The sequence below is a fragment of the Brachyistius frenatus genome, unplaced genomic scaffold (genome assembly GCF_029030835.1).
Source record: "Brachyistius frenatus isolate BFR_SWC_R1_liver_20210118 unplaced genomic scaffold, ASM2903083v1 Contig_77, whole genome shotgun sequence".
Lineage (NCBI taxonomy): Eukaryota > Metazoa > Chordata > Actinopteri > Embiotocidae > Brachyistius > Brachyistius frenatus.
The window spans coordinates 762,145-906,323 of NW_027210676.1; the positions used below are offsets into that span (position 1 = coordinate 762,145).

General features: G+C 41.1%; 6 protein-coding genes and 1 long non-coding RNA gene across 11 annotated transcripts in view; 4 read left to right on the forward strand and 3 right to left on the reverse strand.

Annotated features, from left to right (window-relative positions):
• Positions 1-927: 927 nt before the first annotated feature.
• c2cd4a (C2 calcium dependent domain containing 4A) lies at positions 928-2,489 on the reverse strand. The gene is made up of 2 exons (XM_069708730.1): positions 2,436-2,489; positions 928-2,303 (listed from the first exon to the last, which is right to left on the reverse strand). The coding sequence occupies exon 2, from the start codon at positions 2,272-2,274 to the stop codon at positions 928-930; it is 1,347 nt and encodes a 448-aa protein (XP_069564831.1). The 5' UTR covers positions 2,275-2,303; positions 2,436-2,489.
• Positions 2,490-5,867: 3,378 nt separating this feature from the next.
• tln2b (talin 2b) lies at positions 5,868-80,266 on the forward strand. 4 transcript variants are annotated; one of them, XM_069708655.1, is made up of 58 exons: positions 5,868-5,973; positions 33,220-33,393; positions 33,481-33,578; positions 33,771-33,900; positions 34,579-34,734; positions 35,233-35,375; positions 40,326-40,453; positions 40,734-40,797; positions 41,003-41,107; positions 43,103-43,258; positions 43,907-44,008; positions 44,118-44,194; positions 45,370-45,553; positions 46,008-46,121; positions 46,534-46,642; positions 47,308-47,516; positions 47,763-47,861; positions 48,480-48,647; positions 48,982-49,276; positions 50,500-50,666; positions 51,446-51,574; positions 52,798-52,911; positions 53,117-53,230; positions 53,331-53,465; positions 53,660-53,788; positions 53,927-54,029; positions 55,086-55,294; positions 55,700-55,819; positions 56,453-56,650; positions 57,153-57,292; positions 57,818-57,911; positions 58,359-58,448; positions 58,559-58,681; positions 59,252-59,395; positions 59,606-59,767; positions 59,921-60,061; positions 60,750-60,931; positions 61,876-62,008; positions 62,122-62,223; positions 62,339-62,509; positions 63,270-63,416; positions 64,545-64,646; positions 64,775-64,894; positions 65,571-65,717; positions 66,607-66,773; positions 67,108-67,291; positions 67,741-67,866; positions 69,747-69,863; positions 70,429-70,614; positions 71,139-71,246; positions 72,409-72,519; positions 73,381-73,390; positions 73,747-73,871; positions 76,067-76,192; positions 76,290-76,352; positions 76,449-76,631; positions 76,714-76,839; positions 77,907-80,266. In XM_069708655.1, exons 2-58 carry the CDS (start codon positions 33,258-33,260, stop codon positions 78,033-78,035), a joined length of 7,650 nt encoding a protein of 2,549 aa, XP_069564756.1. In that variant the 5' UTR covers positions 5,868-5,973; positions 33,220-33,257; the 3' UTR covers positions 78,036-80,266. The 4 variants fall into 4 exon arrangements, with proteins under 4 accessions (XP_069564756.1, XP_069564752.1, XP_069564754.1 ...); XM_069708651.1 differs by lacking the exons at positions 73,381-73,390; positions 76,290-76,352; positions 76,449-76,631; positions 76,714-76,839; positions 77,907-80,266 and adding an exon at positions 73,319-73,338 and having other exon boundaries at positions 59,606-59,791; positions 72,409-72,514; positions 76,067-76,156; XM_069708653.1 differs by lacking the exons at positions 73,381-73,390; positions 76,290-76,352; positions 76,449-76,631; positions 76,714-76,839; positions 77,907-80,266 and adding an exon at positions 73,319-73,338 and having other exon boundaries at positions 72,409-72,514; positions 76,067-76,156.
• A 12,634-nt stretch (positions 80,267-92,900) lies between these two features.
• tpm1 (tropomyosin 1 (alpha)) lies at positions 92,901-101,472 on the forward strand. Its single transcript, XM_069708663.1, has 10 exons — positions 92,901-93,137; positions 93,825-93,950; positions 97,242-97,375; positions 97,659-97,776; positions 98,310-98,380; positions 99,118-99,193; positions 99,428-99,490; positions 99,609-99,678; positions 100,285-100,363; positions 101,255-101,472. The coding sequence occupies exons 1-10, from the start codon at positions 93,024-93,026 to the stop codon at positions 101,256-101,258; spliced, it is 855 nt and encodes a 284-aa protein (XP_069564764.1). The 5' UTR covers positions 92,901-93,023; the 3' UTR covers positions 101,259-101,472.
• A 3,905-nt stretch (positions 101,473-105,377) lies between these two features.
• lactb (lactamase, beta) lies at positions 105,378-108,940 on the forward strand. Of its 2 annotated transcripts, none has more exons than XM_069708665.1 (6): positions 105,378-105,835; positions 105,967-106,033; positions 107,001-107,191; positions 107,291-107,609; positions 107,700-107,865; positions 108,056-108,940. In XM_069708665.1, the coding sequence occupies exons 1-6, from the start codon at positions 105,470-105,472 to the stop codon at positions 108,579-108,581; spliced, it is 1,635 nt and encodes a 544-aa protein (XP_069564766.1). In that variant the 5' UTR covers positions 105,378-105,469; the 3' UTR covers positions 108,582-108,940. The 2 variants fall into 2 exon arrangements, with proteins under 2 accessions (XP_069564766.1, XP_069564767.1); XM_069708666.1 differs by having other exon boundaries at positions 105,378-105,823.
• A 2,100-nt stretch (positions 108,941-111,040) lies between these two features.
• On the reverse strand, positions 111,041-113,482 carry LOC138626770 (uncharacterized). The gene is made up of 3 exons (XR_011311318.1): positions 113,392-113,482; positions 111,301-111,403; positions 111,041-111,075 (listed from the first exon to the last, which is right to left on the reverse strand). It is a non-coding gene; the product is annotated as an uncharacterized lncRNA (long non-coding RNA).
• A 308-nt stretch (positions 113,483-113,790) lies between these two features.
• Positions 113,791-142,070, forward strand: tmem266 (transmembrane protein 266). Its single transcript, XM_069708664.1, has 11 exons — positions 113,791-113,880; positions 115,343-115,451; positions 123,197-123,385; positions 133,432-133,586; positions 135,358-135,431; positions 136,311-136,367; positions 136,587-136,725; positions 137,441-137,556; positions 138,124-138,316; positions 139,938-140,000; positions 140,085-142,070. The coding sequence occupies exons 2-11, from the start codon at positions 115,438-115,440 to the stop codon at positions 140,720-140,722; spliced, it is 1,638 nt and encodes a 545-aa protein (XP_069564765.1). The 5' UTR covers positions 113,791-113,880; positions 115,343-115,437; the 3' UTR covers positions 140,723-142,070.
• etfa (electron transfer flavoprotein subunit alpha) overlaps positions 141,836-144,179 on the reverse strand; it is an 8,004-nt gene continuing 5,660 nt past the window's right edge. The window contains exons 11-12 of the mRNA XM_069708668.1: positions 144,136-144,179; positions 141,836-142,300 (exon numbers count right to left, since the gene is read on the reverse strand). The exon at positions 144,136-144,179 is cut by the window's right edge and continues 37 nt beyond it. Coding sequence (XP_069564769.1) covers positions 142,265-142,300; positions 144,136-144,179 — 80 coding nt within the window. The 3' untranslated portion in view covers positions 141,836-142,264. The remainder of the gene's footprint in view (positions 142,301-144,135) is intronic.

A 144,179-nucleotide genomic window follows, 5' to 3' on the forward strand; every position in this document is an offset into this window, starting at 1 on the left:
TCTTCAACACTAATAGAGTATTTTTGGTTCTTTAGTTGGCTGAAAAGGGCCCAAAATATTTAGCTTGTCTACACAGTACTTAAATCTAAACAGTGCGGTCTATTCTAAAATTTCTCAGTCAAATTATTTTCTATTTAGCCTTTTAGCTGGATAAATTCCAACCCTAGAGTTTATCAATATTTTCATCCAGAGCTGTGGGAAGCTATATACCATCCTATTTTGTAAAATAAATAAAGAATCATGTCATGTTAATGACTATCAAAACAAATAATCTTTTACATATATCTCAAACTATTAGCAAGTTTTACTTGCCAATATTATCTGTGTAATTATCTTTTTTAATGAAAAGCAAAATGTGCAGGGAAATGGGAGGATATATATCTACTATTAAGTATATAGCTTGCTCTTATAGCTTCAATTGATATTCATGAACATTAACATAAATGCCCTGTATCATTAAAAAAAGAAACAGAGTTTCACTGAAAATTATGCATATTCAACAATGAGAACTCCCCTCTAAGGTTTCTGGTTTCCAGTGATATTTTTAATCATTGGAAAGGTCAGGAAGAAAACAACAGGCTTAGGGAGAAATATGAGATGGTGGTTGTCTCACTCCAGCTGATGATGCAGTCTCATTAACAAACCCAGAAACTAAAGGCTATAAATGATTATTTTAACATGTTTGTAGTTGTTCATAAGCTAAAGTTAAAGTGAAGATGAACCTTTTTTCATTTCATAAAATAAAATAAATTTCATCCTGAGTTGGTGATATTACAGTGGAACTTGTTAACATGGTCTTATTTTGAAATGTATTAAAGACAAATAGCATCAGTGATTTCCATAATTTAATTCATATAAAATTATACAATACAAAATTTAAAATAAATAATTCAATACATAAATAAACAGTTAAAGAAGTACTTAAGTTTATAATGTTACAATGCTTGAAAGAGGCCAATCACAATCACCAAGGAGATAGTCTCTTTTCAGGGTGGACATTTTGTTCACTACTTTAAAGCGAAGGGACCGCTGGCTGACGTCCTCCTCTGAGATACCATCAAAGAAGAAATCCTCATTGAAAATCGGATTACGGCTCTTTCTGATGACTGTGCTGCGTTGCTTCTGGACTTTTCCAGGGACCAGAGAGAGGCTGATGCTGCAGTTGATAATCTTGGAGTCTACAGACAGGGGATAAAGGCCCTCAGCACTGATCAGTCGAACTCGTAATCTTTGGTTATCTGAACAGTATTCTGCTGAGAGTCTCAGACTGCCATCTTTTCCTATGGGCACCATTCTCTCCTTCATTGCTCTCTCTCTGTGGAGAGTCAAGTCCATGGGAAAGATGGTGGGGGGTGCCAGGCTGTAGCTCCTGGGAAGGGCCTCAACTAACCCCTCTGATGCCCTCCTCATGACATTGGGGCTGTTGTCGGTGGAGCTGCCTTCATCTGTGGACAGGGAATTGTTCCTGGACACCATTGCCTTCCTCATGTTCCTTGACAACAGCAGTTCATGGCTCAGTGCTTTGAAGAGAGAAGACTTGGCAGGGCACCTGGTCAGCAGCGGCGAGCTGAAAGGAGAGGATTCAGTGGAGGAAGTTGTATCACTGTCCAGAGTGGCCTGCCAGTTTAGGGTGTAGCCTCTCGGGGAAAGTCTGGAGGTCAGGCTGTTAAGGCTGAATGAGGAAGGAGAGGAGGAGGGCAAGGTGGCAGGGGAGACCTTGGAGCACATGCTGGATCGACTCCTGGGCAGCAGCAGGGGAGAGGAGCCTGGATCAGAATGGAAAATGGACTCCTTTCTCCTGGTGTGGGGGCTCTCCAGTAGGGTGCAAAAGCCATAGCTGGTCTGGGCTTTTGCCAGGTGTGGAAGGGATAAGGCAGCCTGGCTCTGGGGATCTGCATTAGTGGTCTCCTCATCACTGCAGCCATCATAGGGACTCTCATCCACGCTTTCCACTTGAATAATATGCGGGTTAAACGGCTCATGAAATGTCACATCTGTTTCAGGGCTTGCCCTCCCACAGGGAGACACCTTAATAATACGAGCCGCTCGGCTCTGCTCCGTATTTTTCATCTCTTGCAGGGATAGGATTGTTGGAGGGATGCAGAACTCTGGGATGTTGTCAGGGGTAATGATATTAGGACAGAGGGAAATCCTTTTGGAGTTGTCAGCTTTTTCTCCCAACATGATGTCACTAATTTTAAAGCCGAGTTGTGCTGAGGGGATAGGCAGGTTTGATCGCTCCACTGACAAGCGAATCTTCTCCACAACCCACATGGGTCCTCTGGTAGGAATCAGGAAACTCTCTGTAAAATAAAATGGATGCTTGAGTTTGTGCATTGTCTTTTGAGATCAAACACACTTTCAAACAGTCTACAAAAAGAAACAATCTATGTTATAGTACCTACAATTGTTAACCTTAAAGAGAACATTTTTACCTTATATTTTAAAGATATGGAAAATCCACAAGGTTGTTCCTGGCAGGGTAGAATGATAGCAGTTGAGAGACAGAGAAGTTGTGAGGCTCTCTTGACAGCAGATGGAGGTTCAGCAAATCTGTGGCTGTTTGAGAAACGCAGGCAGTTTAAATGAAGTAAGAAACCAATCGATCTGACACACGCCTCCTGTGCGGCTCAAACAGGACCCTCCCTCCCTCTCCTCGGCCACTGGTTCCCATGGAAATATACAAACCACAACAGAGCTCACTGCCCCTGTAGCTGATGTACCATTGAGCAAGATAAGCATACTACTTTGAAAGTGAACAACTGCTTCTGAACAAACGGCAGGCTTTTAATACATGTGTTTGACTTTCCATTTATTCAATTTAGATTATGTCTAGGATGTTGCTCTGTGAATATAAACATGTTGTTTGATAAGGTAAAAAATCAGAGCAATTTTAAAACACTTGTTGCTGCCAATGTTTGAAGACAAAAGTTAGGAAACAAAGCTGGCCTCTTATATTAGGTGCAGGAGAATTTTTATTCAGGTCAGTCAGGTCTCAGTCTAAAAAGAGATTCACTGAAAACTAAAAACACTGAAAACAAGTCATTAGCTTTCCCCTGAAGTTTAAGTTGTATTAAAAAATGTGGCAAGTGCTATTGGTTGAACCAGGTGAAAATATATCTTTTTTTTTTCAGCTCTTTGTTTATCGGACATCAAGTAATGTAATGATATTGCAGATGCATTTTGCTTCATGAAACACATGTCCCCAAAACTGAGGTCAGCACATGTTCTGGCTTGGGAATACTTTGGATGTTTACTTGATTAAAATGACATCTTGGAGATTTCACCATTGGATGTCTGTATAATATGACTCTGGATTTGTATAAATGGAATCATCTGTTACATTGGAGAATTTAAAATGTGTCAGTTAAAGATGCAAATAAGTGCAAGTCACTGTGAAATTTAAATTAGCCAAAAATATAGTGCAATTGCAATATTGTTCTTTATTATAAACAATATAGGACCAATAATTTCTGAGGCAGATTTTTGTTATTACATTCATTTATTTGATAATGAAATAACAGTTTGGACAGTCTAAGATAACGGAAATTAAATTAGTCCATAAACACATTTCTTTTTATGTAGATCACCACAGAGACACAGAGATTGTATTCATTAATCACCCATCACTTTGCCATTACTTAAATCTTAGTGGGGCAGAACATCATTTCATTTAATCACAGTTCTGGTTTCTGAAATGTACACATTTTCATTAAAAAGAATAAAAATAACTTTCTTATCTTCCTTAGGTCCTCAACCTTTACTGACATGGTTGAAATGCACTTATTGTAAGTCGCTTTGGATAAAAGCGCCAGCTAAATGAAATGTAATGTAATGTAATGACACAATCCTATGTCAGTGCTACCCTCTTGTGGTGGGACATGAAGCAGCTGTATTGTGAATGATGAATATTTGACAATTTCTTTTAAGGTTTATTTTAAGGTTCATTTTGGTGGGCAGCTCTGGTGAAAAAATACAACTTGGAAATTACTGCAATCATTCAAAAACAAAACAAAAAAAGGGCTCAGAAAAAAAAAAAATTCTGTCAGCTGAATCTGTTTTTTGTGATCTGTTAAAATAAAAACATCAGTCTTTTTGTAATTTGGCTTTAACTGTCTTTCCATATTGAAAAGTGGTAAAATCCCAGAAAATAAAGATAAGAGCTCCAATCTGCACGGGACAAAGTTCAAGTGGAGTAACTTGGTTACCATGTGTTACTAGGCACTTAAGGACACAGTGATGTCAGTGCTAACCATATACTAGGAAGGTGTCCTTAATGGGGTACTTCTCAGAAATGTTTTCCAAAATGTTCAGGTCACATCACTAATTCAAGTGTGCCATCTGAACTCCTATATCTTGCCAACCAGAAATAATATAATACATTTGAGGTAAATTATAGCAAAAGAAAATATCAACACCATTTCTCCAAAACAATTATCTGACAGATAGGGGTACCTCCAAGCATTAAAATCATGAATGTAGTTGTTTTTGACATAACATGCATAATAATTGTCAGGTTAAAAAAAAAAAAAAGTAAGTTCCAAAGTTTACTGCTGTCTGGTTCTCACAAACTGTAGCTCAACATTTTCTGAAATTCTGAAGAGCAGAAGTGTGAGCAAACCGAAAATGTTCGAAATATACAGACTATACACAGTGCTCCAATTGGACCTGTACTCACTGGTACTTACATTTTACTATGTGGCTTACTGTAATCGGCCAAATGCAAGAAATCCCTGGTTCCGTTTCATATTAAAAGCCCCCCAGCGTTTCATACAAGGCCCAGCCATGTAGGCTACTGGGTTTTGAAATAGTCTTATCACTCTTTTACTGGATTGTTTCTTTGATTACATACATCTATGGTGTGAACATTTATAATATTTTTTAGTATTTCTTTATCCACTGTAGAAATTCAAAATGTAATAGCTACTGTATGTACTGAATCTTATACAGGCCGATACAGACGCCAATATATGAGCAAAGGACGCACTGGAACTGATTTCTCCATAAGCAGAGACAACCAATCAATCCTCTTACGATAGCCTATTTGAATATGAAACACAATAGCCTACATAAATAAATAACTAAACACTAAATATTGACAACCCTGTCCAAGCATATGTCTTCTTTTTCCACTGTCTGAGCCCGTATCCCTGAGCGTGAGTGCTTCCATATCTCCATTAGAGGGCAGTATATGATTAGAAAACAACGGCTGAGAGGGGGGCATTATTGTGATCGATACATTAAATAACCTATATCTAAAATGATTCAATAGATTTGCAACAAATCCTTATAAGTGTATCGCTTAAAATATATTTATTATGGATTCATCATTCATTTGAATAAAGGCCTCTGTGTAACCCCGCATTCCTTTAAAATCTCAAGATACGCTCTCCAGATGTTTGACATCTACTGCATGGTGCTCTGTTATCGTCAAATGTAGACTTTGAATACCATGTCAGTGATTTTGGGATAAAATGTGGACTTCTCGTACGCCGATGGTTGGGTCTTCTAACATGCTTTTGGCAGGTGCACTTCACTGAACAAATTCAAAGCATTTTCAAAATAAGAGAACTCAGTCATTCAAATCTTTCGTGCGTTCATCCCTACGCACGCATGCATTACATGGTTGTCAGATTCATTTTATCCTTCAGGATTACACATCTGAATCAATAACCCACACACGAGGCTTTAAATCTATCTTGATCTGGCTATATGTTTCTAATCATCAGGCACTATGCGTGAGTGTGACGCCGCTTCCTTTTTGCGGCGGACAGATATGTGGTCGTTTTTCGTTCTTTTTTTTTTTTTTTTTTTCCACTCTCCCATCTCTCTCCACTGTACGATAAACGAGGAGGGGCTTGATGCCGTGGAGGAGGTAGGCAGGCTGGCTGGCTGAGCTGACCCGCTTGCGGTGTGTGTCGCCTCGCCTACGTCCAAGTCAGCTCGCATGCGTTAACGAGTGAGAGACATCAGGTAGGATTTCGCCTTCATTTTTTTTTGTTCATAAGATGTCATCCGGTGCGTTTTAAACCCTGGCGCTGCTTGTTTAAGGTGCTGTCTCCCAAAAGGTCTCACTACTGGGGAGGCTTACCGCTCGGTGTTGGCTCAGCAGAAGCGCTGACAACATTTCATATGGACTTGCCTGCAGACGACCTTTTTCAGATGATTAGTGTGATGTTTTCCACTCTGCCGTCTCCTTGCTCTTCTTTGGATTTGACATCAGTCGATTTGCTTCATCTGATGCGTTATCATAAGACTGCCCAATCTATTTCTTCGCTTCGTATGTGACGGAAATTTTGACATTGACAGATAAGATGAATATTTGACTGACCTACTTGTTTGGCGTTGTTGCTACATGTTAAATATTTAGGCAAGCCAAATTTCGTGCTCAGAAGTAGGCTAAATAGAAAACTAATGCTGCTCCAGCTCCAACATTCTCTCTGCTCTGCAAGGAAATGTGTTGTACAGTAACTTAGACTTGACCTGAATGTTATCTGGATCGGCTCAACATCAAAGCTGACATTGACGGTGTGAGACTGTAGTGCGCATGCAGGGATGTAACCACTGGTGATTTACAGTAGGCCAAAAAAAAAAAAATGTAGGGAAGAGGATAATGCTCAGTATGTTAACGCTTGCGAGCCCCGATATGCTTTTCCCCACTGTTATACAAATCTGATATTTGATATATCCCAGAGGGAAAATTCCCCTGCCTGATTGCAGAGGTCAGAGTGCACATCGCCCTTATTTTCTCCAAGATGCCAGCACAGAGGCTGTGCATCCTCTGAGTGAAGGGCATGTCTATGAAGCCAGGCGGCCTCATACAGAAGCTTATGTGCTGGAGAGAGATATTTTTGGAGCTGTATGACATGTGGGTGTAAATGTTTCTTCAACACAATGGCTGGGGTGAATAGGTCAGAGAGTAAACGTATCTTACCATAAACGGTTTTAGGTTGTGGAACAAATGTATTAGTGTCGGACTGACTCACTATAGCCAACCACATTAGCTGCATGTCGACTTCTTTTGACTTACTTGTCTTCTGAAGAAGCTTTTGGCTGCTATGAGAAAGTGTTTGAAAAAAATTCCACCCCACCCTTTTACAGTAATGATAAGCTAAGTGTTTACTATGAGAGGCATCTTTGATATTTAGGGTCAGTTCAAGGATACTCGAGATATGTGTGTGTGTGTGGGGGGGTCAAAACTGGAGAGTGACATGTTTTACCTGAGTGATGTAATTAGAAAGGTTGAGCTGCCTCAGCATGATGCAGGCAGCTGTGATCCTGGATGGTTTTATACAGGAAGGCATCAGTGCTAGGGGCTTGATTCCAGCTGGTAGCACCCATCCTAAAAGTGCACTCCCTATGGTACTGTAAGGCACCATAAGTGTAGGATAAAAGCATCTGCCAACCATGTATTTGCAGTGTGTAAATCACCACTCATGCAAACTATGCAAACATTCTTCGATTTTACAGCATGTTTTGTGTTGCTCTTTGACTTTGTATCTACATGGGATCTCTTGGTCTTACTTTAAAATGTATATAGTAGACAGATAAATGCTGTTTGAGCTTTCTGAAAAGTGTGTACACTGTGTCCTAAAGCTCAATAGGTTGGATGTTGACGGGTGGAGACATCAGACATCAAAACTTGTGTTTTGATTCTGAAGTCTGTTTCAATTGTGATCAATCAAGGTCTTAGTCAGTGGCTGTACCTTTAGGGAAATACTGAAACAATTAAAATTGATCAGTAATGTTGACGATTAACCTTAATGCCAACATATTTTAATTGTCTTAAGTACTTTATCTATAGTCTATGCTATTATAAGGATGACTGCTCGCCCATTTCTGTGGACCCTGGAATATGTAGCTGCATATTTTCTTAAAGAGTAAAGTAAGCGGAACACGTGCATCCCTTATAGTGTATAGAAAAGGAGGTTGTTGAATGGCAGATTGCCAAAATGTGCCAAAAGAAAATAATCTCCAGATTACTAGTGCTGTAAAGGCTTTACAAATTGTAAATACCTTTTTTTCATATAATGGAACTGAGCTGGATTGTCAGTAGGATTAATGTGTTTATGTGTCGACTAGCCATAACAGATTTGCTCATTGTGTGTGCATTAATGTGTTTGTTCTGCTGCTCCTAGATGGACACAATGTTTGCAGCAGTAAGAGCAAATAACATTGTGCCTTTCGATATCTCATTTTGTGGAAATACTAAATCTCTGCAGTTGCACCTGTTGGTTCACAATACATGGGCCCTTTTGCTTGCCAGGTTTTGATACAGAAGAAGAGACCTTCTCAGTGAGTTCTGTACTGTTCTCTACAACACAGTACGCAGATATAATTAGATCACCGGACCACCAATGTCACAAGCTCACATGCAGCACGCATCTGCCAGCGGCAACTGACTGCTCCATCAAACAAAACACTAGATGCTATTCACAAGATCCAAGGTTATAGAAGCAGTGTTGGCCACTTTGTGAGCTTGTGCCAAAACATATAAGAAAACCTTTAAATTTGAAAAACAAAAAGTAGCACAGTTTTGTTGATCCCACACAGGTTTCATACTTTCTCCTATATAGGCTTTTAAAATATTAAATAGTAAAATTTCACTTGGCAGTGGTAATTAAAGCCAAGCACTATTATATGGTGCTTTTTCCCACTTAATGCCAGCTACTGAAGAGGCCATTACCCCAGTGATTTGTATTATGGGAATCTATTAGTAGTATCTCTGAGGCAGCAACTTTAGTTCACACTTTCAACTCGTTGCCTAATTTCCTGGGAACCACGTGTCAAACATGGTCTTCAAATGAACTGCATGCACTCATGAATGGCTTTTAGTCCGTGTTCTTTCAAATTTCTGCAATCCAGGAAGAAATATGCAATCCTCAAACTGCTCCATAAATCACAATAACAAGGTCATGCATTCCCAAGTTAGCATTTAAAAAAAAAAGTAAAGTGTTGAGAACAAGCAGTCGCTAAAGCCAAGGCCTCAACTGTATTTACGTTCTGTTCATTAGAAAGTGATTTTCCTCTCAGCTGTTGCAGTTGCTCTGTCATCAAAAATACATTCCTGGTCGGAATTCCCCAGGAAATGTTCAGTCAGAGGGTGGGAAGTAAAGGTTTTGAGGGTCACTGGAGAGTGTGATTGTTCAACCATAATGTATGAGTGTGTAGGAGGTGGAAACTAAAACACACCCCATGCTGTCGCTGTGACCCAGCCTTTGTGTTCTGTGTTTACTAGGGAAATAGATCGCCCCTATGTTTTCTCTCGCTGTCTCTGTGATCAGAGCCTCTTTAGGGCCTGGCCTGGCTCCAGATCTGTTTCTATAGAACAAGTAGTGGATGTAAAAACTGGCTGCCATTTTCAGACCTCCACAAGTGCATCAATCTGAAATCATAATTTATTGTATTTTTCCCAATAGATGAATGTCGCAGGCAGTCGATAAGAAAGCCATAATGCAGATGATTTTTTTTAATTTTTTTTTTATCAGTCAACGCTTGACCAGACTCCCAATTTGCTTCCAGATTTAAAGTAAGGTTGATCTCACTTTTAATTAAAGATTGTATGGGATCAGATTAAATTGGCTGCACACTTTGGTAATAATGGACTTTACATAATTACATTTAGAATCAGCACATCCACAGGTCACTCAGTTGTTGATCCAGCAATGTGTTGTATTTTAATATGGTTTTATTTTATTGTTTTTAATTTGCACAATGATTCACATGTACACTAATATAAATTTTTTGGTTTTCATTTTTGACTTCGGGTTGAAAGGCAGACTGCAGTTCATCAGGATTTCTTACCTCCCTTTTGTGATCAGATCAACTGAGCAGACATAAGTTGGACATCACAACATCTATTAAAACAAACCAGCAGTAGGTGAAATGGCACTATATTGAACATGATCCACACAAGGCTGGCAGTGATGGCTGATACAGTGCATACCAACTATTTACTGTACATGCAGTCTAAACTGCTGCAGCTGTACCAGTGATGCGTAAGCATACTAAAGAAGTGGGTCAGTAGATGCTGGCATGGTGCAGTTCAGGTCAGTGGCAGTCACAGCACAGCCTGTGGCTCTTCCTCATCAGCAGGTCAAATTAGATGGCAGTTTGAAGCAGCACATAGCAGGTTTGACTTCACTGTCATGCACACAGTGCATGGTCCCCAATTGGGTTAGTGGCATAAAAGAAAAGACGTGTGATCTAAGGGTTTCCTGAGCACCAGCTGTCAGCTTATGTAAATAACTGTCAACTTACCTTTGGCTGCTTTTATACATAAATATTTGAAAATCAAAAGGTAATTGATATTCTTCTACCTAATCGCTTTAGGCGTGTGTGTGTGTTTTGAGTTTTGGCTATTTTGTTCAAGTTTAATTCAGCAGTGAGTGCTTTTCTGAGTATTTGTGGTACAATTTTAAACATTTTTGCTGTTGTGAAAATTGTGTGATTGACTCATCTAGCCTTCAGTTTGTACTTGTAAGGTGACATTTAATAGGTGTGCAATGACTAAGACTTGATTTTGCTGGCAAAGGTATTACTGCTGCAGATACACACCGAATCTCTGTAGTTTAAAGTAAAACATATTTGCTGTGGCTTTACAGAGGAACACTGGAATGTGTAAGAACATGACCCACTCTACTTTAAGCAAACTGATTATCACTGGCAAAGATCATGTGATAGCTGTGCTAAAGATCATGTGATATATATAGCCTTGTCTGAAAAGGGGAGAGTGCCTGAACTAATACTCTTTTGTCTCCTAAGTGAACACAGTGCATTTGGGATTGCATTGCATTTGTGTGTTACTGTGTTTATGTCAGTATTTTTCTCTTTGTTCTTCCAGAGCAAACTGCTGCTTCAGACAGTTTATCACCTGGTTACCTTTGTTAAGTTATAATGGGTTTGTGTGCCCAATAAATACTGAATAGCCACTTTGTTGTAACCTGCCTAACTTCTCTATTGGCATCTTTTGCCAAAAACTTTTCTTTGTGAGAAGTATGTTTGAAGTTACACTCAAAAGAATATGAAGGATATTAAATTCTTCTTCTTCTTCTTCTTTTCAGTTTTCTGAATGGCAGCCAAATAATAATATTGCCAACTGTAATTACTTCTTTAAATACAATCCAGTTTATTTGTTCAGAGTTTTTTTTTTTTTTAATATGATGTAGTTATTATTCTGCTTTGGTTATGTTTTCCATGGTCACCTCAAAGAAAGCACATTAGTGGCATACTCTCACAGACTCTGACGTACGGCAGGTGCAGCATCGTGCAGCTGTGCCGAGTGGGGAAAAAAAAATACAGCAAGACTTCGCATCTCAGTCAGATGATCAGGGACAAGTTAGAGACAACTTATCTAAGCAGCTCTAAGACAGGCATCCAGATCTGTACACAGAATTCAAGGTGAGTGAGATGAAAAAAGAGACAGATGAAATTAATGAAATGATATTGCTGTTGAATGGAGTTGGAGATCTTGTTTTAAGGGAGCATTGATGAGGCAGTGGTTTCACATCAAGGTTAATTGTGGGCTGTCAGGGTCTTTGTGTGCATAGCAGCTGTCAGGCTGTTTTTGTGACTGCCTGGGGGAAAGGACTGCCCTGTCTGAAGAGCAGCACCGAAATTACTGCTATCCTCTGTTCTGATCCTCTGCAGGCTGAGAGGGTTGCTGACCAAGCTCTCTCTCGCTCTCTCTCTCTCTCTCTCTCTCTCTCTCTCTCTCTCTCTCTCTCTCTCCTGGCTCAGGGCTGTGTCGTGTCAGCACCTCAGTTCTTCTCAAAGAAGAACTGTGGACTGCTCTGACACACTCGTGTCAAAATTATTTAATATTAGCCTAGCGGAAGTGTATTTAGCAGCCAGAAGCTGTACATTGTCAGTGATTGTGTTACTGTAGCCTTGTATATTCAGCTCATCAGCAGTACAGTGACCTTCAGAGATTCTTTGGTTACCCTCAGTGGAAGACAATATCTAGGTTTACATTCATTGCTCTGTTTTTTGAGATGGAATGTTGAAGCTGAGTCAGGAATGCATACAGCAACTTTTGAGGTGTGAATTTGACCTGAAATTATTAATACCTCCCAAAAATCACTTACTTGGCTTCACTAAAATGAACTAGGCTAGGAGTCATAAGAAATATTTTTTGGATTAGTTGATTTTTTTTTTGTGAATGTATGGTTAAAAAAATGGTTAAATTAAACTCAGTCTGAGTAACTAATGACTGTATAATTTGACTAACTCTACTAAAATGCAGCATGAAGCACTGAGAAGACATACTGTAACACAAACATTTTACAAGGCTCCCACAGTGAACTATATCCCTTAAAGAAATCTCTGACATCCGTTAATTTCATAACAGCTACAGTACTCTGACCTCATAATGTATTGTTACAACCTTTGTTGTTATGCTGATCCTCTCGGTCAAGTGCAACATAATTCCTAAATTACTGCTGTGGGAATTTGTACACCTGGCCTGATGGTACAACATCTTTAGCAAGTGAGGAGATTTTAATTCAAGGCAGGCATTAATTATACAAAATTCTGATGTTTTATATTGTAACCTTATTTGTTAGTGCGCTGTTGTTCCTTGAGCTGAACAAGAGCTGAATATAAATGTTGACTTTCTTCAGAACACGAATTGTCTGGCAAATGGAACCGATGATTGATTTGATTTGAAACGACTGAGTTTGTGTTCAATTTCCTGGAACTATGTCAGCAGCCACTAACATGGGGAGGAATCAACATCCCTCTAAAGCAGATTACGATTGTCTTTCTTCAGTATGTCTTTTTTTAACATCATTATATCCATATATCTTGGCCTGTTTGTGACATTGCATGACATTTAATTCTGGTTTAGTTTAATATGTTGGGGAGCTGGATTAAACCTTCAGGAACACCTTCTGGATCTTGTGTGATTTTGTTTTTAACAGAATCATTGTAATATTATACAGTGTGATAATGAGCAAAAGCTAGCACACATTCATCTCTTGTAAAATAGTAGCTCTCGCATCACCTGACCTGTATAGATTAGAAGGAAAGAGAGTCCATGCTTTAGGAACTGTTGGTACAGTCCACAAAAATAACCCGTCATATCGTGTGTACATTAACGATTTGATTGTTTCCTTTCCAATATGCTCTCTTGTTTCCTCTCTATAGCTATTTAGTTGTGACACTGGTTTCCTGCTGGTGAACATGTACAAAGGGGTAAAACAGTGACTCAGCACAATGATTATGTTATTTATAGAAGCATTATTAAATTGAATCCACAGCTCTGAATCATGTTGTCAAAATCATCAAAACAAGCGGTCATTGTTTCAATGATGTCCTGCCTGTTCAATACAGAACAACATGAAAAGACTGGTTTTACTGTATGTAAGATGAAACATAATCTCGAAAATGCAATAAATAGGGCAAACATTCTCAGCCGACTGCAACTGCTTCCATGTTGTCACAGGCATCTTCCCCAGTATTCTAGCTCTAAGATTTGCTTTTTTATTTGCTATGCAATATTAATTGGATAAAGCCGTTGCTACATGGAGAAGGGAATGGCTCAGCAGCTTTGATTCCTTTACTCTAATGTTCTTTGTTGTCTGGTCAGACAACAGTTCCTCTGGGAAAAAAGGCTGCCCTCTGTGCTACCAGTATAGTTGATGTAAAAACTATAAGGGATTTTTAGTTATAAAGGGACATGTTGTGCATGTTATAAGTCATGAACACTAGACTCATTCAAGTATACAGTTAGATTTGGCACTCTTAATTTTGACATGTCAATGCATCTAGGAGAATATCATCAAGTTTGTCAAATTCAGCCGCAGTCTTCAAGGAACGTTAATAACATTTACAGTTTCAACTGTTGTGGTGCTGCTGGCGTCACAGCAGATTTGTTAACATCCCAATGAAATCCAGAAATATGTTTCATATTTCTCTCAATGCAGTTGGCATAAGTGAATGGGATGCTGTTGATCTGGATCTCCAAGGACACTGTGCTGACACATAGTACTTAATTCAATAGAATTTGAGAATGACTTACAGGCCTAGTATACATGGCTTTGCTTGTGTGCAAACCACAGACTGTATATAAAAATGGACGTAGCTTCTGGGTATGAGAAATTCAATAAATGTAATAAACTGCAATACCAATTAGGGCCGCTTGGGGTTTGCTCTAAAAAATATACGGTTCCACAGACTCCCATTCAACTTCATTCATGAAATACAAAGTCAATACATTGTTTTCCCGAAATTATTATGGTGTTGTTAGTTAAAGTACCTCCCTCTTGTTTATTTTGTTGCAGTCCTTCTGAAAGTAATCCTGTCAATAATTAGAAATTAAGTTTCGATCAGCTGCATTTTTTTGGAGTGTGTCGATTTGATTGACAGGGCTCGGGTGCAGTCAGGTTTCTTCTAAAGGTGGGCGGGGCCTCGTTTCCTTGTTTTTTTTTTTTTTTAATCAGATCGAGTCAGATCCACCACTCACTCCTCCCCAGCTCGTCCAAATATGGTCACTTCTAGTTCCCAACCACTCTGAACTAGCAAGATGGCGATGGCCAAAATCAGAACTTGAGGCTACATAACGGCAGTTCACAAAACAATGGGTGACAACACTGTTGGTTGCTGCTTGGTGTAAACAGACAGTTCACATACGGCTTGCCATTTTCTGTATATTCTGTGAATACAATACAGTATAGAGAATATATTAAATCATGTCAAGTGTTTTAGCACAAGAAATGACTTTCATGTTGTCTGCCTTTTCAATCATTCATTGTTCGACATTAATGACAAAATGCATCACTGAATTAGATTAATTAAACGAGTAGGCTCTTGTAGAATAGACACTTTAATCAAGTAAGCATCAAACCATTTTCACACGTCAATAAATGTGAATATATTGCATGCATTGTGCTGTTCCAAATATTTGTAAGAAAATATGTAATGCAAAAATCAGATAACAATCAGAAGCCTGAGAAAGGCCTTTTTATTAGATCTAATATTAAAAGTGTTAAAGTTGCAGACACAAATCTTTTCTTTGTCTAAACTGAGGTGCTGTGTAGAAGTTTAAGATGATATGGTGTTAATTTCTTGCCACTGCTACCATCTGTCCGGTCCACTATGTGGCAGCTGTTTGCTATTGAGTCTTCAGTTTCCATAGACACAGAGATTGATGGACCAGCAGCTAATGGAGGAGTTGCTACACACCCGCAGTGGACATGCTACACCTACGTGGCTATACCCTCGAGATGACACCCTCTCCTCCAGTCTGGTGGGGATGGTGTCATATAATGATGCCAGGTGCGTGTGACACTCTGAGGTCAAGAGTCACTCTAGTACTAATGACCACGACTGGCTATCCTCCTTTTGAAAACAGCATGAACGGGCTGATATGCTGCTTGACGCCTCTGGTAATTCTTCATTTCCTCTGTTTTTTTTTCCGGTGTGTCTCATTCATTATCCATGCTTTCTGCCCTTTTCATAATCCAAAATCAAATGTACTGCTGCCACATGTGGGATTATTGATGCTGTTATTTAATGACTGTCAGGATCTCTGGCATTTATTTGTGATCTATGGTCTATGTGAAGAGCTCGTACTGGGAAAAATGCACTATATTTACAGTTTGATTTGATTTCTCTATGCCTGGGAAAAGGCTGTCATAAATTACAGGAATCTCATGGAGTAAGGCACTGTGAAGCTTTATAAATTCCCCACTGGCAGGAGGGACAAAGAGACAGTGGAGGAGGCTGTGCTCTGAAAGGGCGATCTGTATGCAACTTCAGTGGGAGACAGCATCCTCGACTCATGGCACAAGCTCAGAGGCATTGCTTAGAATGTGGCTGGCTTGTCATGTAAGGCGGCTCACTCTGCTCTCTGTTAGCCTCAGCCTGGAAACCCTCCTCATTCACCCTCTCTTTGTATAGATAAGGTTTTTCATGATTGCTCAGGGTATTTAAGGAGGGACTGCTCAGTGTTGCTTGTAGAAAGATTCCTGAGTTTATTTTTTTCCAGCAGTCTTTTAGCGACACTGACTATTTCAGACCAAGAGCATGATGTGCTGCCAATATTTTCTGCATACAGCAGGCCTGCGCTTCCCGCATATCTCAATGACATGGATTGGTCTGTCTGCCTCCCTTTGGTGCAGAACCATGGGACTAATTGAATTACACATCCCCCTCCTTAGCTTCTCAGTCCCACGGGAGTGCACAACTAATCATTTGGAATCTCTTTTTTTCAGAAATGGGGGGGGGGGTTTGTATCAATGCCTCTCCTATGATCAAGCAACTGTATAGCCTCTGTCATTAATTTTTCCATAACATTTCCATAGCTAGGATTAGATAACGGCGCTCCAGAAGGTCTTTAACCTATTGACCTCCTAATGTTGTGGTTCCATCACAGCTGGTGCTCACATGTACCCCGAACAGTTGCACTGTTGTCCTATGAATGAAACGTTAATTCAAGGTGTTGGTTAAGTGGTTGTGTTTCTTTGTTTTGAAAGGTGTGTGTAAGTATATTTCATTCATACATTCAGAGGATATTACAAACTGGAATATTCTTGGGAAACAGTTAGAATAATAGACCTGTTCTTGCCCCATGATATGGAGAGGAGAGTACTAATGCCCAACACTGTTAAATGCTGTGAAGGATAGTGAATAATAAGCATCGAACCTAATTAAACCCATTTTACTTAACTACTCTAGCATATGTAAAGCATCATCACCAACAACCAGTGCAATTTAAACAATCTAAATTGTGCATAGAGAGGAAAAGCAACACAGTGACAAATTAACAATGAAATTTAAATCATAATAGATTTTTATGTAATGCATGCCTTGTGATTATTAGTAATTAGAGGTCATATATTACCTGGTTGTTCAGCTTTCAGTAAATATACTTTTTATTTTCTTCATTTTCATAATAAAAATCCCATATGCTGTGAAAATTAAATGTCAATCATATTTTGTACAGCATGACTTTGGATCTAAAATGCTGTAGCACAGAAACTATTCTATACATCAGAGGGTAAATTGTTTGTCTTTCTGTGCCCTTTGTTAAACACTAGTAAAGCTGTGTTAAAACACAGGACATTGGGTGTCTCTATCATCTGGTATGGACCCTTCATCTGAGGTTCTTTTGTTGTCATCCTTTTCATAAATCAGATTTACTGCTACATCTGTAGTGCCCATGCTAATGAAGTAACACCCAGTGCAGCGACACGGCATTGATTTCATTTCCTGCCTCTTTGCCTGCTCCCCGGGTAGCTAGATGGAGATTACATGACGATGTCATATAAAAGGAGAGATTAAAGAATCTGTATCCAACTGCAGTGTCACAGCTGTGTGCTCAGCCTCACAATTAGATACAAAAGTTGAGGAGAGAGCAGCAGAGATGGCGCTCAGTACCAAGGGCTTCCTCTCTTTTCCTACAGAGGGTTGGAGTTTAACTTTTTGTCTTGTTAACCCAGACTTGATGTGAAGGTTTGAAGGTTGTTGTCTTTTCTCTCTGTCTCTCTCCCACGCATCTCTGCCAGTGAATCGGATGATGCTACCCCTGTCAGAGATCTGCGGGGAGGCAACGATGAAATGGATGGGTTGTCCAGTTATTATAGAACAGAGGAGGGCACAATTCATTGCCTGCCTGGATGCTTTCCGGCCTTTTAAAACCATGTGTTCATCCATTGTGCTCATCTTTTCCTGTCAGGGATAGAATGTCGAAAAAAAGGCTGGACAGAATGAAAAAAATCTCTTACTAACTATGGGTGTATTTTCAAATAAATTATTTGACCTTTTCTTGACTTTACATGACACAATAAAGTGCGTTGTTTAATGAATGCAGTGTTTTACAGATGCAATTCAGTCGCCCAGTCAAGTTTGGAGCAGATGCTTTGGAATGCCTTCAGTACATTTGAACATTAAGATTTGGAAACTATGCTGTCTTGCTTCGAGCACATCGCTTGTTTTACATATTGCAAATGCTTTAAGGCTTTTATTTTTAAACTGCCATCTCTCACTTTGATTTCCACAGTGAGAGATGCTATTATGTCTCTGCAATCATGTGCTCCATTTGGAAAGTGTCTTACCTCGTGTAATTTCAACCTTTAGTCCACTAAATTGCTTTAAATATGCGTTTACATTTAACAAGACATGGTGAAATTATTAGTCTGACTCTGCCTCCTCAATCAAAAACAATGTAATTCAAAGTGCTTTACAGGTGACTGACAAGCTGATAAAAAACAGTCCAAATGTACATGGTAAAACAGTTTTGACACATGAAATATAAAAATTGTGAAGAGCAATGAGAATACAGAGAAAAAAGAAAATAGATGAAAGTGAACAGAACATTTTAAAACATGAATACGATATAATTTGTGATCAAATAAAATGATTGCATTTCTAATCTAAAAGGTTCAACACCTTCAGCTGCGCTCAGATCCTCAGAGGCTCTTCCAGTGGGTCAGATGTTAAAATCTAAAAGCTGTGTCACCAAAGCTAGTATGTACAATTCATCCACTAGGGTTGTCACTATTTCAAAAAACTAGTTGAATAATTGGAAATTAAGACATAATACGTTCAAATTAATTTACAGTTTAATTATTCCCTATCTTTGACATTCAAATAGGAGATTGTCATCCGTATTGCACACTTCTCCTTTTTTGCTCCTGAGACTACTGAGCGCATTTTCTCCCATTCCAGGATGATAGGTTTGTAGAAATAATATTTTAGACAAAACAGCCAATTAAATCTTCGTGGAGACCAGTTCATTCTTTTAATTACTAACTTTATGGATCCCCAAGGGAATAACGCTGCATGGAATGATAAGCTGATAATGCTTGAATTGTTCTTCAGAGTAGATCAAGAGATGAGTAATTGTTACACCGTTTTGAAGAGGACATAAACTGAAATCAGGATAAATAGTATGTATAGGATAAAATGCTGATGTTTAGCAAAGGTAGATAATCACCTCTTTGATGTGCTGTGTGTGAAGGGTTTTTTTGTTTCTTTGGATGCCCCAGCTCTTTGTTATCACCTGGTGTACTTTTTTTTACTCGGAGTTCAAATCCACACGCTCTCTTTGTGGCAGATGATTGCCATGTCCTGATCTGTGCCGCTGCTGCGTTTGTCATTTCATGATAAATTGCCCAAAGCTGTCAGGGAAAATCACATGTAGTCCGAATAGGGCGTGGATAACGTGCAATTTTTGGAGGTGTTGTGTTTAGTGCAGATAATGAAATGTTATTATAGTTACTCAAAAAGCAGAAATAATAAGTATTCAATTTATCAGCTTGCCCAGTGCCCCCACTTAAGTAATTAGAAGTCTGTGTCAGCATTAATGAGTTGTGTGCTATGGTGGCAGAATTCATTGAGCCAATTAGTGAGTCTCTGAAAGCATGACACTCAATGGTGAATTGCTGAGCAATACAGTTGGTTATTCCATAACTGACAGCAATAAGCAATATGCAGCCCTGAGAATGACTGTTGGTGTGCAGATGGTGACAGACAGCCACGTGAAAATGTAAAATGTATCATCATAATTCATTGTGTGTCACCACATAATACAATAGACACATGAAACATGACGTAAAGTCTGTTTTGCTGCATGTGTGTGCTGGGAAAATCTGTTCAGCTGAGTGGGCAATTAACTTTGTATCAGCCAGAAATCAGGAGCAGATGATGGGTGTATGAAAGAGAGTTTGGTAATCCTCAACATCAAAGTCACTTTCATTTATAGTCATCTGCATTAAGTATTTGCACCCTATAGTCAATGCCTCTAAATAAGCTGTTCAGTGCATACTGTACAAAACGATCTGAGACGGATGGTTTCTCTGAAGTTAGTGGAGAAAATGTGTTTTATAAAATGTATCCTGTATAAAAACAAAATATGAAATAAGTAGTGGACTGACTGCACAGCATGACTAAAAAAAATAGTCTAGCATTAGATTAACATGACGAGCAAGAAGTTGTTTTATTTTTCTGTTCTTGCAGTAAAGCAACAGAAATTCATGTTGACTGTATTGGTCTTGATGCAACTTACGGAAAGACTGGAGAACATGAATGTGATGAGGTGTAATGTCACTGCAAACGTGGCCCCACTGTAAGATCTCAGGGGTTGAATATCTTTTTCTGCGAACATCACTGCTGTGGAGAGTCTGCTCCGTGCACCAAGAATCCTTTTCATTCCCTCAGGATGTGTCATTGACCGCTCACTGAGTGGAGGTATACCAAAATAGAGAAGAGCTTTTTTTTTCCTGAAAGCTTTAGGTTGCACTAACCTTAATGTCACATACCGTCTCTGGACTTAGTTGTGTGTCACCGCATAATACAATTGACACACAAATAGATCTTTTTTTTATGCCTCCACACCTGCAACAGCCCAGAGGCATTTTTTTTCAGTTTGTTTGTCCCATCCTCGTGAGCGTGATATTTCAGAACCACCTTAAGGGAATTTCTTCAACTTTGGCACAAACATTCACTTGGACTCAAGCATGAAGTGATTCGAATTTTTTTCTATTCAATTTTTATTCAATGCCATAACATAACACAATCTGGGATTGTGAATTTCACATTTGGGTGTCCCCCTAAATATCTGTGATGATTGTTTAGATCTTTTGTGCCGTCGAGTTGAAGATGTGACGCATCTACATTTTAGAATTACTATCTTTTTTTACAGCAACAACCATAATTGAAGCATTGTCTACTTGTCATGGCTGCAACTTTGTGTTTTATCAGAATCAGCTTCATTGACCAAATTCCTTCAAAACTCTTCAGTACATATATATTATGAGTCTGGGCAGATATTGGTGTAAACTTCTACTTGACTGGTTGATGGAGGCAAACAACCATGAGGCAGTAATTCTAGTTCGTGAACCTTTCAGAAATCATTTTCCTCTTTTGGAGGATAGGGTAAAAGAAAGCTGCAGAACTTGGAGATAGTGATTGGTGTAGTTCAAGGGATGCAGTGTACACCAGTACCGTGAGATCTGTAGATCGTTTCCAAATGGGCGTCAGTCAGTAGCTACTTCCATTTTTGCTTGTTAGTATCAATCAAACCCCTAATAGCTCTTTCAGGAAGCAACCTGTGTATCTTTATATAGCCCATACCAAGAACAGCTCGGCTCTTATCTGAATCATTGCAGTTCCATGGATCTTTAATGAGCACAGCGTAAGCCATAAAGATAATTTTTCTTCCTGAACAAGATACACTCGACTGTTCTTGTCACATTGTCCTTTGTCAAATCCTTTGTCCTCAACAGGCTGAATAAAAGACTTAATTACACTCTGACTGAAGAGAGTAAAATAACTGCCCCTGTGAAATATACTGGATGTTGGTCAAAAATACCTGCTGTTTATTTTTAAACAAATGAGGTAAAATCCTTACTGAGGTTGAGCACTTGTGCAAAAATTTTAACACTGTAAAAAATACCAAATATTATGAAAGTTACGAGAATGCAGTGACTGCCGAGGACCTCCAAAACTGCTGTTTCAAGTAATTATGCACAGTAACTCTGAAAATGGCTAATTGTGCCTTAAACTTGCAATCTTTGTTCTTTCCTGGTATGGCACAGTATGTTCTTGTGTTTTTGCTGAAGTACTGTAATTAAATATGTACACTTTCAATTCCGTTTTCTTACTACATGAATATTAAATTGACTACAGGCTTCTTGGACATTAATTATACAAATCAAATAATAAACTTGAAGGTTTGAAGCGATCTGGCCTGTGAGAAATCACCAGGTTTTTTTATATATATATATATATAAAATGTACTTCTAAGGAAAACAATGAATTTATCAGTGTCAGTTGTTTAAGCCATAAGCCATTTGTGTGGTTGCATGGCTTGATACGTCTAAATGTAATGTGTGTATACCATTTTACATACCAGACAGTTAGGGGAATGTTTGATTTTCATGTTCCTTAAAAGCTGTTGCGTGTGCCCGGATATCATGACACATGGTAACCCTGTAGAGAGAGTCTGCTCAGTGTTCAAACCTTTAATTGGTATCTGTAGATTATTTTTAGATTGGCTAAGAATAATTATTCAAAGAGTAAAGGACGACATTGCTGAAATCATTATTTTTGAGTTTATATGACTCAAATAACCTAGTAAACTAAATTTAGAATATATTAATATGCAGAAGCTGAGCTGGAATGTGTTCGTCATCTTTCTCACCTGAGAAATTTGAGGTCAACAGAATCTACTTCAGGAGACTTGATAGGTGGCTGTGGGCTTCTTTATGCAGCAATTTCACCCAAGGACAGTATTGTTTTTTGGCTGGCATCCCTGTTTTTGGCAACTTTTCACTGAGTCACCTCTTAAACCTGTTTCACAAACAAATTGCGTTTTCCTCTCTCATCCGTTACTCCAACGCTTTCTGGCTAATGAGCCATCTACTGTAGCTGTAGAGGGCTCGAGCCTGATGATGTGCTTTGCATTCAGCTGGCACCGAGAGTCACTGAGTGAGTGAATGAGTGAGGGAGTGTATTGTGTTTGTCTGCATCCACATTAGATGTTGTGCATCCAACAGTCTTTAAGCTCATTACAGTAATCAGGTTAAAGAGAGGGGAACTGGGGAGTGCTTGGCCTACAGCATGTTTCCTCTGGACTTCCCCAGCGAGACGGAGAACCTCTCACACAGGCTCCAACTGAGCTGGTGGGACCCAGCCCTGCAGACGCCTGCTCCTAATGATCGGCTCCTGCTGCTTCTGTTTGTATGAAACCCACACTGGGGTATTCAACTGCACCCATGCTGTCATAATGACCAGCTTGTAATTGTAAAGCCCATTTAGATATACACCCATTCTTTCATGAGTTCCTGATCTATTTATTGTGGTTCATACTAACACATTTACTGAGTAGCAAATCCTGCTTTCTGCAGTTTGCTTTTGGACAGCAGAAGCATCAACAATGAAGCACAGATGAAAAACAGATGACTATACTTTAGTTTGTCTTCACAAATCTACAAAAATAGCACAGTGAAACTGTGACTATTTACAGTTTTAGCCTGACTGTATATGAGACTGTTCCTTCTTGTTTTGAAGCTTGTCACAAGCTGAGTCACAAAAGCTGTGATTCAGCAGTAATGATAGTGATTTTACTGCATTTTGCCCCTCCCGTTTGTATCTTTATTTATTTTAAATGTTTTTTCAGTAGTGAAATATCTTCTGAAATCCACTCAGTCTTTTTATTTGGCCTCATGAGAAACAACAGAACAGTTCAGTCGAAGTGATTCAGAAACAGTTGATCTGAAGTAGTTTTTTTTTTTATCATGCATTGGTTTCTTTTCCAAACTGCACTGCTTATAAAAGGGCCACTTTTTTCTCTTCGCAGCTGACAGAAGCCACCTGACCTGGGAATTGCCCAAAACCAGGGTTGCTATGGCAACCAGCAGATGTAGAGCATGAAATAGCCAGCCTGTGAGTCCTTAACTAAGTATGGCAGCATCCTTTACATGTTCCACTCTGCATCATGTGGCTCCCCCTATCTAAACATTGGGTCCGGCTGCAAGTGTAAGCCCAGAGGTATAGTGCAGTTCCCCTCTGTCCCCATAGCGCTGAGCTGGAGGTGTGCACAAAAAGACCGTCAAGTAGTCAGTACTGTTCTCGCCAGTTGACCCTGTTGCCAAGAAAATCCTCACTGTGTATGGGTGGGTGGTAAATTGACCAGATGTTTCTGAGGCAGATTTAAGCCAGAGATGTTTGTATCGAGTAATTAGAAACATTTTTAGTTTAGGGGTGGAAATCCAGTTAGAAGGGTGGGAAAAGAATAGTCTACACCTCTACTCATATGGCAAAATCCAGACTGAACCTTTTCTTTTGCTTTCAATATTTAAAATGCTTTCTTATAAAGGAAGAGCTACGAAGAGCACCCTTTTGTAGAGCTACGAAGTTTCTATTAATGTTGGGTTTTTTTAAACTGAAATTTGCTGTTTTCTCAGAAGGACATTCCTATTTAAATGGACAAGTAAAAATGAGAAATGCATATTGTAAGTAGCACCTCTTCTCACTTTGGGATTACAGAAACAAGATATACCATAAATACCATGTTGCATTTATGCTGTTGTAACATTCTTCAGAAAAGTTCCCCCCATTTGTCAGCAGACCTGCCCACAGCCTCTGCTTGAAGAGCTTTCTGAAGTGTACAGTATTTGTCTGAGGGCCGCTTGTTGTATACACCTTCTTCAGCCAATTTAAACATTTGACTCTCCAGTGCTTTTAGTCCTTGCTGAGAGAACAACAAAGCTGTGAGGACTCACACAATGATACCGCACTTGGAATGTACTCCCAAGTTAACTGAATAATGGTGTTTTTGCTTGTTTGGGTCTCGTACAGTTTCTTTCAACTTTTATCGTTCACTCTAAATGTTGACCGATCATTTATCATTTTGTGAGGGAACACATTCCAGAAAGCTGTTTTGCTAATTGACTGGAGGGAAAAGGTTCTCGCTTAAGCGCTTCCCTTTGTACAGTCTGTGTCTGCCTGTTTTTGTATGTGTATCTTCTTCACTACGCTGTAGGGATCAATGGACCAGTAGGCAATATTACACAGTTTCTCATTCTCGCAGTGGAGCGCTCCACACAAAATGTTACATGAAGTTCCTCTGCAGAACCTTTAACAAAGCAGCGAAACTGAAGTGACACTTTCACAGAAAGGTATTTTCATCTTTCAGACACGCTCTATCAAAGTGAATCAACGTCAGCTCCCTCAATCTCTTTTACTCCTGAATATTTCCATGTACTTGTGACAGGATAGCTGTGAGGCCCTGTGGATCACGCCACAATAGTACAGTCATGTACACAGATAAAGCAGCCTTTAATATTGTCAAAGCTCTCGCTCAGACCTTGTCTACTTGAAATTTAAAAGCTGACTTTAGCTGAAATCTTATCACTGCAGAGTGTATCCTACATCCAGATGACCATGGAGGAGGGTTGTGGCCCTGCACCTCAGGGCAGAGTGGAGGTGGCTGCTGCGGCTGTCCAGCCTTATATGTCCAGGAAAAGGTGGGCACAGCAGCAGTCATGGCAACTGTGGTCAGAGTTGCTGATCTGGAAACAATGGGCCAACAACATGGCCTCTCCCCGAACCTCCTCTCATGCAACAACATAGTCTCACTGACCATCAACAAGGGATTTTATTGTTACAAAGACCACTTTGATACTGTTATAGATTGCCATATTAGTAAGGGATTCCTTTTGTAATGCTCCACTGAGTTTTCAGAGAGTACAGTTGATAACACAAGACAATGTGCAAGAGAAAGTAATAGGAACACTTTACAACTAAGCTGATATGCCCCCTTATGTGTCCCTAGCTAAATGTTTGGTTTTGCTTAAATAGCCAGAACAGCAAATCGCCAAGACTGTGAGTCAGAATTCTTCCCTTACAGCATGCTAGAGGATATAAAACGCTGATAGAGTCCTTCAGTGTATCACACTTTGGAGCGAAGCCAGCATATGTTCCGTTCCACTGCTCTTGATACTGTAATCAGCATGCAAGTGGTAGTAGGCAGTCGGCCACTGAAGTACGAGGAAGAGACTCGGTGCTCGAGAGGCAGCGCAGAAATGAGATTGGAGTCATCTGATTTGGAGGATATGGTACTCCAGGAAGAATATACTGATCATAGGTTTCAGACGGTTATCTGATACTCATGTTTGCTGCCCAATACCGGGTAATCCTCATTTGATGTTGGGTGTATTTGGAGTCTGGGTGTGTTGCTGTGTGTGCTGTCATGCAGGCAAACTCCCATATTGACCTCAGCCATCTTCTACCTATTGTACTGTATCTGCCTGTGCTACAATCTCTAACATTAGCTCCCACATGATTTATTTTACAGTTAATTAAAGAGTGTGTTGTTCATTTTTTACAGATTTCGTCAGAATCTCTCAGATAACGAAGGGCTCTTTGGCAGACGGCTGCTGCGAGCTTCTTTTCTCAGGAAAAGGCTGCATCAGTTTGGTGTTGTTGTACTGTAGAGAGGGAGGAGGGAGACTAATGTCGGGGTACTGAGAGTGGGATTGGCATCTTAATTGTGACCTTTGTAACTGTGATGCAATGATTTCGTGAGCTGGTGCTTACATATTCCTCCACTAATTACTGTCACATCTGCAGAGTCTTTTCCTTGCTACTCCTCCCATAGCTGTCTGTCTACATTTGATAAAATAGCATTTCAATGATGTCATAGTGTATTGCTGTCACATGATTCTGCTATCACAGTGCGTAGACGAGGAGAGAGGGGAAACACAAGGATTATGTCTCCCTAATGGTTTGAACAAGTGGCTGAAAGAATCTATAAGAGGACACTGTCGCTGATGTGGTTTGACTTTGCTGCCTTTAAAATATCTCGTGTTTTCGGTAGGTTGTGTACTGTGTTGGGTGGATTTCTTGCAATGGAAAACTATAGTGCATTAAATTGTTAATGTAAATTAGCTCTGTGAGTGTCAATGTCGTGTATAAGGCTATCAATTTACACACTTAGCAACTGCTGAAGGTCACAAATTACAGTTGAGGGTTTGGATTTGTCTGTGATCCCCCATGCATGCTTATCACCCGTCAGAAAAAGAAACGTGGATTTATGAGAATGTGGTAATGCTGAAGTTGGCCAAATCATTAGATGAAATAATAACATTAAAAAACAATCACTACTGCTGACAAAGGTTAACAGAGAAAATGTTTGTGTCTTGGCCTTTGTGTTACTGATACAATGATGATAACTTTTGTTCAGGGAATGGTTCCAGTTATACATACTTCATTTAGAGGATGAAGGTGTCATCACTCAGTGAATGCTGAGTTCAGTTTGAATGAGAACATCAGTCCTCCTTGTTTCATATGATTAACATGTCAGACACAGTTTGTTACTATTGTGCTCTTGGGTTCTACTGATCTCTTCTTCTGTTTAAAAAGGTGTCTCAATTTATATTAATCAACCTAGCTTTTATCCATTTTTGTAGAACATACATCATTTTGTATACATTTTATTTTACCATCAACATTTCTTTAAATTACGCCCACATCTGCACCCACTTTTTGGAGGTGGTTAAGTTTTCACTTCGTGCTGTCCCTTGCAAAATGAGTGAACCTCAGTAAATACAGAAGAATGTGTAATCTCCACACGTATCTCCTCATGCGATTTGTGTGAACCAGTTGTCATGCATAGAGGAGCTGATTGCCTCATTGCACACGGGTTGTGTGTCTCAGATGACAGGCAAACTGAGAGGTGATGAAGAAAGCCTACATGTCTATCAAGTACCAGACCCCGATCAACTCAGATTGTTCAGGGGTCCCTGTGAAAAATAGTTTGAATATGCTGTGTTTTTGTTTGACCAGAAGACCATAGGCCCAGAGTGGGGATCCCTCATATTATCAGTTATGATGTACCGATAACAAGGTGTTCAAATGCACTGGATGCAGTAGTTACTTTTGATGTGAAAGCTCAGAGGCAGTGATCTGTTTTTCATGAACGACAGCTCAACATACAAATATACTGTATGTTAGTTGAGCGGGAAAACATGCACACGTAATGATACTGATAGTAATACCATTTGGATCAGCTTTGTGTTGCTGTATGAGCTCTCTGGTAAAAGCTATTTGACAAAGCTTCCCTTTTTCCTTTTATACAGGGCATAAATCAAATGGATAAGAATAAACGTGAGCTAAAAACAAAGATTAGAACTCTGTTGCACTTTTACTGATGTGAAATTGTAATATGGATGTAATTGTGGGAAATTAATGCTTTCCAGACTGAACATACTGAAGCATGTTCCAACTGGAAACCCTCAAACTCTCCATATGGTATGCAGTGAGCAGTACATAATAGGCCAACCTGTGTGGAGTGAGTGGTTGAAGCCACTTGACAAACACCTGTTCAGTCTTTTATAGTCTTAACAGTCATAAATTCAGGAATCATAAAAGAGAATTTTTTTTCTGTGGGATGACATAAATATACAGTATAAAGGAATTGACTGTGTTAATAGAAGAGAAATTGCCCTTGTGACGTTATTTCCACCCTTAAGTGCATTTCAGTAATAGAGGGCTTAAAAGTAGATTTTAATTTTGGCTGTTTCTAAAGCAACAATGATGTAGCTAATAATATTTACAGCAAGTACTGTGTTAAGGTTTTTTGTAAACTCTTTGGACTGAGGTTTATTTTAAATTCCAAAATACTGAACTATCGACTCCAAGCATATTCCCTGTTTCATATCATCACATCACGTTGTGTGTCATGGGTATCAGTCCAATACCAGATGTAGGCCGGTGGACCACAGGCCACATGCTGTAAATTCTTAACAGGAGATTTATGGCTAAAAATGTGACTGATAATGACAATGAAATCATCATGATCTGCCTCGTTTTCTTGTTTGGGACTGATCTACATCCATCAGTGTATGTAATGAAATAAAAATGTTTATGCAGCATTTATCTAATCCATAGTTAACCACTCCCACAGAGGACTGACTCAGAAGGCAGGTCAAACCACAGTGTGTACTGGCTGAAGGGTGAGCTCACTGGTTGACTGACTGGGTGGAGCTCTCGTCCTCCAGTAGCAGTTTCTGCCTCCATAAATTAGTAAACCAATTATTCAAATCTCTAAATGAGGGCTGGTACATTGTAATACCTAAACTAATCATATACCCACTCTTATAATATCTCAATTTACTGGCTAATTTACTGACTGCAATTTAACCTTTAACAGGTGCAAAATAATTAGGAATTGATAAAGAATTTGTGCTTTTAATCTGCTGCCAGGTCACTGAACTATGAAGAAACTGATACATTTATTGCAGTGCTTCTGTTGTGGATCCTTTTGAAGCAGTGCTGCTGGAAGACTCTCTACTTCACTGGATATTTTTAGTGTAAGAGGAACTGTTCTCTCCCTCCTTGCAACAAGGGCAAGATTAATAATTTCTGTCAGTATCTATACCCATGAACTGCATTACGGCCGAGAGCAGACCCTGTAGCCCAAAGATGGAGTCACAGCAGCGATGTTCATTTGTAATGTTGCTGAAAAAAATAAGTCAGTGTAACTGTAAGTGGGTTTGAATACAGAGCATGGATCCACTGCTTCGCTAACACCATGCTAAGTAAAATAATACTCTGCAAACATCTTATAATATAACAGGTTGATCATAGTAATCCTGCTGAATTTATATAACAAGACTCAGTTCTGCTTCATCATGCTGCCCGGTGATCGCTCTGTCCTCCAGGAGCAATGACAAATTCATTTATGAAACATATGGAGGAAGCGATAAGGGTGGAGGTGAAAGGCCTTTGACTTATTTATTATTTGACTTGTATTCAGGTGGGCTCCAAATTCAGTGTGTGCTCTTTACAGGGAAATTAACTCAGGACTTTTGGAAATGTTGCATGCAACAGTGAGCATAATTACTGAAAAGAAGATGCGATAATTATCAGTACTCTAATAACTGTTGCACTATACCCCTTTTAAAAAGAATAAACCTGCTCCATCCCTCATCCTTTTGGCAGCTTATAAATATTTGAGTGTACCATAATCACATTCCTCCTCATATTATTAATATGGTGAGGGCAGGCTAATTGAAGGATGGTCCTGTGACTACATGGGCTATTAAATACTTTGTGTTTGTTGTAAATCTTGCATCCTCATACTCATAATAAAGATGTATTCATGGTGGCTGATTAATGTTCACATTCTGTATGCTGAAGATGTGAAATAATCAAAATGATAGTCCACCAGTGATCACATATTGAGGCAACATTCACATCTAGTGGAAATAACCCACCTGACCTTGACCTGTCTCTCCGTTGTGGAGTTGTACATGAATTTTGATCCTGAGCTGCAGCAATATTGAATTGAAATACTTAGCTGATCAGAACAAACCTTGTTTGCTGCTACGTGACCCCACTGTTGGATCGTCTGTGTTCCAGATGTTACCCAGACGCATACTATTGACCTGCAGGAAAACTAACCTTGCTTTCAGTCAGACGGGGATAAAAGGCTGATGTTTTGCTGAGAGTGTCAATGCAGAATGTAAAGGAGGCAGAGGAGGTGTGGTGTGGAGCCGTTTAGCTGGTTAATATATTCACAGTGTGCACATGCTTTAATGCTGCTGTTCTCAACAGTCCTGAGAACTGCTGAGGTCGGAATTACTCTCGGCCCTCCATTTATTCTACATGCTTAAATTTCACTGTAATAATAGTCTGCCAGGCTGAAGATAATATGGTATAGTACACAGCTACCGTATTTTCCTGCTCCTTTACTGACATTTGAGCTTTGGAGTTCTTTTCAGTTGCATCACAGCTTGTTAAAATCTAATTGTCGGCCTTTACAATAGTTTTACTTGCTTTTGAGTTGCCGTACAATCTACATTTTATCCCAGAGTGCCTGCTTTTATATTCACAGTAATTGCTGCTGATTGTGTAAGTAAAATACAAAATTTTGTATCTACATCACTGTTTCAGTGACTGTTGACAAATGCAGCACAAAGAGTGTGAAGTGCCCTGTTTACAAGGTAATCAGTATCGTTTTTCCTGACCTTTAAAATCTTGTTGCAACGCGAGGGTATGGTTCAAATTTAGCGCTTTAAGAACACTAAATTGCATACACTATAAATATGTTAACATGATCTGTTTTCACTTTGCTACAGTTTTTTTTAATTGTTTTTGTTTTTTTAGTGGGTCAGGAAGATTTAGTCATCCTAATAAATGAGTAATTATTTCAGAGAAATGTGTCTGGCATACTGTGTTTGAATAATAAGCAAACATCTGATCCTGGCTTTTCTTGTGCTCTGCATGTGTCGTCAATTCCACATTGCATGAGAAACACACACTGATCCAATAAAAAACACAGAAATGAAACACTCCTGTACCACATTGTCACACGGTGTCCATCAGTGAATGGCATTCGTACTTCTCTCGAGTGTCATTCTGCTTCAATTCTTGTTGTTCCGTTTGGCAGCATTTGTAAGACTGGTCCGAACATACTGATCAAGTTTGAACCAATATTGTTTTCTGTTTTCGGTCCAGCCACCTCCTTAGTCGTTGTGTGACAGACTGGTGCCACAATTGCAGCAGTTGTTGCTCTCGGGCTATGCTCGGCCGCTGGTATTACAGTCAATCATTAGAGCTGTATCCTCTCCAGATGGCTCCTGCCTTCCCTGGTCTCTATTGGATTGTTGATGTTTAGACCCCCCAGTTTGCTGCTCTTTGACCATTTTAATGTCTTAATATTTGGAGTAGTAAACAACCCTGATTCGATGCAGGACTCTTTTCTGATAGTAATGAGAGATTAAATTACATGTTAAATTTACCCTCGTGAGCTCGTAGGTGTAATAAAATATAAGAATATGAGATCCCACGGAGAGACACATACTGTAAGCGAGTCATGTCTCATCCTTGCTTGGAAGCAGAGCTAATGAGGAGTGGGCTGCATTGGAGTGTTTGCACGAGGATACTAGTGAAAAATGTGCTCTCACACTACTGTAAGCTTAGGGATTATCATTATCCTCCTGGGCTTCATCATGTGCTTTCTGCAGTACTTACTCTGTAAAATGACTGATGATACTGACAACAGATACTGAAGTGACTGGTGCTTTTTGGCTGCGATGAACCTGTGTGAAATTCTTGGGAAACTTCCACAAAAATACAAACATTTTCTGAACAGTCTATAAATCTAGTGTGTGTGAGAGAGAGTTGTTATCCACCATACATGCCCATGTGGCCTGCTGTATTGTCAGTCTGGGGTCTCTAGCTCTTGTCTAGAAGGGAGTATCTGTGGAAATGCTGGATAACAAAAACTCGGTGGGGCTTCTCTGCCAGCCTGTATAGAGGAGAGCTCATGCAGCGCCATTACCCCTTCTTCTTTGTGCTTGTCTTTCCCACTTTGTGTGGAAAAAAAAACTCAGGAAAGGAGAGGGGCTATTGGAGAGGAAGCCACGGCTATGACAGAGGCACCATCATAGGCGGGCTCATTCAGAACTCCATCATTATAGAAAATTTACCTCTCAGACTTTCTCTGTTCTGGTTCAAAAGGGGCCTGTGGATGAGCTGTGAATTTGGAGCACAAAAAAACTCTTTGTTTCCAAGTGTGGCTGAGATCTGAATCATGTCAGTGTGAAGATTTGAACTTTTGCCTTCATACCCGAGCTGGGAGTGAAATACAAAAATTCTTTTGCTGTTACTTTAGAATTTGGAATAGAGTCAAGCTAAAACATGGTGATGGTGGTGAAGTGATACAAAAAAAGAAGAATATACACCTGTTTTGACAATCATTTTCATTTTGCAATGAACTTCCAGTGTCTCAAATCATTTGATGGATTTCTTTGTCTTATCTTTGTGGTTTAGATCAGCAATTTGAATCTTACGACTATTATGACATTTCTGAATCAAATGATCAGTTGATTTATTGAGAAAACAATCATCAGTTTAATTGATAATGACAATAATTGCAGCCCCAGTACATAGTAACATTAATACCAGGGCATCAAAACTGATATACATGTCTTCTCCTGAAAATATAAGCTGACTGTAAATGTTTTCCAGGCTAATATTTGCTCACACAAAAAGAACAACTAAATTTCAGATCTATAAGAGATAGAGAGCCTCACAGGTGTAGATGGCCCCATTTATCTCCTTCATCCCTCTCTGTGTTGAAGCCAAGGTCAAGGTAGAGGTAAAAACCTCCGCAGTATCAGTCCTTTTCCTTTTTTTTGCACATTTGTGTCTGAGAATACCAGGATTGATTCACTCTAATTGCAGTATAAGATAAAACACCCACTGATTTGTCTCAGTGAAGTTACGAGAATGCAGACGAAGAGAAGAGCGAATAATGATGCAGTGATGGAATGTGTTTTGATTCGGCTCCTGTTATTCTTGCCGATTACAGAGATTTGCCCTTTTGTTTTCTTTTTTTTCTCCTTTTTTCTGCTGAAAGGTTCGGTTTCTAATTCTACACACACTGCAATCAGGCAGGAGCTCCTCATACACTAACCCTTTAACATGAGAACAGCTGAAAAATGATGAGCTGCTGAGGCAGACGTGAAGCATAGCTCACATTGAATTGCACAGGTAAAAATGTCCCCCGAAGAGATAATTGTGATGATTTGTTCTGTGCCTTGTGCCTTGTGTCTGCCTCAGAGACTTCCTCTTCACACTTACAAGCCTGATTGTTTTATGAGAGGACATTTTAATAATGGCCTGTTGATAACCGCCATAACACAGACCATTTATTTGGGATATTGGTCAGCGGTTTGACTGTGCTCATCTTTTGTGTTTTTACAGGTGTATAGGTCGGTGAGGCCGTTATACTACCCACCAAGATGGTGGCCTTGTCATTAAAGATTTGCGTACGCCAGTGCAATGTGGTGAAGACGATGCAGTTTGAACCATCCACCCCTGTGTATGACGCCTGCAGAATTATCAGAGAGAGAGTCCCAGAAGCCCAGACAGGACAAGGTTGGAGGGTGACTGGTGAATCTAAGTTACATTATGAAAATCTATTGGCATCTACATTTGCATGCTCTGTTTCACTTTGTGTTTCAGCCTCAGATTACGGCCTCTTCTTGTCTGACGATGATCCCAGGAAAGGAATCTGGCTTGAGTCTGGAAGAACCCTGGATTACTACATGCTGCGCAATGGAGTAAGATTAAGTCATTTAGTCAAGGGTGGAGAGCTGTCAGTGTCTCCTATCATTTCTTAAAGTGATTTACATTTTCCAGTTGGACCTGTGAAATGTGTGCCTCCCTGCTCGCTGGGAGAGCCGGCAGTTTACTGTTAAAAATGATCAGAGTAGGCTGTAGATGTCATTGTGCCTCCTCTCTTCTTCTCCCAGGACGTCTTGGAGTACAAGAAGAAACAAAGGCCGCAGAAGATCAAAATGCTGGACGGTGCAGTAAAAACCATCATGGTGGATGACTCAAAAACAGTTGGCGAGCTGCTTGTCACCATCTGCAGTAGAATAGGCAAGTGTCTGCTACAAGTTCTGAGAAAATCAATCTTGTCAAGCCACCATCCAAAGCTTAAATTATTCACCCTCTATTTCATTTTTAGTCCAAGGCATACTTGAATTCATATTGAGCTGAATTATGGCAGTGTTATTATGTGCTCTTAAATTCATATTTGAAGAGCAGCATTTGTTCAGCACTTTATAGCATTTATGTATGCTTGATAAAGTCCTAATCACTTTTTGTGTAAAGCACGATGGGCATGATTTGTCAAGCTCAAGCGAACTTGTTTCTAATAAATGCCGAAGGCTTCCTCCTGAAGCCCAGACCATGCCATCCCTGCCTGTCACAGAGGTGTTCCCTAAGCTGTATATTTCAATTATAATGGGCTGCTACCAAGCCTAATTGAGTGAGGAAGAGAGGGATGTGTGTCTGGCAGATAGCTTTATAGGAAAATGTTTATTTAGAGTACGGCTTACTGCCTGACTTCATCTCCTCCTCGGCTCCTATTTTAGTTTGTTGGCTCTGTACCAGCTTTCCTTCACTTCTGTGAGAGACCAGTGAGAAAGAGATAAAAATTTAAAAAAAAAAAGACAGTCCAAGGGAATTGCAGAGGTGTTCTACCTATCATGGTAGTAGTTATCGCACCGGTTTGAAACATCTCCTTCTCTGAGAGTTCCCTGGGTAACTTTTCAGGAATCACCAACTATGAGGAGTACTCACTCATTCAAGAGGTGACAGAAGACAAGAAGGAGGATGGGATGGGGACACTGAAGAAAGACAGAACCCTACTGCTACGAGACGAGAGGAAGATGGAGAAGCTCAAAGCCAAACTCCACACAGATGATGATTGTGAGTGCAAGTGTGCTAAAGCTTCCAGAAGTGTTGTCGATATCTTGATGGCTTTACAGCAATTTCTTATTTTCATATTAACGAATCCAACTCAACACCATCATCTGGACATGTACTTCTTCATCACTCAAGTAAAATTTATTACATGGACATATGAGCGTTAAAGGAAATTACCAGTTATCTTTTGCCCAGAGGACACCCAATTACATTTTGAAACATGAAAATACATAAATCACCCTGCAACTTCGGCTGAAAACAAGCTGTCGTCTCAGCAGAAAAAAATGTAAATGACGCTGTTCATACTCTGTCCAGAATTTCACTTCCTTTTGATAAATTTGGCAGATTCTCTGTCAAAGCTGATCTGTCTGTCGCTCCGTTGTTCTCAAACTGCCTGGTTAATCTCACCATTACTATCCTGCTCTAGTAATGTACTCTGTAAAGTGAACGTCATTTTATTTTGGTGCATGTGGTAACTGAGTGTGTATATTGATTGTGCAGTGAACTGGCTGGACCACAGCAGGACATTCAGAGAGCAGGGAGTGGAGGAAAGTGAGACTCTGCTGCTCAGGCGCAAGTTCTTCTACTCGGACCAGAACGTGGACTCACGGGACCCTGTTCAGCTAAACCTGCTCTATGTCCAGGTAAACACACATTAATGCTGGCGTAGCAAAAACACAGGAGAGCGATAGAGTGAACTGGGCCTACATTTTTTGCTGTTACAGCCGAACCAGGCAGCCATGTTTTTTTATATAATGTCTTTCAGAAGACATAGGAGACATAACAGGAGTCGAGACAGGACTGTTCTGAGACTATAGTTGTGTTGTACCTCACTTTTGTCCAGGTCCCGACAGACTGAAATTATATGGTCCATGCAGATTTGACTTGTTTCTTCATTCAGAGAATACAACAGCACAACAATATAAGTCTTTGCATGTGACAGCAAAGCTTTAATGCCAGATGTTGAAAGCTGAATTTTGCCCGGCTGCTAAGTGCATCAGAGCAAGTTGTAAACGGAAGTATTAGCACACATTTACAGTCATGTTAAATCCTTCACCTGTTGGTCACAAACTTTGTCTGTCTGTTGATTGGTGCTGGCTAGTTAGTGTTAGTTAGAAGGTTTATCAGTCCCTCCAGGAAAATTGAGATTTTGCAATTGCAATAATTAACCCAAATTCAAGCAATCCGCAATATTTGCAGGAACTTGCAATTTTGCTAAATGTCCTCAACAGGAGCTCTGCTGAAAATATTAAGGCATGAAGTAATTTTCCATCCATCCATTTTCTTCTGCTTTATCCGGCGTTGGGTTACGGTGGCCGCAGGTCGAGCAATTGTCGACGCGCTTGTAACTGCGATCTCGTTCTTTCTGTCACGACCCAGAGCTCGTGACCATAGGTGAGGGAGGGAACGCAGATCGACTAGAACTGTTTTGTAAAGCTTCATTATTTTTATGAATTTTTTGTTCAATAAATAAATAAAAAACATCAGAAATAAATTAGTTCTGTGATGTGCAGCATGCTTATTATCAAAGGACTTGGGTAAGACTTGTCACTACAAGCAACCCCTTATCTGGTAATTTGATCCATTGTTAATATAAAATATTGATTAATGCAGCTTTAAATTTCTCTTTAAGTCCCATCATCACACCACTCTTTAAGTATTAATGTAAATCTGTCATAACCACAGTTTTCACTGTACATACATACATACATACATACATACATACATACATACATACATACATACATACATACATACATACGTGAGTCTAGTACCGCACAAGTCAGGGTTTGCTCACTGCACACATATCTGCATTTACATTAGCCCCTCCAGCCAGGGGGAGGAGATATCCCTACTGACAGCTGTACTTAAACAGCACAGAGCGAAGTAACCCAACACACACACATACAGATGTACGCCGTGAGATAGAGGGGAAGCATGGGCAGGAGAGAGGAGAGGTAATGCACTCAAAGAAATGAATGCATAACATTATTTGAAAATGAATCACACACAGACTGCTGGATGCTCTCCCACACAAAACATATAATCACTGAAAAACAGCACTCACTTAGCGATATATATTGTGTCCGAAGTATATATAGTTGTTTGTATTTGACTCATTACATCTTTTCAATCGCTACCACCTCGCGAGTTCTTCAATATGTTCGTAAAAGACATCCAGCCTTCCACCCCCACTGTCTGCTCCAGATGTTCTCCTCTCATCGATCTGTCTGTTCCTGTTTTTGCCTCTGTTTTTCCTTACCCTCCATTTCCTTCCCTTCCATTTTTCCTGCCTCCACTCCCTCTCCATCTCTTACACATTCTGACACAGTCACACACATCCCCACCCTCTTACCCTGGCACACATTACAGCACTCTGCATATCATGGTCTCCTCTCAACACAGACTCATATTTCCTTTCACAATAACAACTCCACCCCCTGCCCTTGCCCTTCCCCATCTATCTTTCCATCGTTCTCTTTCTGTCGCTCTCTCACACACACTCGGATTGTTACTCAGATCACAGAGACTCTTCACATTGCAGTGGCTCTAATTTGTCACTGCCTTAAAAAAGCCAAACAGAGCCAGAAGAGGGATCTTTAGCAGAGTGGAACATACCTCAGTCTTCTCATTCCGCTTTCTCTGCTTTGCCTTTTAGTCAGTCCATTTTCCTGTGAAACACCCCTCATTCATAATTAAAGTCATTCTCAGGAACTCAGTAGTATTGAGTAATTGAATTCATATTGCGCAGATGATGACATTATTGCTGGCAGTTCTTTGACAGAGCGCCCCTGTAACTTGGCAATGATCTGAGATATTCATTTGAAGCTTCCATAATTTCAAACCCAACCAGCCACCCATACATACGCACACACACATACACACACATACACAAACACACACAAACACACACACACACACACACACACACACACACACACACACACACACACACACACACACACACACACACACACACACACACACACACACACACACACACACACACACACACACACACACAAATACACACATAATGGAAGCTCTGCCAGTAACAGACTAATCTCCTTTACTCCTCGGCCACTCCCCTTGTATTTGTTCTAAGACCAGGACAAATCTCCATAGCAATAGTATCACCCTGTGAGTCTTGCTCTTTTGCTTTTATTCTTGCACATTTATTAAAGTATATTATTTGTATTGGGAGGCAGGAGAGTCCAAACCAGAAGTAGGTCAATATTTCGTGTTCAAAATAATACTGTAACGTCATTTCATGGTGACAGCATTTTTAAAGATTATGAAGCCTTTTTGTTTTACTGAAAAATTACCAAAACAGAGAAGGAGGATTTAAAAATGTATTATTCTTTAATTGGTATTAAAATAATATTCCCTTACTTACTGATTCTTTAGCAGCCATAAGACAGATGAAGACAAGGCTTTTAATGCATCCCTATGTCAGCATTTATTTTTGTGGCTGCATTATACTTGCTGTGCTCTGCAGTTGGACTGGTTGACCTCAGCGTTGTTGCCTCCGGCTGAATGTGTCACAGCCTCTGATGTTTTGTGCTTCACTTACACTCATGCAGCTCTATTAAAATGTCCTAGAACCAGTTCTTGTATCACTTGCCATTTTTGGCTATGAGAAATTCAGGGTCTGTCTTCACTGTTATGTCGCTGGACAAACATGGCAGAATATCTAGCTGGTCATTTGACAAAATGAAGACATGTACCTATAAGTTCACAGCTTAATATAGGGTTTTCTGATGGATCTGAAATGAGGTAGCCAATGAATGAATACTGTGTGTGATTACTGCAGAATACAAATTATAACAGCTTTCAAACAGAAAAATATGATATATAAGTATCAGCTGTTTCATTCATGCTTCACGATCTTCCAGTAATATTCATGCAGGTGTACACTGTGACTATTACAACCTTACACTTCTCATTTTTCTGTGATGATAGTGCGGACGATCACCACCTGCTGAGCAGCTCCCCTCACCCTTCCCACCTCGTCAAAACACAGAGCCTGTTCTCGATTCCTCCCTCGTAAATCGGGAAGACTATATTTACACTGAACACAGATAATCTAGTTGACTAATATTCAGGTTGCTGATCATCTGTGTGTCAAGCTATCAATTGTGGGGCAACTCAGCAGTGGCGGATGAACCCACTTTGGCTGTTGGCTACCTGACCACTATTGCATTTACCAAAGCTGGATCTTATCAGCAGTAGTAGGAGATGAGAGGAATGGCATTAAACTTTCACTTTCATTTTAGAGTGTGGGCAATCATTACATCAATTATTATCATCATATTGTTCTGACAAAGCACTGGGAAGACCTGTATGCACCTGCAACATCCAATGGTACTACATCCAGCACATTTGAGCTTCTTAAACCAGGAAATGCTTGTCCACATTTTCTGAAACCAGATTTATGTGCTAAAAAAAAACTGGTATTTTTGTGCTGTACTTTACTCTCTCTTTACACGCTTCTCAGGCTCCTGCAACCTAAATAATTTTTCTATATACTTGCGGCCCATTGGTAGATTCATTTTTTTCTATAACAAATCTGCATATCAAGCAACACTTGCTCTAAAATTAGAGCATCTAGAGCTCCTATTATTCCCCGGCATCTTACTTCAGAATAGTACCAGCTACTGAGCAGTGTGTATCAGAGTGAATGGCATGTGTGAGGGCTAATTTTAGAGTGTCTTCTTGTGTTCAGTGAAAGCTTATGCACTCCACAGTGACTCGCACTTGGGAAAGGACTTGATTGTGAGCAGGGGAGATTGTTGTCCTCATTACAGCATTAAGCTGCTGCTTAGTTTTTCATTGATGTAATGAGACGTAAGAATGAGCCACGTCCACGCTGTGCACTGATATGCTAATGCTAAAAGCGTTGATGGAGCCTCTCTCACTGCTGCAAATTTAATGGCTCCAAAAGTGAACTAGAAAGAGGGAGTGAGATAAGGCAGAGAGAGCAGAGAGCTGACTGCCCCCTGGAGAAACACAGCACTCAGGGACAACCATTTGAGAGATGTCAACTAAGTATTCTTCCTTTCTATCTACCTAAATGGTGAGAGATAATGTAGACAGACTCCCTGAAAATGCATTGAAACATAAGTGATGTCTCTACAGCGCGAAACAGACACAAGGCTCAAGAAAAACATTCAGTCTTCATAACAACGTAGTGAGGGCCATTCTGTAATGCAGATGGGATACAGTGAAAGACTGATGCATATCTGTAATGTTTTCCTTTTTAATAACACATAATGGGCCGTGATGAAAAATTGTTGCAGCTGTTATATTTGAAAGCTGGCAGAATCACTTTTATTGTTACAAACAAATCTCATTTGGCTCCCCTGTGTGGACGAGTCTCAGTTATGATGTACTGTATGTGTTCTAGATATACACTTTGTCATACACTCAGAACAAATTCTTTCTGAAGCCACAGTGCATCCAAAGCACACCATGAAGTGATCATTACTTAGCTCCGTTGGGTGAATTTTGGATAGTTCTCATGCCTTTGTACTTCTATCTTTTTTCTACATGTGTCTCTCACTTACTCCCCCTCCTTCTCGTATCTCCTCCAGGCTCGGGATGATATATTGAATGGATCCCACCCGGTTTCCTTTGATAAAGGCTGTGAGTTTGCAGGGATCCAGGCTCAAATCCAGTTCGGACCCCACGTGGAGCACAAACATAAACCTGGATTCCTTGAGTAAGCTTTTCTTATCAAACATTATCAACATACAGGACAACTTTGTACAGTGTGTTCAGCTCACAGCTGTACAGTAGTGATTGCCTGCTTTAGTACAGGCTTTCACTTCAGGGACTTCCTCTTGTGGAAAGCTCAGGGGTGATGTCACCTGTTACAACTGTTTTCTGATAATATAGACAGTAAGGCAAGAATTACCTCATATGTGGAGGTATGTTAACAGGAAAGGAAATGCCTGTAGCTCAAACAAGTAACCATATAAAAATGATATTTATCTCTGTAGCCTAAAGGAGTTCCTACCCAAAGAGTACATCAAGCAGAGAGGGTCCGAGAAGAAAATATTCCAAGTATGTACATTACATTGCTCCAGTGTTGCATTTAAAAAAAAGAATGTGTTTGAAACTGTGTGGAGTCGAATGGAATTATAGTCATTTGTTCTCTGTTGAGGCATAAATTGGCAAAACATACATAACATGTAGACCACAACATTTCAAATACATTAACATATGTGATGATCAGTTTAAGTTGGAGATGTAACTGTTGTTTGTCCAGGAACATAAAAACTGTGGAGAGATGACAGAGATTGAGGGCAAAGTGAAATACGTGAAGCTGGCCAGGTCGCTGCAAACATATGGAGTGTCCTTCTTCTTGGTGAAGGTAAGAAGTAAAACCATGATGTTTTACTCCAATACAGTAAATTTGTGAAAAAGTAGAAAATATATTCACAAATGTATTGCTTGCATTGGGTTCATACTGTAAGTAAGGCAGAGAATATGCTCACGTTCACTAAACAAATTGGACTCTTATCATTTTACAACTTTGATCTCACATTAATTGCATGTAATGAGGGATCATTGTGCATTTATGGGGCCGCTCACTTTTGGTTTTATCACTAAAACAAGTGGTAGATCATTTTGCTAAACATTTGGCTTGTATACAAGTGTTATATTCTGACAGTTGGTGTTTCTTGCCCCATTTAACTCTGTTATCATGATGTTGCAGTATTTTCAGATCTCAGCAGTTAACACTCAATACTTACAGTACAATGTCAACATAACTGATACAAATGTGGACCAAAGAAACTAAAATATAACCTGTGATCTCCTAAAATAATGACTGACCGATATCAGGCATGAAAAACTTTCTTCTGTACAAACGAGAAGCAGTTTTGATCAGAAAGCTGTGCTGATCCACACTGTGCTGTCAAACAGGTATGAAAGCTTGTTGAAAACACCAAAAGCCCCATTATCATAACAAATCAAAAGCTTCAGAGAGGAAGCTAGTGTCTTACCATTCAGCAGCACACTCGATGCTATGAAATACTTGTGACAATAGCAATTCTGTTCTGTTCTGGTTTGGCGAACACAAAAGTAGAGGGGAAGTGCAGCATGTGAATGGGATGAAGTTGCACCAGCAGGTATTGTAAAAGCTCTTTGACAGTAGCTCATTTAGCCACATAGTTGCAGGAAAGAGGGAAAAAAAAAAAAAAAAAGGAAAGAGTGCAGTTGTCTGCTGGAACCTTAATGGACGATAAATGGAATGTTTGGCCGCGTAGTTAAAGCACACTGCAGGGTTCAAATTATCTGTATCTGCAAGTGTGTGTCCAGAAGAGTGTGTGTGCACCTATATATACGAGCACTGTCTGTGTTCAATGAGGAGATGTAGTAATGGAGATTCCAAGACTCTGTTAAATAATTCACTCCAGCTGCACTCTGGTCTTGATGCTTGCGAAAGCAAAAGCACAGACCTGGCTTTGTTGAGGCATTTATTCTAACCTTGCATTTCTCATCTGTCAGTCTTTAATCACTGCAGATTTTAGGTTTGCAAGCCTTGAATCGCTGTAAAAAAAACAAAAATGCAGGTGTGTACATTATGAAGCCATTGTCTTGCACAATCAGATTTACCCCAACAATAACCAAGGTTATACCATTTAAGATAATATTATACCTCAGCTTTCCACTTCAGATTAGAAAAAGACACTTCCTGTTTGAATACAGCCTTGATCATTATCATGTTCAAGTACTGTAACCAAAAACAATGGAAGTTTTTAATAAACCTTTGCGCAAAGATATCATGAACGCTGGAATAATGTTATCTGTCCTTGTGTGTAAACGCACTGAACCTAAAAGCTGTTCTACTTATTGACCTTCGTGCAATTCTTGGACCTCTCCAATTTGACCCTGAGATAAAAAAAATAAATAGATAAAATGCTTGGAGATATTAAATATGCATATTTTCAACTACACGCTGCTAATTTTAGTTTTGTCCTCTGCACTCCTGGAGGGGAGCCAAGTGTAGGCTTGGCGTCTGAAGTGAGCTGTAATAGATTTTCAGTGGGCTGAGAGTGAAGGGCAGCGGAGCTGGTCAGGCAGAGAGCTGGTGGAAGTATCATGCTGCTGTGCTGACAGTGACTAAAGCCTGTGGAGACCCTGTTCAATAAAGCAGCAGTTAAACAAGGCTGAACTCTGCTGGGTCAGTTCGCAGCTGCCCTTCTCCTCCTCCATTTGGGGCTTCGAGCCACAGGCGCAGTGGGTGTATTTCGACAGCACCAGCAGAATGGCACAATGATTTTGCGTTCTCGCCTTGAATGAATCATCTGTGTAGGTGTTTAGCACCGACATAAATGTTGTCTGATGTTTTCCTATCTGACAGGAAAAGATGAAGGGTAAAAATAAACTGGTCCCACGGCTGCTGGGGATAACCAAAGAGTCAGTGATGCGAGTGGATGAGAAGACGAAGGATGTGGTGCAGGAATGGCCCCTGACAACCGTCAAGAGATGGGCGGCCTCCCCCAAGAGCTTCACATTGGTACTGTGTGACTCCCTGCATCAAGTCCCTGGCACTACTTAGATTACAGTGTCAGATGTTTTGCATTCGTAATCCTATGCATGTGTTAGTTTATACAGCTCTGCATCCCATAGTTACTCTTTCCTCCAATTTTCCAATGCAAACAGCATCCTAAAAACTGTTGAGACCTCAAACTGCATTATTGAATGCCTTTAGCATCCTAGCCAGCTATTTCATCTGAGTTAACAATAGATTCCTTGAGCACAGTGTGCAGAATTTGGATGTATTATTTATCTGAAAGCTTTCTCAATTTTCTTTACCAGCTGTTGGCTGTTTTCTTCCTCTACTGGAGAGGGGTCCCCCATTCAAAGATTAATAGATTATGCAGATTTTGAGAAGTACTCTAAGGTATATTTGCCAACATTGATTTAAACTAAAAAAAAAAAAAAAATACTCACCCTTGTGTTTCTGTAGGATGCTTTGAAGTGAGCAGTTTTCAGATTTTTATCAGCTCTTTGGAGAAATAGGATGCTTCACCAAAGCCAGTCGATTTTTCTTTTCATTAGGAGTAGAAATAATGAAGATGCTGCCTAGTTTATGTGAATATGCTGTGATTTAGAGTACCCCTGGCTTGCCCTGAATCTTTGCTGTATTCACTGTGTTATTAAGGATTTCGGAGAGTACCAGGAAAGTTACTACTCTGTCCAGACTACAGAGGGAGAGCAGATATCTCAACTTATTGCTGGATACATTGACATTATTCTTAAAAAGGCAAGTACCTGAAAATTCAAACTCTTTGACTAAATACAAAATACATCTAATCCTCTATACATTTAGCCTACAGTGTTTACAGTCATGTCTGTGACTCTTCCTTCAACAGAAGCAGAGTAAAGATCGTTTCGGTCTTGAGGGAGATGAGGAATCAACAATGTTGGAGGAATCGGTTTCCCCCAAGAAGTGAGTAGTGTTTATGTATTATCTAATGTAGGAAAATGCTGACCATTCTGATTTATTGAACACGTCTTCATAAATTTAAACCTCACTGTTTATTGTGCATGTAATTACATTTCTGCATGGCCAGTGTCGTACTTTATAAGAGAGGTAGTGTTGGAATTAAACACTAAAAGAGCACTTTGAATTTTTAGATACCAGTAACACTTTTTTTGTAAAAACTGCCTGAGGGTAAAGCTATTACATTTTAATCTTTTTTCACACAAGGAAGCTGCATCATTTGGACATTAGGATATCATACAGGTTCAAATGAAAGCTTGTTAGAAGCTGTTTATTCAGTATTTTCTTCACCCGGTTGCTTACTGACATTACTGATTTTCCCCGTGTACCTTAGTGACGGATGGAAATTAAGATAAAGCTGATGGACCACGGCTCTATCGCTCACTGTTATCAATGGAAATCCACATGGCTCTGAGTGAAACCACTCTCTGGCAGAATGGGGCATCATATTCCTGCTGCTTATGGGCCAATTGACTCATGTTGTGGTTCTCAGTACAAAAACATAATTGCTGCCTCTCAAAACAAGCCATAATTAACCAATGGAGTCAGGAGCATCTGTTGAGCTGGGCACAAAAACATATTTTTCAGCACAGTATTTCTTCTGACAATGCCTGCTCACTGTGGGAACAGTTGTTGGTGCGTGATAATTGTTTTAATTATGATTTTGTAATTTTAGTCTCCTAAATTAGTAATAGTTGTGTCATCATCTGAAACAATAATCCAAATTTAAAGATTTTCTCAAGTAATACAATCCAAAACTCCTCCATATGTCAGTAAGTAGTTGGTTTTGATGTACAGACCGTAATCTTAAATTAAAATGGATCGGATTAAAGATGAAAATGAAAAGCAGCTTTCATCATTACACAGTCACCAGCCCTGATGTCAAGGCAGTGTTTCATGTAGTTTTACCTTATATTCCTGATATTTCCACGACACACATGCTTTCATTTAAATCCTTACTTTTGCACATAACTAAGGGTCATACGTTTGAATGCATCTACATACATGCTGGGCATGTATGTTAAATGTAATGTACGCACACAATCATACAACTTTATCATTACAGCCTGTTTATTTATGAAACTCATCATTGACTTCTGTTTCTTTTTCCTCTGTATAAGGTCCACAATTTTGCAGCAGCAGTTCAATCGGGTAGGCCGCGTGGAGCACGGTTCAGTGGCCCTTCCAGGTATAATTCGGTCGGGGTCTATTGGCGGCCCCGACACCTTCAATATGGGTACGATGCCCTCTGCCCAGCAGCAAATCACCACAGGGCAGATGCACAGAGGACACATGCCTCCGCTGGTGAGTACAAGCATTTTCACCCGTATCACCCCCTATCCACCCATATTTTGGCTTTGATTGTAAAATTGTAGTGTCTGACTTTGAGCCAATTGCCACAATGTAAAAATAATTTGTGTGAACCAAAGAAATCCTAACATGAAAGGATGACAACAAAATGCAACACCTTTACAATTTTACAATATCAGAACAAAGTGTTAAGGTATTATATTTGCTCATGTTTTATTTAAATCTGATCCACTGAGTTTAAACTGTTAGCTGTGGTCCCTGCAGTAAAAAAGCATCACAATGAGCGATATGGTTGGTGAGTTAAGGGATGAAACTCTCCTCATATACCCATTGGTTTCCTTCCGTTATGGATATTTAACTGCAAAACAAGGTTTCACAGTTGTTTGTATAGATGGTTTTTGATTATTCTTTTGCACACTGTGTGTCTTGTCTTGTTTGTTGTTGTCAGAGTCTTGCCCAGCAGGCCCTGATGGGGACCATCAACAGCAGTATGCAGGCTGTGCAGCAAGCCCAGGCTGACCTGGGATATGTAGATAATCTGCCTCCACTGGGCCACGACTTGGTGAGTCATACTACACCAGTGCCTACACACTTTAGAAAAATATTTTAGGACCGATGCAGCATAGAGTGCCCCACCATCTTTCCACAATCACAGCAACCCCTTGAGTTCCACTTTTCTCCCACTGGAAATTGTGTGCTGTCTGATATTACAGCCTGTGGATTTGCAAAGTAAAGATGGCTTAAAAAAAAAAAATCAAGCAATCTAATCACATCAAAGTCCATCATATTTCTCAAATATAATTCAAATGTAGAAGTGACTGCAAATGTGGAGGCTGTATTTAATGCTTGAGTGTTTCCAAAGCCATAGGTGTTTTGCTGCCCTCGTCCTTTAATCTCACACAAGAACATTGATAGGAGCTGAAAATCACCCACTGTGATGAATGCCAATTGCTCTCATTTTCCTCCACCAAAAGGCATCCAGGGTTTGGGTTCAGAACAAAGTGGACGAATCCAAACATGAAATCCACTCTCAGGTTGATGCCATCACCGCTGGAACAGCATCTGTGGTCAATCTCACTGCAGGTGAGTGGCCAGGAGAATGCTGAACTGCTTAAGGATGGAACACAATATAATTTATTTTTTTTAAAGAAAAAAAAAAAAGGTTATTTCAACAATAGAATTCTGGTTTATGAATTCACTGGATGCAGCTTAAATGTAAATGGCCCAAGTATTGTTCATCTTTGCATTATTGTAACCCCGAGGTATGAATCAATACATGTTTTCCAAGTCAGTGATGATAAACAAAGGGGCATGTCCCAGTTATCCTTCATAAATATTTAGACTGATTAATAAATCTCGAACTTGTTGTCCTGAAGCTCAGCTTACTGGCGGTGTGTCTCCCAGCTTCCCATGTTGCTTGGCACAATGCCAGTCAAGGTCCAGCCAGCCTTTTGCAGGGTTTTATCTTACCTTGCCATCTGTTTGGTTGCACTTGTACTCCCTTTACTATTGAATACAAAGTTTTTCTTCTTCACGGCCACTTGCACCATCAGCATGCTCATCTCCGTGAAACCATCTCAAATAGGCTCTAATTATGACACTGATGCTGATGTGTGTGTTACAGCATATGACACGCAAGCTGCCCCGTGGCTCGGCTGAATCAGTGTGGCAGCAGCATAACAAATTAAGATGCGCAGCAGAGAGGCTGTTTGATCTAGTTTGTAATGATGGCTATCAATTCTCTGCAGGTGAGCCCACAGAAACTGACTACACCGCAGTGGGCTGTGCTATCACCACCATCTCCTCCAACCTCACGGAAATGTCTAAGGGTGTCAAGCTGCTTGCAGCATTAATGGATGATGAGGTGGGCAGTGGCCACAAGCTCATGGGGGCCGCCAGGATGCTGGCAGGAGCTGTGTCAGATCTGCTCAGATCTGTTGAGCCTGCAGCCGCTGAGGTGAGGCACCTACTGATTATTGTACTGATTTGGACTTCATCCCCAACTGTAATCTCAGTAGTCACAAAGGCGCATGCAGTGTTGAACTGCATACCTTTTTATTAGTGTCCCAGAGACGATGCATTGTAGAAGGTTTTTCTAGGGATATATTTTTGATCCTGAAGTCTGTTTTAGATAATTTGTGGGGGCCTCTGTGAGGACTGGCCAGGCCTGTGTAATGAATGTGGTGATGTCATTTCCATACAGCCCAGACAGACGGTGCTGACTGCAGCAGGAAGCATTGGACAGGCCAGTGGGGACCTGCTTCGTCACATGGGGGAGGGCGAGACTGATGAGAAGTTCCAGGTTGGACGCCACCCACTCACTGTTCCTATGACACTGCCGGCCAAACAGGAAGACACACATATTATCTGGCCCCGTTTAATAATGTCAATGTACTCTTGCGTAATAACCTCAGGCTTTATTATTAGACTGTCATTTTATGTGGATTTTAGTGAGAGCTTTTTTTTGTAAAATGACAATGCCGTGTCCCAGACCTCCATTAATACAAGCTTATCAGCAGCCTTCACTATCTGCCTCATTTATTCTTTTATAGTGAAATTAATTTACCTGCCACATACACCTCAGTGTAGTTGTCCTCTCACAGCTTTGATACAACCCTTTTTTAGTGTTAATGCCTGAAGAAGAGGATTCTTAAATCATCCACATGCTTGGTCTCAATGACCTTGAGCCAGTATTCAGTTGCTATACTTAATAACACAGATCCTAAAATTAATTATCGCTATATTGCTCCTGCATTTTGCTCTTACTCTCCTGTTGTTCTCCTTGTGCATTAGTTGAGCAGTAATCGCTTTATATCTACTGAACAAAATTAATAACAAACATTTACTTTCCTGGAACCTTCAGTCACATGTGTGCAGCTGTGCTATGTTTCAGTGAAGGACATTGATTAATATGTTGCAGGACACCCTGATGAATCTGGCCAAAGCAGTGGCCAATGCAGCTGCTATGTTAGTCCTGAAGGCCAAGAACGTGGCCCAGGTGGCCGAGGACACCATATTGCAGAACCGGGTGATCGCAGCTGCGACTCAGTGTGCCCTGTCCACCTCACAGCTGGTCGCCTGCACCAAGGTACTGATCTAAAACTTGTTCATCTCAGCAGCCAAGTAGGTAAAGGACATACCAGCAGATAGGAAATGATCCAAACAGAATATATGAGATTGTTTGCTTTAGCTTGGTTAGAGTTTACTTTGAAAATATGCAATATTGAACTTATTTCAATAAGAGAAACAAGTATTTGTGTCATGTTATTATATGTGTATGCAGTAATATGTTTTGTTTTAAAAGTTTGACTCGTGCTTGGTTCGGGGAACCGGGTAAAGAATACATATAGTCAGTATATATAGTCTTCAATTCTTATTTCGTGATTGGTCTGAGTTTCTGTCATCGTCCGTGTGTGCTGCAGGTGGTGAGCCCAACCATCAGCTCCCCAGTGTGTCAGGAGCAGCTTGTTGAGGCTGGGAAGCTGGTGGACCGTTCTGTGGAGACCTGCGTCAAAGCTTGCCGCTCGGCCAGCGACGACGGCGAGCTTCTGAAGCAAGTCGGGGCGGCAGCTGGTGTGGTGAGCCAGGCCCTGAGCGACCTCCTGCAACACGTCCGCCACTATGCCAGCTGCGGAGAGCCCATCGGCCGTTACGACCAGGCCACAGATACGATTATGAACGTGACTGAAAATATTTTCACCTCAATGGGAGACGCTGGTGAGGAAAAAATAAGGACTGAAGGCAATCAGTTGTTCTTTAGCAAATACCGACCTGACTTTTTCCAATGTGTTTTGACTGCATCGGGTCTTGTCTACATTTGTGTCCATGTTAAGTGATCCTAAAAATCCTCTATCCATTGTCAAAGCTCAGGCTATTTGTTATGGTTTGAACCATGAAGCTGAAGAATTTTTAAACCCAGTTAATTCTCAAAAGGTTGTAGGAAACATGTCATCCAAAACCACTACATAGTTCTCAATCTGGTCTCAATCAGTATCAGAGAGGCTTTGAAATTTAACAAAAAACACATGACTTGGGCATATTTTGGAAGGACAAACATTTTTCTTCTATAGATCAACATGAAATAAATGAAAATCTGTAGCGATAGATCAGCATTTAATGATGAGAGGTCATTCTGTATATGGAGTATTGGTTGATGCCCAAGGACATAGGATGTAGGTTGTAAAGCACATACATGTCTTTCATAGACTTCTCTAGGTAAGTTATTTCCAGCTGGAGGTGGGTGTTTGGGAAACACAGCTTTTTATAGCAGGTGTGTGGGGAGATGTTACATATATCCCAGTGTTTCATTTGTGAGAAAGAGGGTGACTCAGCAGAAACCTTCAGCTTTAAGACTGAGGGGGTTTTACATCAATTAGACAAATGACTTTTTTAGGTATTTAATTAACAGGTGTAGCTAAAAAATAGACTTTCCATTAGATTTTTTTTTTTTTTTTATCTCTACAGTCTGATTTGACTATCCAGAAACATGTTATATTTTACAATTTGCTGTAGATATATACTAGTACTGAAACCTAAAATCACCTATATTATTTTTATCCTAATCCCATATGCCTTTGACGTACATATGTGAGTATTAATCAGGAGGTGTTGGCAGTTCAAGTGTTACTGTGCAGACACACTAATCCATCACTGACCTGACACAAATTTGTGATGCTGTTTGTCTAAGCTTTTTTGGAAATACCTTCGTCAGAAGTCCAAACATCACCGTCAAAACCTTGTGGCTGTCCAAATGGATGCAGATCATCCACAGTATTCACTGAAAAACAAAAAAGTGTAAATGGAGGGACCAAAACCAGCTTTGCAGCACGATCTGCATTATAGCTTCAACATATAATGTCCTTGTAGTAGATCATTTTGACGTTTGTGCAGAACATCTGGGTTTATGCAATTACCTGCTGTTTGCCTGTTTGTGTCAACAGGTGAGATGGTGCGTCAGGCCAGGGTGTTAGCCCAAGCCACCTCTGACTTGGTCAATGCCATGAGATCAGATGCAGAGGCAGAAGTTGATGTTGACAATTCCAAGAAACTGCTCGCTGCAGCAAAACTTTTGGCTGATGCCACAGCTCGGATGGTGGAGGCTGCGAAGGTAGGAGAGTATCAGCTTTATTCTCACAAATAAATGCAATAAAAATGACTGTTTACTTTGATGATTTAACAACATCTATTTGCACAAACCGAAGCTGAAATAACTACATTTGTTTACTGGAGCTTGATCAGTCATTTATTTCAAATTAATGCAGTTGACACATGTATCATTAATTTAACCTAATTACAATCAATCAGTTTATTTCAGGTTGTTGATGTAGTTAATTTCTTTCATTATTTTAATCAGCAGTATCACTGCACTGCTGTTACTCTTTGTGTAATGTTGGATTTGATGTGGTGTTAAAGAACTGAACTGCTTTACTGAAAACAAGTCTTGGCATTAGTTTATGCGCTAGCAACCAGCATCATTTCACATCCAAAATAAAAGGGTGCAGCATCAGCGGCTCTTAATGAGCCCCTGGCACTGTCGAGCAGGATATTATCAGTGAGAAATACCCAGGCAAATGAAATGCTGCTTATGGCTCGTTAGAGTATTTTTTTTTTTAATCTGTGACACATTAATCACTACATCACTGCCATTATCAAAGAGGAAGTGAGGATCTGGCACTGATGGTTCTTTGGAAACTGTTAGAAAGCAGACCGAGCTAAATGCCTCTTTGCATCTAGTGTACAACCTGTATCATTTGAGTTGTCAAAGTTTTATTGCTGAGATCTGAAGCTATTGTTATATTCTCTATGTACAGCATGTATCATGCCGATGGGTGCCTGTGCGTGCACATCTGCACATGTGTGAATGAATGTGTGATTATGTGCCTTAAGGGAGCGGCTGCATACCCAGAGAATGAAGACCAGCAGCAGAGGCTCAGAGAGGCTGCTGAGGGGCTCCGTGTTGCCACCAATGCTGCAGCTCAGAACGCCATCAAGAAAAAACTAGTCAATAGGCTGGAGGTGAGTCGCAGGAGTCAACTTGTTCTGATCTTTGTGTTGTTTGCTCTTGATCTGTAACCCTTCTCCTTGCGTCTCCTGACCAACAGAGATATCACACAAACATTTCCTGACCACATTTTTGTAATCCTGTAGTATACATTTGTTAGAAATAAATGGAGAGCTTAGACATTAAAAGGAAACGCGTGTCAGAATGTAGATAATGAAATGCTTCAGCAGTGATTTGTACAATTGCGGACCATTTATTTTATTTGTCTGTGCTGTTTCTCTTTGCCATAGCAGTGAGCTACAAATCCCATTAGTGCTGTGAATGAACTATCTGAGTGTAAAGATCTCTGTTTAGCCCTTGGTATCAGTTTGTGCCTAATGACTACCCCTTCTCTGCTCTGGAGCACCCAATGTTCAATTTCCCAGGCACATAAACTGCTTTACCCAGGGCTTGGATCAGTCTGCTATCAGACATGCATCTCAGTCCGCCTCCTTGCATCAGATGGTCACAGTAATGGTACTAATGGTCACCCCCATCAAGGCAGCATGGAAGCCGGTGAAGACCAGAGTGCTTTAAATCCTCTAGTGTGCATGTAGCAATCATCACAGACACATTTAAGCCCCTTAAGATCCCTTAATTTGACCTGTTGTGTCCAGACAAATTGTTATTCAGTTGCTGTTCAGATGTGCACATCCCTTTATTGTTCTGTGTAGAGAATTATTGAATATCGAAAATACATAGAGCACATTATGGTTACACAATAGATAGAAAAGAATGCCAAAAGTACTCATACCCCTAATGTGAATTCTACATGCAGTTCAGTCTCCTTTTTTCCCCACTGAATAATTATATCATGTATTTCTGAGTTTTTTTGCATCATCCTCCTCTCCACATCCACTCAACAAGAGACGTCTTCTTTTGTCAATCGTGCCATCACTTCAAAGCTAGTCTGGTGTCTATGAATTATTGTGAGCTAAGCAGTATATTTTTAGCTTTAGTTGGGGAAACATAGCAACACTGATCAACTCATGAAATAGGGATTGAGCAATGCACTCCGGCTGTTTGCCTCTTCACGTTAAACATTCAAGTTGTGACCCATCTTAGTCTGATTAGAACTGTGTCTGAGTACTGAACATGACAGCATAATACTGCACAGAGAAAAAGTGAATGTTCCTCTTCGCCAAGCAACCACTCTCTCACTTAAGACTAATTGTCTCCATTTGTATTTTCTGAACAGATAGCTGCAAAGCAGGCAGCGGCTGCTGCTACTCAGACCATCGCAGCTGCCCAAAATGCTGCTGCTTCCAACAAAAATACCGCCTCACACCAACAGTTAGTACACAGCTGCAAGGTATGATGATGTAGACTTTTTTATATACTCTTTTGTACAACAACTGTACTGTTTTAAATAGGACACTGTCTACTAGAAAACAAAATCCTTACATAAAGTATTGTCATAGAATGTGTTTTCTTTGGGAACCATGGCAGCACTTTTCCTCTGTCTGTCATGATGGTGAAGCATATGAGGAATACATTATGGTAATGTTTAATTTAAGGCGGTTGCAGATAGTATTCCCCAGTTGGTGCAGGGGATGAGGAGCAGCCAGGCCCAGCCTGAGGAGCTCGGCCCTCAGCTCGCCCTCATCATGGCCAGCCAGAGCTTCTTGCAGGTTAGTCTTTTATAATAACCTTCTATCAAAAGAGACACACAAAACTCTTGTCTTTTAGTGCTTCTGAATTTCTTGCCATATGTCTGTCACCACCTCTCAGCCTGGAAGTAAGATGGTGGTGTCTGCAAAGTCAGCAGTTCCGACGGTGGCTGATCAGGCCGCTGCTATGCAGCTGGGCCAGTGTGCCAAGAATTTAGCTACCTGGCTGGCGGAGCTCAGGACTGCTACCCAGAAGGTATATGTTAACAATACTGTTAGAGATTGCAGGATTCATCTCACTGATGCAGGAAATTTGTTGCTGTCTTGCATTTATGTGAATCCAGTTTTTTGTTCATTTTATCCAGAGATGCCAAATCTCATAAATCTCAATCATAAAGCGCTCTGCATATTTGAATTTGTGTAACTTTTATGTCTGTGTATTATTCAAAGGCCCATGAAGCCTGTGGTCCTCTGGAGATTGACTCAGCCCTCAAAACTGTGCAGACTCTCAAGAGCGAGCTTCAGGATGCCAAGATGTCGGTCATTGATGGCCAACTCAAACCTCTTCCTGGGGAAACGGTCAGTACATAGTACATCTCCGATGAGGCTTAACTGAAAGTTTACACTGTAGATGTCCTGCTGTAGAGATGCCAACACAATGAGAAGATCACAACTATGAATCAATTGGTTTATTTATGTGTTCTGCTGCTCACACAGCTGGAAAAGTGTGCTCAGGATTTGGGAAGTACATCGAAGACTGTGGGCTCCTCCATGGCCCAGTTGCTGACATGTGCTGCACAGGGAAATGAACATTATACAGGTAGTGTATTCTATACAGAGAGCAGGTCTGAGAATCTGAGAAGAATTTACTTCTGTTTCCAGATTAGTTACTTTGCTGCAGTGGACAGATATAATAAATATATGTGGATTGCAGACTGTCATTTTTATTTACAAATCATTTCTCTAAAAAGCACCAAGTGGGAGTTTGAAGATAAAGCAAGCAAAGGATATTATTTTATTTGTGCTATCACCATAGCCTCAAACTGAACTCTTGGAATCCAGCATGGCTTGGCGGTTTTTGCCGTCAATTCTGGCTGAAATGAGTGTCTCAGTGGAGTGGAGATGAAGACAGATAGAGAATAACATCTTACAGACAAGTATGTAGAATAACTTCTAACAATAAATGCTCGCAGGGAGCATTTCATGCTGTGGCCCAGGGTGCTGCTCAATTCTCATTAATCTTTTTTTCACTGGATTTAACATTCCATCAGCAAATGGCTCCACTCTGCTGGTTAATGCAATTTGATGCAATTTGCTGCCTTTTTTTCCTCAACTCTATGTATAACAAGTTAAGGGCACCTCCCATGTGGGAGCCATATTTATTATATAAACTCATTTATTTAAACAAGGAGGGTATTTCAGCATCACAGCATTCACAGTGTGGTGCTGCTTGACCCTGCCAGTTGATTAGCACAGTGATATTACAGTTAAAGTAAAGACAGGAAGTACACATACCTCTCAGTTTGTGTTGCTTAGATACAACTGCTGTAAAGTAAAACTAACGAGTTTTCATTAAAATGTCGGTTTTGATTTCTAAAGAAACATTGTCACTTACTGTCACTACATATCAACGTTCAGTAAAGGAGGATGTGCAGCTCATATTTCCTCTATATTTGAATAATATTGCACTTGTGTAACATTTGTTGTTATTCCAGTAGAAATCTGTGATAGACATGAAATAGACTAGCAGTATCTTCCCTACTTGTAATTTACTTATTGTCTTATTATACTTATTTAATTTTCCTAATGATATTCTTTCTATCTTTGACCCTGCGATCCAAAATTATCCATTTAAAGTGCGGCTGGTTGTTTGCAGGTGTTGCTGCTAGAGAAACAGCTCAGGCTTTAAGGACATTGGCTCAAGCAGCCAGAGGTGTGGCAGCCAGCACCAAAGAGCCTCAGGCTTCAGCTGCAATGCTGGACTCAGCCCAGTGTGTGATGGAGGGCTCGGCCATGCTGATCCACGAAGCCCATCAGGCCCTGGTCCATCCAGGAGATGCAGAGAGTCAGCAGAGACTGGCACAGGTAGCATCGGTCCCGGGATTCATGCAGTAATCACATTATTCTTTCGGGCCCCTCTCTCCTTCTTCCACTGATTTGTAAACGTTTCTTTTTTTCCATAACAATCATCCCCTCTAAGCGTTGCTATTTTCTCTCTGCGGTGTCTCTCTTGCCTGGTATTCCTCTCTCAGGAGTGCCAGAGTAAAACTGTTCATTCTCCTGCAGCCCTTCAGGGGACTAACATATTGTTTGGCATATATCTGTGACAGCAGCATAAATTAGTGACACAGATTATTGTGCACCGCTGTGAGCTCAATTTGCATTTGAGATGTTTTTTTCCCATATAGCTTTGTTTTGAGGCTTTGTTGTGTGGCACATTGTTAGAATGACTAATGGCAGTCCATTGACAGATGTTGTGCTGTGTTTCAGGTGGCCAAAGCAGTGTCACACTCCCTAAATAATTGTGTGAATTGCCTGCCGGGCCAGAAGGACGTTGACATGGCCCTCAGGAGCATCGGAGAGGCCAGCAAGAAGCTGCTGGTAGACTTTGTGAGTCCTGCTCAAGCTTTTATTGACACTTCATGTTTGCATACTGACACAAAATATCTGTATTGTACTGTGTATTGTATTGTATTGCATTCAAATATCCCCCCATAAAGGTCCCATAAGACAGAAAGAGATATTCAAAATTATTTTGTTTATCAAGCAGGTCTGGGTGCTACATAAATACTGTGAAAGTATCAAAATGCTCAGTCCATTTATTAACTGTGCTTTTAAACAAGCTGTTTGGACTTCTGTAACTTTGCGATGTCACAAGCGTTTGCTTGCAGAGATAGCGAGCTACAAAACCAGAGGGAACTATTAGGGAAATGCTGCACAGTTGTTAAACGTCAGGAAGCAAATTTTTCATTGCACAGCCCTCCAAAAGAGCCTTAAAAACACATAACAGACAGCTTTTTGTTGAGCACTAGAGAGAATCTTAAGAGAGGAGATGTAAAACTATATTAATATGGTTATTGGTACTGAAACCCACACAAACATTTTTTTTTTTTGTATATCAGGACTGCAAATAAAGCCCAGGAAAAGAGCAAAATATGGGAACTTTGCTGAAAAGGCCATTTCCATTTGACTTTAGTTTTGATATTCTACAGTATGTCCCAATTGTGTGTCTTGTCTTTGAAGCTCCCTCCCTGCAGTAAGACATTCCAAGAGGCCCAGACTGATCTGAACCACACAGCAGCTGAACTCAACCACTCTGCAGGCGAGGTCGTCCACTCCTCTCGTGGAACCAGCAGCCAGCTGGCTGCGGCCTCAGGGAAGTTCAGCCAAGACTTTGATGAGTTCCTGGATGCTGGCGTTGAGATGGCAGGACACACCCAAGTAGGTTTCATGATCATACAACCCCTCCACGCTCCACTGAAACAGTTCAATGGTAATCCACTGCCACCAGCATTTTACACACAAAGTGGAGCCTTTAAACCTTTGATGGACTAAACGTAAAAAGCCTTAAATGCAGAGAGCATCTTTGTGTGACTTTATTAACTAATCTATTTAAGTCATTTGTTAATTGGACCTTTTCATATTATTCAATTAGGCACACTGATCGTCCCCAAGAGCACTAACCCTGTCAGATGTAATCTGATCTTGTGATGTTCATGTTCTGGTTATTTTATTGATGTAGCATGACACCAGCACTTTAACCTCACTCAAACAGGCCTGCTTAGTGAGAAAAGACAGACACTTAAATATTCTTTTTACAATTCCTTATCCCTTGATAAAGTTGCCAATACTGTAAATTCTGTTTAGAATTTTGACTGGATTTAATACAGCTTTAAACCATCTTAAAAGTCACTTGTATTTTAATTTTTTCTTGCATGTGCAGAGCAAGGACGACCAGATCCAAGTCATTGGTAATCTAAAGAACATCTCAATGGCATCGAGTAAGCTGCTACTGGCTGCCAAGTCTCTGTCTGTGGATCCAGGGGCAGCCAATGCTAAGAATCTTCTGGCTGTGGCAGCAAGGTATTATAAGTTTTACTGATAAGAAACAGATATTCTTTTCAGTTGTTTCTGATGAATATAATACTGTATTTGCGAGTAAAATGAAGCAATCTGTACTGAGAAGGAATCCTGCTCCAGAGTTGGACCTGCAGCAGGTTATGATGGACACAGAAGACATCTCTCTACTGCATCTGTATGCCACTCCTACGATGTGTCTTTTCGGCATTGCTAGAGGGAGTATGTATCCTCCCCTTAGTGGAGAAAAGCCAAGCAGCCTGTCCCGCAGGGGTTTAGGCCTGACTGACTTCTCTCTGTCTAATTAGGAAGATGGAAGCCTTGGCTAGAGCCTGTCTGTGCTCAGCAAGGCTGAACACAAACTCAAGACAAATCTCGGCACTCCTGTGCGCTGCTTTATCCAATCGTAGTGAGAAGCCTGTGGGGCCATGCTTGAATAGGGGAGCTGAAAGCATGCGAGAGTGAAGCCAGCCTTTGAATGCATGCAGAGGACACATGTGAGGAGCTAAAGAGGCTGCCTGTGTGTTTCAGGGCGGTGACAGAGAGTATTAACCAGCTGATAACGCTCTGTACCCAGCAAGCAGCAGGACAAAAGGAGTGTGACAACGCCTTGAGGGAGTTGGAGGTAGCTGCCGAACACTGTACCACACACAGACCTCTTCTCTTAAGTCCTATTTTCTGTACATGTCTGCACTGTATGTTTTTCATCTGGTAAAGGTTATTTTTTTTGCCTTCTGTCCATTTTGTATTTGATCACTCTCACAGAGCCCCTCATTGTAGATGGAAATGACACTAATTAAACACAAGCATTTTGCATTCTGAAGTATACATTCACTTGTAATATACTATTATACTATACATAATTGAAAATGACAAGAAGGTTTCATTTTAAGGACTTGATTATCATGATTTATTATGGCTGCATATTCCAATCAGCTTTATTTAGATTTATAGTGTTTGCTATTTCACATCTGAGTGATGAGACTGATAAATGTGCAATGGTATCATAGCAGAAATCGTCAATGGTCTGTCCATTGTGGTTTGAGTTATTACCATCTCTGTCTATATACAGGCTGTCAGAGGTCTCCTAGAAAACCCCAACGAGCCTGTCAATGAACTCTCCTACTTTGACTGCATCGAAAGCGTCATGGAGAACTCGAAGGTAAAGGTTTTTTAAATAATTGCATTTACTTGAACTGTCAGAGATATTTTACCTAGTCGGCAGCTGAAGATCTCATTTGTACACATTTTCCCTGTTTCCATGTACCTCAGGTCCTCGGAGAGTCGATGGCAGGCATTTCTCAGCACTGTAAGACAGGTGACGTGGTCGCCTTTGGGGATAGCGTGGGTTTGGCGTCGAAAGCTCTGTGTGGGCTGACAGAGGCTGGAGGACAGGTGAGATCGTAGCATTGAACTAGCTCAATGTCCGGTGTCTACTCTTTTGCACACTTGTACTTTGTTTACTATATTTTATTCTATGCTTAGATATAATCATAAAATTTCCCTAGGAAGACAAATTGTTCATCTTTTTTTAAGGTTGATGTAGCCTTCTAAATAAGTAGTACATAAATAGAAATTCAGGGGAAACCATGACAGTGAGGCATTCTGAGCCAGGTTTCATTGGAAGTTTTACAGACTCCTGCCGTAAAGCTGTAAAATAACTTCCTCATCTAAGTGCTAGATTCATTTTCTTTTCTAGAAAAAGGCACATTCTGACAGATCTTCTGTTCTCTCTGCTTATCCACTCTCCGGCAGCTCCCCTGTTATGGACCATATATATATATAGTTTGGATCTGTATGCGTCTATTCATGTATTTATGTACTTGTCAGAGTGTGGACTATGTGTGGGTGGATCTTAACTTGTCTGTGACAACAAATATGATCTTGGGGGAAGCTGTTGGTATTGAACAAAACATTATAATAATTATAATACTAACTCCGTTTTTGTTTCCCCCCCCCCGGTAGGCCTCTTATCTTGTCGGGGTTTCTGATCCCAATAGTCAGTCAGGCCATGAGGGGCTGGTGGATCCTATTCAGTTTGCACGGGCCCATCAAGCTATACAGATGGCTTGTCAGAACTTAGTGGACCCAGCCAGTAGTCCGTCACAGGTAAGAAGGTCAATCACAAGCTGCAAAACATTACACGACTGCACATAGAAAAGTACTGTGTATATATTTACTATAGATGTCATGTGGTGTTAATTAGATGTTGGAAAAGCATTCAGTTGACCCAGATGTTGTACCCTCACTAGAATGCCTCAATTTATACAACTGTTCCTCTTTGCTGATTTTTTTGTTTTTTGTTTGCTTGTTTATTAGGTCTTGTCCGCAGCAACAATTGTAGCCAAGCACACCTCTGCTCTCTGTAACGCCTGCCGCATGGCTTCTTCTAAGACCTCCAACCCTGTGGCTAGGAGACAGTTTGTCCAGTCAGCCAAAGAGGTGGCCAACACCACAGCCAACCTCGTCAAAACCATCAAGGTCAACTCTCCAACCGATCAAAACGTTGAGTGTAAATTTGTTACAGAAATATTTTTCGTCGAGTGAGAAGCTGCAGATGTGTGTATCAATTCGGTCGTTTGCAAAAATATGACCAAATTGGACAAATATTCATATGGCGTTGTCTTCTTTCAGGCCTTAGATGGAGATTTTTCAGAAGAGAACAGAAACCGGTGCCGTGTTGCTACCAACCCTCTCCTTGAAGCTGTAGAAAACCTGTCAACCTTTGCCAACAACCCTGAGTTTGCAAGCATCCCAGCTCAGATTAGCAATGAGGTATTCATCCATTTTGATGTGTGTTTTTGTAATGCACTGTTTGTCCACTTGCTAACTACTTAGTTGAGTAAAAAAATAAATACAAATCTTTTTTGAGATCCACTGTCCTCAGTTTGTTTTTGCTCATTTTACAGAGGATCTTGAAGCTACAGCTTCAGAGGGATCAAATTAATGTGTTTGTGACTTGTGCTCTCACTGCACTTGAAACAGCCTGTTATATGGGCTAACACAGACAGGTTTGTTCAGTGAACATGGTGGAAATTGAATAGTGGTCCAATTTTTCCCCTCTCTTTTAATGTCAAGAAAAGGCTTGAGAAGAAAGATGGATTTTTAGTTTTCAATCTGAGCGGAACAGTTCTCACAGTCCCCTAAAAGCTTTATGGCTGTAATCTGTTGGAGGGCAGTGTTTAACGGCACTTTCTCTCAGCACAGCTGCTCTAATCTTCAGCTTGTTAATCTAATTGTCAAGGGAGGTTTTGGCTCGTATCATAAAGACTGAAGGTGTTTCTTCCTGCTTCTGTGTAAAGCTGCCTTTCTAATCTCATCCCTCCCTTTGATTGCACGTTTGATCTCTCCAAGGTAGTCAAGGAATATTAACAAGTCTGTCAGAACAATGTGACTAGCTCTTCGCTGTTGAGCTGTTACCTGGGCTGTTGTTTCACCTACACTAATCTTTTCATTTCCACAGGGCTCAGCAGCACAGGAGCCAATTGTGCGTTCAGCCCGCTCCATGCTCGACAGCTCCACTTATCTTTTAGAAACGGCCCGCTCGCTGGTCCTCAACCCCAAAGATCCCCCTACCTGGTCCATACTAGCCGGCCACTCCAGGACGGTTTCTGACTCCATCAAGAGTCTCATCACCTCCATTAGGTGGGTATTAATCTCACCCACGACCATGTCTGTCTCTGCAGGATTATCCTCAATCAAAGTTTATAAAGGTCTGCTCACAGTATGAGGAAAAATTGTTTCTGGAACTGGAGCGCTTATTCAGTGATATCTGTTCAGCTGAGCTGTAAATTGCCACATTAGTTTATAGCTGCTGAGATCCCCAACTGCTTTGTAATAGATTAATGAACACTATAAAACAGTGATGAGACTTGCTGCGGTGAATCTGAAACACAATGCACCATTTGGTATCCCATATATTCTGCCTTTATCATCATCCTTCATTTATTTGCTTACACAGTTCTCAGCAACGAGGGGACTACATTTAATTTAACATTTGAGTTTACCTTGCTGACAGCATTTTTTTTTTTTTTTTTTTTTTTAGGGGTTCACCAGTTGAGAAAATACTATTTTACCACTTTTTTTTTGCAGAGCTAGATGAGAAATGATGTCGGTCTCATGTATGTACACTACATACAAATCTCAGGCCAGGAGCTAATTAGCTAAGCTGAGCAGTATGAGTGTCTGTTGGTTGCCGGCTAACCTCGGGGATGATGTGACTCCAGGAAGTCACTGCTCCCAGCAAATAGTGATTTCAGATTAAACAAGCGAGTGTTAATCAGTGAGCTTTAGAGGTGCTGGAAGGTGAATGGTGGATTTTTTTTTTTTTCTCCTTGTGTCAGAGCCAGACGAGCTGCTCCCCCTCGTTTCCAGTCTTTATGTTAAGCTAAGCTAATCGTCTGCCAGCTTCAGCTCGATATTTGCTGTACAGACATGAGAATGGTATAAATGTTCTTATTACTATCGATAGAAAGCAAAATATGGGATTCGATTGAATGTGGATATTATATACCAAGGTTTTTAATTTTTTGTTTATTTGCACAACCCTGTAGAAATGTATTTCTGTTTTTCATCATCTCTGGTGACAGGGACAAGGCACCAGGACAGCGGGAGTGTGATTACTCCATTGATAACATCAATAAGTGTATCCGGGACATTGAGCAAGCTTCTCTAGCTGCAGTTGGACAGACCCTGCCCTGCAGAGATGATATCTCCATGGAAGTGAGTTCAAGTACCCCATCAGCTCCATCTTGTGTGAGAGAAAGACCTTAATGGGATCTGTAGTCTTTCTGTTGTGACTTACACTGTAATTATCTGCCGTTGTAATTCACCAGGCGCTCCAGGAGCAGCTGACATCCTCTGTGCAGGAGATTGGTCATCTGATTGATCCCGTCTCCACAGCGGCCCGAGGCGAAGCTGCCCAACTAGGACACAAGGTGCTGGCCTGACCCTTTATCTCTTCATCCCCTCTGGATTTTGAAAGAAAAACCCATCCTGTCTGTTTTCTGTGTTGTGGTTCAGCGCTTTCTGAGACAGATCTCTTAAACACAGGTGACCCAGCTGGCCAGTTACTTTGATCCACTCATTGTGGCATCGGTGGGTTTGGCTTCGAAGCTGCATGACCACCAGCAGCAGATGACCATCCTGGACCAGACCAAGACCTTGTCGGAGTCTGCCCTGCAGATGCTCTATGCTGCAAAGGAAGGCGGTGGAAACCCAAAGGTACTGGTGGGTCATAATGTTCATGTAGCTACAGTGTGTTTCGACTTTCATGATCACTATTTCAAGGGTGACCTCTAATAGTAGGTGAAATTTTAATGAGCAGATGAAGACTAATTCAATCAGGTGTTTTTGAGTTGAGGGCTTTGTTTTAAAGAGAGTCAATCCATTACTGCTGAGCATGAAGAATTTCCTCTGCCCCCGTTTCTGTAATTCTCATATCTCATTATGTTCTTCTTTCAGCTATAAATCATGTGTCCGTATCAAACTGAGCAGAACAAAGCCCTGGGAGTTCTTACTATGTTTTATGGCTCTCTATTAGTGCTAGAATTGACAGATTTTAGTGATATTTTTTTCCATACCTGTTCACTGCACAGCTTCTGATCTTGTTCTCAGGTGATTATACTTTTATTCAGAATCAACTACCATCATTAGAGTCATAAAATAGTGAAATGACCTTGTGAGGAACTCTTTTTGTCTTATCAGATTTCCTGACTTCACCAGCTTTTTATAACTCTTTTATTTTTATGACAACATTCTGATATGTTATGTATTACAGTTGTATAACGTGTAACCTTTTTAAATTTTGAACCATGAGTTTAAATGATTAGAAAAACAGGGGTGATACTAGTGTTTCCTGGTGAGACACTGCATTCTTACTAGCTGAAGGGACACTCTGAAGCGGTTGTTAAGTTGATGAATTTTCTTAAGTCTAAAACAAGACAGTGTCACAGTCGGGGTAATCAGCTGACTGTGTCCTCAGGCGTCCCACACCCACGATGCCATCTCTGAAGCAGCCCAGCTGATGAAAGAGGCCGTGGACGACATCATGGTGACCTTGAATGAGGCAGCAAGTGAGGTTGGCATGGTTGGGGGCATGATAGAGTCCATCGCTGAGTCCATGGGCAGGGTGAGTAAGGGTGTGTTTGTGTGCATTTTGATAGAGAATATATGTACGTGGGCTACAGTCTCCCGGGAAGTCTTCTCAGGTGGTTTGAATGGATTCCAGGTCGACTCTTATTCCCTCTTATTTGTCTAAAGGCAATATTAGCTTTCTGGGGAAGAATAATTCCAAAGTGGGTGTTCATAGGGTGTGTCCTTGTCAGTGACTCTCATTCCTCCAGTAAATGACAAGTTTTAAATCCACAGCCCACGGGTGATGTTAGCTGTCACTCATCCCGCTCGGGGACATGTCGATGTGTTGACAGTGCGCCTAATAATTGACGATAATCTGCACATACTCAGACTTAACACACTTGACTCTGATTTTAGCTTTCAGTTTTATAATCCCTCATGTTTTTTTACAGAGTTTAAATTTAGCAAGCATGAATTAAAACTTCCCTGGCATATATGAAATGGAAGCACTATTAACAAATGTTTAAACTAGAAGGGCACATGGAGAGCGCAGACCTCCGCTAAGAGCAATATACTGCTATGATATGCAAATTTACAACACAACCACCACATATGTCAGGATATATTTCCAAAACTATTAAAATGTTGTTAAAATATATGTGCCAAGCACATCTGCTGCTGTACCAGTTCCAGTTCTCCCCTGTGAAACTACTGTCCCTGAGTACTCCATAATGACTGCCTTGTTTAAGCAAGTACATGTGTATTCCAGAAGATTACTGTTACCCATGAGTGTGCATTGTTATATGGCGTCATTGTATTTCTATAATGGTCTGTGTTTTGTCATTATTGAACTTTAGTAACATCTACTGCATTTCAAAATGCAAAGAAGGTGCATTTAGTTGGCCTAATGCCCCATCTTACAATGTTCGAGAAAGTGAAAAATAATGTGTGGATAGCTCACAAATCTGGAGGATTCTTCCATGGGCTTGTATTGTTACACCAGGCCTTTAAAAATGGTGCAATAATTATTATCAGTTAATAAAACAATTAATTAAACTCTCAAAACTCTTTATAATATGCTGTATTTTGGAACTAAACTAAATCAATAGGCTAGTGTAAAAATCCATTTGGATAGTGATGTAAGCCCTAAAATATATTAGTACTAAAAGGTTGATCTTCACAGCTGGATGAAGGAACACCTCCTGAACCCGAGGGCTCCTTTGTGGACTACCAGACCACCATGGTGAAGTTCTCCAAGGCAATCGCCATCACTGCACAGGAGATGGTGCGTAGTATACGCACTATCCACGCTTGTTCCATTACATTTCCAATTTTCACTGACAATATTTGACAGTGGGGCTGAAGAAACATAAATCTGCTTCTGCTGATGATGTATGTTCTCTCTGCAATCAGATGACTAAATCAGTAACCTGCCCCGAAGAGCTCGGTGGCCTTGCCTCTCAGGTGACTGTGGACTATGGACAGCTAGCACACCAAGGACGACTTGCTGCAGCCACTGCGGAGCCAGAGGAGGTGAGAAGCAGTGCTCTGTGTCCCATGGAGGACATGGGGGAGAAAAAACAATATACTCGTATGAAAGATTATGCCATAAATCTTTTTGCAATTGTGTTGCAGACATGTCAGACTAATATACCAGCTTAGGTCTGCATTTTACACCAAAATGCTTCCGGATGTATTTGCTCACATTCTGATCAGAGCAGATGTTTGCTGTTCTTTGATACAAGCCTCTACCTTGATGCTGCACCAACAATACATGATCAAACGGAAATATACCCTTCCCGCATCCATCTCATTCAGCACCCACATACTCTTTACTTAAAGCTTTTCTGTGTTGTCCAGAGGACAGCAGTGCATGGAAATATTGCACTAATAAGCACACAGCTCTTATCAATATCTTGTGTTTAACAGGCTGCTGGAAACCCTGCTGGTTACCATAGCGACATTGTGCCTCTACAAGTCTAAAAGCCTATAGTGATGCTTGTAATGAAGTACCACCCACCCATGAATTGCAATCTGGAAATTAAAGGTGTAGTGCCAGCCTTCCCTCTCTGAGGGTGCTTGAAATAATTTTTCACCCACCCGCTGGTTTAGAGATACACCGGTTTAGGAAATGATTGTGATTGTGTGGTATAGTGGCACAAATGAAACAATGGATGCTGTGTAACTTGATGCTCGGTTACGCTTTCAGGTTGGCTTCCAGATAAGGACGCGGGTGCAAGAATTGGGCCATGGCTGTATCTACCTGGTCCAGAAGGCTGGAGCCCTGCAGCTCAGCCCCACAGACAGCTTCTCCAAAAGGGAGCTCATTGAGTGTGCCCGCGCAGTCACCGAGAAGGTAGGATACGAGGACAGAAACTAGTCCAGCATCTCTAACTCATGCAGAAGGAAGCTTTTTTTGTTGTTTTTTTATTATGTGGCATTTTTAAAGGCGGTCTATTTTTGCTGGACATAATTTGCCATCTCAGCTATTTGAAGGTTAGGTGCGACATCAATTCAGCATTAGTATGTTTATGAAACTATATTTCTATATTTCATTTCAGTATTATGTGTGTATAGATATTTAAATGCAGTTATAAAGAACATAAGTGTTGAGGTTATATAAGGTGTGAAGAGGACAGTATCTTATTTCATCTTTAATCTTATTTTTGAGAGCAGGCTCCTCTGATCATCCTTTCTCTGTGCAGTTAACAATGTTACTAATGTCTCCAAGCTTTGACTCTCGCAGCCTCTGGCCACGCTGCTTACACATTCTCTCTCCACACTGAGGCAATGATTTGATTCAGCACTCATGTCAAACTTGAATAATTTGTAGTCTCCCACTTGCTGATTTGTGAAGCGTGTGCCTTGTTGAAATGTACCTCTCAGGACTTTCCATTTGTTTATGAGGGATGAGCAGACAGACGACATCAAGGGAGCTGTGTGATTTGCAGCGTCAGGCTCATTGACTGATTGTGACTGTGCAACACGCTCTGATTTAATGCATGTTTAGCCATGCTCTCTCCTCTTATTCCCGGCTTCCTTTAGGTTTTTGACTCTAAACATTTGCAACCTGCCTCACCTGGTTTATAAAAGGCTCTGCCAACATAACATATAAGGGAAAAAAATCATTAAACATGTGCACTTCTCACAGAAACTAGGATTCCTTTTAGCCATTTTACACTCCTGAAATCAGCATATTTGAAGGACTTTTCTGTATATCTAATGCAATGCATCACATGTTTCAGGTGTCCTTGGTACTGTCAGCACTGCAAGCGGGAAACAAAGGCACCCAGGCCTGTATCACAGCAGCCAGCGCCGTTTCTGGAATTATCGCTGACCTGGACACCACCATCATGTTCGCCTCAGCTGGAACCCTGGACCCTGAGAATGAGGAGTCGTTTGCTGATCACAGGTGCACTGACCTCACCATAAACATGACAAGCAGCCCAAGACATGGTGTTAAATAAAAACCTGTTATCACCAAAGGGACTTTTTTTTACTAACTAAGATCAGTTCCTAGGTTTTCACAGTGTTCTCAGACTCATTGCTCCTGTTTTCTTTAAATGTCTCACTCAGAGGAAATGAGTAAAACTAAATGCTAATTTCACATAATAAATATAAATTGATAATTGTCCATACATTATTGTTACCAAATAAACATCTAGCAGAAACAGCCTCCTCTCATATTGCTGGTACTTGAGTGTGACTGTGGAGCAGATTGTGACACAATGTGTCCCGTCCCTCAGGGAAAGCATCTTGAAGACAGCCAAGGCACTGGTAGAGGACACCAAGCTGCTTGTTGCTGGAGCCGCGTCCAGCCAGGAGAAACTGGCCCATGCTGCCCAGTCTTCAGCCAAGACTATCACTCAACTCACTGAGGTGGTCAAACTGGGAGCAACTAGCATGGGCTCTGAGGACCCCGAAACACAGGTAATTAAAATCCCAAAACACACTTACACTACAGTGTCTAACAGTCACAGATATTTAGGCCATATATCACAGCTTTTATTTCGTAAAAGATTTAAATCTTTAACGAGGCTTAGTTAGTACTTTTTAATTCACCTGCATGGAGCTTCGACATGCTTTTATATCCCATTATCATTATACTGTCCTCTAACATTAGTCATCTACGTGACTATCTTCTATCTTTCTGTGCACCCCATGTTGGATTCTCTGTATAATTGCTATTTCATCTGATACACAGTGTGTCTTTTCTCTCCCTGTGTGTATGATTCTATATCTGCCCTCCGCTAAGTCTGAAGTATCATGACTAGGTCGGAGTGATAAGGACTGCAGTGTTAAATCCTCTCCCAAAGGCACAACTGATAAACCTAGACTCCGACCATTGTGCCGTATTGATTCCAGCACTATCTCCTCAGGTGGTTCTGATTAATGCAGTGCGAGATGTGGCCAAGGCTCTGGCTGAACTCATCGGCGCCACCAAATGTGCCGCCGGCAAACCAGCTGACGACCCATCCATGTATCAGCTGAAGAGCGCTGCCAAGGTAAAGGAATAGACCCCTCAAACAAACCTCTGTCATGCCTGGTTTAGCTGGGTATTGATTTCAGCGACATGAGACTCCAATTTATTATTCTGCTGATGCGTCCTCACTGAGCGGATACCGCTGTAGATATGTTTTCTGCAAATGCTCTCGGTATTGTTGCTATGCCTAGTTTGATGGATCTGGTAGTAAAGAGCATTGTTAGATGAAGGATAGGACGGTTCTTATCAGGGTGTTTAAGGTCTTTTCTGTCATGTCTGTGGGATTAGACTCATCACTGAGATCTACATTTATTGTGTGCATGCATTTGTCTATGTGAGCAAGAGGATTGGTGTGCTTTACTGAGAACTATCTAAAACAATATGATTTTCTATATCGTATAGAAATATAGTAGAACTATACGTTTTTGTATCTGCTTGAATATCGAGAATGACTTGATTTAAAATCAAGCCTAACAATTTTATGCACAACATAGAGCATTTTAAAAGTAAAGTACTACATAATATAAAATACATGAAGGATAATATGCACAACAACAGTAAAAAATTACACCTGGTTTGACTCTTATTAAACCATTTCAATTAGCAGTTAAAACCAGGCCTTCATCGTCATGGTAACAATAATACAAATATGGTTACTTGTGACACAGTTGCAGTTTGATGGGTTTAGGCACTAAAACTACTTGATTAGGTTTATCTCTGTTTGGGTAAAAAAAAAAAAAAAAAAGCTACATTACCTATGCAAGTTATGCGAGTTAAATACATTACGTTAGTTAAATACATTACGCATTGTCAACATTGACGTGTGTTGTCACACAGGACACCATCAGTGGTCTTGAAGACAGTCCTGTGTTTAATCCGTCCAACCTTTTTGGTACGTCACCTGACTTCCTCCTTTGTTCCCATCATAATTACTACAGCCTCTAGAAGTCGCATTAAATGTAACCTTCTGTAACATTTGGCTGTTTGCCGAGTCTGAATATTAGATCAGTTAAGTAATTAGGTGATAAAAGCCTCCTGAACGTACTCGTGGGTTTAGTAGACCCTACTAGCCCAAATGTTTGGGACAGATGTGTGATCATAACTAGATCTAGATCAAAGAAAAGATGTTGAACAGTTCCCAGTTGCCTATGATAGACTACACGTACAGAGGAAAGAGTTGTTATTAACTTTTTCACTTCCTGACCACTGTCACAGTTCAGACACTTTGTATGTAACCTTGATGGATTGCAGAAAATCTACTAAAGTAACAGACCCTCAGAAACTGTACCTCTTAACCGGTTCAAGCAGATTTGTCTAAAATGCTTGTGCAAACTTCCTCAGTAAACATAAATGTTTTTTGTTTATTTAACTAACCACAGCATGTTGCTCTAAATGTTGCATAGACGTTCTGGTGTTTTCTCATCTAAATGGAATTAGGGCCACCCATGGACATAGTCATGTTGACAGATTGTTTCTGTTCTTCCAACATATGGTGACCTCCAAATGGGACCCTCTCAAACTCCTGGTGATCATGTTTCCCAAATTCCAAACCCAATATTGTACACTTTGCTGAATGCAGAACAGACAGAGGACAATGTGTCACAATGAATCAGTGAAATTTTAATTGTTTTTCCATCCCGTTTGTCAGTAAATAAACTGTATGAGCAGTAGTAAATCACCCTGTTTTAATTTAAAATGCATCACTCAGTCTTCTCTTTCTAAACCAGCTGCTGTATTTAATTTCCATTTGAAAAGCATCTTCAACACCATTATTCACTGTATAGGAATCAGTGGAGGGGAAAGCAAACATATTTTTGTAGTATAATGTCTTGCCTGTGAGGGGAAAGAGCTCCACCTCCTGGTTTGACTGTGAGCCTCATTATTACTCTCTTTATTTGACAGGTCATGGTGACCAACGTGACGTCTCTTCTAAAAACAGTGAAGGCCGTGGAGGATGAAGCCACTCGTGGAACGAGGGCACTGGAGGCCACCATTGAGTGCATCAAGCAGGAGCTGACAGTAAGAGCACCTGACAGGCCAAACCTCTTCTTTATGGTCTGTTGGGAGTTAAATGATGAGACACAGCCGTTTTGCAAAGCTGGCTCAAAGAAGGTCAGGGATATCTATGTCTATTATTTGGAACAAAACAGAGGAGCTTTTTGTTCTTTTTTCCCTTTATTTTCTGTCCAGCTCCTTTCCTCCTCCTTCTCTCTCAGCCCCTGCAGGTTTCCCACAGCTCTTATCAGGTCTGGCTAACAGACACAGCCAGAGTGAGAAAGAGAGAAGATTTGAAGAGCTTGTTTTTTTTGTAATTTACGGCTAGCCCTCATCAGAGGGACCACCAGCCTGAGAGGAGGCTTCACCATGAGCTGCAGTCCAAGCCGAATTCAACAAAGTCCACCTAATTCCTAATTATACTGCTACCTTCATAAACATTTCCTGTCCATTTCACCATTTAACAGTTTCTACTGCTATACAACATTGATCTCTTCTCTGAAAATGTTCAAGTGCATGTTCATCTATGTCCGAGCCCTATGCTGATGTCTAACCACCTGTGTTTGTGGGTCATCATCATCATCATCAGGTGTTCCGGTCCAAGGACGTCCCAGAAAAGTCCACCTCACCCGAGGAGTTCACCCGCATGACAAAGGGCATCACCGTAGCAACAGCCAAGGCAGTGGCCGCAGGCAACTCTGCTCAGCAGGAGGACGTGATCGCCACTGCCAACCTGAGCCGCAAAGCCATCTCTGATATGCTGACGACCTGCAAGGTACTAATCCACACCGCCCTGCCAAAGCGGGACTCACACAGACACCACCAGGCTGCCAGGGAACATGTGAGCCCAGCCTGCTGAGAGCAGATAAAACAGAGTCTAGTCTACTTTATGGCTGCTCCCGCTGGTAGTGACTCAGTCACTTTTCAAAGTCGTGCAGTGAAGCATCAGTCAGGGTGTCCTTCTGCTACTGCAGAGCACTTGGAACAAGACAAAATTAGATAGATGAGGGAGCACTGTGGGCTATATTTTTTTTTTTTTTTTTTTTTTTAAATGAAGGCATCACAGACAAATTAATTGAAGAGTTTGAATTTGTATTTGCTATGAATTTTATTTGTGATTGGAACTTAATAATGCAAATAGGAACTTTTAAAATGATCTAAAGAGCCGATGATCTTGGCTCTTCCTGACCTCACGTAACACATTTTCACTTTGATATCCTGAGAGAAATTTTATCATTCTTACATCTTTTAATTTTAGTGCACTTAAATTTACCATTACATGTGTTCTTACCCTTACAGCAAGCAGCAAACCACCCGGAGGTGGGCGAGGAGTTAAGGAGCAAGGCCCTGCAGTACGGCTCTGAGTGCACCACTGGATACATCAACCTTCTGGAACAAGTGCTGCAGGTTGGAATGAAGCAGTCACAGGTCTCATAAATAAAGGATGGAAGTGATTAGAGTGATTAGAGAGTGTGTGTGTGTGTGTGTGTGTGTGTGTGTGTGTGTGTGTGTGTGTGTGTGTGTGTGTGTGTGTGTGTGTGTGTGTGTGTGTGTGTGTGTGTGTGTGTGTGTGTGTGTGTGTGTGTGTGTGTGTGTGTGCGCGTGTATGTCTCTAGCTATAGATGGGTGAGTCATGATCTTCACAATTACTGTACAAATTGAAGTTTATAAGGTTTTACATACAATATTTAATCTTCTTCTGCTTGACAAATCTTTCCTGGCTTGCTGTCACTCGTCCTGTCACTGCATTAACTGCAGCACAACCATCAACTGAAAGAAGACAAATTAACTCATATTAATTAGAATGAATAAAGACTAAATACTTGAAATTTGCTTCTATTTCTATGCAACCACATTCTTCCACACATTATAACTCAAGAATACTGAATGATACAAATGTAATGTCCTCTGCCAAAGTGTTTACACACAGTAAAATCAAATTTAATTTCTGAGCACCTTGTTGAATATATTTACATATTAATTAGAAAATGTATTTTCATGAAACTCCTTAGTTCATAAAATCCCTCTCCATGTGGTATGTGAAGACAAGTGACAAGTTAATGCATTAAGTATTATAATTACTCAAGTCATTTGCATGATTATTTATGGATACATCATGAGTCTGGCAGGACTTTAGTCAATCAAAGTCCCTTGTGATACACAGTGGTTTCCTTTATGGAGGAAACTGTGTTCTGTTGCAACTGTGCCAGTTAACTAGTCAGAAAAATACCTGAAAAATAAATCTGCAACACTAATTAACTTTCTGGAAGGAAGTGGTCACTCTTACAGTCAATCAGTTATTAGTGTTGCCGAGGTAACGGGATCTTGGAAGGTTCAAAACATGCGAGAACAAACATGCATGCTTTTTTTGGTCAGCCATCACCTTTGTGACTCACCTTTTGCATTATGTTTACTTGTGTGTGTGTGTGTGTGTGTGTGTGTGTGTGTGTGTGTGTGTGTGTGTGTGTGTGTGTGTGTGTGTGTGTGTGTGTGTGTGTGTGTGTGTGTGTGTGTGTGTGTGTGTGTGTGTGTGTGTGTGTGTGTGTGTGCTGGGCTCTTGTGTTTTCAGGTGCTGCAGAAGCCCACACCGGAGCAGAAGCAGCAGCTTGCTGTACACTCGAAGCATGTGGCAGCGTGTGTGACAGAGCTCGTCCAGACAGCTGAGGCCATGAAAGGTGAGGCCACACACACTGCTTATCACACACTCACAAACAACACACACAAGCAAGAGTTAAATTTGACAACCTTTAGTTACTGGTGACCCTATTCCGACTGACGAAACGATTTTATGGACCATGTAACACACAAGGATGTCACGTATTCTTAGCATAGCACGTGCTTGTGGGACTCTATGAAGCAGTATGATATTATTTAATAAAGAGACATGAATTTTATTGAAGTGTCTGTGCTTTCCAAAAAAGATTTGGTCAAAAGATTTTAATTTTAGAATAACATTACGGGCCCAGCAGTGTAACACTGGCAAAGCTGACATTGCAGAATACATTGATTTTGTAGCTAGGGGATTCCTAACAGGAGCCAACTCAATTTGATAAAAAATTTAAAAACCATGACAGGATTGTGGAGATGTTAGAGATTAGTCAAAGGAGCCCTAATCCTCTTGTGCATGAATAATATTAATACCAGCACTAGCTAGTGAGTCAAGCCACCGAACCTGTCTGCGTCCCTAATAAAGATGAAAATCATGAAAATCACTTTAGAATATTGAAATCATCCCGTAGAGTGATTGCTGTGCAAAGTGTTCCAAATTAAGCTCTGTACGACGGTTATGACACAAACATACTGGAGTGCTTCCTGTAAGTGCTGCACTGCTGCATCTGACAGGAGTAATAGATTGTGTTTAGATGAGAATTAGATTTCAGTGTATAGCCTGAGACACAGCGGGGCTATCCACTTCACCTCTCTAATGTCCCATGTGCTTTCTCCCTCTCTCTCCCCTTGCTCTTTCCGTGCTGCCTCAGATGGAGGTAAGTGTGATATGGTGTGTTTTGTTCCTTCAGATCACCTTTCATAGAGTCAGAAGGGGGTAGAGAGTAGACGGCTGGGGGTTGGGGGTGCAGAACAGATTTCCCTAGAGCTCGACATAATCTACGAAAACATCGTTCCATCTGCTTTACCAAGCTGTTCCCAAACAGCTCCATTTTATGGGCACTTAAAAACCCATAAAAAGACAATGATCCATCAAATGTGCATTTTGTCCAACTTTAGTCTATATTACTTAACTCTGAGGCATTACTGTTGGTTTGATCTCTTGTTAAATCAAATAAAATGCTACAACCAGAGTATTTGTACTGGTACTGAGTCTGTGCTAAAAAAATAAAAAAAATAAAAATAAAAAAAAGAAGATCATGTGATAATCACTGTTTGGCTATGTTGTGATTTCGTCCAGGATCAGAGTGTGTGGACCCTGAAGACCCCACTGTCATCGCTGAGACTGAGCTCCTCGGAGCAGCAGCATCCATTGAAGCTGCTGCCAAGAAACTGGAGCAGCTGAGACCCCGGGCCAAGCCCAAGGTATAAGTGCCCCTCTCAACCCTTTTCCACCCACACAAACCCACACACAGCTTTTGCCACTAATCAGCAGGGAGACGGTAAGGGGCGTAGGTAGGAAAAGGTGACACTGACTTTGAAGTGGAGTCATATTTTTTTCAGTACTGGAGCTGCAATTGTGATATCATTAAAGAAGAAAATTATTCTTTGTTACATGCTCTGTGTTGACTCAAGACAGCTGGTTCAGTCAGCTGACTTTTCTTCAAAGGTACTTTTGGACATTATTTTGAGTTCCATTGCCAGGAGACGCAAATACACTGCTGGGCCTTCAAGCTTGTGTTGGAGGGAGTTCAAGTGTGTGATGAACTGTTGTGACCTTTTGTGAAAGACAGGTTCTCTGTCTTATTGAACTTATTTCTTTTGTTTTATTGCAGTGTTCCTCATTTCTAAACTATACTAAGGGAGGCTCTTTCAGCCTGTTATTCACCCCCGTCCCCTCCCACAGGCTATGGTATTGCCTAAAAAAACAGAACAACTTCCACACATAAAGCGCAGAGAAAATAGATGGTAGTGGAAGTGCTTTCGGAAAGACAAATTACATTTACGTTGTTCTGTATGCAATACAGGATTGTGTTTGTCATGTGCTCTGCATGATTGTGTTGTTTATCTGTCTCTGGAGACTGGATAGTTGGATCCTAGTGCTTTTCCTTATGTGCCTCTAGTGCTTCCCCCTTTTTCTGTACTTCTTCCCGTACATGTGATTGTCAGTTCAACCCTCTGTCTGTGTGATGTGAAAGAGCATTTACTGAGGTCACCCCAGTTTTAATAAAGACCATATAATGCTCTGTCTCATACTATAATTCCACAGCTGCAGACTGCCTTCATGAGGACCTTTGTATTATGAAAGGGGATTAGTGGGTGAAAGGCTTTTCCTCTTTTTGATGTCAATGTCTCCCTCTAGTGATGTAACAGGAAGCGAGCCTTACCATTCAAAAGGAGAATTCCACTGCGTTTTAATCCAGTTTTTCCTCATGTGAGGACAGTTCAGTTTTTATTCATGACCATGGCTTATTATCCCCTGTAGTTAAAAACCAAGTAAGATACTGCCTATTTGTAATTTGTGTTCGTATAGTGTTGCACAGGACAAAATTTAAACAAAACACTTTTCTGTGACTGTGAACACATGATTATTGTTATTTAAATCCACAAAGTGGTGTCAAGTAAATATATATATATGATTTTTTTTTTTTTATTCTGATAAAGATCTACCCCAGATCCCTTCTATTTCTGAGACAGACAGACAGACAGACAGAAGACAGAGCTAAGAAAGTAGCACATATAATTCTTGAAGGCAAGAAACAGTCTTTACAGTCGCCCTCAGATTCAAACAAATGTTAAATTGTGATTATTTTTTCCTCTGAAACTTGGATTCTCTTTCTTGTTTCTCTTTACTTCATTTCCTCTCTGCTCCTTCATCCCTCCCACCCCCAGTAAGAAGGGAGGCCTCTCCTGCTCCCAGCATGCTTCCTCGCCCCACCCCCACCACACCACCCCTACCACCCCCACCACTTCCACCCCCCAAGCCATTGTAGACCTGGAAGCCTTCTCTGCAGGGCTCTGTCTGATATGTTTGATATATTAGGTTGTTATTCAGTCCAACTATATATCAAACATATTCCTACAGTGTCCCGCCCTGTCTCCAGCCACGTGTGCCTTATGTGTTTATGGAGGTCTGTGGTCAATCACAAGCTGTTGACTGCTGATGCAGAGATGGCCATTTGATAAATTTCCCTGAACCGATGCCCTGTGATCTTCATACTGCTTTTTAGTTGAGGTGGAGGGAAAATGGACTAACACATTCAGATGATGCTCTGCTGTCACTTTCGATTGTGCTTTGTGTGAAAGATAAGGTTGAACATTATAGGTTATGCTGTCAAAAATCACCGTAGCTACCTTTGAGGACACTGAGGTCATGTCCTTCATGATTTTGGGGGATTTTAAAGATCTTAGGAGGCTGTGTGTGAGATTACATATGCAACTAAAAACTAGCACTTGGTGGATATTTTATAAGCTGATTACAAAGTAATGTGCATACATTCTATTACTTTACTCTTACTCTAACACATTCTGTGTTTTCCCTCCAGATTTTGTCATCTCAGCTGTAACAATAATCGTTTCTAAACTTGTACATATAAGTTAATGTGTGGTTTTCCTTCCAGCAGGCAGATGAGACGCTGGACTTTGAGGAGCAGATCTTAGAAGCAGCGAAGTCCATCGCTGCAGCAACTAGTGCTCTTGTTAAATCTGCATCTGCAGCTCAGAGAGAACTGGTGGCACAAGGCAAGGTCAGTGTGTATGAACCCTCAGACGCTTAGGCACTGGTACATTAAATATCTAATCATGCAACTCAATATTTTAATTTCTTCCCAAACTCTACCTCAGGTGGGATCCAATCTAGCCAACGCAGTGGACGATGGCCAGTGGTCACAGGGTCTCATATCAGCTGTAAGTTGCTTTATTTAAAGTTAATCCAGATGTAAAAACCAAACAAAAAATGTAAACCCAAACCAAGAGTGTGTGTGAATTTGTTGCTTAATGCAGGCGCGTATGGTAGCAGCAGCCACCAGTAACCTTTGTGAGGCAGCTAACGCATCAGTGCAGGGCCACGCCAGTGAGGAGAAGCTCATCTCTTCAGCCAAACAGGTTGCGGCCTCCACAGCTCAGCTGCTGGTGGCCTGCAAGGTGAAGGCAGACCAGGATTCTGAGGCCATGAGGAGACTGCAGGTAACACTGAAACACAGCTTTAATTAGTCAGTGGAAACAGGGGAATTGTGTGCATGCTAACTTTGAGAATGTCTTTCTAAAGGCTGCTGGCAACGCCGTGAAGCGAGCTTCAGACAACCTGGTCAAGGCGGCTCAGAAAGCAGCATTCGACAAGACTGAGGATGACAGTGTTGTAGTGAAGACCAAATTCGTTGGAGGCATAGCTCAGGTGAGACAAACTCCTCGAGAAGTGTGTTCCTGAAGCTTGGGGAAGAAATCATTCCCACTGCGTTGCGTGCCCTTTTCACTGAAGGCTGCTGAATGCTTGCCCTCTTGCTGGTATGCCGAAATGCCACAGTTGTTTTTCTGAAACTGAGATGACCTGCTGTGGATAAACAGACTGTCGGCTTTCTTTCAAAGCTGTTTATCAGGTTCGCTCGACATCAGCAGCTGTAAAACATCACACACAAGACTTTAAACATTTTCTGTTACACCTGAGAAATTGCTTCCTTTTCATCTGTTCAAAAAAAAAAGTCAACAGTAATTGATGAGTGTCTATTTTCAAAACTCTGCGGTGCCACAGGAAGTTTTCAGTGAGGCTCACTGAGTCCCTCCTGTCTGACTGTTGTCACACTGAGGGGAACTTTGGACAACATTTTTTCTTTAACCACTTTAGACTGTGATATGATGTTTACATACCTTCTAATACATTTTCTAAGGGATTTCTTCACAATCATAATGAATTTTTTTATCTGAAAACAATTAGTGAGATGACAGTGTGAGGATTTCTGTGATTTCTTCCCTGTGCTGTTTTAAAAATATGGCCAACACTATATTTTTTGCAAAAAGTCACAGAAAAGATGTGACATTTTTGTACCAGATTTACCTACTAGCTCATTTCCATCTGCAGTCCCTGAATTTAGAACATTTCGTTCTTGTGTGTTACCTATCCCCCAAGTTCAGGAGCTTTTTACATTCACTCTTGTCGGAACGAATTGAAACACATTTTCAGCTATTTCAGCAATTGTACATTTAAATTCCCTGAAATATTGTTTGCCTGTAACGTTTAAATGCTTTTCACTACTTCACTAAAGATTCTCTTTGTCTTATCAAATGAGCTACACTTTTTTAATCATTCTGCTGTTTTGTGTACGTTCTCCCCGTGGAGCTAACAAGCTTTATAGATGTGAGCTGAGCACAGTGCAGCTATTGGTTTTTCATACCAAGCAATCCACAGGAATTAGATAGTGAAGGGTGGAAGACACATTTTCTGTCAGCTGCTCTCATTCTCCTCAGATCATTGCGGCTCAGGAGGAGATGCTGAGGAAGGAGCGCGAGCTGGAGGAAGCGCGGAAGAAGTTGGCTCAGATCCGACAGCAGCAGTACAAGTTCCTGCCCAGTGAGCTGAGGGAAGATGAGGGCTGATTGACTGAGCAGACAGGATGTGTGCTGCGCTGATGAGACCTTCTTGTAATGGGGAGACGATGCCGATGGATTATTGGCTGCTTTACTCTCATATAACTGAGGACTATACAGCACTTGAAACAGGCCTGTTTGGTAAGAAAAACAAGTGCCTGTGCTCTGTAGTGTATTTGTGTGTGTGTGTGTGTGTGTGTGTGTGTGTGTGTGTGTGTGTGTGTGTGTGTGTGTGTGTGTGTGTGTGTGTGTGTGTGTGTGTGTGTGTGTGTGTGTGTGTGTGTGTGTGTGTGTGTGTGTGTGTGTGTGTGATGTGCATATGTATTTGTCAGTGAATGCCATTGACCTTGAGACTTTATCATGAAGAAGGTTGTTACTACAAGCAAGTTGAGACAGTATGATTATGTTGTATGATAAACGTATCATTGCTTTGTGGGTGTTACTGCGTCATGAGCATTTACTGACTGTTACAATCATGAATCAAACATGTTACAAATGCAGAAATCCTCTATAATCACTGAATGTTCTGTAATCGTTGAAGGTTTAGAGCAAATAGAAATGAACTGATGTTACCTCTGCAGCTGGCAGAACAAATCTAAGGGTCCATGGTTTGTAATGTAAAAAAAAAAAAACCTCAAAGGAATAATAACGGCAGGAAGGCGATGCCTCACTTCACCACTGGCTTGCATGCACCATAATGTCTACACATATCAATGAAGCTACTAACCAATAGAGTAGTATAGAGTTGAAAGGCACTTGTATTTTACTAAAAATGTGAATTTGGGGTTTGCTGTTAGACGAGCAAATATTTTAAAGATCAAGTTGTTCAGCTTGATGCCAAACAACGAGGGGCTCTGACTGGAGTAAGTAATAAAATAACAGACCACCGGCCAGCACGAGCTATAAAGATGTTTATTCTTAACCGATTTGGAAGCAAGTACTTCTTATAGAGCAGACTGGTGTAATCTGTGTTATTCAGAGAATCTGGACTATATGTGACCAAATATGTCTTGCTGCTTGTACGTTAAGTCCCTCCATGTAACCCCTCCAGTTCTTCCCTCACATACACAGAGCTGTGTAAGGAATACATATGTTTACATTCATCGTCATGTTTGTTCTCTCTTGTCTTCATGTTTTAATTCCTCCACCATTTACACTGGCCAGATTATGTTCAGGAGCCCGCTGAACTGTACACAAACACACTCCCATGCAGTTAATTTCTACCAGTCACTGCCCTGTCTTTGGCGAAGTCATTTTACTTTTGACTGTTCGTCTATAGCAATACGTTACACTGAATATTCTAGCGAGACAATACTGAGAGTCGGCGCTGTTATTGGTTGAAAGATAAATCATGTGGGATGATATTGGGCTTTGGGCTCTTGAATGAAATGAGCATACATTATGCTCTGAAGTTGCTTGTAACTTTATGCACTGAAGAAGACAATTCAAAGCTTCCATTATATTAAATGTGGGACATTCTCTTAACACAAATAGAAGGAAATAGCTTCACGCTCTGATTGAGAAAACTGATTCAATTATAATTTTTCCTTCAGTTTAATAATGTATAATATATTTGAAATTTTCAGCAGCTCATCTCCTCAGTCTGTCTAAGCCTGTGTCTGGTCTGCATTGTGTACTAGTGCCTTACTTGATTCTGCCCTGCGAGCAGCTGATGATCAGAATAGGTGGGAGCCTGAGCCTTGTCCTCTCTGGATCAGAACATTATGCCAGTCTAATCCCTCTTGGGGTCTTAATAAACAAGTCCTTTGCCATACAATACAATGCCTTGGCTGGTGGCCTACCTGCCGACAATGTTATAATGCTGATATACTGTAAAAGGGCATCTGTGGATACCTTAGGATTTAGAGATTAACACTAGACTGCATTCAATGAGCATGTGGCAATTTGTGTCTGAAGCCGAGAAATTGTTGAAATTCATTATGCCGAGTCCCTCTTAAATGTTGAACTGAATTAACTTCCTTGTTTCATTGTCTACCCACTATAAAAAATTTAAAAAAAATTTGAGTCTTTATCAATAAATGTAAGAATTACCCTAAAGTATATTGTCTAACTGATTTGTCCGAGTATTAACGGAAATAGAAAAAGTTACTAGCTCTGTTATGAATAGGTGTCGTGCTTTCTTTAACAGATTGCATCAGTTTTATGATTTGATGCTCTATGTATAATATTTATCTGGTCACGAAAGTATTTTTTGTATTCACCAAAAATAAAGAGTTTAAAACAACCAGTCGCTTTAAGATTATTTTGTCCTTAGTTGATAAATGATGTGTCGATTAGAAGCTGCTTTCCTTTCTCATTGCCTGCACTGTTTATTCTACTTCACCAGTTCCTTACTCATATTCCACAAACTCAGTGGTGTAAAATTCACTCTGAATCTGGTCCCAGATAAGGAGAAACAAAAAATGACATTCATTTTTATTTTTGTTTTTCAAACTATATAAATTAGCAAAAAACATGTTTTATAATACATTCTGCATTCTTGCCAGCAGATGTCAGTGTAATCCTTCATAGTTCAGTCAGGGGGTCAGTGGATGTTTGGAGAAATATGTCCTACTGCAAGGATTGGCAAAGTTAGCAAGACCAAATATGGACATTGTGAATGCACTTTTTTTCCCTCTTGCTTCACGGACCAGACCTTGAAGTATGCAGTGATCCTCATTTAGATGTTTTGGTAAAGAATGAGAATTCACAGTGTTTTTGTACTCCGAGATGCAGTTGAGCAGCTACAACCTTTACAGGGGTTTTAAAAAGAAGCCTCATGTTTACCGATTCTTCGTCTATTGGCAATCAGTCAGGCTTTACTTGGCCTTTTAGTTTGCTCAGGGGATACTTTACTTATTTCATGCTGAAGCCGATGCTCTCTCTGTATCAGCAGCGTATGAGAGCAGAGTGAGTGAAGGATGGTTTGAGGTGGCCGGTACAATACACTACCGTTCTAATGAACACCATATTTGGTTGTATAAGTGTTTTGGTCTCATGCGTGGAGAGGGGAAAACTGAAGCCATGTGTTTAAGAGGGAGTGCCCATCCACTGCTCACCCTCTCTTTCTGTCTCCCTCCCTTTTCCCTCAGTCCTTGGGACCAGCAGGATATTTGTCTGGTTAACTGGCATTTGTATATAGCTATCAAAACCTCAGTAAATTTGTGAGGTAAAGCAGAGAAATGGTCTGGTCCAGTTCTTTTTGTCCTGAACTTTGTGATTTTAGACTAAACACCTTCTGTTTTTGCAAGTGTCCAAAAAGCTTGTGTATTTATAGCCTTCTGCAAAATTTCAACCACGATGGTTACAATGAAAATAAAAAAGGTCAAGGTTTTTCACTCAACCACCTCTCTGTTCATTTCTTAGCCTGTATTGATTTCTCAAGCTCTGTGTGTTTTTCTGTCATTTGGCATTAAAGCGACTGCATGTCACACGCCATTTTCCTGCACGTGTGCTCCACCTGCACCTTGTCGGCCACAAGGTTTGATGCCTGATCTCTTACACCGTGGCATTTGTCATTAACCTCCTCAACCTCACCGACTCTTTGGTGGGTCTATCATTACAAAGTCATGTGGAGACTAATCAAAACCTCCAAAGCTCTTAGCAAGATCTCAAGTTTTCCAAAAATGCAAAAAAAATCATCCGTAATTATAGGAAAATGTGCATTATTCGTGTATCAAGAATTTTGTTGTTTGAAATAATTGTGCAGGCAGTAAAATTTTCGAAACTGTTGCTTCAACTGTTTCATCTAAAGGATTAAATGAAGCAGTAGAACCTGATAACAGTTTCTGGAGTTTCTAAATGCCACATAATCCTTAGCACCAACAGTGTAAATCTGTGGCATCCTAAATGTCTTAAATTTGCTGTGTTCGAAAGTTTGTTTTGCAGTCACTGTGGCTTGTGCCATATCTAATCCTCGCAGCCTGGCAGCCATTTAGTTCAGGCTTTGTTACACACTCAAGTTCTCAAAAATGAAGCCATGCTATCCTGTGGCTAAGCCAAATGACACTGGGTCAACTCTCCACTTTCATCATTTTGGAACTAACCTACACAATGTTTAGACTGAGGCAGGGCAACGGAAAATGCACTCGGCTGATACAAATTTTCCAAGTTTTAATAACTGGCAATTTACTGTTTGCTCAGAAATGATACTGTTCAGGAATGGCATCATGGCTCGTGCTAAGAACAGCCTCAGTGAAACTGAGAGTTGTCAACACTGGAAAAGTTATATGTTAATAATACTCCTTGAAATGTAATTGTTTGCCAGATACTCAATTAGCCTTTTGAGGAATTGCGGTAAGCTATATCACATAACATTGGTGAATTCTTTATATATAAAAATGTAAATGAAATCTTCCAGCACAAGAAATCTCCCTGGGAACTGACCATAAATTTGGACAGTATATTTTTATTTTTGTTTGGAACACATTACTGGTAAGGCTAATACTATTAAACTGATTGAGAGGGCATACGGGTGTGTTAAAGCATACTGTTAAGAGAGAGGGAAACAGTCTTTGCCCTGTGCCAGTTTTTTCCTGCTTTTAGAGAAAAGTGATGAAAGAGGAAGTGAGGTTTGGAAAAAATGCACATCAGGAAAAGCTTGTGGGTTTTGGGCTGGACCATTTGTCCAAAGTGTGCAGCGAGTTTGTTTTCTTTCTCTCCCCTTTTTTTCTTTTGATCAAAGACAACATTTCAACCTGACAGCATCTTTCACAGTTCTCCGTCAGAACAAACGATCAGAGAACAACAAGGTAAAGCCAGTAATCTTTGGGCAATGTGAGGGATGTTCTCCTCCTTTGACTGCTTTCCCAGCACACCTGCTTTTCAAAATTTGTATAAAAGTTTACAGGAATCATATTTTAAATTTGTAATCCCATTTCATTACACTTGTCAGTACAATGACGGCAAAGGAAGAGGTTGCTCAAGCTGATAAAACAGTGGAAACCAGCATTGTTTATGGATTGAATGGCTGTTTGGCTTCAGTCCATTTTGTTTCACGTGGTTCAGACCCAAAGATGGTCTGGTACAGAGAAGCAAGAATATACTTAACAATCTGTTCCTCCCTGAAATTTTCACACAGTTTGCTTTTCTGGATTGTTTATATCACATTAATTGTATTAGTCATATTTTGCCATTGTACCATTGTACCCTGTACCTGAAGATCACGACTTTTACGACTGACCTGACAATTGTGTTTGTCTTTATCCAAGTGTCCCTCAGTACAACTGTTAGGCACTTCATGTGCCAGGGGATGCTGTTAGTGTAAAGTGTACATGAAGAGGATGATCTTCATGTAAACACACTTGCACTGTGTTGGCAGTTAAATGCCCTGAAAAGGCTGAAGAAAAGAAACACTGTTGAATATAGCGGTGAATTACGGTCACAGTGGGTGAGGTCATTGTGTTGAGGATGCCTGTTGTTTAAGGATACTCACATGCCACCCGTCTACCTGCTCCGAGAAGCAGTGCTCCTGAACATAAACCTAGGAGACAGCAGCTGATGGATCTAAAAGCATTTTACTCATGTCTGGAGCACATGACTATTTTAGGTCATCAGTGGGGTTCTCCCAAAATGTTGGCTCCATAACTCATCACTGTGCAACCACTGATTTAATGAAAATAGTTACCATGGCTTGTTGAGGATGTCTTCGTTGTTTTCATAACTTGGAGCTGGATATTGTCTGTCAGCTGTAGTGTCACAAAGTTAAAACTCAAAAGGTTACAGTATTATTGCTCTGAATGATGTAGTGGTTGATTTTATTCGTTTGGACAGAATTTGCCTGGGAGTTTTAGATGAAGTTAAAATTATGCCTTCTATGAAAGATGATGAACCGAGTTGATTCACATGCTTTATGCTTTGGCTGCCCAGCCAAATGTCATGAAAGTAATATTTTGAGTGTCAAATTTCAGGAAGTGTCTTGTACTCTGGCCTTTATGTAATAGTACAGAAGACAGAATTCAATCCTTTCCAAGCGATAACAGGTGCTTTCATGTGAAGTAGGTATGTGAGGTAGCTGCAGTCAGCTTCATCTGCTGCTAAGTGCCAATATTTGCTGTCTGTTTCTCCCCTAACGGCACAGCAGCTCCTTTAGTCATCATGTAAGGAAGGCACAGTATTTCTCAGTCAGCAATGACAGCAGGGCTATATTGGGACTGAGCTGAGACTCAAAACTTGGGTGCTAATTTTGGACAACTCTGCAAGTAACGTCAGGAATATCTATTGAATGATATCGTCTGACTCCAAACACGTTTTTCCAAAGTCTGGTTTTCCTCAGTGACTTGCTTTGATTTTTCTCAGTTTTGCTCATGCCTGAAACAGAGTTGAGAGTGAGCAGTGGAGCAGAGGAACTGACTGTCTCAGACTGTGCTGCCGATTGGAACTGATCTGCAGTGTCTCCTGGGATTTAAGCTGTCTAGAATGAAATCTAACACTCGTCCATCCAAACCCCTCTGTCTTAATAAGGAAACTTTGCTTCACACTCGTTAGATGACAGCCCACATTTCTGCGGAGAAAAAAGTCCTTGGCTCCTTTTCTCCTCTCAATCCTGCGGCCTCCCCGCCCTGTGTGAAAGCTGAATAAACACCAGCTCCACTTAGGGCTCAGCAGATTTTTCTCAACACTGACACCAAACAAGATGATTTGGTGTGATGAACGATCAATGTGATTTTGTCCACAGAACAACATGTCTGACATGGACAGTTTGCCTGTGTGCTCTTCTTCTACTGTATTTACTTAATACCAAAGACTCAGCTCAGATTACCTCCCTTCTTAGTTATCCCTAATGGTGAAAAGTACCAATGTACATTTATTCAAGCACTGTAAATACAATTCTGAGGTAGTCTACCTGATTTGATGGCACTTTATATTCCATTACATTTCAGGGGAAATTATGGAAATTTTACTCCATTACATTTATGTATAACAGCTGTAGTCACAAGTTATATTTCATATTAAGATTTGACATATAGAAACCCAATCACCTTATAAAATATAATTCCTAAAAAAAAAAACAGTGCGCAGAAGAGAAATTATAGAGAACAATGTTGTAATATCTAGTTTGACCTCATAGTGTTACTTTTAAATTGCCCTGAAACAGACACAATGGTAGAGGCGTGTGTTTGTTTGGATTTTTGTCACAGTAATGTAATAGAGCAGCTACAGGTGCAATCCAAAGCAGCATTTTCTTTGGTATTGGAGGGTTTTTGACGACAACAGTTTTGCAAAAAAAAGATGCATTTGAGTTTGTACCATTCATGGATCAAAGCATTTGAAAGCAGAACTTTAGCCTGAAAATGACAAAGCCATTCAGAGCATGTAAAAGAGGCTCTAAATAACTGGTCAAAACAAATTCAAGGTTAGAACTGATGAGGGAATCTCATATAGATACATCAACTCACCTGACCCTGCTCCTATAAATTTACAGTAGCCTGCAAGCAGTGCTCCAGGCCAACTTCCCAACATTGGTAGTCAGATGATCTCACAAGAGCGCTCTCTTGTTGCCACTAACCTCTGGCATTAAGCCTGAAGAAAAAAAAGAGGTGCCTGTGCCGTCTTTATTTTGTCAAGCTACAGAACAGCTTTGGTCAAGGAACCCCACAAAAATGCTGGAGATACCGCATGAAGGCTATCCATTCCTTCAGCCAACCAGTGATACTTTGCTCAATAACCATTTTCTTTTTCTTTTTTAAATGGCTTTATCTAGACTACCTTATACAAAGTGTTTAAGAAATGACCCATGCATTTCAGGATTAGCAATCAAATATTGTCATAATGTAGCAGAGAGGGCAAGATATTCCAATTTTCAGTAAAGCCACCAGATGGCACTGCTCGTTTTGGGCACACCTGTGAGCGCAAAGGATTTTGGGGAACAGAGACCTCATTACAGGAAGCAATTTGTTTGTTTTACCCTTGAACTGTTTTACAGCGGTTGTTTTCTGGGTATTAATGGCTGTTTTTTGAAGGTAAAGATCCTATCAAAGTGTGTCTTTTGCAATATATATCAAATGATTATTATTTGGGAATCTTGAATACAAACATATTGTAAGGTTTTGTCCATAAATGCGACTGCATTTGTTGGATGTTGACAAATGGTCATTCATTCATCTCTGTAGTGTTCTGATACAGTTGAGTCAGAAGTCAATAGTTTTTGCAAGCAAAAAAAATCCTTATGTATTTAAGTGCCCCAGATGTAACTCTACACCTTTGCCTTCATTCAGTCCCAGATCTATGAATATACAAGTACTGCCTCTTTCTCCACCCACCCCTCGGCTGCAGGCCTGCAGCTTGATGATACGGAAAGCCCCACCCAGGAAGTTGATGGATTGGTTCCTTAGGAATGTAAGGTATGAAACCCTGGCTGCCTGAATCCATGTTTTTGGGACTGTCAGAGTGATGCTGCAGCTCCTAAGTGGAAATGCTCTGCCACAGCATGATATGTATTCTAGCATATCAAAAAACACCACATGGACAAAGTTCAAAAATGCTATTTACAGGGATCAGTACTATAAGTACATTTTGCTGAGAATACCTAAATAGTTGTACTCAAAAGTAGGCTTTAAAAATGCAAGAATTTTACTTCCAAAGGAGTATTTTTACATTCATGTGCTGGTATTTTCCCGTAACTAAAGAATATTCCTCCCACCAGTGGTCTTTGCAGTTCTTTTGATGGCAGTGATAATGTCTTGAGGCTGCCTGGGAGCACAATTACCCACTTATCGCGCTGTATATTGTTATCTCAGACATCCAAGGCCCCAGGGCAGGAACTAACCAGACCACACCAGACGGATGTGTGTGTATTGTCCTGGCTATGCACAACTATTATATCTAGATCCCTAGCTGTGCGGTGAGTCTTAGCCTGGCTAGAAAACTGTCATGGCATCTGATCAAACATGGGGCTGCAGACAGGCTTTGGTATGAGAATGCAGGTGACGCAGAGCTGTGGGTTCCTGTGGCATTCTTCACTGCAGAAAGACCACTGTGACCCAGTCATAGTGAACACAGGCTGCTAGCTTTCAAACAGCCTCTCTGAACCACATTGGAATGTCTCATCACCATAGATTCTCACACACACTTCACATTATGGATTTTCTTCAGACAAGATGTGGTCAATTTGGGGTCTAGAACTCATAAACATTCTTTCTATTTCAGATTTACAAAACTTTAAAAAAAAATAAAAAAAAAAAGATCTTCCCAAAAATATATTTGTGTTTTGACCTTTGACCTTTAATGGATTTTGTTGTTGTGAAGAGAACAAGAAGATGCATCAGGAAAGGTTTGTATGTAGAAAACATACAAAGTGGAGACACAGAATTCCAGCATCCTCCTCTTCTTGCCATTGTTTCATCTCTCTGTGAGCTCCAACAGGCCAGCTTTAACAAGGAGAATAGTGGCTGACCTGAAAGTACATACCAAGAAGTTTTATAGCCCCGAGGAATGGAAAGAAATATCGAGTATGCCTTTGGACCTCACAAAAAGCCCCCGCAAGTGAGCCCTCTCCTCTGTCTACCTCGCTTACACCAGAGAGCCCATATATGGACACATATATGAAAGATTTTTCCTCTGTGTGCAAACACGGAAACTTCTAGCCCTGTGACACAAGGGGCAGAAGATTGAAGTCAAATATTTGAAGAGAGCTATCCTCAAGATGTTGGTCAGCTGTGAGATGACTTAGAAAATCAGAAAGGCCAAGCAACAACAATTAGTACAAACAAGGGTGAAGATATTAGATCAAAGCAAAGGACAGTGAGCATTTAAGTCAATGGTTTAGACAGATCTTTCAACAGCCTCTGATCCCAGAAGGAGGAATTTCTGGACTCCTTATCTGGAATTGGGAGAAGTTCAAGCTGCCTGTAAACAATAATTTACGCCCCGCCCGTCTCTGTACAAATAAACAAAGTGCAAGAAGTGTTATTTTTCTAAACTGAAGAGAGACTTGTAGAGATGAATGTCATACAGATTGACTTCTTTTGTTCCAGTATTCCTGCTAGAACATGTCTGGCCTTTTGAGAATTTAATTTTACACTAGGATTGTAGCATGGCATCCCACATGAGTATGAAATGAATCGTGACTGTTCCCCCCCAAATCTCTCCCTCCCCCCTCACTTTTAGTCTAAGATGACTGAGCAGCATCAGATATGGCTGACAATCTCGTCTCCGTGTGTCCCCATCTGAGGGAAAACACAAACAAACTTTCTGGGAAGAGCCCTGCAGAGGCCACAAATATTCCCCCATCTTCTACCCACATTTGTGTTTGCAGCACTGGAAACTTTAACTTTTGGCATTTTTTTTTCTCTAAAGCTCAGCTTGTCGGGTCACAGAGGCTTTTCTGCAAACTGACTTCTCTAAAACTTGGAAAATGACATCTATATCTCAGCTTTGAACAATGTATCTGTTCAAAATCTGAACTTCAAAAATGCTTTGAAACATTTACTTCAAGAATTTATTATATTTATTATACTTTTCTCTAAAGTCAGCCACTGGAGACCTCATGAGTTTGTGCCCCATTCCTGGCCTGTGAGAGATTTATTACAGATCTTTACAGTATGAGAGATGACTGATCCTTTCATTTAACAGCAGCTACTTGTACTGTAGTAAAATATTGGCACTGGAACAAAGCTACCCATCTTCAATGGAGCACCTGCAGCTGAAATAGTTGACCTTCATACCTGAGGAATTTGACTCGTCAAATTATTAAGCATGGGAGGGGTAAAAAAACGGAGTCAGCTCATAATGTAAGTCTCGGTTTCCTTTAAAAAGAAAGTTTAATGGAATTACAACTGACTGAAGAACACCTTTGTGTGATTCATGCCTTTACCGACAGATTTATCACCACAGAACGGCTTGAGTCAAATTGTCACAACCTTATTGCAACTGTCCATCAAGTAAAATACTGTTACTGTCTCTGCGAACTGGTTGTGGTTAGATATCCACCTGTGCTCTCTAATATGCTAGTTGGAGTCTTACGACTTACCAGTATATGTCAGTGGAGCATGGGCTGAGCTTGTGTTACAGCTTGGGTTGCACCCTCACTGTACCCCCCGCCCCCTCCCTCCGTTTTTTTGCTTCGCGAAATGACTATGCCCCTGCATGGAGCTATCTAATCACCGGGGTGCCGTTCCAAAGAGCTAAGAAGTTTTCTCTATATATATCTGGACGATGTCTGCAGAAATCTTGAGATGGAGCCTGAGCCTGCCAACACTACTTCTCACTCAGTGACAGCGCATGGAGGAGAGCAGCCCCTCGAAATGTCCTCACTGTTGGAAGTAATATATAATTGGAAAATAACCATTCATATGTTGGAATATTATATGACATGGCCTTGGTAAAGGGCCGACTGTTCAGTGAGAACTTGTCATTCTTTGCATCCGAGAGGCATTGTGACTAAGCCACAAGAACGATAGACAGATTCTCTCTCTAATGTTGTAACATTTAAGTCATGAGTGAACTGTAAAGGTCTCTCCCAAGGGTGCTCTTATGCAAACATGATTTGAGGCACAACAGCCAAGTAAAGCTCAGCTCCTCCCAGAGCGGTGACTGAGGAGAACCGGACATTCCACATACATAGTGGGTTGTCACTGTAAGCCTGACAGATTAACTTGTGGTACAGTATTAGAATTTGTATTAACGTACTGGGAAAGGCTGTTTTGTGTTATTTAAAGGTAGAAAAATGAGAAACTGTGCTGCTGTCTCCTGGCCACAGAGTTGAAAGTCTGAGAGTTTTTTCCACAGTTAGTGTCTTCGTGATTTTTAAAGTGAAACTTGACTGGTTTTCTGCCATCTTTTTGCCCTTTTTACATCTGTATTTACTCTCCATATCACTATAAATGCTTCTGTGGCCTCAGCGATGTTGCATGCTTGAATGTGACTCTGTATATTGTAATTTTTACAACCTTGTTTATAACTATGTGTGCCATAGCATAGTGAGTGGGAATATCTGGCCATTGCTGCACCTGTCCCACTCAGCTGTCACCTCATGCAGACAACCAACATGTCAGAGTATCTCAGATCCGTCAAGAAAAAGGGCAACAGTTGTCTGATGGCACGTCTGTTTTATCACAGAGAAAGTGTGAGGAATGAATCCCTCATTCACTGAAGTGGGACTATTTTCCCTCAGCTGTTTCTGTCTCTGAGGATGAATATTAAGAATATTTCTAGCTCTTAAATGAGTTCATGTATTCACTGTTTTTAGCACAGAGCCCTGTGAAAACAATAAAGACTTCCCTAATGTGACTGTTGGCAAAGATTTAAGAGAGAAGAAAGTATAGTGAGAGTAAAATTCCAAACATTTATTTGATCATAGTTCATAATGTTCCCATTTTAAGATTAAATGAATTTTCTCGTTTCAATGCAACAAAATGACCATGGAAGAACATAGGCTCAAATTTATTTCAGATGTTTTCAGCTGCTGTTCTGGTTAGAGGATTTAAAGAACTTGAGAAGCAGATTTTTTTTTTTTTTTCTCGCAAAGAGCACTAAATTATATGTCTACATCTTTTTTTTTTTTCTTCTTTAGCTTCAGCAGCCATGAAGTAGAAACACTTTCTAGAGATTTGGTGGCTTTCTTAAATGCCTTAAACCTTACATATTGAAAGAGGTTTTACTTTTCTCATAACACATATAACGTAGTAAATGTATTCTTCATATCCTTTAGCTCTGTCTTAGTGGGAGTACCTGTAATTTCCCAGTGGAATGTACGTTGGAACGCAGTAGCTTTTCAATAATCTCTGGGCTTCAATCAAAACAAGCACATTGGACGCTGGGCTATTTTTACTGTGCCATGTGTTAAAGGAAAACATCATAATGGGGTATATTTTCACTCCCATAGTGCCACAGGAAGTCCAGAGTGCCATTTAAATGAAAATACTGTTTAGCATAATTAAGATCAAGTTGCAAATTCAAGAAGGAGCACCATTTTACTTTTCAAGAACATTATATTCATTTGGAAAATATTTAATCTAACTGAAGATATAAAGAGCATTTAATGCTGCTTTATTACTGTATAAAGCAACTATATTGTATATATAATACATCATATCTTATATTTTAACCATGTGGTGGACCTTCATGCACACCAGAAGCACTGAATAAAGGAAAAGATTTAATTTAAAAAAGCCATCTTGAAATACTCCGAGAAGACATTTGAATGCAGCAGTATCTTCCAAACTTGTATATATTTAATAATTTTGCTTTCCTGAGACGATTTTCTAAAATCCCATTTATTACCTAAAACTGATTCTGATTCAGGGCGAGAGACTAGCAGGCAGACATACAGCCTGTGCCCAGTGTTTTTCACTGCCAATTACAATTACACAAATAGCAGTCCATTAAAACATGGCCTGACCCCAGATCATCAAAATGTTTTTTTTTTATTACTGTGCCTGTCAGTCAAATCCTGAAATGTCTGATGCCAGATATAGAAGGAGAATGACCAAAGCAATATGATGAGATATTTGTAAACATCATTCCTGAGATTATCGGCCTCTGGTGTTGTCATATTTTTGTTCTTATTGACAAAAGTCTGAAGGCTAAACTGCTTATTTGATCCTACAAGCATGAGTGAGTCTGCCAGGCGTAGCAACAATAATCTTTAAAACACACCAAAGCCTGAGCAAGACAAGGAGTATTTTAAGAGACATATCTAATAACGTCAGACCTTGGACTCTTGGCACAGTGTCTCAGATCTATATTACTGACCAAAGCAGGTGCATGAAAGAGAAGGCGATCCTAAAAATATCCTTGAGAATCGTTTTGAAAACCCGGAGACACTTGGGCTGTCCTCAGTCACTAGTCACAGTCAGTATTGGATTTAAACTTTTCATTTGGTCAGTGCAGAGGGATTATTGTGTCAACAAATTCACTTATAATTAATTAATTAATTAATTAATTTTATAAACAGAATAATTACATATAAAACACTGTTACCTTTTCATGTATTAAAGCAACTCATAATTACTGCATACAGCATAAACTGAGATATTCTCTTCAAGTTTGTAAAGCAGTTAACATTTCTGAAATGGCAAGCCAATCAGCGACTAAGCTGCCTGTTGGCTTATCAAGGTATAAAACCCATCCTGTCAGTATGTTGTGCTGCTGCAGACAAATGACACATCAACAGTTTATGGGAGGGATATCTGATACATTATCAGGTAAACACTTCCCTGTGTTAAGCCCGACACACTGTGAACAATGCCTCTGGGGCTCACTTGGTTTACCGAAAGCACGTCCTCTCATACAGCACACTTGACTCGAGCCATTACAAATTTTTCCAAAGGAGGTCCCACTCACCGACCCATCCAAACACACTCAGACAGAGATAAAGAGACACCTGTGGCTGCTAGTTGACTAAAGCTTGACCAAACTGTTACTGCAGCTGACCATGGTCCCACTATCTGCCTGTTCAAAGACACAAGGAGACACTGGTGAACAGGAAGATACTGAAAATCATTTACATGAAAATTGAAAAAATTCCCAGGTTTCACTAAATAGCTACTGGAAAGTGAACTAAAGGGTACCATAAAGAGACAAGTATACCACATGCTGCTTTTAAATAAGTTGCCAATGTGGTCAAACAAAATGCAAACCCAGGAGAGACTGAGATGTTTTCATCCAGTAAAAGGTGGTCTTCATCTTCTCTGTACATTAAATGGCTTCTGTTACATTACCATCAGGAAGCCTGCCTGTGGGAGAATGCCTACTTGTCACACCCCATATAAAGGCGTATCAAAAGTCAAATGTTTGGGAGCAACGAATCGCCAAGCAGATCCTTTAAAAAAAAAACGCCCGAGCACCCGCACACGCCTCCTCCAAAAAAAGTATTGTATGTCCAAAGGAATCCAGTCACCCCCCCTTGAAAGTACATATTTGACAGGGCAGAGTCAGGCAGAGCCCGCACTCCAGCTTAGCATTCAGTTAGGCACAGACGCCCGAGCCCCTCTCCCGCTCTCTCCTTGGTTTTCATTTGGACGTTTTGTTGGAGCCGCCGAACAGCAATAAGCAGCCATGGATGCCATTAAGAAGAAGATGCAGATGCTCAAGCTCGACAAGGAGAATGCCTTGGACAGAGCTGAGCAGGCTGAGTCAGACAAGAAAGCAGCAGAGGACAGAAGCAAACAGGTCGGCTGACTTTTTTGTTTTGTGGAAAACCTCAAAGATTCATAAAAAAAAAAAAAAGCAGGAATACCAGCATAAAGGTGCTGCAATTTAAATGGACCGCTTCCAAATACGGATTAATTATTCTCATGGATAATCCCAATTAAGGACTAATTAAACAATAACCTACCATTTTTTTGTTATTTTATGCTATTTAATTTGTTTACTTTAGGAAGTAATGTAAATCATTCTTTCTAGGCAACTGGTGATGTAACTATAACCTGGAAAAGTATATTGATGATCTTGAAAATGTAAATAAAAAATAAATATTGTTAGATAGTATACTAATAATTGCATGCTGATTTAATATTCTGTTTAACGTTATAATTTCTTTACATGCATGAATAGTTAGAGGACGAAATGAGAGAGATGGAAAAGAAATTGCGTGTAACTGAAGACGAAAGAGATAAAGTGTTTGAGGAGTTCCAAACTGCTGAGGAAAAGCTGCTGACTGCTGAGGAGGTCGCCACCAAGGTATCTGAACCTGAAGTGCATGAGCTCCCCTAACTTTTCTCCTCTCTTTTCTTTCTTTTTCCCCTGTCCACTGTGTGTGTCTCTCTATCTCTGTACGCGCTCTCGCGCCTGTGCGCGCTCACGCAACTCCCGTCTCTGCGCTGATCACCTCTGAAACTGTCCCGCATTGCAACTCAGCTTGAGGACGATTTGGTAGCTCTGCAGAAGAAGCTGAAGGGAACTGAGGATGAGTTGGACAAGTACTCTGAGGCTCTTAAAGATGCCCAGGAGAAACTTGAGCTGGCTGAGAAGAAAGCCGCCGATGTAAGTAAAGCAAGGGATTCACGATGGCACCATTCCTGCACCACGCTTCTTCACATCTTCGTTGTCTCATCTGTAAAGAACGACAGTTCAACACCACCGAGAGACCAAATTTTCTCTCTGTCATCGCTGAAATTCTCGCGTAAGGGTGTTTGGCATTTCTGCCCATCCTGGAAAATTTACCATCCAAAACTCCCAAATGACTTCTTGATCGAACATTTATTGTTGAACTATCGCTTCATAGTTTGTCAATATCACATGCACAATCACTGACAAGTCAGCCCAAAGAAATCAGATTTCCTATTTAACCGGACTTTTTTTTTTTTTTTTTTTAAGTTCGATTCACCCCCCGTCTGCCCCCGTGGCTTTTCCTGTCAAAAATTAAAAGACGATATTGTATGAATTTATTCTATGTTATGCCTGCATCTGTCCAGTCTTAGAGGTCCCTTTACAGTGTGATAAGTGAAGCAGCCTAATATGCAGTCTTCCCAAGTGCGCCTGGATAAATATAGCCCACTGCTTTATATGGTCAAGATAGAGCTTACATCTGCGGGCTGGGCTCTTTGGTTACCACAGGGGGAAAAAAACACACTGGTTCCCATCAAAATGTCCCAGACTGCAAACTGAATCTAAATAAATAAATAAATGTAGCTTATTTACTGATAATTAGATAAACATTTCCATTTTAAATGTTTGTTGTTCTAGTGTTTTATTCCCATTTCTAGAAATAGGCTACATGACCCACAAACAAGGATTTTAAAGGCACTTAAAGGCCGTGAACCGATGGAAAAGGACAAAACACACTTTGATCGCATGTTTTTCAGACAAGAGTCCCGTTAATGACAGATGGCCAATTTCAAGTGCAGCTAGTTAAAGTCAATCACAGGGGTCAGGTTGCAGTCTGTCTTATAAGCGTCCTCTGAGGGGAAAACCTGTTGTAATAATCCTTTAATTGGATTCTAAATGGGCCAAAGGGTATCAGAGAGTAGTGAGTTTTAACCTCTTGCAGTAACCCAACTACAGTTTGCCTGTGAGCTTTTTTTATATATATAGCCTACGGGAAGGTTTGAGTAGGACTGGGGTGATCAAATGAGTTTAACTACCACTTAGTGTTTTTATGGCTTTGTTTTCCCTTCTCATATTTTTGGACGGTTCTTCTGTGATATTTGAAAAGGCTGTAATTACTGTATTCAGTGAAGACTCATTGAATGGCCTGGAGTCTATAAATATTTTACTGCCACGTATGTACTGCTCTCAGTCGACCCGCAGAGGGCGCTATAGCCTTGTTAGTTCCCTACAAGCATCATTACTTCAGTGACTGTCAGATTGGGTGTGTTCTTGTCATGAAAGCGGCATTGTTATTTGTAGCAATTGGATTTTATGACATGGTATTACTTTATTTGACGATGCATCAGATTTCCACGGTGTGAAGTTTTTCCACAATCCCGCGGAATACTTATTTTTTTGTAGGCCTATTTTGAAATCAGCGGTACTTCCTGGATGAATAACAGGCATTGCTGAGCGCGTCTCAAGAAAGCTTACGCACTGACCAGTGTCTTTACGCAGCTTTCAGCACTGTAGAGTACGTCATCTCGTTTCTTGTCAATTTCTCGGAAATCGAGCGGGAGCTCATAGTTTAGTCTGTTGTTGTTGTTTTTTTTTATAGTAGTACATTGAACAATGGCCGGAGTTGCGTCGGTGGAGGCAGTCAAACGAAAGATCAAATCCTTGCAAGAGCAGGCAGACGGTGCTGAAGAGAGAGCCGAAAGATTACAGCAGGAGTTGCATGCGCAGAGGAAAGCCAGGGAACAAGTAAGCATGTTTACAGCGCTGACAGCCAAACAGTACCTGAAACATTCACATGACATCACATTCTTGTAGCATTTCCTGTGCATATGTTTGATTCATGTAGGGTTGACAGTTTGAATTGAAACGCAGTGAGATAGCGGGATTTATCTTGATGCACCGCAGCGCTGGAAGCTGAGCTTTACTTGGCTCCATGCAGTGCCACCACAAGTCTGGTTTGGTAGTCCGTTTAAAGCGCTTATAATTGGCAACGTTAGGCCACTGAAGACCCGGCGGCTGAGCCACCGTGGTACCGTGTTTCATTGTGTCACCTCATCTCCGTACTTTGTTTCCCTTGCATCTCCTCTGATGCACCCAACGGCCCCAGTCAACCCGGTTTCCAGAAAACTAAACTAGACTAATTCTATTCTGCTGCCAGTCCAGCACAAGGCCGAACATTTGAATATACTGTATTTTCTTTTTAACAACCAGGAAGTTACGTGTGACCTGTGGTACATTTAAGGTGCCAGTCTGCTCTGTCAGCTCCTGCTCTTTGACTTGTCCATATAAGGACAACAGGTTTTTACAGTCTCAGAGAGAGAGCATAGTGGCAGCTATGTAGAGGGGAATGAATTATTTCTGCACAGGCTTACAGCAGTCACAATTGATCTCAGGCCCAGTTAATCTGTAATTCATCTCAATCAATCGTGATTGTATTAGATAGAGTTTAGTGTTTACTTCACAGGTCATTCAACACTTCCTTGTCATGCTTCACAATTTGAGATGCACTTTGGCCCAGCACTGCACACTCAAACATGAGCTGCAGGGGAAAAGATCTTTGTCAGACAAACTTCTGGTGTCCTCTTTTCATTCTGCGTTTTCATGACAATGCGAGTCTCATACCTGCTGAGTGCACATCAGAAAGCAGAAGTCGCTACAAGTTTGAGTCATCATTGGAAAGACCTGCTTTATTTCCATTTGCATAAATGCACATTAGTTTTTCTCTGAAGATACACAATCCTTATGTTACAAATGTGACCAGTTATATATTATTTAAATGTCTCGGACAGTTGTAAGCTACCCAGGGGGCCTTCTGTAGTTGTATGCGAGTCGTCATTTTCAGTGTTCAGTAATTGTGTCAGGCCTGTTGACTTGAACCTTGTTAATGTTCTCTCAGGGGCCCAATAATGAGCCAGGGTTTTCAACCTCCCGTCCGTTTGGGATATGATCATTATTATTACACATAGTCAGAAGGGAACACAGGCAGGCCTGCTGGGAGGGCTCTTCCCAACAGGTGGCACACAGAAACACTTTTAAACAACTGATTACACTCCCCCACCAGGCATTAAAACAATGTTCTAATGCACTATTCAGACACCTGCTCCAAAAAATAGATAAACTACCTGCACTCTTTGGGCTGACTTATGTGTGTAGATGTGTGATTTCCAGGTCGTGTGTTAAAGGAGGTGGTGTCCAAATTTTCTTCATTTGCTCTTCTTCTTTCCTTAGGCTGAGGGAGATGTCGCTTCCCTTAACAGGCGTATCCAGCTGGTTGAGGAGGAGTTGGATCGTGCTCAGGAGCGTCTGGCTACTGCCCTGACCAAGCTGGAGGAGGCTGAGAAGGCTGCTGATGAGAGTGAGAGGTGGGTTGATTAAGCAGCACCGGCTCAGACTTTTTGGTCTCTGCCATGTCTCACTACAGAGACCCGTTGGAAGGGGATAGATAGGCTGTGCGGCTGTGTTTCCATCCATTTGTATGGACTACAAACAGCTCCTCATATCAGAAAACAATTAGCTTTTCACCTTTGGAGTAGCCGTATTGAAGATTTGCTAGCCAATACTACTGTTCACCAGAGACATCTGTCCTCAGGCCAGATCTCGGTGCCCGATTCCTAACTTCCCTTGACTGTTTGTTCCCTCACACAGAGGCATGAAGGTCATTGAGAACAGGGCCATGAAGGATGAGGAGAAGATGGAGCTGCAGGAGATCCAGCTGAAAGAGGCCAAACACATCGCTGAGGAGGCTGACCGCAAATATGAGGAGGCGAGTTTTTCAGCCTCTGGTGGCCAACAGCAAACATGCCTACTTAGTTACTGCAATCCATACCTCAGTGACAGACTCTTGATACATTTACATATTTTTGAAAACTATTTATTTGTTTATCAATATCTGACTGTATTATTTGTAAGCTTTGTATGTTTAGATTACTGATGAGAAAGGGTTTTAACCCGTGTATGTCTCCAGCAACACTTTTGACATTTTATACCAAAATCTGCATTCACATTGTTTATATAATATATGCACTTTATGTATTCTAATATAAGCAGATATAGTGGCAATAAGTTTTGGACAATAGATGTAAAATAAGGCTGGTGTATAAACGTTTTGTCAAACGACGATACAGTAAAGTGCAATTGTAAATTTGTCATCATTGGACAGAAATTATATTTGTTGACAAATACTGAACATAAATTTGAGTTTAAAGAAATAAGTGTAATTTGAGGGTGACATTAGTGAAAATATCTTGTATGTAAGTGTTTGTCCCGGCGTAACACTTTGTTGTGCTGCACCTGAAGGTCGCCCGTAAACTGGTCATCATTGAGAGTGACCTGGAGCGTACAGAGGAGCGCGCTGAGCTGTCAGAAGGGTAAGACATCTCAGCTTTGCACACTCCAAACCTGCACTTACACTTGCACGTACGCTGGATAATATACAAAGTAAAGGACTTGTTTCTGTTTGAACAGAGTGACCTGTGTTCTTACTGTATGTGTGCTGGTTATTTGCATGCTCATCATGGTTTGAATGGTTTTGTGCACCGCACCCACTAACAGGCGTGCTCGAAAAGGGGAGGATGAGCTAAGCGTTTTGGAGCAAAGCATGAAATCACTAAACTCCTCAGTCACACAGGTACTGCAAACAAAAACTCTAACACACTTCTGTCTTTGAGTGGCTCTTCACACTTGTTCATGCTGGCTCTGTCTTGCTTGCTGTGCTTTTCCTTCTTTTGTTCTGGGTCTGTTAGATTGTTTCATGCCTAACATGGCAGGGGTTGAGCAAGAATAACACCTTAGAGAAGCATGATGTTTGAATGCTGAAGTGCCACTATTCAAATTATTGATTCTATTTTAACACTACTCTTTGCGTGATTTCAAGAGTCACATTGCTATTCTCCTGCTCTGTTAAGCACTTTTAAGGCACTTGGGGTTCCCTCCTTGTTAAATCCTTGTAGCTCTTATATATTTTGTTTCCTCTCCCCCTCTTTCTTACTTTCCCTCGACCTGTTTTGTGTCCACATCGGGTTCTGCCCATCCTCGTTTCCCTCCTCGTCCTCCACCTCCCCTCTTCTTGTCCTTGGTGACTTTATCCCCTCGTCTAAAACACCAGCAAATGCTCTGAGCTTGAGGAAGAGTTGAAAACTGTGACCAACAACCTGAAGTCACTGGAGGCCCAGGCTGAGAAGGTAAGTGTGACCTTCAGGGCGAGTGCATGCTGTCAAACCCCTCAGCTTCCCAGTAGACTTGATGGATGAGGATCAGAAAAGTCTGGGGAGCTGACTGTCTTCACTTCCATTTTATTTGATCTCTATAAATGTAGTAAAACATGTGAGGCATCACTTTGAATACACCAGAACATCCAGAGTTGTTCATGCCCTTGTTTTTGACTCCTTGCCATTGTCATTGTTTTTGTCCCACAGTACTCACAGAAGGAGGACAAGTATGAGGAGGAGATCAAGGTCCTCACTGATAAGCTGAAGGAGGTACAGTTTCAAACGTGCTCATGTTATCTGGGTTTCTGATTACAGGTTAATTTTGTCACTGGTGCTGTGTCACAGTTTAAGTGTTGGACTGACTTATAAATGTGTGTCTGTAATGCAGGCTGAGACTCGTGCTGAGTTTGCTGAGAGATCAGTAGCCAAGCTTGAGAAGACCATTGATGACTTGGAAGGTATGTTTTTTTTGCCTCTGAACCCAAAATGCTACTCTGGTTATTTTTGAAATGTTTCATTGCATCAGTGATGGTAATTGGGTAAGTGCTCTCTTCAGCCCATTCTTTACTTTCCTCTCAAACTCAATCCTGCTTTCGTCCTAATTTCACCACGGCTCTTTTTCAGACAGCATCACACTTCTGTTGTGGTGGCTCTGATACTTTCTCTGTTAAGTCCAGTTGGTTTGTTTTTGAGTTCTAAGGTGGGAAAGAGTGGCTTTGATGTTCAGTTCATAAAGCAGGCTCAGGTGTTGACTTAGTGTTGAAGGAGTCATAGTGAGAGATATGGGGTGAGAGCCTTACGGCAGTGAAATCCGGTCTATTTCTTGTTGGTGCTGAGGAATTTACCCTCACATTTGTTGCACTTCTATTCTATCATTTTGTGGTATAACTTTGTTTTCCTCTTTTTCCCTTGTTTTCAACATCTCTGTACCTCTCCCTGTCTTCCTCCCCTTCTGTCTGTGGTCTGGATGCTTCACCGTTCACCTCCTTGTCATGTGCTCTTCCACCTTTGCTCTCTTTCACTGCAACTCCCCTCCCTCCTTCACCCCTGACACCCACCAATAGATGAGTTGTATGCCCAGAAACTGAAGTACAAGGCCATCAGCGAGGAGCTGGACCACGCCCTCAACGACATGACTTCCATGTAATTTTCAACTTGCTGCACCTGCTTGTTCCGCCATCACCCTCCTGTCCCCAGCATCTCCTTTGTTTCCCTTTATGTTTTCTTGCACCCACTAGAACTATTAGATGCATCTCTTGTATCTGTTCCTACAACTATAAATACCCATGAAGCTATATCTTTATATAATTGTTAAGGTTAATGTCTTACAACAGACATGGTGGTATTCCAAAATCTGTGTAATTGAAGAACACACTGTGGTGGCCTCTCATACCTCCTCATTTTTGTAGTTCTAATGATACTGTGTGCCATTTGTATCAGTATCATTGGTGTCTGACACTACTGTAAACCGTACTGGAATGAGTGTCATGCATGAACAGAACACAGCATGGGTTTCTGTTTACATGTTAGCCTGTTTAATTTTGAGTTGCATTACCTTTTTTCCTGATCTTCAAAATATGCATGGTATTTCACATGATATTTTGACATCTTTAGCAATGCATGCAAGTTGTCAATTCAAATGTCAACGACTGTATTAAGGAACCATTTCGATGAATCGGTTTGACTTCCTGGAACTCAAAAGTTGTGTATTGCGGTTTCCCTTGTCTTTTCCGATTAATATGGTCTGTCCAAAAGAAAGGCTCCCTCTGTGTTTGTGAGATCCCCCCGTTGTTCTGTTAATACACTATGTGAAGGTTTGATTTAGCACCACTGTGGTTGAGCACCCGGTTTTGCTAAATTAACTTTTGTCCCTCAACATTTGGTCATTCTGAAGGCCATTGAAGAGGAGGACAATGCATTTCCATTGTGCATTGTGGCTGTGTAGTCCCGTGACACCTGTGATTGTGGTGCTCAGATTTCCGTAGGTCCCACGCCGACCCCTGTGGTTCACTGTACCTTTTCTCTTCCACACAGATAAATTGTTTACACCTCATCAAAGACGCCTCCTGCCGGCTGAGCAGCATCTGTCTGCTCTCTCCAGCCTTCTCTCTATTTTCCCGTCCCTCTCTGTCTTTGCTTTCCTGTCCTCCTCATGTTTTCATGTCATCGTTAATTGCATCCCATCACTTGTACAGAATCCTAGACTCTTTCTGTGTTGTGTAAAAAAAATAAACATCCTTCCTTCTATGTAACCTGTATCTCTTTACTCTGTCCCATTTCTTTCTTTTTAATTTCTATTTATTTTCAAGTGGCTCTAATAAAACCAGGAAGCCTTGATTTTTATGTTATTGATTTTGTCTCTCCATCTCCACAAACCATTAGCTCCTTCTCACTCCATTGTTTTATAGATGTCAACCAATGTTCTTGTTATTTTCTTCAAATACTGTTCTGTGTAGCTGAGATATGAAGAGTATCACAGCTGTGCTAAAAGCACAGAAACTTAAAAGGTACTTGACTGAAAGCTGAGCCGAGTTGTCTTCCCTCTTAGCATGTGCAACTGATGCACGTGAACACTTTTCAACATTTAGTTTTGTGACAGGAGTAACTAACAGGAAGGATGTGAGAATCGGTGGAGTTAGTGCTGGAATGTAATCAGGAAGATTGTGGTAGAGTAGAGTGATGGGTGGAGTAGTTGAGTACAGAAGAGTGTATAAGAGTTGTTGAGCCTCATCTAGTGCTGGAAAAATGGGATCATATCAGTGATCATGACAAATGGGCTTTGTATAATACACAGTATCCTGTCCTATATTTAAATAAATATACAATGGCACATTCTGAGTCTTTTTTATTAAAGTCATTGCCATAAATTCAGACACCAAAAGATATACGGAGGTGATCAATTTTCTGGTGTGTGTAATTTCAGACGTCATTATTAAGATGGGACTGCAGAACTGTAGTTGAACTACATCCTTAAACTCTTTAAATGAGCTTTGGCTGCAGAATGGCTGATTTTATTATCAGCCACATTAAGCATATGCTAAGACAGATTTCACTCCATTTTTTTTTTTAATTTCCACATAACACAATTTTAAAGATTTTATTTTAGCATTAAGGTTCACTGCCTCTGTCTGCTCATTCTCTGGTCTCTGTTTGTACTTTTCACACTGTCCTGGCTTGCTGTACACTTCAGATTAAAAATCTCATGCAAGTGCCAAAATCTCCTCAAGAAATAAGAACATCAAAACACTTTTTTCATCATGTTCTTTAATGGCTGTTCAGATATTTTCACTGTGTTACAAAGGTTTAAAAAACCTTCAGTAAATCTATTCTAGTGAAGGTAGGTTTCAAAAGGCCTTGCACTTTCTCTTTTCCTATTTTCCTCTGACTTTCTGTCCTCTCTGTTTTTCAACTTGCTTTCTGACTGCAAAGATCGCCTCTACCAGCAATTTAAGAAAAAACGCCTTCTCACTAATGCAATTCGAGTGGCCTTGAATGAGGACTGACTTGTGTGAATGTTTTAATGTGTTTGTTACGGTTTTGTGTGTGATGTATGTTTGACAATCTGATCCAGTGTAAGATCCAAAGCTCTTCTGGTTGCATTGTCCACATACAATGCCTGCAATGCTTGAAGTTTATGTTGCTGTTGGTGGAAGTGTATTTACAACAGTGAAAATCAGGGATTATCTTAAATATATAACTTTCTATTATTAATTAAGCATTTTAACATTCATATTTTATTATAGTATTAAACAATAATAATTATTCTGTAGGTTGTTGTTGTGTTTTTGTGCATCAGTGAGAACTTTGTTGTATATTTGCATGGTTGCTTGCATATCATAACATGAGTTTATTCATCCAGTGTTTTTCTCTTGTTTTCTGTCAGTGTTGTGTCGGTCAGGTTAAAAAGCACTCAAATATAATGACTGACCCGAATGATGTAGCCAGTTTGATTATTAATGCAAGCTAACCAACTGACTCACTTCTGCTCGCTTGTGTGAGATTAAACTTTCTTCATTTGATGTTCTAACAGAGAAACTGTCACATGCTAAAGAAGAGAACCTCGATATGCACCAGATGCTGGACCAGACTCTAATGGAACTGAATAATTTGTGAAAGCACGGTCTGACCTCCCCACGCACTGTGGTTTTGGCTTTTTGTCCACGCACCTTGCTTACCATAAACCCCCTCTTCTCTTGCCAATGGTGGAGAACAAACAGCCAGATGCTATTCTTATTGCACCGCCCTGCCTTCAGCGGAACGCAACCGAGGAGCAAAACGAAGGAGAAGTAAAGCGTAACCATTCCCTTTGATGAAGCCTAAACTGAGGAACAGCCTTTTGCAATCCTTCAAATAGTTTATTTTTTATTTAAAAAAAAAAATTTGGACAAGTCACCTGCTAAAATGACATGTAGCATTGGTTACAAAAATTGTGTTATTCATCTGCATTAAAGCTGATGTGGTACGTTCCATTCTACATCAATTATGCACATACCAAAGGAAAAGGTGGAGAAATTTTGCAGTGAAACATCAGCATTATACATATTAGTTTAAAAGACACATCGTACTACCCTCCCCTTCCCCTTCCCCTCCACACACACACACACACACACACAGACAGACAGAATCCTCACAAGTGTAACTATACATCGGCTACGCCTGTCAGTATGTATACTGGTGCTACTGTGTTGTTAAGCAATGACAAGATGCTAAGGCATTACAGTATATTCGTTCTTAATTTTTCTTTAAATCATTGTTCAAAATCTTTTCATCTTGTTTCTGAAGTAGGATTTCAGTCACCTGGTTGTGCATTGTTTTAGCATTATTTTAATGTAGATGTTTCAAGTGTTTATCATACCTGAAATGTACAAATTCTGAACATAAATAAAAGCACATTTTGAAAGTTTTCTAACTTTGTTTGTGGTACATACACAGTCTTTTTGTTCATCCTAGTGGTGACCCAAATTACAGGGGGGAATGACTGAAGCCTGATGTAGTGCAAAGAAAAAGAAAACTTATTTAATAGGCTTAATCTTCCCCATTGATATTTAGACTGTGTTGAATTTTCAGAACAAATTGGACATGTTCATTTTGCAGCTCGATTGCATTATTTCTGGCTCCTTTTATCTTCACCCTCAATTTAACTTCCAGCTGAAGGAGAAAACATTGTCATGTGTTTCTTTCGTTCACTGCAGTTCAGTTTCACAATAGCTAAACCATGTGACATCAATGCAAATTTTTACACAACCTATGATAGATTATGACCTTGTGATAAATAATATTACCATGGCCTGTATATTTTGTTAACTACCTCACTTTACTGAGTAGCCATCCCTGGCATTGAACATAGTGTTTCCATCAGACATCTAATGGAGTTTAAAAATGTGAAAAATAAAAAATAAACTACTACAGCCCACTGTTCCAAAGTGTATGTAGTCTACATACTATTTACAGTATCTGTAAAGTATTATTTTTATTTTTTTTACACCAGTGGGGAGGTGTGTGTGTGTGTGTGTGTGTGTGTGTGTGTGTCTCTCTCTCTCTTTTGTTTTCTTTTTAACTAAATGTGTAAAATTAGCAGTCAATATCAGCATAATTTGTCAAGATCTCTAAAAATCTGTGTTGTATTAAAAACTGGGTAGAGTGGGCAACTTCCTTCGGGCCCTACAACCCGGATTGACTGCTTGTCAATTAGATGCATGTAATTTCATTCATTACAAATTTGTGAGGGAATTTTCAGCATCAGGGTTCAGTATCAATACCAGCCAAGGTGGCATTTTTCTTCTCTTTCCTTTTTTCATTGTGTTTATGGTGCAATTTTCTAGGCTAAATAAAGTTAATCAAAGGGCCTCAGACTAATAGATGCAGAGGGCTTGAGTTTTATTTCAGTTTTGGAGTAATGTTTGATCTCTGCGTAAACATATTATGCTGCCATATCTATGTTGTGTGCTTGTACTCTGTAAGCCACTGAGTACAGAATGTTTAAAATCGGTGACCTAACAACACGTTTCTTTGACTGCTCCAAATAATCTCACACACCAGAATCACATAAAAACACAGCTCGTAGTCATCAGTCGCGCTGTTCTAATTTCGCTTACTTGAGTCTGGGACTCAACTTTGTTCCCTCGCTCGATGTTTTCGGAATCATGATTCGATTCGTTCGGTCTCGTTCGGGATGCAAACAGGAAGCACGCAAATTGCAGCGACAGCAGCTCAGTGACCAGTGTCAACAACACAACACAATTTCTAACCATGTTAAGCTCGTTTGTGCCTCGTCGGTTTTGCACAAAATGCAACCTGCTGGCGGCGAGGGGGTCTCCCCTGTCGACGCCGCGAGCCGGAGCGCGAGTCAAGCAGCCGGATAAGCCCGGTGTTTTTACCCAGGAACAGAGGCGACATGTCGGCGGTGTAGCCTTTTGTAAATACCGTTCAAAGTCCAGGATTTGGATGTGCGGCGTTGGTGTGGGGATCGCGTTGGCTGTCGGACTGAAATACGGCTGCGACGCCGCCAACAGTGCCTGCGATGATAAAGTTGGAGAAGCAGGGAGGACTGGTCGATACAGAGATGCCATAAACGTCAGCAGAGACCTCGTGGAGCGGATACAGGTAGGCGCAGAGGTAGGCCTTTTCTCTTGTTTGGTAGTTCATTGACCAGACTCCCTTTGTTTTCTCCTTTTTTTTTTTTTTTTTTTTTTTTTTTTACGGTAACTTCAGTGCCAAATGTTTGACCTCGGTGTGTCTGTTGTCAGGCTGAGGTCGGGGCTCCCGGGCTGGTAGTTGGGGTCTCTGTGGATGGTGCGCAGGTCTGGTGTGAAGGTTGGTGACTCTCGTGTGTAAACAGGTTTTTTTTTTTAAATATCACAATACAAGCCAAACTAAAATTGTTTGGTCGGGCTACTAAACGCTGACTGTGTCTCTGTGGGGCAGTGGTGGAAGTGGAAAGAGCGAAAGTTTACTCAACTCGGCCGCTGTAAGACTGCTTCTACTTTATACTTCCACTTTACTACATTTCGGAGGGACATAGTTCACTTTCTCCTCCGATACGTTTATTCAACAGCTTAAGTTACTTTTAAGATGAAGATTTGACACAGTGGATAGCAAGCTTTTAAATTACAACGCATTGTTAAAGATTAAACCAGAGGTTTCGAAACTTTTCGTCTTCTGAGGTCGTACAAAAAGAGGTCTGCGGTCTGGATCACATTTCAGATGTCAATGAGTTACTACCAGCGCCATCAAATGGGGATTTGAACAATTCAAATGGTCTCATGATACAATATCTCCAAAAAAAAAACTAAAAAAAAAAAAAAATCTAAGAATAAGTCAAAACAGATATGTGAATCAGAACTCTTTTTTTTTTTTTTTTTTTTTTTTATCTTTCCTCCTCCTCCTCGGTAATCATCTCATTATTGTGTGACTTTGCTGTCAGTGCAAATCCAAGGTTATTTGTGAACACACTCCTATATTCACAATTTAACAAAATGACTCACCAAATGAGGCAGCGGTCGATCAGCAGCTCCTGTGTTTTGCGAAGTAAAATTGCTGATAGTTGAGTCTGCTGGGTTTCAGAATGCAATACAAAAGTGCAGTTCCCTTTTTTTGAAAGGGCTGTCAGATGGCACGATAAAGTGGTGAACCAACCATTCAGTTTCCTCTGCTGTGAAATGCCCCTTAAAATACGTAATAGTGCTTTATTTAATTACATTTGAAATGTTTCACATGGAGTCGTGCGCACATTCCTCAGAAAACAGATTCCCTATTCATTGAAGTTCATTATGCAATTCAGGCTTCGGTTATGCTGATTTGGAGAATCGCGTCCCATGCACTCCTGAAACGGTGATGCGAATTGCCAGCATCAGTAAGCCCCTCACGTCTGCAGCTGCTGCTCGACTGTGTGAGGAGGGGAAACTAGATCTTGATGTTCCAGTCCAGATATATGTCCCCGAGTTTCCTCAGAAACAATATGACGGACAAGATGTAAGTCTTTTTAAGTTAATTCCAGTTAATATTAGCAACCCTGTCCTATTCATTTATTTTGGTCAGCTCACATGGATATTATGTATTCTGTTATTTCAGGTCACAGTAACCCCTCGCATGATTCTGTCCCACCTAAGTGGTCTACGGCATTATGAAAAGGATGCAAAGAAAGTGAAAGAGGAAAAGGAGAAAGCCAAGCGACTTTTAAAACCAGCAGCTAGAGAGAAAAATTATGAAGAGAGCTCATCTGAAAACAAAGAGAAATCCACAACAGATCAGAACAATAAAGACAAAGCGGCCAGTCAGGCTCAGAAGAGAAAAGAGTTTGAGCACGAGGAGTACTACCTGAAGGACAACTTTGAAAGTGTCACTCAGGCCTTGGACCTTTTTAAAGACGACCCGCTCATTTTCAAACCGGGTAAAGCACATACTGTATTTCCTCTCATACCATTCAAATATTTAGATGGTAATGTCTTGAAGAGTCTGATTCCTGTTTTTCTACATGTAGGTACAACTTTTCTGTACTCCACTCATGCCTTCACTCTGCTAAGTGCTGTTGTAGAGCGAGCTGCCGGCCAACTCTTCCTGGATCTCATGATGAACATGTTCAGTGAGCTGGGGATGCTCAATACAGTACCTGATGAAAATGACCCAATTATTTACCACCGCTCCAGGTAATGTATAATCACCAGTGTCACGCTCTGTTCAAATTACTAGAAAAAGTCACATTTAAGTGCAGAGCATTTGTAACAGCATCATCAGCGTAGGAGTTTGTCGAGATCTGTTGTGACTTTGATTGCCCATGTTTATGTTGTATTTTTTTGAGTGTTCAGTAAGTCCCAACCTGCTGATGCTCCTCCACAGATATTACCATCACAACAAGAGAGGACGTGTTGTGAATTGCCCGTACGTGGACAACTCCTACAAATGGGCAGGAGGCGGCTTCCTTTCCACAGTGGGAGACCTGCTGCTGTTCGGTAACGCTCTGCTCTACAGTTATCAAGTGGCTCATCTGAAGGACACGGCGGGCTTACTCCCTGGCTTCCTTAAACCCAACACAGCCATTGAACTGTGGGCACCAGTTGGCAGGACAGAGGCCAGCTGGGATAAAGATGGCCTGTATGCCCAAGGCTGGCTGGTAGTGGAGAAACTACAGAAATATGGCCAGTGCAGGAAGCGCAGGCACTACGTGTCACACACAGGAGGCGCTGTGGGAGCCAGCAGCGTCCTTCTGGTGTTACCCAATGAGGAGGTAGCCCAGCGCCAAGGAGAGACCCCCCTCCTCCCACAAGGGGTCGTCGTCACCATCATCACTAACATGCAGTCTGTGGGACTCAACTGCACAGCACTGAAAATTGCGCACGAGTTTGACAAAGCCAGAAGTGTGTGAGAGTAAGTTATTGAAGAGTGTTTTACATAAATCTCTGATCCTGTGAAATGTTAACACTGCCTTGAAATATTTTTGGATTCTGCTTTTGGAAGTGAAATACATCTTGAACATGGATTTTATATACATTTATACAAAGTAAGTAGTTTGTTTAAATTATAACACAATGTAGAGAAGCCATTCTGCCACTAGGTGGAAGCAGTTTACTGCACATCTCACAACAAGAAGGCCTTTGAGCTATGATAAGTTTGTTGGCTTCATACAGAAGGAAATGTATTGCTTTCTATAAAAGCCAACAGAAGTACTTTCATAATATGAGTTTCTGCATTTCAGAGAAATAAAAACATTTCATTCACATTAAATAGAGGTGGCTCCAAAGTTTCTACATGATGGGACCTTGCTGGGCCCAGATATTTCCACATAGCATTATGACACATGCTGGAAAAAAACAAACCTGGTTATGCGTTAACGTCATCCTCAATAACCAAAACCAAAAAAAGGGTGACCCTTGCACAATGTAATTAATGCTGTGGCTAACTTTTATGTAACGCCACATTTTCAATCTAGACTTTTCATGCCTGAATGAGTTTATTGTTAATGGTGACATATAATTTAAAGAGTAACTCAGCTGTCTGGAGTCCAAATTTTGCTTCTCCCTTCATGGTTGGTTGTTAGGAGGAGTTGTTGGGGAAATACTGGGAGACCAACAAATTATTGCCAATGCAAGATTTAATTCTCTCCTCAGCTCACTAAATAGAAGCAGTTTTGATGGCACCATTCTCATTATGAAGCTCCTGGGATCTCCTGTTTTTAGATTTTAAGGAAACTAATGAATGGCTTGGGATAAGCTAATTATACAGACTCCTACACGCAGTCTATCTCTGAGTTTGCTATGAGTGTGTGTTCTTGCATGTCCAACTTTCTGAGTGCCAATTTCAATTTTAAAACTGCAGAGTGAAGACATTTTTTAAAAGTGATATCACCCTGACCAGTCCGGACAATTTCATGGGGCGCAGTTATGGTTTAGGGTTAAAATTAGGGTTGGGGATTATAGGTTAAGAAGAGGCTAAAAATTTAGGTTAGGGATGGTGTGCTAATGGTTGGATTTAGCAGAGGTTAGGGAATGACTAGCCAGTTAGGATCTCGCAAGTAAACAAATGCACGAATGTGTATGTGCAGTCGAAAAGCAGTGAAATCATATATTTACACAACCACAAAATATTTACAAATATCATATCCTGAATATTTATTGATCAACACAATAGGAAATTCCACACATTTCACAAAATGGTTTTTACATGACTTTGTAAATCTATTTCAGACAAAGCACATACATGGAAGTGTGATCTAACAACAACAATGCCAGCTTCATACACTAGCTGTGTTTAAAAGAAAACTACTGCACAAGGCGTGAGTCAATTCGCACCCACTCACACTTGCTTCACACCCCGTTTCTGAAATACACCTTTCTGTAGCTCACTGCATGGAATCCAGAAATGTCATGAGAGGAATAATCAGCTGTCGGCTCTTCACCTCGACTTTCAAGGTCGATGCAGCAGTTTTCCTCCATCTATTAGTGTTTCATAGTCATTTACAAAATGGCGCCAAGTCCAACAAGATCGTTGACACTTATTAGAATTAGTTCGTCATCCCAGCCTACACATAACCAAAACAAAACGGTAAAAAAAAAATATACAGTAAAGGAAAAGGTCATACTCTTGATTTTACTCTCCAATACTCGTGCTGATGGTTCTGTCTGCTCTGTTCCTTGGCTTTCAACATCCTGTGTACAGACACAAGTAATGATTATTAGCTTTAAAAGAGTATATTTTTATGTAAAATGTTTAAAGTTCAGTTTTACCAAGACTGTATAACACCTAAAAAAACTTCTTTTTTTTTTAGATGCCTTAACAACATTGGCAATCCTAAATGTACTTACTTGCGTACGTAGTGGACAATGACTACCAGCACCACTAAGATGAGGAGGGCAAGAATGGCCATGGCTGCAATTAACCCTGCCTCCTCTGCATTCGGCGAAAAGCTAAAGAGCTGGAAGTGCTCACATCGACTGCCCTTGTAATTTGCATTGCACCTAAAGAGGGATAGTATGACATACAAATATTAGGAAATCTACCAACAATATTGTAACATTGTTCAGTCTCCATATATTCTATTATTCTATATCTGTTCTATATTCTATATAACATAAACGTTCCTGAATACTCATTCTTATATCAAACATGATTAAAAATGTTTTTGATTAAACTTACACACAGGAGAGTGTATTCATGGAAGCTATTTTGTAGCATGTCCCTCCATTCATGCAATAGGTCGCTTCCTGCCCATTACAAGGGCCTCCATGATCTACAGAGACATAGCAACAACATGGTAACAGGGCTCAATACTGACTTTTTAAAAAAAATGACTTATTGTTTTGCGGGATGATTTTTAAACATTATTACCTGCCATCATTGATGATGTTTTCTGTCGCTCTCTCCTAAAAACACAAGAAAATTGTGTTCACGGTAGAGGAAGTAATATCTCACCACCGAGGAAGGCATGTCACAATCACCAGTTTCAGGTGCCAACAGTGCAAACAGACCTACATACAGTCTATGAACAGTTTCTTAAATCTGAAAGGTATCATGAAGGAATATTGAGTTGTGTGAGAAAAAAACCATCAACCTTCTTGCTTAAGATAAGTCAAAAATTCTGTCTTTACCTGCTCCTGAATTCCCAGGTGGTTAGTACAGATCCACAATGAAAGTCGTTGTGACGCTTGGATCTCTGAAGACGCTGTCATGTAGGCGTGTTCCTCCCTTAGCCTAAAAAAATGTTGTGATTGCAGTTTGTCCACATTGTAAAATGGCAGGTTAAACGTCAGAATACCACTGATTGTAGGTAATTTGTTAGTGTGTGTCACCAATGGCTGTCGGAGGTCTAAAAAGTCTTGTTGATAATGTTGATGTGTGTGTGTGTGTGTGTGTGTGTGTGTGTGTGTGTGTGTGTGTGTGTGTGTGTGTGTGTGTGTGTGTGTGTGTGTGTGTGTGTGTGTGTGTGTGAAAGTCTTATCAAATGTAGACTGAGATGACATTTAGTTTTTCGTTCCTGAAGATTGAGTGCAATCATGAGATCAGGTGGATGGTGGGTGAGGAACGCACCTGCAGTGCATTAACTCAGGCTCTCTGGGTTTGGTGAGACACAACTGAATGACTGGTATGCAAAGAAGGCATGAATGGAATTGTGGGAACTTTTTGTAGTCTATAAACATCAGGCCACTTCCTACAGACAAATAATTACTCCTCTCTGCTCAGAACCGTTAGTTGACTCATCAGCTGGTCATATTTAATTATTTATAATGCTTTTGTTGTTAAGATAACATGTTCTGAGCCATGTAGTGATGGATTTTCTCAGTTGATACAAGCCACAGTCCCTCACTGCAGAGATGTTAAATGGATTTTAAGGATGTTTTGGTTCAGTGTATGATTATTTAATGCAGTTTTAGGAACGGCCTTCTAATGACCTCTCCACATAGGGGCTTGCTGTAGTTACATTTCATTTGGCTAATAATTTTCAAACAAGGCACCATCATCAAAGGGTTTATAATTCCTAACTAATTATGTTATTAATCGTAACATCAGCATTAATTCATGATTTATAGATAAGTTATATCTCAACTTAAGAGTTGCCATAGTATCATAAAAATGTATTCGCTGATGACACCTGCTTTATCTTCCAGATGCCCTTTTATGCACATTGAAACAGGTTTAACTTGCTGTAATAATTTCGTATGTTTAGACAGGAAGCCCTTCAGGCTGCTTTTCCAGTGTGAGTAATGAAGAGCAAAAGCCACAGTACTCCTTCTGTGTAAAAATATATTTTAAAGTATATCTGAAGCTAACAAGGGCAGCTTTAGTGAATTGAGTATCTAGTGAAAGTAGCATCTTTGTACAAAATTCCCTCATTGTGTTACTACCCCTCCACTGCAGTTCAGTCAGGAAGCACGATGAGTGGAAACAAAAGATCCCCCCACACCAATAAAGGAAAAGACTGTCACTGTGAATTTGTACTCCCATCACATTGGAAGATTTTGCCATTTGAGAGGTGTCCTTAATGGTCAGTATATAAACATAAAGCAAACCTGTTTCAGTGAAGGACATACCTTGAGGCAGACGTGGAAAAAATGTGAAAGTAACCTTTAACATTTACAACTGTAGACTTTATTGGCATGTCATGATGAATTATGAACTCTTTATTTTTCTGTAATCTAAAGCATTAGTAAATTCATTTACCGTTTATAAACCTTCTGGTGACAATTTATAAACCCTTCATAAGGATTGGCTTTTGTGTGTGTGTGTGTGTGTGTGTGTGTGTGTGTGTGTGTGTGTGTGTGTGTGTGTGTGTGTGTGTGTGTGTGTGTGTGTGTGTGTGTTTCCGGGGCCTAATTCCTCTACTGTATTTTAGGTTACAACTTAAATATCTCATCCAGTCTGCTGTGGGGTAATATTACAGTGACACTGCAGACTAATAAACCGCATTGAAATGATGGCTACAGTAACACTTGAAGTCGCTGTGAGTATTAGTGATTTATTTATTTATTTTTTTCGTGCGGGTGGGTTGTTATCGCGAGGAGCTCTGAAGCTCAAGAGGTGAAGTGAAGCGAGAGTATTTTTTTATTTTTTTTATTATTTTTTTTACGTCGACGCTTCCAGGGTGGCACAGAAAGAGGGACGTCTGCAGGCTCTACTGGCTTCATAGCAACATGGAGTACATGTCATTTGATATTATCGTGTGTGTTTTTGGTGAATCTTACCCGTTTTCCTGCGCGTTGTTGACAGCGCCGCTCGTCACACATCTGTAAGCAGCTGGAATCCCGTTTTCAGCACCTGGACAACTCCCGGTCGTGAACCTCGTCGTCTTATTATCGGGCACATGGAGTCCCCGATGTGATTGTGGGGGGAAGCCCTGCAAGCACATTTATGCCTCCCTTCGAAGATGTCCTTATCTCCCTGATTCAGTGACAGCCTCGTCGTCTCCGCTGAAGGATGGTGCTTACAGTCCGGAGTAGGTGTTTTTGTCGTGCGCTGTCTTCCGAGAGGCGATACGGGTGCTTGGCCAACGCAAATTTGAGAGTAATCGCAGCCTACACACAGCAAGATCCGAGCTTCCCTCACACTGATCATCAGCATCAGCATCATCATCATCATCATCGGCGAGGAGGGAGATATTACCATCATCACTGCGAGGGCAAAGGAGTCACGACAACACTTTGCACAATGTAGAGCAGGAAAACACAAAAGAGGTTAGTGTGTCTTCGTTTTTCTTTTCGAGGCAAGCGTTTCATCCAAAGCGCGGCGATGTGTTTGTGTTGGTTTAAACGTGAACAAGACCGAGGCTGTTTGGCCTCTTAAGGCACAGTGCGAACGTGTTGACAGCACCGTAACTGTTTGTGTGGCTGTGACTTAGTGGGAAACGATCGCAAATGCATGTTTGATTGCGTTAAACGCGCAGAGAAACAGCCCGCGGTGCTTGTTTCGTGTTAAAGAGGGAAAGCTGCCGCTCTTGTGGACAACCGACCTCCGCCGATGAAGCACTTATTGTAGGCTGTACTTGTGTAGTAATAGGGGGGGGGGGGCACAACTCAAGATACTTACCTCTCCGATACTGTGATTTACTCAGAGTCTGGAAATACTTTAGCGTGCAGTGAATTGTCTCAAGAAAGAGTCAAGCACACCGTTGATCCCACTTGTCTTTCCTTTCACCTCTACGCGGTGATCCCTCACAGTCACAAAGTTGCACAGCCGTGGTGTTAACCTCTTTGACTTTCTGCACATCGTGCGGCCACGTCAACTGCCCCTCCCCCCCCCCACCCACCCTGAGTATTATGCTAAAGAGCACTTTTTTTTGGGGGGGGGGGGGGGATGCTGCAGTGAAACAATATTACTCTCAGCCCTTGAATGACCTGGGCTGATTTATCCTGAGCAGCATTTAATCTGCTGTGCTTCACTACATTACTCTGCTGTGGTCTAACTGTGGCTGTGAATGCTGACTCTTCACCTCTAAAAGTCGAAAGGTTTTCGATGTGCTTTCTCTCACGTGCTTCCCTTAAGTCATGAAATATTGTCTAAATCACGAAGGCAAAAACCAACATGTGATCAGAGCAGTTCTAATTCTTCTTGTTGTCAGCTGATTTCACACCGATAACGTAACAGAGGATATTTCATGCTGTAGTGGCTCAGTTTGTGACTTTGCTGTCTGGTCATGACGTGTCTGTTAAGCAGCTGGAATAGGTTTTCACTGACCGGACTTCAGACATCAATGGCTCTCTATCCTGTGGCACAAAGAGCAAGCATCCTGCTGTACTTGCTATGCAAGAGGTGTGATGTTCCTCAGCCCCTGATTCACAGAGCGGAGCATATATTGGAGGAGATTTAAAATCCATTACAGTTTAGTGCTCCCCAGGAAAATAGTTGAACAGGGCATAAAGTTGGAGTTAGGACAGGGCGCCTTCAGGAAAAGCGCGAGGACCGATATTTCATTGATAATTCTTGACGTATTTGTGATATTCAACCGCACGTAGATGTTTTGTCATTTTGAGAGTAAACATTTACTTTTGATCATGGAAGAGAAGTGGACAAAACAATCTCCCCACAAGATTGATTCGTTTTTGTTCTGGAGCTCCCATCGCACAACCTTTCTCAGCAGGAGTCGTTTCCTCATGATTTACTTTTTCTGTTATTATTACATTGTTCTTTTTTCTGTAGGTGTGGAAGGAGCCAGGTCTCTGCTGTGGTGAAATCATAATTCACACTCGGGGTCATTTAGTGTGGACGTCTATTTGCAGCAACGAGACCTCGACATGAGCAACACTCGGTAAGTATAACACCTGCCAGAGTCTTGTTTGAAACTGTGCGCGTGAGAGAGTGTGAAATCTTAAATCTGTATTTATGAACACGCAGTCTTCCGCACAAGGGAATCTCAGCATGGTAGAACTTAATTTGCAGACCGGGACCTGCGTATTGTCGTGCCCCTCCTGTGAGTGACTTTGAACAGGGAGCAGTGGGAAAGCGGAGCGCGGCCTGGTCCAGCGTGTCCGCGACTTAGAGAACGGCCAACCTTCTCCGGTGTCTGCTGGCATCTCTTAGCATTCAGGAGGGATGTTCACTTGTCATCTTCTCTTATTAATAATTACTCTGTGTGTGGTCCCCCAGACAGGCCCTGCATTCTGATGACAGCCTCGGTTGGGGCTAACAGAAGGGAAAAGGGAGGGTGGGTGGGGAACGGAGCCGAGAGGGAGGACGTGGAGTGGAGTAGTGTGGAGTGGAGTGGAGTGGAGTGAGAGGCGAATGCAAAATGGGTTCAGTCAGCTGCATCTTCTGCAAAGCACAGGATGTTGCCACGCACCAACGGGGACCTCCGTCCGGGCCTCAGACCAGATTAGTGCAGCCGATGGTTGGTTACGGGTCCATTTGAAGGAGAACACTGGTGCAAACCATTTATAACCAGATAATACTGAGAATGTGTTGACTGGTTAGTAGCACAAAGGTACAATTTAATGCCGCTGAGTGCCGGTGACTCTCTGTGAAGTGACAGATGGGAAACTCTCATGCAGAGAAAGGTCTTTGGAGTTATTTTCACCCCTGCTCTCTGAGGCTAGATGTTGCTATAAATCCTCTCTCTCTCTCTCTCTCTCTCTCTCTCTCTCTCTCTCTCTCTCTCTCTCTCTCTCTCTCTCTGGCACTGTAGTATCTCTGCTCTGGAAGCAGTGGGAGGCATGATGGGACATTATTTATGCCATTATGCCATTATTAGATGCTCAAATACAACAAATTCAAACAATCTGTCCATATTTCACGAAGCAATTTAATTAGAAAAATGTCAAATCTCTGTAAATGTGTCTGGAGTTTATGTTAAAACCAGTGTATGCCAAGAGAAAATTGGAAAAGAAAATGTACACAGCCTTTACGTGTACATTTTACTACAAAATATACAGAAACATCTATGTTGCAGTGCTAATCCTGTTCACCTACTATAGATCTAGTTGCATAAACATAGATGTTATACATCCAGTAGTGAACAACACACCCCGATGAGCCCAGTGGCTTTGAAACAGGTCAGTTAACATTTACTGTAACCAACCTGTGAGTCACATGATCCAGTACTGCGCTGCTGTTAATTTGTCAGTATAATGAAGCCATTAGAATGAGCCTGCTGAGGTACTAGCTACTAACAATCCTTTGGATGATAAGTTGCTCAGATAAAGTTTCTAGTTTACTGACATAATAACTCAGAATAGCATGCACTGCATTTGCAGTAAATACACAGTTTGTTGTTAAAAAATTTAGGCTATAATGTGTTGTGGTTTAATTTTTATTGTATTACTCAGTGAAAACAAGTTTCAAAGACAATTCTTCCAATTCTAATTGATTTATTGATTATCTTCACTTATATATTGAAGTCCTTTTCCAAACATAGATCCATGTTTTGTACCCTCATGGTTGAAATGCACTTATTGTAAGTCGCTTTGGATAAAAGCGTCAGCTAAATGAAACGTAATGTAATGTTTGAGATGGCACTGAATCACTGAATTACTATGTTTTAAGTGTCTGCCGATTTTATTTTTCTCTTATTGTCCACGAATCTCATGAAAAGACCAAAACAATAATAACAAAAATACAAAAAAGTTTGTCCCTACTTAATTGTCTAAGTAGCCAAAGCCTGATGAACTCTGTGCCATAGATTATCACCTGGTGCAACAGTACGGCTGAGGTGTTTTTGGACAGAATTGATAACCTTCATTATTAAGAACCTAGATGCTGTAGTGTATTTTGAGACAGTCGCACATTCTGTCCTGGTGCAGTAAATAGTCACTACCACAAAAATGTATATTAATCTGAACCTGATCATGTTCCCCAACAAATACACTCACTTCTGTTAAATTAACTTTAAACTGCTGAAAACAGATTAGTCGTGGAGCAAGAACACAAAGAGTCGGACATGTTGGTGTTGGTCTATATTTGTCTTTTTCTCAATAAGAAAAATATATCTGCTGTTGGGATATCTGCATAATATATTATAATGGTTCAGGAATCATAATATCTGCTTTGACAGATTCAAACCTGAAACATTTTATTAACAGTAAAAATCAACAACAACAAAAACCCAGCTCTCCATCGGTGCAGCGGATTTGTCAATTTCCGCCTCTGACCTCAAAGTGCAGATGTTGTCAGAAATATCTGATCTTCCAAACGCACCACTGTGTCAGGATCTTGTGATGCTATCAGTACAATGAGTTACTGTACATCCAAGTGTCCACACACAAGCTTTTTGGGTAAGACAGAGCAGCCGGGCTATAGACAGCTGGCCAGAAATCCCAGTGCAGTGAGCTCTCTGAATGTCAATGATGCCGATGCCCTCTGCAAACCAATAGTTCATGCTGAGGCAGCACTTTCAAATGTATTGAAGTGACAGAAGCAGAGAATTTATTGCTCACAATAGGTGATTTAAAATATGAAGTGACGGACAACAACCTCCCCCTTTATCAACATGACAAAATGTAGTACTGCATTTGATCATTGTTGTGGGTTACTTAGCATTATGGTACATTGTTTAGTTTGATTTTATTTTATGTAAACATTCATTTATGCATGAAAACATGACTCTCATACATACACCCCTACTGTAAAGCACTGCCTTATTTTACAGTCACACCTGGGTGCTTGGTGTTTAGTTGTATGCTGTAGGACTGACTCTGATTTAAACCTTGCTGTTATAGTTTTTTTCTTACATGATTACAAACTCATTATTACTCACAGTTGACATGTTCACAGCTGCAGATTACACATTATCTCCCGATGGGTTTTTTATTAGCATCAGAAAATCTTTTGTGTGTACAGTATTGGTGTTTTTGTATTCAGAGTAAAAATATTTTAAATCGCTTTTATTTCCTGTTAAATTCAGCAGTATTGGATTTCAGTGGGATTGAGTACCTCTCTCACAGAAGGCTGCAGAAAACTGTGGCTGGAATAGATTAAAACCAAGTTTCATTCAAACTTCAGATCTATGAAATCTCAGAGAAGATGTTCATATAGAAAATGTGGAAAGTGGAAGAAGGCTTTCTTGTATGTATATCTTGTATCTTGTCAAATATATTTTTTATTTTAGTATTGGGTGTTGTTTTAACTGAAATAAACTAGGATATAAACTGAAATTACCACCCCGCAGTTTACATCAATGTCTGTCCAGACTCATATAATAGGGGAAACCGGGGTAAGTTGTCACACAGCTTTTATTTCCAACACTAGAGGGTGCTACTAAGAAATTGTATATAGGTTTTGTGCATTTACTCATTCTGATGCAATTATTTTTGCCTGGAAGCGGTCAGCAATGCTGTGAACTGAAGTTAGTGCAAATTTACTGTTTTTCACACCCCTGAGTAAAAAACATGTACATTTCAATTTGTGTAGTTTGGTTCTTCCAGTAAGGAATATTACAAATAATATATTTGTATTTTGTAGAGGAGCTTATATACTGTCTTTTTATACTTTTTACTAATTTGATGTGCCAAGCTAACCAGAGATTTTGGCAAGTGTTAGCAAATATGGCAGTATGGGGCAAGTTGTCTTGGGAGATTTTGGGGCATATTGTCACGTGTCACTATTTGGACATTGTACCAAATGTGGCATTGTCAATAATATCAGTGAAAGTTCAATAAATTGTGAAAATTTTCCACAATTAACTTGTCAATTCCTGAGTTATGGCCACAAACTTGTTTTGTGATATAATTAGCTCATCCTTGAGTCCCAGTGAGTGTTTGTGCCAAATTTGAAGAAATTCCCTCAAGGCATTCTTGAGATATTGTGTTTACAAGAATGGGAAGATGAGTGGGACAAATGTGAAGTCACAGTAACCTTGACCTCTGACCTTTAATCACCCAACAAAAAAAATGTTTTCATCCTTGAGTCCCAAGTTAACATATATGGCAAATCTGAAGAAATTCCCATGAGGTATTCTTGAGATATCACATTCACAACGGTACAAATGTGAGGTCACTGTCACCAAAATCTAATCTGTGATTTATATTTATACCAATAAATCCAAAAGCCTACAAACATTTATATCACTGGCCAATACATTTCGTTTAATTAGCATTATCAGTTAAGACTATTTTTTTATTTTTTTTTTTTATAATAACTCTTGTTTACCTGAAAGTTCATGAAAATTTGAGCTAGACACATCTTCATCTTGTGACAACTTGATGTAACTGCAGCCTTAAAATATGACTGAGAACAGTGTCACGTAATGCGGGTCAGGGTAGCATTTCTTGTCACCTTTTGGGCTTCGTGGTAAGCCTTAACTCTTCCTCTGTACGGGTGCGAGGTTTTCCCTGCAGCCATGCATGCCCTATGTTAACCTTTTTGCTTCCTTGTGGCGTTTACTAATATTGCATGCCTCTGAAAACAGCCTAGCCTTTAGCAAGCTGCCGGCTGTCCTTGCCCGCATCGTTGAAGGGTGCACAGCGTTCAGATGTGAAGCCTCCGCCGGCTCCCCAGGATGGCAACCGGCCACTCCTCTGGGCTCCGCATATAATGGTTCCTGGCCTGCTTTGTGATTGTCTGGAAATGTGATTTTGATGCACTGAACAGTTTGTGTCTGTCATGAATGATCAGTGTCCTTGTTGTAGCTTGTCAAAGGTGCCAACTCCACAGATAACACTGGGATTTTGTGTATGTTAATATATATATATATATAAAACAACTTTGCACTATTGTTTAGTTAGTTTTAATTCAATTATTCTATTTTATTTTATTCTATTTTATTGTATATACTGTGCATTTTTATATTTAATATTTTTTACTGTTATTTTATTTCTTTCCTGTATCTATAAATGCTGCTGTAGCGAAAACATTTCCCCTTGGGGATTAATAAAGTAACTATCTAACTAACTATCTATCTATCTATCTATCTATCTATCTATCTATCTATCTATCTATCTATCTATCTATCTATCTATCTATCTATCTATCTATCTATCTATCTATCTATCTATCTATCTATCTATCTATCTATCTATCTATCTATCAATCAATCAATCAATCAATCAATCAATCAGGGCCCACTTGACCCTCAAGCTGAACCACAAATCTACGGCCAGACTCAAAAGGGTCAGAGATTTAAATGGAGGAATGGCGCAACATTTTATGCAGTGAGGACACGGGAATAACGGAAGTTTGTGTTCTATATTGTCCTGATGTGCAACATCAAGAATTTAGTTAAGCTGATTATTGGTTTTCTGTGAAAATAAGAAAATAACCTTTTAGGAAAGCCCATGAAACAGCTATTAGTCAAGATGTAAATCAGAAAACAAAAGACCTATTTTCTTTTCCAGGCCTGCCTACATTAACTTTAAACAGGAAGGAGGGTCTGCTCAGTGATCTTTTGCTAACCGGTTCCTCCCTCTCTGTTTGACCTCTAGCGCAGAGGTTATAGAATTCACCAACCCAGTGGCTTTTGTTCCCTTTGTCTTGTAATCAATGCCTTCCTCCGCTGTTAAGTACTCCAGTTATTGATGTCTCCACACTGGCTGCACTGGGACTGCAGCCAAGCAATGTGAATGTCCTGTTCCAGGGTGACTTCTCCTTGTCTGCTATTGGCTGAGCTCAGAGAATCACAGCCCTCCCTACACTTTAAGGTTTTCAGACATCATTGGCAGAAATAAATGACACCTTGTCTGGTTCTGCCAAATATAGCTAACTTCACAGAGACCATGAAGTGGATAAACCAAAGGGTTGGAAACTGAAAAAAACAGTTTGGCATTCATCTAATTTGACAAATAAGATTTAGTTTTATTGGTAGCTGTGCATTTTATAGCCCAACCATTTTCAGATTTTCTGATTATACCACACGTTGTTCTACTGATTTGCTACAAGAAGACATTGTTTTCCGTTCATTTTAATGAATAGAAAGTTAGTGTTCATTGAATCTTTGCTTAACTCTAATTTATTTTTGGAACACATTTTGAGCATTCAGTGAAAACTCTAACAACGATAATGTGAGAATTATCTGCTGACAAACACTGAGTTTATTTGCTACGCATTTAAAAAGCCAAATTTTGTTGCCCTAAAAGGCTTCTGCTTCAGTAGCTGACACTAAAATATCAAGCGGTTGAGACTGAACTATTAGTTTTTAGAATTGTAACTGTGGGCCTGCATGACTAATGAGTTTAACAAAAAACAATTGTTCACTGTAACAGAACACTTTTTCATTTTATGCAAGATGTAAGTCATTGGTCTGGAGTGATGAATGGAAACTAAGGGCTGCCTAGGAGGTATGAAGTCAATCTACATTTATGAATGCTGCGGAAAGCAGGAATATGAGTTGATTTTTTTTTTTTGTAGTTAAAGCTGGTATATGTAATGTCTTTATCAATAAACCATTTGTATAGTGAAACAGGGAAATCCATCCATCCATCCATCAATTTTCTTCCGCTTATCGGGTCGCGGTGGCAGGCCCAGACTTTCCTCTCCCCTGCAACATTTTCCGGGTCATCCTGGGGGATCCCGAGGCGTTCCCAGGCCAGCTGGGATATACAATCCCTCCAGGGTGTTCTGGGTCTTCCCCTGGGGTCTCCTGTCAGTTGGGCGTGCCCGGAAAACCTCCAGTGGGAGGCGCCCAGGAGGCATCCTGATCAGATGCCCGAACCACCTCAGCTGACTCCTTTCGATGCGAAGGAGTAGCGGTTCTATTCCGAGTTCCCTCCTGATGGCCGAGCTCCTTACCCTATCTCTAAGGCTGAGCCCGGCTACCCTGCAGAGGAAACTCATTTCGGCCGCTTGTCGCCGCGACCTCGTTCTTTTTGGTCACGCCCCAGAGCTCGTGATCATAGGTGGAACGAGTGTCGGAACGAACGTAGATCGACCGGTAAACTGAAAGCTTCGCCTTCCGGCTCAGCGCCCTCTTCACCAACACGGTTGGGTGCTGCACCTGTTTTACTGCTGCAGCCGCACCGATCCGCCTGTCGATCTCCTGCTCCATCCTACCCTCACCCGTGAACAAGACCCCGAGATGCTTAACCCCCTCGCATGGGGCAGGCACTCCGTCCCCATCTGAAGGGAGCAATCCACCGGTTTCCGGCAGAGCACCGTGGCCTCAGATTTGGAGGTGCTAACCCTCATCCCCGCCGCTTCTCACTCAGCTGCAAACCGCCCCAGTGAATGCTGGAGGTCATGGTCTGAAACAGGGAAATCACCATGTTAACCTGAAACTCTCTTCCTGCCATGCTTTACCAAATCTATGCGTTCTTGTTGAGGGTGCCGATGAACACTACAAATGAGGAATTTCATACTGTATTTATGCTTTTATTCAACAAAATTAAATATTGTGATTATTATCACAGTGCCTGGGGCATTTTCCAAGCAGATGCAATAAACAGCATACTTTCATTCAATTTTGCACAACAACTCTGCCATCTGTACTGTAGACCTCACCCTGCAGCTCAGGGTGACACCGCACACACATTTAGCCACTGTATTATCAGCTAAAACATGCAAAACCACCCATGGATGACACCTCAGTTCTCTGACTATAGCACTGCTTGATGTGTGTGTTGTGTGTCACAGGGCTCCTCCCCAGGCTGGAGCCTCAGACCTGGAGGTCATCTCTCAGCAGGTAGAGGAGGACAACCAGGGTGTGGCCCCCATCCAGCTGGTCAGCTTCACCTACAGAGACTTGCCTTTGGCAGCCCTGGACATCTCCCTTGCCGGATCCCAGCTCATCTCTAACCTGGATGAAGATGACAACAGAGAGGGGTAGGTCCCATTACACCTCCCCTCACTCTCTGTTTTTGCTTTGACCGTGACCACCAATGGTAAAGGAGTCTGTTGAGGTGATTAAGTAATCAAGGAGCACTTTATAGCCCAAAACAGCAACTTCAGTGTGGTCACGTAGAAAAAGAGGCTCTGTATTTAAATAATGTGAAGCTCGTGATTTCCTTCTGAAGTTACATGAACCTAAACACTTTAATTATTGTTATTATCACATATCATTTGAGTGATATCAAAGATTGTGCAATTCGAGGAAGCTGGAAACAAATTAGTGGCATGATTATCACTGAAATCTCTCTATAATTAATTTGTATACTAAAAAGCCCAAAATGCAATTACATATTGATTGATGTTCTGGCTATTTGCCTCCACAGTTAAGAAGATACCAGAGATATGGTGTCTGAGTCATTGTGTCTGCTTTTTTTTGCATGAAAGTGCTACATTCATAATTAAGGCAGCATTGCAATTACTGCAATCTATAATCTAGCCTGGCAGAGAAAAGCTCCACCGTCACTCTCTCCATTGCTCGTTATTGCACATGGTAATTACACCTGGCGTATTGAATCATTCCTCATTTTATATTGGAGTCGAGGATATTGGCAATGCATTTATTAGTGTCACCGTGTTAAATGGACAATGTCTCCACTGATGTGTTCATTTCAGCTCAATGACACAGCAATTTCTCTCCGCCAGACAGGCTTCTGTTCGCAGTGTTGATTTCTGGCAGAAAACAATGCGTGTTGTTAGCACCATAGCTTTCCTGAAATGTCAGAGTCCTGCAGCGGTACTGTTTCTGCCCATGAGGCCTGCTTGTCCTGGGTTCGTGTTGTTTTCTTATCACCATATCGCCGAGCTGCAGGCCCAGTGTTCTCAGGACAGGACACACCCCTCCTAGAGCACCCTGTAGCAAGTGTCCATGGCTCTCCACTCGGGAAGCATGATTCACAACCCTTTTGGCGTGCTGCGATGCTGGCATTCATGCAGAAAAAGTCGACAAACAGCATAAGCTTAATTAGAGCATCCAGCATTTCACCGTCCAAGCCCCAGTGTGTCAGCTGACCATGTCCGGCTGGACTTTGCCTGGTTTGGCCTGGTCCAGGCCGATGGCTCTGCGGGACGGAGGGCAGGGACAGATGGGTCCTGTCCTAAACACCCAATCTCTCATCCGACCTCACTCATGCTCACAAAAAAGAACAGCTACCAAACACATAGCAATGCCACAGCAAAGGGCAGGACCTGGCAACCCAGCAAAATGATCATCACAGTGGGAACCCTCACATGGCATCATATGATACTCTGGTCCCCTGGGATGTGGCATTGTGCTGTGGAAAAGTCATACAGTGCCAAGACATGTCTTTAGATGGCCCAGTGCCATACCAAAGTGCGCACGCATCACTCCATTAGAGAGTAACATGTTAGTGTTGTGTTTTGTGTCGCCTCATTATGAGAAGTACACATGGGGGTCATTTGGCAAAGTGCAAAAGTTGTATTGTCCAAGGAGGGAGGCATGTTGGAGGTGGTTTGATAGATCAAAACCAGGACTCATCTAGGAGACAACGGTCTGTCAACGCCTGAGAGAAAAACAAATGGATTCCTTTCAAGATATGTTTTCGTAATACTTACTGAGTTACTTAGTTTGGTGGCCTAACCCTCGCCACGTGGTTTTTCAGGCCGAGGCGAGGAAAAACGTGACTCTAACACAGTATGCCGTAGTGAACTGGCTTTAGTGCGAAACTGGGTTGTTCTGGGGGATTTATCAAATCAACAATGCAAATATTCTATCATGAAAAGTAAGGGGACATTTATTGTGATCATATTAACCTCCTCTTCAGACGCCAAGAGGCTTGGAAGTATCCAGCAATCTAGTCAAAACACTGTGCAATCTCTTGCCCATGTGAGTGTTGCAGGATGTTCAATGACCTTTTCAGATTGGAATTCCTGATTTTCAGGTCACAGGCATTCCAAGACATACCTATCATTACCCTGTCATAGACACATTGTCACTTGGAAGTGCCCGTGGAAAAGGCGACGGAGCCACAGGTTTACGGCTGCCTTGTGACTTACATAGCGTGCCGAGGAATGACAAAGTGGTGGGATGTGTTGTACGCTGCATGATCAATCAAGACTAACAAGGGTCCTAATGGAAAAGTAATCACTTGACTTGAATGATCTATTTTACTCTGTTGGCTGTGAGAACATTTTTTTGTCAATGATTGTGTACAAGAATGTGGACCTGCATTCACGTCCCCAGTACAGGTGTTGCAGTGGTTCTCTGCTTCATTTGAAGTGATTAGCAAGACGGTTTTCTTAAGCTTCTGTGACTTACATTCTTACGCTATAAATTACAGTATACTGTATCTTAGTCATGCCCTTTTCTTTTGATGTGGTTGTATCCTGTGGTCGTAAAAATTCCTAAGCGGGTACACTTAAAGTTAACTTTTAATTCATTTTGGAAAGTTTACATTGATTTCTGGCACTAAAGTTAGAATTAGCCAAATTTCTTTGCTGTGCTGTCGTTTAAGTCAGTCAGGCCTTTTTTTTTTCTTCCAGATGTAGCTGCAACAGTGGTTGAGTTTCAGTGCTGATTGCTGATTGGCTCCAATAGTTTCAAAATGAACCCGAGGTCTACACGGAGTGCGATCCAATGTCTAGAAACTATTCTTTATGGAGTCTACCCAGACCCATACATTCACACAGTGAAGGCTACAACAGAACAGCTTTATACCAGTAATCAGAAATGGTGGAAAAGGGCCTCATTACTTGTGAACTGAGCCCAAAGTTCTTTGATGGTTAATTTTTTGTTTTGTTTTGTTACATATACCTAAGAAAAAAAACAGCAGAAAAATACACACCACAGATTCACATTTAGTCTCGCATAGCAGCTTCTCGTGGCTCTCTATCAGGAGACGTGGGTGATTATGTAGGAGGTGGATGTTCTTGCGGACTAAGGGGCACACAGTACTTGCAGATTATGTGCAGCGGTGAGCTGGTTAGAATTATTAATAGATTTTGGCTGCTCAACCTTCTCCATAACTTTCTGGAAAGTCCAAGGTAAGGATGGTGTGATTTCATTTGTGACTTTATTACTGTCCCATTTGTTTTGTTTTAAGATTTAGCCTTTTAATAGTCAACATGTTTTTCTTTATAACATTAGTATTATCACACTTCTGTTTTTGTGTTTTGATTGTTACAGGAAGCTGTAGTAAACTGGCAACATTGTGGAGTGTGCATCTGTTCAATCACAGGTTATTCTCATTTACTTACACATATAAAACCAGCTGTGACTGGTTATATCAGTGGTACAGCGGCAAGGTGGTGTACTGAGATTTTCTTCTACTACATCACCGACCGTAGCCCAGGCTCCTGGCGAGCAGTTTCTTGCCTGGACCCGAGGCTGCACTCCCTGAGCTTGTCTTGGGTTCTCATCCCCAGATCAGTGTGCTGTCCACAGCAACAGCAACATATGCCGCTGATCCCCAGGGGCCAAGCTGAGAGGTGTGCGGCACTGCAGCAATGACAGATGGTTCATATGGGTCAACCTGCCGCTTTGACTGGAGAGGAGAGGAGAGGAGAGGAGGCGGAGGAGATAAAGAGACGGGAGGAATGGGGCAGATGACCTTTCTCCATAATTTCATTCACAAAGCTGCCAGCTGTAGATCATAAAGAAATGACTCCATTTAATGGATGTCATTTCTGTCCATGTTGGACAAAAGCGTGGGATTAACCATTTTCTGTGTTGTTTGGTGACGACCACAGTTGCTAGCTGATATGGTGAGGGGTAAAATGTTGGATATTAGATAAGCATAGGTAAGTGTGCCCAGGCCATCCAGGACTACCTGCATTACAGAACAAGATGCTCAGATTTGCCCAGTGAAATAAAGTTCAATTGACACATTTCACTCACTACAATGCATTAATATAGCCGTATGTCAACACACACATAATCTGACCGAGGTTGGTTATGGTCAAGGTTTAAATAAGATGTAATAAATACAGAAATCCAGACTGCAGAATATAGCTATGAAGGATGTTGCCAGAGTCAAGTATGAATCTTGGAAGCAGCAATATTTCATGGGGGCTTTGGAACCAGTGCCATGTTGTACCTGCTCTGTGTTGATGGATGCCTGAAAAGAAAGCGGGATTTCTCTCTTTTTTTTCCTCCCCTCTGACTCTATTTCAAACACACAGAGTAACAGTCCTCTCCATCAAATTGGCTCCCTTGCCTGGCACCATGTGCGACACAATAGATGACATTTGAGTGCAGGGTTTGAGGGTTTGTTAATATTCACAGACATGCAAAGTGTGAGATTGCTTTTTAGGTTGAGAGCAAGAGAGATCAAGTGTCCTGGTGAAAAACCATTTATCAGGGACAGCTTGTCTGCTGCTCTGCACATGGAGCCCCATCTATCTCCATTTGCTTAGTATCTGTGACCCATTTCTCTGGCGGAGACTAGTGCCGAGTCCCCGCTGCCTGGTTGGTATCATTGTGTAGGATGCAAGGAGTGAAGAGATGTTAGGTGATTGCATTTAGAAACCAATTGAAAGGCATTGGTAAGCTACTTGAAACAGAAGATTAGAAGAACGGATGCAGGTGCCTCAGTAGAACCTTACCTTTATTAACTGGCAGATTTAATCGATTAATCCTTTATTTAGATTTCTTAATTAGCCGCAAGTGTTTGCTGATGAAACTGTAAGAGATTAATGGCATCAAGAAATGAAATCTCTAAAATGATCAGTGATGAGTTTAGTTTATTCCGCATTTTTATCGCTTAGCTGGTTTCCTCTCTCAGGGCGTCTTTGCTTATTTTGGCTGCGATAACACAAATGACTCAGCAGTGGTTACAAAGGAATAGATTTAGTCAGTTGTTAAGTTGGCATTAATCTTGATTTTGAAGCAACCTGGGCGGTGGCTCCACCTGTGCTTTCTCAGGAAATGGCCGCTTGTATAAAAAAAATAATAATAATTAAACACACGCATGTATCTGGGATTAAATGCTTCTCTAACTGTGTAAATTAAGTTTTGGAACAGGAGTAATGTAGAGCGCTTGAACAGCCTGAATGAGATGAATTCTTCCAACCTCTGCTGTTGAGTAGCCGGCAGGCGCACAGTTGTGGTCCATTTCCCCCTGCCCAAGCCTGCTGAGTTCAGCAGATTGGTGTGAATTGGTTTGAGTTTATACTGGAGGAACCACGGGGCTGCATAGATATCAGAACAGAGGGAGAGAAACTAAAAGGAGACAGACAACCTGATTCGAGTAGCATCATTTAGAAAAATACTGCGGGAGTAGTATTAGCCATTTGTTCTTTGCACCTTCAAATAATTCGATTCAAAAGCTGTTCCTCATTTGTCTCTTGCTGTCAAACACATTCACAAGATGTCCATCCCTTGAACCAGAACAAAAAAATAATTACTTCCATGAAAGTGTGTATCATTTAATTTTTAACACCTTACTGAGGCATGTCACTGAGCTTTGGGTTCTTCCAAAGAGTCCTGAAGTTAAAGAAGAGCCACACGTGATGATTTTACGGTTCAAGAAAGAAGAACTATATCTTTATTATACAAAAATCAGTTCTTTTTTCTAACTTTTCAATAGAACTTTGTGTTTGTTAAATTTTTGATCCTGACAATAAGTATGAAGCCTCAAAAAATTCCTTCTAATGATAAATCTGAGAGGCAGATGTCACTCTTTGGTTGAAGTCCTACTTTGCGGAGGTCATAACCTTTAATTAATGCTCACGTTCTTTCATTTTAAACAGTTTGGAAATTCGGTCGTAAAGTAACAAATTTTAAGTTTTTCCCGAGAAATAATTTGCTTTTTTTTTCAGACATTTGCAGGTGTGCCCACATTAATGAGTGGCCACGAGGCAGTGATCTAGCAACTAATTTTAACTCTGGCATGATTAATGGTGTTTGTACAGTAACTGCCAGAGGTCTGTACCCAACTGTGTTGGATCTTTTTCACTTTTTCACTGAGTAAAGTTGCCCATGAAGGTGCAATAAAGATATCAATCAGGAGTTCCAAACAATTATTTAGAGGACTGGAACAGCAGCAGGAGTGGCACTATTTTAGCCTTTTAGACACTTTAGCGTTTGCTTTCTTGTGTGTGTGTGTGTGTGTGTGTGTGTGTGTGTGTGTGTGTGTGTGTGTGTGTGTGTGTGTGTGTGTGTGTGTGTGTGTGTGTGTGTGCGTGTGCGTGCATGTGTACGTGTGTGTGCGTGTTACAATCAATACCTCAGAGGAGTTGATAGTCTCTCACTCATTACTTCTGAATGAATTTTCCCCCTTTTCAGCTTCCCTCTTCTCCCGAACTCCATCTGTTAACCCACAAACACACTCACAAACAGAGCACTACCTCCTCTGATTTAATTTCCATTTAACTTGCACTTAATGAGTTTACATTGTATTTTATCCTGTCTCAATTACAGGAGACAGTATAATGAAAGAGATGCTCCTCGTGATAGGATCCCCATTTCAGTGAGAGTTACTTAGCTGGGGATGGAGCCAAAACTCCAGTCCTGTTTGTGTGAATGGGCCCCAACAGAGCAACCAGACACTTTTGTCCATGCCAGTCTTTCTGCTTAATGTCTTTGTCCGGCTGCAGTGGCCACTCTGCAGCCTGCACCATGTGCAGCATGCCATCACTTCCATCGCAGGCCACTATTGATCAGTTTCATGATCTAATCCCCTCGCTCTGCTCTGCTGCCAGACTCGCTTTGATCTTCCCTCAGTGAATACCACTGCAGCCACTGGCATGTTGATGTCTTTATGAACCTGTCCGCAGTCCACGCTATCCCACATCTTTCATCTCCTCTGCACACACTGTCCTTAAAAGTGTCTTGTGTGTGCAATGTTTTTACGTGCATGTACAAATGCGTGCATGACCAATCCTTGAGGTGTTGCCCATTCGATACGAACCTGCCTTGACCCCGGGAAAGAGCGAGGTGATTTTCTTCCTTTGCTTGCTCCAACACCGAAGCACCCTTACTTCCTCATAAATACTTCAGGTCCTCAGCATTCAAGGTTTAAAGTGATTTCCCTAAAATTAAGTTTCTGCGCTTGGAATAATCCATCACTGCCATTTACTCTGCTTCCAGTCAGGGTTTTTCTTTACAGGTTTATTAAATTAATACCTTTTCTGCCTGGCTTGTGGGAAAGGTCTGAATGAATTATGATTCCACACAGTAGGAGTTAAATCATGCTTTTCAAACCTGAAGGTAAGTGAAGTATCTCTCTTGGAGTGTGTGTGGCTCATTCCGTCTTTTAACTAATGGTCCACAAATGTCCTGCGACTGTGTGTGTTCAGCATATCATTAGGTAAATGTTTCTTTTTCTTGGCTCCTCTCCACTGGCAGATGGGGTTTGACATTGCTCCCTGGGAACAGATCGGTGCTCGGGGAAGTATCTATGGTATTTGCTAATGATACCATTATCCTCCGCCACCTTTTTGTCACCTCAGGTGCTGCGCTCCCAATCTGTTGGCATTGGCTGGTAGAGAGGGTTGCTGCAGAGGGTTGAGAGCAGCGGTTAAACTCTGGGAGAGCATCGGCAAAGCGTAGCCCAGCTCCAGACACTCCGCCGACCTTGGTGTTGGATGGAGAGGATGTGTGTGGCTGTGTTACACCGGAGGTTCTGCCGCAGCTGCAAAATGATGCCGCTCACTATATAGGATCCCTTCTTGAGATCTGGGAACAGGGCGAGAAATAAATGCAATCAGTCACGCAGGTTGTAAACGAGTCATCATTGCAGCAAAGACGGACCATTGATTTTGCAGGTAAAACTGGACGTGAACATTCTTAATTTAAAGGGTAATAATGTGACCGTTTGCATTCTTCCCTTTCCAAATACAGGCAAAACAATTAGTTTATTGGATTCAATTAGTTATTCAACTCAGTCTGCATCCACTGGCAACTATTTCGATAAAGGCTTGCTTGTTTATGCGTTTGTTTTTCTTTCTCTTATATTGACAGGGAAGTGAAAATCTAAACAACATAAAAATAAAACTGAAATACTCAAATACGACTAAAACAGAAGTACAGCTTTCTTAAATGAGAACCAAAAAAAAAAAAAAAAAGGTATAATAATTCAAAATGATCTTTAACTCTATCTGCGTCTTTCTCTGTTTTCTCCTTCTCATACTTCCTTCTCCAACTCCCCCCGCCGTCCTCTCTGGCTCTCTCTCCGGATCTCTTTTGGATGAATCCCAATGCCTTTGAACTGGCTGTGCCCCGTTTCCACTGTCAGTGTTTGCCTCCTTCATTCTGAGCTGAAGCAAGAGGAGTGTAGAATAAATTGCATTCTCTCTTGTCCTCTGACAGACATTGCCCGTAGCTTTCCTCCTGTGGGGGACAGGTGACAACAGATAGCTGCTATTTTCGAGGACCATACTGCCTTTTTTCAGTGTTGCCTCCGAGAAAGGACAGCAACCCCACACATGTACACACACACACACACGCGCGCGCACACACACACGCACACACACACACACACACACACACACACACACACGTGCGCGCCACACACACACGCTCACACACACTTTCCTTTCCAGAGTACATCTGGCGAGTGTGCGTGTGGAATGTAGAGTTGTAAAAGAATGGGAAAGCCCTGTGTGGCTCTCGGAGATTTGTCATTATTTATTGACCATAAATCCCCAGGAGTCTCAGTCAGTCAAGCTCTGATTGGAGGAACTTGAAGGGGAGGGTAAGGATGGATTTAAGGCGGTTACATCTTCAGGCACAGTGTACACGGACAAGGAGCAAGCACACCAGGGGCACCGACACTCTCCGAGCTAATGGGAAAAAAATATAACAATGTGGAGGAGGCTGTGCAAAGCACTAACAGAATCACCAGTGGGATTTACAGCATGTGTAACATACCGACACTGAGATCGAGCTGTATGACCGATGCAAATTTCTCTTTCATCCCTTCGCTCTGATACTCTTTCTCTGCCAAGCACGCAGAATTGAGAGTGCAAACACTGTCAGATGAAGGCATTGTCATTCGGTAACATCTTTTTGGCTGTGCGCGACTGCACCCTCCAGAAGGTGCACGTGCAGCATTATGTCATGCCAGGAGAGCCACATCATGTGCTAGTCTGTCATCCACAGCTCAAACAAGACCATAGCCAAGAAGCTAACTACCAGCCAGGTTGTTGGCAAAACAGTCATGAAGCCAGCCAGTGAGCTAGTCAGTTTCACCCAGAAGCGCTTCTGGTTCACCCAGTGAAGCAGCTGGAAGGGAACCAAGCACAGGAAACTCATCTCTATAGGACAAAACTTCATTGATATGAATATAAAACGCATATTAAATCACCTTTTCTATGGACGTTCTGATGTTTTAGGCATTAAATACACCATTTGTATGTATACACATGTTCTGGTGAGACAAAACAATATTACTTAATGCCTGAATGTGGATTATAACAGATGTCATATAATCTGTTTCCATAAATAGGCTCAAACAAACTAATGGCTGTTGTAGTCAGTAGACTACACCGTTTGATGATGGCAAAAAAAAAAAAAAAAGGAGAGCTTTAATTTGAAGAGAAGGTTGCAGAATGAAGGCTTTTATGAGGAGATGAGGAAGGGGACACCCATGAATAATGAGCAGAATTACTTCATACTCGTATTTCATCTCGGTGCTAGAAGTACATGTATCTATGCTTCACAATAAATTTAAGGGAAATTAATATCTTCATGCATACTCCGCATTTGTATGATTTGTGTGCAGAACACTGCCCTCTGCTGAAAAATATTTAGAAGATTGTTGACTGACTGAAACCTGAGTAGAGTCAAGGTTGAACACACCTCAGAATTTGTGTTTCTTGTGTTTTATTAACTTGACCTTGCATATTGTCTGTCAAATCTGCATTCTGCTCCAGTATCACATTCAGAATAGCATCACAACCCGAACTATAATTTATCCTCATACTCGCGTCTCTTCTCCCGTCCCACCTCCGTGTCTTTCACCCCCCCTCTCCCCTTTCCCCTCCTCATACACACACACACACACACACACACACACACTCAGGTCGAACTGGCTGAAGCCATGCTGTGGACGAAGGGCAGCGCTGTGGCAGGTCTGTCTGCTGTCAGCTGGCTTCAACTGTTTCCTGGTCGCCTGCGTCATTCTGGTGGTGCTGCTGCTGATGCTGGAGCTGCTCATAGACACCAAGCTGTTGCAGTGTGAGTGATGGAAACCAACATAACGTGGCTGAGATTCTTGAAACAGTGTGTTGTGTGGGGTTTGAGAACATAATAGCGGGGAGGTGGTTTGTTATATTCATTGTTTACCGTCTTAATTCTTGTAGAGGGAGAAAAGTGGACTACTCGGCACAATTCTTTACTAATTGTTATTCCAAGGCAGTGGGGTCAATGCACGGATTGACATATAAAAACCTGAGACGAAGAAGCAACATCACTACACCTTAATTGGGATAAAAGCAGATCTGCTGAAAGATCATGTGCTCGTGGAAGATGCCTTTATTTTATTATGGCCAATTATAAGATAAACGGGGTTAGTTTGCATAAATTACAACATAGAAAATCAACACTGAAGCACACTCTTATTATACTGTGTTAGACCTATAAATTTACCGGGGCAATAGATCAGCCATTTTTAGCTTTTTGAAGATGTTTTATGTTGTCTCAGCTAATATGTCACAATGAATTATGTGATGGAGGTAATTTGGAAATACATCTCCATTGTTTGTCCACCAAAAATAATTAACAAGTTCATGTACAGTTTGGCACAATGCTTAGACTCTTGCTTTAAATTTGGATTTAAGATTTGTCCGATTTTTTGTTTTTTTTAATGGACTGCAACATTGCATAGAAAGGTAGTGAAATAACATAATGTTCCGATTTCCGTATGCTCTGCCTTTTACCAGGATTAAGTTTAAATTAAAGTGTTTTTTTTGTTTTTTTTAATGATGTCAATGACCAAAAAGATGAGTCTTTATAGATTTATTTGTATTTACATTGATATAACTTTTTCCCATGTCAGCATTAATGGACTGCTGACATGTCAATGTCACCATCCCTTGCTTGGGTGGTTAAAGGTTTTAATATACTGTAGTATAATTAATGATGTTTGATTGGGATATAATTCAGGTCCGTTTTAAAAAAAAATTGAAACAAGAATGAATGTACAATGTGATGTGTATGTGAGCGTGTGCAGAAAGCCGTAAATACTAGCTGCTAACCATCTGTACTGTATAATGATGTCACCGATGATCAATTCTGGGACCCGAGGCTTTGACCAATCACAGTCTTGGGGAAACAACCTTCCTATTAGTATTCCACAGTTAACACAGAATGTCAGGTGGTCAAAACTCCGGACCCACATCACCTCAGTGTCACCTTTGTCTCCATCACCTGGCGCGATGGAGAAATCCTCACCGACCATAAGTGGAAGGTCAGAGGTGATGACCCGTTTGATGTCACAGTGCTGAAACACGCGGTCTTGCTTCGGCAGCATCCAAATGCAGTCAAGTCTTTGTTGCTCCCCGGGGACTGACTGATTGACCAGGCGAAGGAAAAGTAAGACAAATGTGTGAAGGGAGATGGCGGACAAAGAAATCGAGCAGCACAGAGCAGGCTGTTGGATGATTGTGAGGAGGACCGGCAGAAGACGAATAGACTGATAGACAGATCACTGAACACAGCAAACAAAGACAGATGGGAGGGAGATGTGGCGCGTGAAGAGAAATGCCACAGCAGATAGCCGAGTGCGGTTTGAGGCTGTCTGCATTTAGCCTGACGAATAGACGGGAGGATACAGACACACGCATGTACAGTATGCGCTGAATTCACTTTACTGCACCTTGTCAGTGTTATGCAGCTGGCAAAAACTGCTTGATATATTCCTACCAAAACGCAGCGTCCATTTTTCACCACTGCATGTCACATAGCTATCTTTCAAAAATAATCCGTTATTTCTCCCTTCCTCCCTCAGTTAATAATGCATTCCAGTTTGCCAGCATCATCCACTGGATCAGCCTGGCCATCCTCTCGGTGTTCTTCACTGAGGTGAGTCTTCTCCCGCTCGACACAAAAACAGTCTCACTTACAGCTGATGCAGCGGCCTGTCGATTAATGCTCTGTCGTGCAGTATGTGCGGCCGCTGATGTACACCGACAGATACTCATTACAATACTAACAATAACCTGAAGCGCCCCGTGCCCTCTGTCACGGCAGGATGGGACACTCCAGTGCAGGTGATCTTGTGTACATATCCACTGATAGTGTGTCTGAATGAAAGATTAGAGATCATACGAGAAAGATCTGCATCAATATTCTGAAAATACTTGTGTAACTGCTGTCCTTGAAACTGGCACGGTTGATCCCTCTCAGGTTTTTCGATTGATCCTCAGCACAAACATTTTAAAATGCAGATGGAACTTTCCTGGGCTGCTAGTTTGAAATAATTTCGAGGCCTCGGGTGGGCTGTATTGATTACCATTTTCTTTACAGCCAGACACATTTGTCTTAGTTCCTTATTCTCGTCCTCCCAACTGCTGCCTTTTGTTTTGTAGGAGTTTTATTTAGCAGGAGAGGCTACTCCTCAGTGCTGCACTGAAGCAGTGGAATCAGCAGGTTGACGGCTTTTGCTCCAGTCCAACCCTAAATATCTCAAATGAGAATGGGCTTTGGGTTGTTTGCTCTCTGCAGTCCCTACCGTGTACCGCAGAGAGAGTAAAATGCAGTGTCTAATTGTTTGGATGATGTGTGTATGAATATGATGTCATTGATAAATGGGACCATCAGGTTTATTTGTGGGAGGAACTAACAATGTCATGCTCTGCCTCCATCTCCCAGTCTCTCTTAGTCAAGCTGTCCTTGTTTTCCTCCATCTTCCCCTGTGTAACCTGCTCTCCATCTCCATCTCTGTCCTTCTGACTGTCTCAGACGGTGTTCAGGATCGTGGTGTTGGGGATATGGGATTACATAGAGAACAAAGTAGAGGTAAGCTCCCGGGAGTCCCATTAGTCCTGATGCGGGGCCCCTTTCACTGCAGTGTCATTCCCTCAATGTCATAGCTCAGTGTGGCAACTTTAGAAGCGTAACCCGCTGTGTACGTGTGTGTGTGTGTGTGTATATATATATATATATATATATATATATATATATATATATATGTGTGTGTGTGTGTGTGTGTGTGTGTGTGTATATATATTTTCTCAGGTGTTTGATGGAGCTGTCATCGTACTCTCTCTGGCCCCCATGGTGGCCTCCACGGTGGCCAACGGCCCCAGCAGCCCCTGGGATGCTATCGGTCTCATCATCACACTGCGCATCTGGAGGGTCAAGAGGATCATTGACGGTGAGGCTGGGAGGGGCTGACGTCCCTTGTGTCCTGTCCTTTGCTGTCAGGTCACAGAGATAGACGCCGCCACTGTGCTCTCTGCGCTATCGGCTACATTCAATCTTGAGGTTGTTTGCTCAATTCGATTTTCCTATTTTTTCCCTTTTTTTCTTTTCTTTTTTTTTAACCTGCACTGATAGTGGGACGTCGCCAATCGTCGTGAACCTGGGTTTTCAGTGCTCACAAAAATGCTAATTTCTTTATCATAGAGAAGCATGAAGAGCATTTTGCATGATGGGAATAATTCTTTCATTTTAACGATGTTGCTCCCCCATGTGGTTTCAGAATATAGTACAGAACATGTTCAAAGGGATGATTACTGACTGTGAGCAAGGTTTGAACGTATCACCTCAGACATAAACTGTTTCGGGAATATAATGCAATCCAAAAAACACCACCACAAACTATTGCTTAAAAGCTTACCATAAAACTCTTGATGCCTTTTATGTCACAAACTCTGTTGGCAGAAGCCCCTCGTCATGTGTCAATGTACATGGAACATTTGCAGGCTTTTACTTTAACAAAACAATAATCACTTTGGACACTTTTTCACAATTCTGCAGGGGTTAAAGTAAACACTAGATGAAATCAATTTAGTGTTTAGTATTGACATGCGCAAAGTTAAATGTTTGTTTTGAAGCGAAACTGAGTACAATATGTCGTTTTGTTCTAGCCTATGTGCTGCAAGTGAAGGTGGAAATGGAGCTGGAGATCCAGCAGTATGAGAAGGCCAAGGCGGTGAGGGAGGAACAGCTTGATCGTCTCACCCAGATCTGCCAAGAACAGGCGGTACTACGTCTTCCTCTCCCGAGTCCTATTTCATATTAATATATAGCTGCCTGTGACCAGCAGAGGGCAGCAAAGTGCTGAGCAAGAAACAAATATGAAATCCTTTCTCAAAAAGACAGACGGTAACTTACAAAACTGATCTCATAACATCATCAGATAATACCTTTACAGCTGGCTCGATATCAGGTAGCCACTATACATCATCTCAAGACAATCTACGGGCAAACTCACAATTTAATAATCGTAGTTCAATTATTGTTTTGAAGTGACGTTACTCAGCTGAAAAATAAGTTTAACTTTATAAGTGTAACTGAGTGCACCCACTGAGTGTTCTCTGTTTCTCGTATGTCGACCCAGAAGAGGAGAAGAGTGTCCACTGTATGTCTGAGAGTTAAATTGTAACTACATGCAACAAAAAAAAAATGAGTGGATAGAAGTGGATGTAATATTAAGGACAATGTACAGTATATGTTCTGTCCTGAATGTTTCTGCCCATCTTACTTAAATATATCTGAAGAAAAGAAAGTGTTCTCTCCCGTTCTCTCACTTCTTATTCTTTCCTTTCAGTTTGAAATCAGGCAGCTGAGGGCCCACCTGGCCCAACAGGACCTGGATCTGGTAGCAGAGCGTGAAGCAGCCATGCAGATCCACCATATGTGGGGTAAACAGAGCAGCAGTTTCCAGGAGGTGGACGGACTGGCCCCTGGGGCCTCCGAGCATCACAGGCCAGCCAAAGCCAGAGAGCCCGGGGGGCCCGCAGGTAACCGTCCGGAACACCCAACCTCTTTGTATTACAGGCTATCAAAGACCTCTGTGCACGAGCGGGAACTCAGGCTGTGCTTTCCACAGTAAATCCTGTCCACACTCACACATGGATGGCTGAATGCGGAGATATTCAATGCCTTGGAAGGAAGTGGTGTAAAAGAAGTTGGTTCCTGACTGAGAGCTCGTAGGTTTAAAGCCTTTTGAGATGGATGGGAATTTTGAATGAGAAATCCCCTGTGGTCCTTGGTAATATGTACTGCACGTTATGTATATGTGGATGTAAATATGTAATGCAGAGTTTTATGGTTACCAGAAGCAACAAAAAAATAATAATCAGTCTGAAATATGACATAATATTTCTGTTTGCAGGTTAAGATAGTTTATTAATGGACGTCATACAGCGGCAGCGTTGGTTTCCTTTTCTCAAAAACATCCGTCTTCAGAGTCCGCATCAAAATTCTGGTGCCACGCCTTTAGATGGACTATAAACCTCTCACGCACTGACAGGTCATAACTCACGGGACGTAAAGCACCACCAGTACAGGTGATGTCAGGGCTCAAAACACTGAGGCTTTTCCTTTATCAAAGCTATAAATCACTGAGTCACTGTGTTTCTACTCAGACCTCCCTTTAAACTGGGCTTGAACCTTATACACTGGTATTGATTATGTGGGGATGTTCCCGGTCACAGTTTAGACTGAACAATGAGGGGGAGGGGGGGGTCCCTGTTGAGACATTCATAAAATGAATATGAGAAATCCAAGCATAAATAAATACAGCAGTCCTTTGGGACGTTGATCTGCACTGAGGAGAAACACTTGGTCTGAGTGGTCTGTGAAACATCCTCAACTGTTCAACCGGGTAGTGCTAAAACAATTATATAAATATATTAATGGATCAACAAAAATTGAAAATAAGTTGCATTTCAACTTTTGTATGAAGATGTGCTGCTGTCTATTTTGTATAATTGTAAAATGAATACCTTGGATTTAGGACTGTTTGGTTTGTCGGAGAAATAGAAAGCAATTTCAAGGCATCACTTTTTAATCAAACTATTGTTTTACATTTTAGAGATTTAGAATTATTGAACGAAACATAAAAACAATCAGTTGGAACCCAATATTAAGGTACAACAAGCTTTCAAGGTAACACTTTTATGTACCCTTATTTAGATTTTTAAAGCAGTATACAAACATGCGATGAACAGTTTGCAACACATGATGTGGTTGTACACACCTTCAAGGGCTTTCTTATTGTTTGTTAATGTACAGTATTATAACATCTCATCTATAGACATGTTTAACATTATTACAGCTGTGTTTTGATCTATATCCATTCATTATCTCCAGCTTCATGGGTTCCCACAAGGGGACTCTTTAATTGTCGACACATACAGTAATTAAGACTTTTATTGGCCTACAACTAAGTAAGTGCCTCCATTAAGGATTTAAAAACCATATATAACCAACCATTGAATAAACGGTTTATAACATATTGACAGTGTTAAAGTGTCACTACTGTCTTATCATCTCAGGGAAGTTACTGTTCACACCTCGCGCTGATTTAACACGTACGTTCACGCTAAATTCACTCGTGTTTCACTTCCACCCTCTCAGATCACCACGGTCAAGACGACATGAACAACTATATCAGCCAGTACTACAGCGAGCCAAGCAGCGGTGAGCGTCCGCAACCTCCTGCTTCAGTCTCATCTGTGGACCCACAGTGTGTAAAGGCCCGTGCATTATGTGCTGTGTTTGCAGATATGGGGATCCCAGACCCGGCGCGCGTCATCACCACGGCAGCCATAGACGTGCACCTGCCGAACAACCCCAGTCAACTTCCCTCTTCTTTGGCGAGCGCGGACGCGGCGCCGTCCAGTCGTCTGCGGCGCACAGGCAGCTCGGTCAGCGAAGCCTCCACAACCACGGTGTCCCGCACCAGCTTCAGCGCCCGCCAGCACAGCGTCAGCAGCCACACGATGGGCTCCAGCATGGACTGCAGCTCCACTGTGCGCGAGGCCTCCACCTCCACAGACTACAGCGACCAGCACTGTTACCCTCCGCCCTACAGCAGCCCTCTGGCACTGGGCACTCAGCCGCGAGGGAGTCCCAGCGCTGTGGTGCAGGAGTTGCTGTCCTCCCTGTCCGAGGACTCGTGCCTCACCCAGAAGGGCCTGGACCCCGTCAACCTTAAACCGCCGAGCCCGACGGGCTCCACAAAAACCAGCCCCGAGCTGGAGCACAGGGTCAACATCTACAACAAGAGGAACCAGGAGAGCCGAGTCGGGCTCCACTCTAGGACAGTCATCCATCTGCAGGGCAACGAGCCTCTTCTAGAGGAGAAGTACAGGATGATGGGGCCGGTGGACGCTCCGGTCAACCGTCTGTCCGAGACATAGGACTCACGTGGAACTTCACAGGACTCGATCCTCGGATCAGCCGCAACAATTAATGCTCTACTAAACTCCCATGTTGTTGGGAGTCACCGGCACATAAACTGTACATCTGTCATCCTCTTTGGACTGCTGGGACTGAGAGGATGAACTGGCCGGAGCAGCACAAACAAAGGGCATGGACGACAGACTCGTTATCAGGCAACACTTATCAGGAATTGACACTCATACAAAAAAAAAAAATCACTTTTACCAAAAGAAACCAGCAAACGGGGCTGAAGTCCAACATTTTCAAACAACAGGCCTGTGCAGAAAATCTGGCTTTTGATAAGTTGTGGGTTGATTTCTCGACAGTGAAGCCAGCGAGAGGATGGTGCTGAGGATTTAGTTCCTCCGATACACTTTGGAGGACGTGGGGATACTAAAATGAGGACGTAATGGCGAGACGCAAACTGTGAATCAGTTTGCCCAGGCACAGATTCACCACAAGTTCAGGTGTAGGAGCCGTTTTGGTAGTCGGTCTAGTGTCTCTAATCTCACAAAGAACAGTCCTCTTTGATGGACTGCTGCAGGGTACATTGGATCAGTCTCAACTTCTTTCTAATATCTTTGTCTTTCTATATTCATGTTAACATTTGTATCTAAATTCTGAGTGGAACGAGTGCAGAATCCTTTTGACTTGTGGATGGTTCACGTGAGTTTTTAATCCAGGTGCCATGACTGGAAGCTGACCAAACCCAGCTGAGTCAGCGAGTCGTTGCAAACTACAACATGACCCTCGCGCACCAAATTCTTTGAAAACTAAACCTGCACATGATAGATATTACATCATTCAGGTCTAAAATACCCTTCTTCTTTTCTTTTTTTTAAATGATTTTAACGTTTGGAAGTTGTGTAAATAGTTTCAGGATGGGTTTGGTCATCAGCGTCAAAAATAGTGAGGAACTTTAAGGCTACAATAAAATGCTGAAAATAAAATTATAGCATGAATTGTTCAGATTTCCACCATACTGCAAACTAACCATGTTTGTTGTACTGTCAACAGGCACTTTCTATCCTGATCATGGAGAGAGAGCACTGCAAAATGAACCCAATAAAGGGACAACATGGCGAAACAAGTTATTAGTTGTCTCATTTTAATACATTATTTTTCCAAAAGCATCTTAAACGCTACATATTCTTGATATGGTTAGTATGAAGAGCTACATCTTACAGGCAACAAAATCAAAGTTTAGCTTTTCCAAACGTGTTCTTTACTGTACCAAACAATTAAATAAAAATTACTAGGCATGTACTACCAATTGAAAAAAAAAAAAAAAAAAGACCCCCCTGTAAGTACATTGTAAGTACAATTTATTTATTGATGTTTAAAACATATTCAGTACATATATGAAAGAGTCACAGAGGAGCTGTTGATAGTGAAATTATTTCTGCACACTCACTATTTCAGATTTTCTTTTTTTTTTTAAGGCGGTGACCGTTTCTCAGATTTATTCTTGTAGCATGTTGCAGCTGCGTGGTGAAACCTCGGTGGAAGCTTCTTCCTTCTCACTTGCCGAGTGCCTTCGTCATCTCAGGAACAGCCTTGAGAGGAAAAACATTGGACATTTGTCAGGATTATGGCAGGACCCGCTTGAGGAAATACAGAAGGCGTGATGGAAAAGTTGCGAGACTGCTCCTGTGCAGCACCGTGACGAGGAGTGCCGGGTGGGTTTCCTTTGACATCTTCGGGGTCCGTGCCGACCCCCCGGGGTTAGACTTCCGACACAGAGTTCAACTGAGGCGTTTTGAGGGAAAACATTCAGTGCAATGAACCTGAACTGTGGCGTGATGGCGTTTGAGTTCTCCAACATGACAATGTGCTCAGGACGCGTTGTCCCCCCCCCACCCACCTACAATCGTTGCTCTCCAACCGCTCCTCCTCATTGCCGTATTTGCGACTTCCTTTTGTTCCCCAAAAATTGGACACAAACTTCTGGTCTGTTCACCTTTCAGGTCCACGGCGAAATCACAAATGTGCACAAACTAGGGGTCACAAAAGTGAGTGGAACAGGTGTTGATGTCATTCAAGCAACAGAGCTTGAGAGTACTTGCCGAATACGTTTATAGCTCACCGCTGCAATACGTACAACAGGAACAGTTGCAGAACTTCTTTTTTTTTTTTTTTTTTAAATCACACTTTGTATTCTGTTTAGTGTATCTTACTGCAGTTTACGGCAATCCTGACAACTCAAAACTACACGTTTCTACACAGCTCCACAATGTTTGCTTCTTAGGTAAACCTCAACACCCCGTAAGAAACCACTGAGCCATGAATTCAAACTATTTCTGTTCTGCATTAACAACTGCCGAGACCATTTCTATGAAGGTAAATATGAATCTGAATTTGTCATTTTCCGTCACGGCGTATTCCATATTCGTACATTTACGAATTCCTTACACAAACCGTCGTGCGCGTTGAGGCTCACTGTATAAATGAGCACGCTGAGATTTATCAAGACCATAGGCGGCTGTAAGTCTACAAACATTTATCATTGTTTGCGAGGTTGCTAAACGCGAAGCGAGTTTCAACAAGCGAGACATCTGGCCCATAAATAAAGATGTTGATAAAACAAGGTGTGTAGTTTTAAAGGAGACTGATTCAAAGGCCTTTTGTGAAAAAATGATTCAAATGGCTCCTCCTTGTGAGTCGAGCACCATCAGAACGGAATCATCAGTCACTGCCTCGGTCGGTATCGGGGGTATCAATTGACCATTTGGGGGAAAAAGTAGAAAGCCCATCCATTTTAATCAGTTATCTGAGGAGTGATCACATGTAAGATGATCTCACCCAGTAGGTCACAACTCTGCTGCCACTAGCTATTATTACTAATCACTTCTACAGAGTTTGTCAGGACACCTGGGCTGCTCAGACACTACCTGAGGGGCTAAATAAAACATGACCAACAGGACACAACTGAAAATATAACCTACTAGCCTTTCACGAGCAGCACTGGACTCCGCTGTTCGTCGTGCCAACACGCCTGGCTCACTATCCCCAAGTACCAGCTAGACACAAGAACGCAACTAAGCGTATAAGCGGCCTGGCAAGTAAAGGCTGAATGAGAAACGGAGGCCAACGTGCGTAACTGTTGATCAGTTTTTATTTTCTCCGGGATGCTAATGCCTTTCTCTCTTCGCAGCAAGTTGCAGCCAGACCTCTCCTCGGATTAATTCATGAATTTAATAATTCAACAGTTGCACATTTCCATTAGGTGGAATAAGGCATCGTGCAAAATTTATCAGCGAGAAGGCAAATGTTATATTCTGACTGTCACTCAAGACTCTCGGCTATCAAAACATACACGGAAGTCCAGGCAATGCTCAGTTGTTCCCCAATGAGAGACTTTATTGTACGAGTGCGAATCCCAGATGCTTACCTTGAAAAGATCGGCCACCAAGCCATAGTCGGCCACCTGGAAGA

Excerpts from the sequence above, each read along its gene's own strand:
- c2cd4a (XM_069708730.1), bottom strand. The coding sequence starts at position 2,274 with ATGTGGGTTGTGGAGAAGATTCGCTTGTCAGTGGAGCGATCAAACCTG.
- tln2b (XM_069708655.1), top strand. The coding sequence starts at position 33,258 with ATGGTGGCCTTGTCATTAAAGATTTGCGTACGCCAGTGCAATGTGGTG. Across the intron at positions 58,682-59,251 it reads TGACAGAGGCTGGAGGACAG|GCCTCTTATCTTGTCGGGGT; the intron begins GTGAGATCGTAG and ends CCCCCCCGGTAG. Across the intron at positions 64,895-65,570 it reads CCACTGCGGAGCCAGAGGAG|GTTGGCTTCCAGATAAGGAC; the intron begins GTGAGAAGCAGT and ends TTACGCTTTCAG.
- tpm1 (XM_069708663.1), top strand. The coding sequence starts at position 93,024 with ATGGATGCCATTAAGAAGAAGATGCAGATGCTCAAGCTCGACAAGGAG. Across the intron at positions 93,138-93,824 it reads CAGAGGACAGAAGCAAACAG|CTTGAGGACGATTTGGTAGC; the intron begins GTCGGCTGACTT and ends ATTGCAACTCAG. Across the intron at positions 98,381-99,117 it reads CGCGCTGAGCTGTCAGAAGG|CAAATGCTCTGAGCTTGAGG; the intron begins GTAAGACATCTC and ends CTAAAACACCAG.
- lactb (XM_069708665.1), top strand. The coding sequence starts at position 105,470 with ATGTTAAGCTCGTTTGTGCCTCGTCGGTTTTGCACAAAATGCAACCTG. Across the intron at positions 106,034-107,000 it reads TGCGCAGGTCTGGTGTGAAG|GCTTCGGTTATGCTGATTTG; the intron begins GTTGGTGACTCT and ends TATGCAATTCAG. Across the intron at positions 107,192-107,290 it reads AACAATATGACGGACAAGAT|GTCACAGTAACCCCTCGCAT; the intron begins GTAAGTCTTTTT and ends CTGTTATTTCAG.
- tmem266 (XM_069708664.1), top strand. Across the intron at positions 136,368-136,586 it reads ACATAGAGAACAAAGTAGAG|GTGTTTGATGGAGCTGTCAT; the intron begins GTAAGCTCCCGG and ends ATATTTTCTCAG. Across the intron at positions 138,317-139,937 it reads AGAGCCCGGGGGGCCCGCAG|ATCACCACGGTCAAGACGAC; the intron begins GTAACCGTCCGG and ends CCACCCTCTCAG.